The 143,243-nt window shown below is 39.2% G+C and overlaps 9 protein-coding genes across 11 annotated transcripts in view; 2 read left to right on the top strand and 7 right to left on the bottom strand.

The window, feature by feature from the left end:
- miox (myo-inositol oxygenase) overlaps positions 1-2,526 on the bottom strand; it is a 4,898-nt gene extending 2,372 nt beyond the window's left edge. The window contains exons 1-5 of the mRNA XM_042495977.1: positions 2,351-2,526; positions 2,115-2,195; positions 1,019-1,099; positions 330-492; positions 177-244 (exon numbers count right to left, since the gene is read on the bottom strand). Coding sequence (XP_042351911.1) covers positions 177-244; positions 330-492; positions 1,019-1,099; positions 2,115-2,195; positions 2,351-2,368 — 411 coding nt within the window. The 5' untranslated portion in view covers positions 2,369-2,526. The remainder of the gene's footprint in view (positions 1-176; positions 245-329; positions 493-1,018; positions 1,100-2,114; positions 2,196-2,350) is intronic.
- Positions 2,527-33,900: 31,374 nt separating this feature from the next.
- On the bottom strand, positions 33,901-39,022 carry LOC121950346 (MOB kinase activator 2). Its single transcript, XM_042496308.1, has 5 exons — positions 38,662-39,022; positions 36,875-37,014; positions 36,635-36,731; positions 35,066-35,190; positions 33,901-34,983 (listed from the first exon to the last, which is right to left on the bottom strand). Exons 1-5 carry the CDS (start codon positions 38,742-38,744, stop codon positions 34,739-34,741), a joined length of 690 nt encoding a protein of 229 aa, XP_042352242.1. The 5' UTR covers positions 38,745-39,022; the 3' UTR covers positions 33,901-34,738.
- Positions 39,023-42,860: 3,838 nt separating this feature from the next.
- Positions 42,861-64,491, bottom strand: ppp6r2b (protein phosphatase 6, regulatory subunit 2b). Of its 2 annotated transcripts, none has more exons than XM_042495522.1 (25): positions 64,151-64,491; positions 61,233-61,405; positions 60,958-61,113; positions 60,751-60,849; positions 59,750-59,936; positions 57,846-57,983; positions 57,692-57,757; positions 57,436-57,548; positions 57,209-57,322; positions 56,902-57,022; positions 55,430-55,591; positions 55,121-55,351; positions 54,956-55,020; positions 54,169-54,284; positions 53,964-54,049; positions 53,791-53,868; positions 53,602-53,699; positions 53,462-53,519; positions 52,707-52,828; positions 52,398-52,564; positions 52,134-52,290; positions 51,312-51,391; positions 50,670-50,880; positions 48,767-48,913; positions 42,861-45,557 (listed from the first exon to the last, which is right to left on the bottom strand). In XM_042495522.1, exons 3-25 carry the CDS (start codon positions 61,083-61,085, stop codon positions 45,524-45,526), a joined length of 2,778 nt encoding a protein of 925 aa, XP_042351456.1. In that variant the 5' UTR covers positions 61,086-61,113; positions 61,233-61,405; positions 64,151-64,491; the 3' UTR covers positions 42,861-45,523. The 2 variants fall into 2 exon arrangements, with proteins under 2 accessions (XP_042351456.1, XP_042351457.1); XM_042495523.1 differs by lacking the exon at positions 64,151-64,491 and adding an exon at positions 63,891-63,906.
- A 4,921-nt stretch (positions 64,492-69,412) lies between these two features.
- On the top strand, positions 69,413-75,860 carry dnaja2b (DnaJ heat shock protein family (Hsp40) member A2b). The gene is made up of 9 exons (XM_042496494.1): positions 69,413-69,583; positions 70,866-70,925; positions 71,295-71,521; positions 71,617-71,697; positions 71,827-71,960; positions 72,070-72,266; positions 72,404-72,548; positions 73,129-73,256; positions 74,169-75,860. The coding sequence occupies exons 1-9, from the start codon at positions 69,506-69,508 to the stop codon at positions 74,355-74,357; spliced, it is 1,239 nt and encodes a 412-aa protein (XP_042352428.1). The 5' UTR covers positions 69,413-69,505; the 3' UTR covers positions 74,358-75,860.
- A 918-nt stretch (positions 75,861-76,778) lies between these two features.
- Positions 76,779-86,609, bottom strand: LOC121950182. The gene is made up of 15 exons (XM_042496105.1): positions 86,601-86,609; positions 86,378-86,515; positions 84,935-85,064; positions 84,657-84,795; positions 83,698-83,817; positions 83,469-83,571; positions 82,821-82,944; positions 82,474-82,721; positions 82,099-82,387; positions 81,670-82,025; positions 80,098-80,364; positions 77,656-77,778; positions 77,439-77,543; positions 77,266-77,357; positions 76,779-77,181 (listed from the first exon to the last, which is right to left on the bottom strand). The coding sequence occupies exons 1-15, from the start codon at positions 86,607-86,609 to the stop codon at positions 77,106-77,108; spliced, it is 2,319 nt and encodes a 772-aa protein (XP_042352039.1). The 3' UTR covers positions 76,779-77,105.
- Positions 86,610-87,770: 1,161 nt separating this feature from the next.
- Positions 87,771-120,197, bottom strand: LOC121950780 (kielin cysteine rich BMP regulator). The gene is made up of 46 exons (XM_042496889.1): positions 119,651-120,197; positions 118,118-118,650; positions 117,071-117,143; positions 115,137-115,441; positions 114,878-115,046; positions 106,761-106,831; positions 106,564-106,657; positions 105,793-105,875; positions 105,614-105,707; positions 105,426-105,502; positions 104,878-104,963; positions 104,655-104,742; positions 103,449-103,548; positions 103,241-103,326; positions 102,120-102,213; positions 101,892-102,041; positions 101,400-101,506; positions 101,212-101,305; positions 100,926-101,099; positions 100,763-100,845; positions 100,566-100,659; positions 99,510-99,692; positions 99,216-99,386; positions 98,914-99,087; positions 98,391-98,473; positions 98,215-98,305; positions 98,062-98,144; positions 97,801-97,974; positions 97,252-97,431; positions 96,734-96,998; positions 96,164-96,246; positions 95,989-96,082; positions 94,658-94,831; positions 94,468-94,550; positions 93,682-93,802; positions 93,512-93,594; positions 93,064-93,163; positions 92,863-92,951; positions 92,472-92,574; positions 92,225-92,367; positions 91,795-91,967; positions 90,881-90,992; positions 90,695-90,796; positions 90,428-90,592; positions 90,035-90,335; positions 87,771-88,853 (listed from the first exon to the last, which is right to left on the bottom strand). Exons 1-46 carry the CDS (start codon positions 119,751-119,753, stop codon positions 88,633-88,635), a joined length of 6,309 nt encoding a protein of 2,102 aa, XP_042352823.1. The 5' UTR covers positions 119,754-120,197; the 3' UTR covers positions 87,771-88,632.
- A 5,854-nt stretch (positions 120,198-126,051) lies between these two features.
- LOC121949771 (cadherin-related family member 5) lies at positions 126,052-133,577 on the top strand. The gene is made up of 15 exons (XM_042495533.1): positions 126,052-126,142; positions 126,594-126,808; positions 127,726-127,782; positions 127,871-127,963; positions 128,066-128,152; positions 129,117-129,227; positions 129,451-129,621; positions 129,837-129,927; positions 130,008-130,114; positions 130,225-130,425; positions 130,539-130,670; positions 131,065-131,143; positions 131,239-131,429; positions 131,531-131,551; positions 132,567-133,577. The coding sequence occupies exons 1-15, from the start codon at positions 126,052-126,054 to the stop codon at positions 133,575-133,577; spliced, it is 2,658 nt and encodes an 885-aa protein (XP_042351467.1).
- Positions 133,578-135,073: 1,496 nt separating this feature from the next.
- Positions 135,074-141,685, bottom strand: calub (calumenin b). The gene is made up of 7 exons (XM_042496613.1): positions 141,614-141,685; positions 139,418-139,656; positions 139,057-139,250; positions 138,782-138,948; positions 138,629-138,689; positions 138,174-138,373; positions 135,074-136,455 (listed from the first exon to the last, which is right to left on the bottom strand). Exons 2-7 carry the CDS (start codon positions 139,636-139,638, stop codon positions 136,351-136,353), a joined length of 948 nt encoding a protein of 315 aa, XP_042352547.1. The 5' UTR covers positions 139,639-139,656; positions 141,614-141,685; the 3' UTR covers positions 135,074-136,350.
- A 293-nt stretch (positions 141,686-141,978) lies between these two features.
- Positions 141,979-143,243, bottom strand: part of gtf3c6 (general transcription factor IIIC, polypeptide 6, alpha) — a 5,325-nt gene continuing 4,060 nt past the window's right edge. Inside the window, exon 6 of one of the 2 annotated variants that reach the window (XM_042496440.1) lies at positions 141,979-143,197. In XM_042496440.1, coding sequence (XP_042352374.1) covers positions 143,070-143,197 — 128 coding nt within the window. In that variant the 3' untranslated portion in view covers positions 141,979-143,069. The remainder of the gene's footprint in view (positions 143,198-143,243) is intronic. The other variant, XM_042496441.1, reaches the window with a different exon arrangement.

Below are 143,243 nucleotides of genomic sequence, written 5' to 3'. Positions count from 1 at the left end.
TCTAAATTCTACTTTTGTGCAATACCCCCCTTCAATAACCCAATCTTCATTCCTGTGCCTTGTGAAAATCATGTTTTTATAAATGATTTTACCTTATTATTGTGTGTAATAATGTATAAAAACATGGTTTTCATAACTGATTAAAGTTCAGGCGTTGTGATGGCCATGTGTCCTACCTGGGGTTCATCCCAAAGAGCCATCATTTTTCCAACATCATGGATCAGACCCACCAACTGGAACCAGTCTGAGGAGGTTTTGTGAATACATAGATGTGTTTACATATGTACTTGTACACAGTGTGAGTTTCTGTTTCTCTCCCTGTATGGTACCATTGTCCGGGTGAGCTTGGCGGATGCCCTCAGCCGTCTGGAAGGCGTGGAAGGAGTTGGGAAAGTCCACATCAGGATCCGACTCATCCACCAGCTTGTCCAGAGACATAATGGCGTCCATCATTGTCATCTGAGTGTGGTTACAGACGCTCCATGCAGAGTGCTGCAGCAAGGTAAGAGTCACATAATTACAGTGGAAGTTTTCTGTGGGGAAAAACTGGACCAAAAAAAAAATTAAATATTGTTTTCTGTTGAATTTTCAGGGATAGGGGGATCAGGTTTGTCTGCAAATAATTTGAAAATCTTTCATGGGAAGCTTCTGTAGCTGGGTCACATAAATCAAACATGGAAGTGCTCCTTTGTAACCTCTGGTAGAAACGAAAATGAGGTTAATTAAATAACACTGATAGAACATTTCCTGGCTCTTTGCCATTGGCTTTCACTGCAGAAGACTCAGTGACGTGTGTTTGCTCAGTCAGTCATCCAGAGCAAAACAGAGTTCACAAAGTTTTGTGCAACAAAAAAAAACTACATAAAATAGTATTAAAGTTTTTTTTTAAACAGATGGGAGGAAAAAATATAAGCCACTATGAAATTTAATGTAACATTTGATGTGTTTTTTACCCTCATATCTCACTAAAGAGCCTTTTGGTGGCAATGTCTGTGCACTTTGCTTTTGGTTTACTCACCTTTTGTTTCACAAAGTCCAGCGTTTGATGGGTGTGCATCAGCTTGTATGTGCTGAACACACGGTCAATTAGACTTCCACTCTGAAACACACACATATGCAACAAAAGCATCGATTTTTACAGCGTCTCAAGTTTAAAATTTTTTTATTAAGTAATGAATTTTTTCATGTCAGTTGAAAGTATAAGATTAATTATATATTTAAATACACCCGCATCTCCCATTCTTTGTAACCACACACAAAACTTTCAGCTAACAAATTTAGATTTTTCATTCTGGTAGCATTTCCACTGACCTGCCAATAATTTAGCCCACCTTTGCAATGTTTTATTTGTTTTTTAACAACAATATATCCCCCAAAACTGCACATTATAAGGAAAGTAGATGTAGCAACCTACCACTACAGGAACTTTACATGATTAAAGAAAAAAAACAGTGCTTAAAATGTGTGAATACAAACTGAAATGTAATATATTTTTCATATAAACTTTTATAAGAATGAAGGAAAATTAGAAGAAAAAAAATATGATCATGTGTTTAACACAGTTTAAATGCTGTTTAACACAAGATCAGTAAAAATGTCAGATTACAGATTAAATCCTGTGCCAGCCAAAAATAGTGTATCTACATCTTCTGCATTAATTATTAATAGAGAAACTCAGCAATATTTTCAGAACAACATGAGATTTTTATGCACACCGTCTTCAAATTTTTAAGTAAATCACCGCTCTATGGGGGAAATAAAGGATAATGCTCTGCAACCCTTCCCTGGCCCTCAATATAACTGAGTGCACGGGCAGTAATAATCATAGATCACCTCCTGAGATGCACTGTCTTTCAGAAAACGTACTGCATTTAATTTAAGTCAGAGTTCTGCCTTCCTCACCTCCTCAGCAGAAGAGATCAGCCACATTTTACAAACATTCTCATCAAGTTAACTGTATCATTTTAAAAATAAATTTTAGGCTCTTTTTATTTTTGCATAATTATAACACTCCCATAACTGCAATAAAAGTTTCTTTAATTTCACTCTGCAGGCTGTAAATCAATGCAGCATTAAATAATTGTCATCAGCTAACTGACGGCTTGAATTCTTACCTCAAAGTTTCTGTATTCTTCCTTCTCTTTGGTTGCATTCTCCTCCAGATTTGGCCGATACACCAGAGATGGGTCTGGACCCTGCATGTGAAATTACAGACAGTGCAGACAACATTTTCAAGTTTTTCCAAGATTAATAGCGTATGTGCTGTTAAAAGAAAATCAAGCAGTAAAAGTGTTTAAAATAGCTTTTAAAAAGTAAAAATAGTCCCAGTATGTATTGAAGCAACACGTACGATGTTGACGACACTCATGGTGGGCAGATGAAGTTTGTGTTGTGCTGTTCCTCCTGGCTGTGTATATCCTGCCGGTTTAAACAATAATGGACTTTAAGTTCACTTAAATGCACACTAACGTCCAGTCACACTTTAACTAAACTTCACTAAATGGGGTACCCTGAGTTGAACTTTGACCTTGTGTGTGTGTGTTTGTGTGTGTGTGTGTGTGTGTTTGTGTGTCGATCCTAGGAGGAGTTTTTCTGTAGTCAGCAGGCTGCCTGTTTGGACTGATGTAGGATGAGTCAGTAATTCTTTGTTCCACAGTCAAGTTGCTTATTTTACCTCCGTCAAGGATGTAATGATTTTGGTTTCTTTCTTTGTTTTCGGTCACACAGTGGAAAAACTACAGGCTTGATTTTCATGAAACTTGGATGAAAGGTGCAGAAATGCAAAGGAAGAAATAATTTAATTGTGGAGTGGATCCAAATCAGACACAGGAATTATTTTTCACTGTTGTTAACATTGCGAGATGGGGTATTTTGGATGCTCTGCAAGTGCCCTTCTAGTTAACCATATAATGGATTTGTTACTGAAAAATGCACATTTTCACAGATTTACAGATCTATTTATTTGTTAAAAACTTGCATATGTCTTCTATACTGTTTATACCAGTGGTTCCCAAATGGTTCAGCCATGGGATCCATCTTTGGCGATTAAAAAATGCTTAACTATAGAAATTCTGGATTAATTGCAAAAATTAATTTAAAAAAAATTAATTGTTTGACAGCCCAGATATTAACCCTTTGAAATCTGGATTGCCATCACTTTCTTTCAAAAACTGAAGAAAAATTTAAATTTGAATTGAAAGTTATTTTATAGAATTATTATAATGTATGATAATAATTAATAATAATTTATATTTAAAGAAATACATTTAATAATATTTATATTTATAATAATAATAATAATATTTATTTATATTTATCATTTTAATTTTATCTAATTTAATTTTTTTCCTACAAGTTTATTGCATATTTCTGCATCATTTTATCCTAAGTTGGTCATTGCTGCCTTCCCATGTTTTTTAAAAAAAAAAATCAAGCCAATTTGTCCAGGTCTCAAACGATTAAGAAAAAAGTCAAAAATATTTATCAGTCTGAACATCAAATATCTTCTCACTGTAAGGACTTCCAAATGATTGCATTCTGTTTATGTTTATGGTTTACACAGCGTCCCAGTTTTTGGGGAATTCGGTATGTTGATAATACATACACCAGGATCTGACTGGTTTCTGATTTCTCAGTATCAAATGTTCTGGTTCACTGCATAAGTTGGATCATACATCAGTTCTTGTGACTGATTTCATGGAAATCAGATCTGTTTGTTGTACGAGGTGAAGTTGACCAGTGTCCAAACATTTGTTGACTCCTGCCAGTCACAGTCACCCGCCGCCCTGTTTGGCATCAGTCACAGCAGTCCCAGGTTCCTCGCTTACACTGTAAATAGTGTCATTGAATGTTGTTGCATAACATGTCAGAACATTTAAAATTAACTTGGTAACTATTCACCAAGTTAAACACTTCTGCTGTTGTTACTCACACACCTGGCAAAAGCTATCAGAAAAGGATCAGCCCATCTCTGAGATTTGATTGGCCACCCTACAAGCTGGCCCCAAATTTTGAAAGTATTGGCTGAATTTGATAAAATTTAGATCCACACCAAGCCACCACATTTTTACTAAAAGGGGAACTAAATTTCCCTCATCAAAGTCTGTTTGAGGACTACTAAAAAATGTGTGAAGTCTTTTTCTCTCTATGTCAGATGTGGAAATCGGTTAGGTCGTGCGGAGAACTACACGGCTTAAAAACAATGTCTTCTGTAGCTCTTTAGGAAGCAGTCCAAAAATAACCCTGATGATGTCATGAGGCTTATCTCGGCTTCAGCTTGGAGGCTATAAATTTGTAACAGATATCTCGGTCTCTACACTTTGATTACCTTCTAAATCTGTCTTCTTTGTGATGCAATGAACCTGATTCTGATTATGTGAGTTCCTGATGAGTGCCACATGTTCATGAGGAGGTGTGTAGTATAAAGCCTCTTTAGTTCCCAGTAAAGTAGTGGGATAACCTTTCTGGCACTGCTGGTGATTTTCACTATATTCACACATGCACTACAATCAAGAACATCTTGCACCTTTGCTCACGTACCATGGCAATGCTGGGATAGATTGGAAAAGTGGCGGTCCAGTAGATGGCAGTACTGCAACATTCATGCCAACCTACATGAAACTGAACAAAAGAAGAAAAGGATTGGCTGGATGTACATGTAGTATTTTTCTTAGTATTTTTAGGAACATGGCTGGTGTGGAGCTAGTTTTGTCAAAAAAAGCAACTTGTATTGCATATTAGTTAGCAAATCACCTGTGAAAGCATCGGTGTAAATGCTAAACAATCTGTGGATTCAATACATCATCAACTGAGTCTTGTGATTGGTTCACTTAATGCATATGAGAGTCCCTTTCATGAGACAAACGTTACTTTGTTGGTGCTTGTCCCTACGATCTTGCAGCTTTCATTCACAAAACAGCCTAACCAGCATTTTCCCTGAAATGTTACTTGGTTGCCTTTCAAATTGCATATTTTTTCTATTTGCTTTGATAGATACTGCAGCTGCACTTACAAAGTACGTACTGTTTCATGCAGTATGCACACAATCAGGACGTGCCACTTCGTCATAACATTGCACCCTGAACTTTGACCCATATGCTCATATAGCCTTCTGTTACATCTGTTACTTTGATTAAACAAGATGTTATTTGTTGAGCTCGCCAGAGATCAACCTAGAGAGCTGTGCTGTTGTTACATTGAAATGTGCGTCATCTTAACTTTGAAGTTAGAGCTGGATAATCTTTTCTGGTGGTGTACTGGTGGAAGTGGCATGAAAAATGAAAACGTTTTAATCTGGGATGTATGAGTAGGGATGCATGATAACATCGGTACATTGTTGGTATCAGCAGATATGAATCATTGGCTTTAAAATTAATTATCAGAGTCAGCCAACATGCAGATTTCTGCCAGTATCACAAACTGATTTTGAAAAGTGAACAGCTACAAAATAAACAACTATACGTTGATGTACTTTTTGCATAATCAGTTTATATATTACATACTGAAAAGCATTGTATTTATTCTCTCTAAGTGCTGGTAGACCACCACTATAAGAATATGCGTGATATGATGTTAAATCCACTACAGAGGAGACTCGGTGATCACTAAGATTAGGGGGGGATAAGAAACGATATATATGTATTGATTATCAGCCAAATTAGTTATTTTTATCGGCATATCAGCAAAAAAATCCATTATCGTACATCCTTAGTTAAGAGACATTTTAAATGTAATAACATTACCCTAAACCCTGTTAGTAATGGGTTTTATTGTGTCATTATTCCCAAAACATAATAAATCACGCTATAACACTGATTAGGACACATTACTTTGTCATATCCTTGTACCCTGAACTTTGACCCTCTTGCTCATATAGGTTATCCGCTACCTAAAGGATCAAAGCACAAACAGCATTTGTTGTCGTTACTTTGCATCGTATGCAGTTTTAACTTTGAAGTTATAACTGCGTACATTGTAGATTCTAACGCCATCTGTGGCTCAGGAGGTAGAGCGGGTCTTTTACCCGCTAATTGAATTCTGGTGGTTTGATCTCTGGTTTCTCCAGATACTGAACCCCAGATTACCCCTGACGGCCGATGTGATGGTTTACTGAGCAGCACGAGGCTTCTTATATGTGTGTGAACGGGTGAATACGACAAGTAGGGCTTTGAGTGGTGCTATACGTGTCCATAACATATGAAATTCACCGCAGTAAAATTACAAAATCATTTTTTGTCATTGTTAGTGTTGTATTGTTGGTAATTCTGTTGTTAGTAATATTTATGATTATTTTGTTCTCTCAAACTATCAATATGATCATTTGACGGGTCATCAGTCACTGGGATGTGCCCTCATGTGTTGCTGTGGCCTCTGTCAGCTGATAATAAGCCGTCAAGCTGTTGTCTGTCTGGGGCTCATGTATCTTCTACTGTGCAGAGGATTGTGGGTCAGAATAGCCAGAAAAGCATGCTGGCTTGCGTGCTGCAAAATCCAACTGGATGTTGTAGAACATCCTGGTATTTTTGGCATACTATGAATTGGGACATACTAAATCTTTTCTTTTTTTTTTTTTAAATAGTATGATAATATTGGGTGTTGGAACGCACAGTGGGTCTTGATCTGAGGAAGTTGGCAGTGGTTTCTCTGATCTTAACACATGAGCCAGAACAGGAAATGTTCCCGCACATTTTAGGGATTAGACTGCATGCGGGAAAGAAGCTTAAGGCTGCTTGGTTCTGTTGCATTGGTTTGGACTTTTGATTCGCCTTATCATTTTCTTTCACAGGCCTTCTAATGTGCGTGTGTGTGTGTGTGTGTGTGTGTGTGTAGAGTGTAGCCCAGATAATTATTCGTTATCACCAGCATGAGACACATTTTCCAATCATAAACTATGTGAGCATTCACATTAAAAACGTCATCCTCACACCTCAGGCGGCCGTTAGAGAGATAAAAAACCACGTGAAGCTTTGACTGGAGTTTTATTACACAATGCTGCTACTGTAAAAACAAAGCATTAGATAAAAAGCGACACAGACGGTTTACAAAAGGACACTTGTGCCTTGAAGGGGCGCTCACACGAACATTAAGTTAGTAAAGTGGGGTATTTACAGCAAAATGCTTTCGTTAATTAAATAACACATTTTTAAAATTCAAGTCATACTGAATGTAAAGGAGAATAAAGTGCTTTCATGCAATTCCATTAACATTTAACTACTGACACTGTTATGCTGAAAAGACACAGAAAAGCAGAAAGCTTTAAATAACACTTTGATTTTCAACATTCACAGTGAGGCTTAATTTGGATAGCAGAAAGGCAAAACATTGCAAGGCCTTACAAACAATTAAAGCAATTAAGGCTCAAACAGACGTTACAGTGACAAAAAACAAAATGATGCGTCATAGATTTACGTTTTGCAGGAGAAAAAAAACCACTACAGTATCGTTGTCCTTCTTAAAAGACAAGCTATCTGTTAAGAAGTGTCCCGACAGATGGATTAGGGTTAGTGGTTATTTTGGCTAATTGTGTGCTCTGTGGGGTTTTGGGTTAAGGGTTAACAGGGCTTGATTGGAGGTTATTCTTGGTTTCTGTGCGCACTGAAGTAAAGCTACTTGTTTGCAGAGGGAGCTGAAGGTGCTTTTAACAGACAGGGTGGATTAACTCTGAGCTCAAGGAAGTTCAGATCAGCAGGATCACCAACGATGACGATAGTAGACATTAGTCAGGTAGGCCAGTTTAAAAGAGGTTTCTCTCATTCACAGTTTTCCACCGTTGGGTACATCGTGTCTAAATGGCTGTTACAAATCATAAAAATGCCAAAACACCTAGGACTCTGGTTTCACTGCAGTAAACTGGCCCACACATCCATGAAACTAGAGGCCGTCATGCTAAACAAGACAAAAATTCAGATTAATTCCAACAAATTTTTGTGTTGACCATCATATCTATCGGTAATGATAACATTGTAACAACCAGAATAATTGCTTAGATCTGGGAACATGGTAACATCACTACGTCGGGGTCTGATGGGGTAAGAAAAAAATTCGAATTGTGAAAATTCGATTGTGGTCGCTGATATGAGCTGCGTATTACTTGCAACCGCCGTCTGCCCCATCTCAAGGTCCCATTCACGGAAGATATTGCGCTAATGATATTGTAGCTCAAAGATGCCGTTTTAGTTTTGAAGCCTAGTGCAGCTGCCATTATTGGCCACTAATTGAAATTATCCATGTGGTATAAAGTATAAATGTTGCCTTTGTGACCAGAATATAGTAGAAAGAACAACAGAAGAGAGAAAAACAAAACAGAAATTTTTCATAAGGTGAGCTACAAGTCCTGACTAACAAGGTGCAGAGGCATTTTTTTAAATTTACAATCACTGCTGCCATGATCAAAACCAAGGATAACACCCCTTACAAATGAGCCTCCACCAACACTGTAATTTCCCTGTTACAGCTTGTAGCTATTAGCCCTCATCTTTGAGATTTGAACTGTTTTTGCAATAAGGCTCATTTACATAGAAAGGAGAAAATTTTGCCTTAAATGTTTGCATATTGACTAATTTAAATATGTGCACAGAAATACCAAGACTTAATATGCTTTGTAATGCAGTTAGGGGTATATCCTATCATTGTCATTAGCAGTCAGGTTTAGCAGCTGCGATAGCTGTGCAATTTTTTTGAATTTGCCCATAAATGTTTTGGATAAGGTCAAATGATACAGCAAGCCAAAGGTTTAGCGTGATTATCTAAACTACATTATTTGCAAGTAAACCCAAAAGTGAGCGCACCTGAAGTAAGTGTATAAACTGTTGGGACACTCTTGTGGCATCGATGCAGTTTGGGTAGTTCTCAGCAATTTATTTCATAGGTACAGTGTTATTACTGCCGCTTAAAATGATGGTCATACGTCATAATTGTTGGTTTTCTTCTAAGCAGCTGAGATCAGAAGATACATAAAGGACCAATCCTGTCTCCTTGAAATTACCTGTATATGTTACTAATTAGAAACAGAAAATAAGTTTTAGGAAAAAAGTATTGCTGCACATATTTCTCTATCAACATAATGAGAAAATGTTGTTGTAGTTTGTGTGAATAAAATGTTGATATTGAACATTTAAATAAAAAGTTCTCTGACAACATATGCCATTTGTTTTCTGCTAAAATCTTCAATCTTAAAAAATGTTGCTTCTGAACATAATCTAGACAGAGATTATATTTTTCATCCAAATGCAATTTGGAAAAATATTTAGTAATCTACGAGCGTAATGTCTCGGAGACAGGACTGACATCAGAGGCTTATTTTGAGCCCTAATTCTGTCACTGATGCAGCAGCGGAGCTGGCTAACTTGCCAGCGTTTATCAATAAAGGCGTTGGTAGACTCGAGGTGTGGTGTTAGCCGTAGCTGTGAGGACTGCGAGGGTTAATGGGGGAGGAGTCTTCCCTCCCACTCTGTCCAATCAGCTGGTAGAGACGGTGGCTGAGGTTCTGAACCTGACAGGTACCCAGAACACACCCCACCCTCATCAGATGGCCATGGCCCCTCCCGGCGGCAGTGTTGGCGTGACGACGACCCCGTGACCCACGCTGCCAGGCCGGCGCTTCCCATTGCACACTGTCTCTTTGGTCAAGCAATGAGTCAGACAGCCTCAGTGGGGGCTCTTTGTGCAGCAGGGTCCTCCAGATGATATGTCTGTCTCCCTCAGTGATGTGGTTGTCAACAGCAACAGGGAGGTCAGATGCAGTAGGCGTGATGGCGGTGTTAGAAGACCTTGGGTATTTAGAGGTTCTGGGTAAATTCAACCTGAGAAACAGAAAGAGAGAGATAATGTTTAGATGCAAAAGCAGTGAAACACAAAATCACACACACGCTTGCTTGAATTTCTGAGTGAAACTGAATCGCTGCGACAAGATGAAAAATGCCTCACAGGAAGTCAGGCTTGTAGTGTCAGGAATTTCCACTTTACTCAACCTGTGGTCTCTTTTTTATTTCAAGGAACGAAACAGAGAAAGAGTGGATTAAAAAAGAAAGTGAGAAGGAAAGATAGAAGAAGAGATAGACAGAGGGTGGTGAACAGGTGGAGGTCTGCTGCCACACTGTCTCTGCGTCTGATTTCACTGAGCGTCTGATTGTCTGTGTCAGGCACGGCGCCAGGAATTTTCCTCTACCGGCGCTAAGCGCTCGCTGGCATGCATTAGTTCTCGAATTTCCTCAAAACTGTTGCTAAACTATACAAAACAAGCAAAGTATGTGATAAAACTGACGATGCTCTCGTCTGACTCTGGGAACAGCAGCAAACAAGCAGATCTCCTAAAATGTCTGTGTTTCTTTAAAAACTTGAGACAACTAAATACTGCTTACTCACCTTCACCTGCAAATACAGTTAAAGAGTGACGAGCTGTTTCTTTTAATACACATACATTTCCAGTTAATCAACAACAGTATGAACTGAGCAAGAAATGGACGACAACAGAACACAGTGTAGACTGTGGTAAGAGGCTCCTATACCACCACTCATCCTGAGTGTGTTTGAAGTTCTTTATTTCTCACACTTTTTTCTCACGTCCTCGCAGTTCTTTCTAAAAATTCATCCCTCACACTTTCTCAGACGTTCAAGAGCTTAGCCGCCACAGAAAACCACTCTGTTTGGCCATGTGACCTGTTAAAAATTATGCAATACTTGGTATAGATCATGTAAAGTCGCAGGGGACAAAGAACACTTAATGCTCTATAGCTTTGAGGAAGCGGAGGATTGTTTAACAAGCTCAGAACAATATCGCAGTAATCTGTTTACTCATGCCCCTTTTTACTGACAGAAATAAGCGGTTGTATCAAGTCATCGGAGGACATATGTAACCAACTCTTTTGTAAACAACAACTAACTAACCATAATTGTATTAAGGATGTAGTTGCAAATGTAGCGCAATCCCACATCAAGCCACAAGCTATTTTCTACCCTGACGCACAGCGAGGCCCGTTTATAGTTAGACGAAGTATCTGCAGGTCATGGAAAGTCTTAAAAGTCACTTTTGGGACTTTTAAAAGAGTTTCTTCTTAAAAAAAAAGCAGCTTATCCAGGTTGCATTCATTTAAATATTTATATCCTATCATTAGAAAATGTTTTTTAAAAATAATAAAAATATTAAACTGCATTCGACGTGGAATTTAAAAGTCCTATGAAGTGCTACAGTTAATTAACTCTGCAAATACCCAGTTAGATTAAGGCAGGGGATGTACTGAACATTTTGTTTTTGGTAATATTAAAGGGTTTATTTGAGATTTAAAGGAACAGTATGGCACATTCAGAGCACATCTATGATTCCCAGTTTGGGGTTTCAGTTCTCAACATAGAGTTGGCTGAGCTGGTGGCTAGCGGCTAATGGTGCCATCTCAATAAACAGTGCTAACAAGGGCAACAGTGCTGACAGAGCTAACAGTGTTAATAGGAGGGCAGGCACTACACTTCCTCAACAATGCATCTCAATATCAGCAGTGACACCTGTATGATGCTGTGTTTGCACTACGCAAAACAGCAGCAGGCTACAAGTCACTTTGAGTGGAAGTCAGTGACACGATGCTACAAACTGACGCCCAACACGTCATTGTGGATGGGTGTGACGCACAAATAGAAGTTGAGCTTAGCTAAACCTTATTCAGTGTTCCAGTAATGCAGTGAAGGGTCAACCAAACAGATTTTTTGGGATATTTTGCTTAGTTAGCTGATGCCATGGTAGCTTTATTGGCATTATGGTGGGACCGTCAAATGTGATGTTAAGATGGAGCTCAGGTATTGATCAAAAACATAGTTGTTATTTTTTTTAATTTTTCCTACCATACGCAAACTTTAGATGGCATTTTGTGGAGTTTCTTTGTGGCAACACACACAAACCTGTTACTACTTAACGACAAGCGTTTGAGCAGCACTACAGAGGCGACTCTGTGATAATGTAGCTAGTCACGCTGTTGCTGTGTCGCTCATAGTGTGAACACAGCATGTCAACAAACTAGAAGACAAACCCACACAAAAACACACATAGCAGCTTTCACAATATACAATAAGGCAAGTGCACCAGGAGCCAAGCAATCATGACAGGAAAACAGTGTATAGGTGTATAGCACTCACAGGGAATTTAGAAGTCTGACCGCTGAAGGGATAAAAGATTTTGAATGGCGGTTTGTTTTGCAAGCAGGTAATGCATAACAATGACCTGATGGCAACAGGGGAGATTCAACTACAAGGACATGCCTCGGGGAGAGGCTAGGAAACTTTGTGCCTTCAGTAAGGTTTGCTGATTGCAGTAGGTAGTAAGGTCCCTCTGTTTCACGCCACTGATTTTAGAGGCGATTTTTGCAATACTATACTTTGCAAATAGTTGGGAATACTTGTTTGCAGCTATATTAATGCTCTATTAATGTTGAGCTCTGTGAAATGGCATTTGGATGGAAAAATATCTTCGGAATATTTATGTGTCCAAACACAGACTTTTCCATTCATAAGTGCGTTGGCTATTTATTAAGTGAGAAACAAAAAATAAAAAGGGACGGATTAGACAAAGCGAAATAATGTTTGTTTGTTTGGTGTGAAAAGTGGGCCAGAATAACATAATCTTTGGCCTGTTGATAATCCTGACTGGTATTCTGATCACTCTCCTGGCCGGACACCTTGCACTCTCACTGCCAACACACACACACACACACACACACACACATTCACACTCACGCACACACACACACACACACACACACACACACACACACACATTCATTCATCCACTCACTCACACACTCCCTGACCAACTCTTTGTTGTGTTACACCATTGACTGGAAGCATGTGAGATTGTTCAGCTCTATTAGCTTTGAATATTTTTAATGAATACTGAACTCTGGCAGTTCTGGACAAAAGTCACGTGCGCACACACACACACACACACACACACACACACACAGTCATAATGTTGGCTGCTGGGGCATTAGTGGGCACACACGTGCAAGTGAAATGTGACTGCTTGGCAACCAAGATTTATTAATATAAAAACATGGTCTCAAATATGCAAACCTACAATGCTCTGCATGTGAATCTTCATGTGCACTTATCCACTGTCGTTATCTCGCTCCTAAACACAAAAACACACATTCATGGTTTAAAGGCCACAGTTGTCTCTGGAGGGAAAGGCACTTGGCGACAATGTGCCTCTCAGTACAAGGAAATATAGGCCACTGAACTGCTTACCAGTGTATAGCCTCATTCCCACTGCACAAAAATCACGCTAATACACGCTAACATCTGGCTTATTAATTCAATCGGAATGCGTTTGATCGTCATTCACACCCAGGTCAAATGACTCTGCAGTAGACATGGGTATTTATCACCTCCGGCTCCTATTGGCATTGATAGGAACACAACACCCAGATGAACGTGGTAATTTCAGCTCCTTATTGGTGAGCTGCAATGAGATGCCGACTCTAATTACCGTCCTTCTCCTCCTAAATAGCACTTTAACATCATTCCAAGTTAGTCTGCACCAAGTTTGAAAGAGAGACTGAATTAGTTAGAGATACATAAAGAGAAGAAATCACTGAAAAGTTTTTAAAGACCTCAATTTCTACTGCTATCTACCTGTTCTTTGGCCTGTTGGTGACATCACACGGACACACCAACAAAACAACACCACACACACACAAGCTGACAGACAGGCAGTCTCATCTGCTGCAGTGCTGTATTCACAGGCAATTGGAATGCAGTCTATCGCCTATATTTAGTGGTTTTACCAGTGTTTGAATAACCGGCATGTACACGCATGTTAGACTTTGGCGTTGCTTTTAGCTAAATGCTAATGCTAACATGCTCACAATGACAAGCACAAAGTGGACTACAACAGATGCGAATGTAGTTTAGTTTTGTAACTATTTGGTTCAGGGGATCCCCAAAGTTTCCTTTAGGTTGTTAGTTAGTTAGGTAGTGTAGCAGATATCAGAATAATTATGCAATAGTTGTGGCAATAATTCACTCTAATGACAATTACTTTAACAGCAATATATGAGAAATCAGGGGAACACCAAATTGGGATTAATGTCTTCAATTGTTTATCATTTAGAATCACAATCTGAAGAGTCAGGATAAGATTTATTAACAAGCAGGATTTCACTTACTAGGAATTTGCTTTTGTTTTTTTAGTAAAGAGATTAAACGTACATTAAACATATTAAGAGGAAATTAAAATAAGGCAAACTACTCCAAAACTGAAAAACATAAATATAGTTTGAAAAATTACATTGTTTTGTGCAGGGTGTTCAAATTATTGGTCAGGTGGTGTGCGAGAGTTCACAGCAGAACAAATATGTGCAATGTGCAGAGATAATAGTCCAAAACACAAGTTAATGCAAGACAAATAGTGTCTGTGGGGGGGAATAAGAGTCCAGCCCATCCATCGTTGTTTAGATATTCAGTCTAAACATAAATGCTAGACAAACCGACAGACCAAAGTTGCCATCAATAGTTACGCAGCTGCTGTAGCACGGCTAAAAAGTCTGCTTAAAGTTTGAGATTGAACATTTGTTACAGCAATGCATGATAACAGTATGTAACTGTATGAGTAAACGTGCGTGCATATTTCTTACTGTACTATTTTATCTTCACCTCAGAGTGGGACCTCTCACTCACTTTTGTTCTCTTTCTTTTGTGTGTGTGTGTGTGTGTGTGTGGTGGACCAGGTTGTGAGCGTGTGGAGAGTCTGAAGGCAAAAGCAGCTTCTTCAACATTCCTCCCAAGTTAGAGCGCAGCATGGGGTTCTTCACAGAGGCACTGAACACACACACACACACACACACACACACACACACACACACACACACACACAAACCTGTCGTAACTCCTCAAAAGTACTTTGCGCAAAGAAAACTTTTTGTCCCGGTCAGATCCCTACTGTTTCACTAACAGTTATTGTTACAGGGTGTGCTCATTATTCTCTCCTTTGCTTTTACTATCTGGCTTTTCTAAATTAAAACACTGTCCTTTCATTTTTCTTGCTCTGTCCTTTTTTTTTTTCTTTCAAGGCATTTAGTGAAGTGCCAGCAGCAGTATTATGTTACATCCATCAGTGTTGGATCACACTGAGATCCTGTCTCCTCTGTCTCTTTAGCCAGGTTTTTTTTTTTTATTTTATTTGGACAACTTCTGCACCTCAACCTACGAAAGCCATTACAAGCCTGTTTTTCATATGTAATAATTGCTAGAATTTAAAACTTAGCATCAGATATTCAATCTTGCAAAAAATACAAAAACCAAAACTTGTAATAATACTGCATAGCATGTAGGCAGACATAAATGCATGGTGTTACACAAAATAAAATCGTGCCCTGTCTGCAGCTTGTCCCCTCAGTATGGACATGTATCCTTATCCCACATCCCACGAAATCACCATCACAGCTTCTGCTGCTGAGAGGAATTTCCTCATTTGACTGATGGACCTTTTTCTCACATTAATGACTGCCAGAAGGCCAGACACAGACATTTAATGTTCCCCAACTGCAGCCCTTCACCACAGCTAATGATTATATTCATAGCTAAATAACTGGTTGATAATTTAGCCTAAAAAAAAAAGTGCCCATTGCAAGTTCCCATGGCCCAAGGCGTCTTTCTTTGTTCGACCTAACGCCCCAAACAATAACATAATATACAATAACATAAAACAGAGAAGCTGCAAAACGTCACATAAGAGAAGTTTTGTGTAATTACTTGATAAGTGACTTATCAAAGTTGTTGCATGGTTTGAGTCAACTGACTAATTGATAAATTAACAGTTGCAGCACTAGGTACTAGATCATCAGAAAAATATGTTGTGAAATTAAGTATTCATGATTTTTCTTTTAAGTTGTTAGTAGTATGTAGTTAAGATTGTAAAAGCAGACAACTGTGATTTGGGGATAAATGAAATATAAATGTAAATATAATTTCTATTAATTAAACTTCTAACAGTGCCCAACAGTTTGTTTGTTTGTTTATTTGTTTACAATTTCTTTTTGGAATATTAGGAGTCCCCTGATATTGGTTTTTCTGGGCTGATACCGATTAATAGTACTTCATGAGGCCGATAACCGATATTTGGAACTGATATGCAATTACAATAACAATGGACATTTTTGTTGAAATTTAGAATATTAAATATTACAAACTCCAACAAGAACTCTGTTTAAATGCCTTTAGCAAATGTTAAATCAAAGCTGAAACTTTCAACATCATAAATAGCAAGTTCACCACAACATTTTTTTATAAAGTTCAGTGAAAATTTGAGATTTTACAAAGTAAAAGTTCCTCCCATGCTGACACTTTCTGTGCATGTATTGCAGACTGCCTTCCCTGGTGTTGGTTGTGTGTAGTATGATTGTTGCATTAAAAGTGCAGCACAGTAGTAGGTCTATTAATATGATAAAGTTACTATATTACTCAATATCGGGTAATACTGATTTACCAGAGGTCCATGATGATTTAAAATGTCAATATCTTGATATTTAATTGGCAATAGTATTCCTTCCCATCATTTTGAAGATTCATTACATTGAATTAAGCGGATTAAAGATGAAACAGCTGTTTCACTGCAGAAATGACTCTCTAAATCACACATAAAAGTCTTCAATAATTATTTCTCGTTTTCTGCTCTCAACTAGATCAGCATTCAGGCTTTAGTGTGGCAGTGATACCTGTGTCTGTGAGTGAGGCTCTGCAGAGTCAAAGCTCGGGACTGGATCTCGAGAGGCAGGAGGCTGAGCAGCAGGCACAGCCACGCCGACAGCAGCGCGCACATAGCGGCGCGGTGGAGACGCACTGTCCGGGGGGAGGCGGAGCTCAGAGGACCGAAATATTAAAATATTTTTTAAAAGCAAAAAAAGTCCGGAGAGAACTCTCACGTAGTTTTCGGTATTTCTAGGAACTTAATTGTCTCGTATGAATGAGTGACCTTGACAAAATCATCAGTCTCCTGTGCAGCATCCTCTCTGCACGCTGACCTTTTAATAAAAGAGGAATCCGTTGCAGAAAAAAAAGACGTGAACGCACAGGAGCTCAGTGGGGCTCACATCGGGAGCAACTGCAGCCCTGAGCTCTCTCATTTATAAAGCCTGATTGAGGGAGGAGGAGGAGGAGGAGGAGGAGGAGGGAGGAGGAAAGCTTATTCTCTGTCCTTCTCAACAAGGACTCAACAACCTTATACCTCTAATGAACCAGGAGGACTCCAGTCTTCTCATATAATCTTGATTACAGAGGTGAAGTGCATTTATCCACAGGCCTATTTGAGGTCGTTTTGACCGCATAGACGCCCTTATAGATTTTATAGGTGGATCTAGTTTCTTTTTACACAGTAAACTTCTATTTGTAGCCTGATTGACCCACTTATAAATGAACTGCTGAACCCACCATTAAAACTCTGAGGTCATAAAAAGTGCTTTTATACATCAGGTAAGCATAACTTTATTTAAATATCAGGTGGAGACAAACTGAGAAACTGGCTTTATTGTGGCTGAAGTACCTGAGAGTCACACCTGAGGAAAAAAAGTTTAAAAAAAATGACTGTGGTAGAAATTAAAGTTACCAATTAGAGTATTACTTTAGTAAACGACCTAAATGTCTTTAAGTCCTTAGGACCTATAATGTGCACTGTACTTAAATAAGAAAAGTTATTTTATAATATTATATGTACTTCAGTACTGAAAGTAAAAGTACAAGTAAATTCTGTTGACAAAAAAAGGGGTAGTCAGAATTCAGAGAATTGTGAAGCTTATTTCTGTGTACAACTTAAAGGATTTAAGAAAGAAATCCATTTTTATCTTTCTTCCTTCAACCGTCCATTCGCCCCCTCTTCCCTTCCTTCCTTATTTTGTTAAACTAAAATGCTGAGGGGAAATACAGTGAAGAAAAAGTGAAAGTGTACAGAAATATAAAAACTTAAGTATAGATACTTCCATAAAATACTTAAAACACATTTGAAGAAAACAGCAGTAGATCATAAAACTTCCTTTTTCTAAAGAAATTTTGAATTATTATCTTCAGTGATTTACAAGTATATTTAGACTTCAGATGAAAAAGACACAAAACTAATGGAATAACCTTGTGTAACATGTGACATAGAAACAGAACAGATATTTACTTACTAATACTTTAATTTCTAACATTTCCCTGCAGTATTTATGTGTATAAATAGTAATGCAATTTTTCTTTTAAACTCAATAAACTGACAAAATAAGAAGTCAGACGTACCGTTGAGTTTGTGCTGTAAAAGATGCCATGTGTATTGGGTACAGTCTGCGGTAAGAACAGTTAAAAGGTCCAGAAAAACAGACAGAAAAGACAAAAAAAACCATCCAAACCTACAACAACAACAACAACAAACAAATCAATGCAGACTTTTAAATAACAAAGCCATTATAAGAGTAGTCAAAGTCAAAGTCAAAGTCAGCTTTATTGTCAATTCTGCAGTATGTACAAGACAAACAGAGGATTGAAATTACGTTACTCTCAACTCTCTGTGACAGAGAGTAGACATAAATATATATATATTTAAAAAGAGATAAATAAAAAACCAGAGTAGCTAGTGCTTTTGAGCTTTCAAACCTGCAGTTGTTACTTAGACCTTTAAGTGAAAGTGTGATTGCAGACAATTGATTGAAAAGTGATAAATACAACTATCCATCAATAATTAGCTCACATTAAAGCTTTGCTGATCAGAGATGACAGACGGGCCTTTCCTCTGGCATCAAAGACTCTTTCTCAGCAGAGAGATCACGTTATATCTGAGCCGTATATACACATAACAGCTTTGTAAATCTAGATTTATGCCCGCTTGCCCTTTTTAAAATGTGCCTCTTGTGCAGGATGTGTTCTTGTGATATTTGTTAAGTTAACTGCAAAACCTGACATTTGTCTTTACAACCCAATGCAAGATTCAATCTGTGTAAAAACAACATAAAAGGAATCATTTCCAGGGCTCTATATGAACTCATGTGGTCCAGTATTGCTTGATTTTGTTTTTAACACGAGAAAAAGGCAACAAGCCACTTGAGAGTGAATGACCCCAAAATGATCAAGAACTTGGTATAAAGTAAAAGAAAACTATCTGGAAATGTGCAGAAAAAGTTTTTTAAAAAATACACAAAAAAACATTGAACAAACAAACAAGAAACATTTTTTTTAAAAAGTGCTTAAAATTTGAAATTATTCTGACGCATAATTTTTCAAAATGTAATTATGATATATAAATATTGGATAGTTTTTCCACTGCTTTTTTCCTACACATGTTTCTCTATCTTTAAAACAAAAAAAAATAATATTCTAAAATCTAAATATTAAATATAATTTATTGCAATTTGTGGGACATTTCCTGTCAAGTTGGTCAATGCCTTTACTTCCAAATTGCACCAATTTGCACATGGTTCAAAGATTTAAAAATGTGTAAAAGGCGCCAGAAGGCAGCACAAGAAAAGTGATGTGATCCAGGATTAATCCATCTCTGTAGGTAAAAATAAGTCTTTGCTTAAAGTGCTCACAACTCACAGAAATATTTGACCGAAGGTGGTCAGGTTTAAAGCTTAAACCTGACCACTGGATCCTGTGACATACTTTCCGATATGGTGACAGATCTTATATCAGACACTGAAGTGTGCATTTGCAGAGAAATCGATCTAGTTGTGTAACAAGGTTCAGGTCATTTAGCCCGGCTACTGTTGTCATGGTGTCTGTTGATGTACAAACGGCCAAAGAAGCAAAGGAAATGATACAGAGAGGTAATCTGGCTCCACTTTGGTCGCAGTGATCTGTGTTCTTATTTGAAGGAGGACACAGATGAGAAGCTCAGAGTCTGAACCTGATTAAAAGAATGCTCTGTATGTGGAGGTGGCTTCAGGCCTTAATTAAAGGGCTCTGTGTGTGTGTGTGTGTGAGTGTGAGTGTGTGTGTGTGTGTGTGTGTGTGTGTGTGTGTGTGTGTGTGTGTGTGAGTGACTCAGCAGTTTGCAGTAATACCTTGAAAGCTCAGTTTCCAACACCGTGAGCCTCAACTCAATCCAACATGTGCATTAACACATCTACCTATCTTATCAAAGAACAAACCTGTGTGTGTGTGTGTGTGTGTGTGTGTGTGTGTGTGTGTGTGTGTGTGTGTGTGTGTGTGAGTGTGAGAGAGAGAGAGTGTGTGAGAGTGTGAGTGTGTGTGTGTGTGTGTCTGTCAACTCTATCCAGACTCATCCCCTCTGCGTCTGATGTGGCTCTCAATGAAAAGGCTGAGTTTCAGTCTTCACTTTGACCAGCCTGCCGGTCACCTTGTACCGAAATCAGAGAGGAAATCAGACGTCTGGCTGCAAACATAATCTGTGAATATAATCTGAGCAACTTCCAGGTTTTATTTGTTGACACACATTCTTCACCTTTCCATGTGGGACTGATTTTGAACTGATTTAGCACTTAGGAATTTATCCTTTGAATGAAAACAAAGTCTTAAGTCCAGTTGTGTAACTGATGTTGTGCATGTAAAAGGGTCAGGAGATCTCTTCACTGTCAGGTATAGCGAAAAGTTAAGGTTGAAGAAATGCAAAAAAAAAAAAAATGCTTAATTTGAGCATACTTTTCAGGGCATTTGAATGACAATAATAATAATAATTTTAATAAAAAACGTATTTGCCGCACGCAATTTTAACATCAGAAAAGCAGTTCGACTTTCTGTAAAGACTGTCAGCTCCTAAAAGTTGCTTTAAAACTTGCTGAAATTGTTATTAACACATTATATCAGAATATGTGTTGGAGGCAATGTCACTGCACTACGTAAGGCAGTTTTGTATTATTCTCCCACTTTACTCCACATTTATGTATGTGTTTATCCCCATTACATTTTCAAATTAAATTGCTATTTTAATTGAATTATTCATACCAATATAGGCTGGATGAGTTCTAATTATGCAATACTGGTCAGTGCTGACACAGAAAAAAAAAGCCTCATTTTGTCATAACTGCGTTGTGGTACTTTGATGCCTCTTTGTGGTGAAATATGGAACTGCATGCTGAAAATGAAAGAAAAGCCACAACAAAATACTGTGACCTTTAATATTTGATAAGATGTTACTATAATTCTGCACTATTAGATTATCATATTCATTATAGTGGGTGAGGAGCCTTAATCATGTCCTGGAATATTTTATTATTGGAACAAAACATTTCATTCAAGATGTGATTTGCTTTTGTTGCTGCTTTAAATTCTCATTTGAACATAATGCATTTGTTGTCTGCCAACAAAAAGGGAAACTAATATCTATTCTGTTGACTGTACATGGATTTTTAATGTATGTACACTGTGGCACAGGATGCTAATGTACTGTATGGCTTTGATGTTTTTATGAAATTTTCATGTCGTGTTACACTATGATGTCTGGAATGAAATTAGCACGTCACTATGACATATTTAAAATTTATCAAATTTTTACGACATACATTACTGTGACAATGACATTTGCTGTGACATTTTCTGGGATATTACAAACTTTTTTAATGAGGTACTTTATTGAGTTTTTTTTTTTTTTTGGTGTGTTTGTTTAATGTTTGAGAGGCTTACAATGTTTTTTGAGATGTGCTATGCAATTACATTTTTCATTGACCTTCTTATGGGATGTGTCATTATGATTCTTAACTTAATAACTTTTAATGCTATATTGTCACATTTAAAAAAAAAACTTCTTTTCAACCTTTCCTTTTCATAATGTGGTTATTTTCATCATGTTTTTACAGACATAGTATGATATCAGAATTTTATGATATTTTTGGAAGCACATCCTGTGATGTGATGGTTTAACAAATTTTAATGATGAAATACTATACAATGATGATGTTTTTAAAATTTGAAATCTTTATTAATTTTAAAATGTTATCTTTTTATGATTTTCTAAACTGCCTTTACATGCTGTACTATAAGTTTTGTAACATCTTGAGTCGTCACTTTTTTGACCATTTTTCCCTGAGCTATAGTCTTGCTTTTGTTTTTTCGCCAAAAAACTACTTTGACATATAAAACGCTAAAAATATTGACTTTTTGGACGTTTTTTTTCACCAGGCTATACTATAAACTGCATCAACATGCTGTACTATGAGTTTTGTAACGTTTGGCGACGTCACTTTTTTGACCATTTTCCCTGAGCTATAGCCTTGCTTTTTTTTCGCTCAAAAACTATTTTGTCTTAAAAAGCTCAAAATATTGACTTTTTGGACGTTTTTTTCACCAGACTATACTATAAATGGATTCAGCATACTGTACTACTATGAGTTTTGTAACATTTGGAGTTGTCACTTTTTAACCATTTTTCCCTGAGCTATAGTCTTGCTTTTTTTTCTCGCCAAAAACTACTTTGGCTTAAAACGCTCAAAACAGTGACCTTTTGGACCATTTTTTCACAAGGTTATACTATAAATGGACTCAACATGCTGTATTATTAGTTTTGTAGCGTTTAGAAACGTCACTTTTTTTTTTGACCATTTTTCCTGAGCTATAGTCTTGTTCTTTTTTTTACGATAAAATGTACTTTTTCTTAAAACGCTCAAAATATTGACTTTTTGGACATTTTTTCACCAGGCTACACTATAAATGGACTCAACATACTGTATTATGAGTTTTGTAACATTTGAAGACGTCACTTTTTTGACCATTTTTGCCTAAGCTATAGCCTTGCTTTTTTTTTTTCGCCAAAAACTAATTTTGTCTTAAAAACCTCAAAATATTGACTTTTTGGACGTTTTTTTTCACCAGCTATACTATAAACTGCATCAACATGCTGTACTATGAGTTTTGTAACATTTGGAGATGTCACTTTTTTGACCATTTTTCCTGAGCTATAGCCTTGCTTTTTTTTTTTCGCCAAAAACTATTTTGTCTTAAAAAGCTCAAAATATTGACTTTTTGGACGTTTTTTTTTCACCAGGCTATATATATAAATGGACTCAACATGCTGTACTATGAGTTTTGTAACATTTGAAGATGTCACTTTTTTGACCATTTTTCCCTGAGCTATAGCCTTGCTTTTTTTTTTTCGCCCAAAACTAATTTTGTCTTAAACGCTCAAAATATTGACCTTTTTGGACAATTTTTTCACCAGGCTATACTATAAACTGCGTCAACATACTGTATTATGAGTTTTGTAACATTTGGAGACATCACTTTTTTGACCATTTTTCCCTGAGCTATAGTCTTGCTTTTTTTTTTTTACGCTAAACTGTACTTTGTCTTAAAAACTCTCAAAATATTGACTTTTTGGACTGTTTTTTCACCAGGCTATACTATAAACTGGCATCAACATGCTGTACTATGAGTTTTGTAAAGTTTGAAGACGTCACTTTTTTGACCATTTTTCCCTGAGCTATAGCCTTGCTTTTTTTTTTTTTCGCCCAAAACTATTTTGTCTTAAAAAGCTCAAAATATTGACTTTTTGGACATTTTTTTTTACCAGACTATGTTATAAACTGCCTGAACATGCTGTATATGAGTTTTGTAACATTTGGAGACGTCACTTTTTTTTTTGACCATTTTTCCCTGAGCTATAGTCTTGCTTTTTTTTTTTCGCTCAAAAACTATTTGTCTTACAACGCTAAAAATATTGACTTTTTGGACCATTTCTTCACCAGGCTATACTATAAACTGCATCAACATGCTATACTATGAGTTTTGTAACGTTTGGCGACGTCACTTTTTTGACCATTTTTCCCTGAGCTATAGCCTTGCTTTTTTTAACGCAAAAACTGTACTTTGTCTAAAACGCTCAAAATATTGACTTTTTGGACTGTTTTTTCACCAGGCTATACTATAAATGGACTCAACATGCTGTACTATGAGTTTTGTAACATTTGGCGACGTCACTTTTTTGACCATTTTTCCCTGAGCTATAGTCTTGCTTTTTTTTTTACGCAAAAAAAACTGTACTTTGTCTTAAAACGCTTAAAATATTGACTTTTTGAACCGTTTTTTTCATCAGGCTATACTATAAATGGACTCAACATGCTGTACTATGAGTTTTGTAACATTTGGGAGACGTCACTTTTTTGACCATTTTTTTCCTGAGCTATAGCCTTGCTTTTTTTTTTTTTTTCGCCCAAAAACTATTTTGTCTTAAAAAGCTCAAAATATTGACTTTTTGGACATTTTTTTTTACCAGACTATGTTATAAACTGGAGTCCTGAACATGCTGTATTGTGAGTTTTGTCACATTTGGAGACGTCACTTTTTTGACCATTTTTCCCTGAGCTATAGCCTTGCTTTTTTTTTTTCGCTCAAAAACTATTTTGTCTTACAACGCTAAAAATATTGACTTTTTGGACCATTTTTTCACCAGGCTACACTATAAAACTGCATCAACATGCTATACTATGAGTTTGTAACGTTTGGCGACATCACTTTTTTAACCATTTTTCCCTGAGCTATAGCCTTGCTTTTTTTTTCGCCAAAAACTATTTTGTCTTAAAACGCTTAACATATTGACTTTTTGAACGTTTTTTTCATCAGGCTATACTATAAATGGACTCAACATACTGTATTATGAGTTTTGTAACATTTGGAGAAGTGACTTTTCGACCATTTTTCCTGAGCTATAGCCTTGCTTTCTTTTTCGCCCAAAAACTATTTTGTCTTAAAAAGCTCAAAATATTGACTTTTTGGACGTTTTTTTTTTTACCAGGCTATGTTATAAACTGCCTCAACATGCTGTATTGTGAGTTTTGTAACATTTGGAGACGTCACTTTTTTTGACCATTTTCCCTGAGCTATAGCCTTGCTTTTTTTTTTTCACCAAAAACTACTTTGTCTTAAAACGCTTAACATATTGACTTTTTTAACCGTTTTTTTTTTCATCAGGCTATACTATAAATGGACTCAACATGCTGTACTATGAGTTTTGTAACATTTGGAGACGTCACTTTTTTGACCATTTTTCCCTGAGCTATAGCCTTGCTTTTTTTTTTCGCCCAAAAACTATTTTGTCTTAAAAACCACAAAATATTGACTTTTTGGACTGTTTTTTTCACCAAGCTATACTATAAACTGCATCAACATGCTGTACTATGAGTTTTGGTAACATTTAGAGACGTTCACTTTTTTTTTTGACCATTTTTCCCTGAGCTATAGCCTTGCTTTTTTTTTTTTTTCGCCCAAAACTAATTTTGTCTTAAAAACCTCAAAATATTGACTTTTTGGACCATTTTTTCACCAGGCTATATTATAAACTGCATCAACATGCTATACTATGAGTTTTGTAACATTTGGAGACGTCACTTTTTTGACCATTTTTGCCTGAGCTATAGCCTTGCTTTTTTTTTTCGCCCAAAACTATTTTGTCTTAAAAAGCTCAAAATATTGACTTTTTGGACGTTTTTTTTTTTTACCAGACTATATTATAAACTGCTGAACATGCTGTACTTGTGAGTTTTGTAACATTTGGCGACGTCACTTTTTTGACCATTTTTCCTGAGCTATAGCCTTGCTTTTTTTTTTTCGCCCAAAACTATTTTGTCTTAAAAGCTCAAAATATTGACTTTTTGGACAATTTTTTCACCAGACTTTACTATAAATGGACTCAACATACTGTACTATGAGTTTTGTAACATTTGGAAAGTTACTTTTTTTATTGCCATTTTTTGAGCTATAGTCTTGCTTTTTTTTTCCAAAAACTAATTTGCTTAAAACGCTCAAAATGTGACTTTTTGGACGTTTTTTTACAGACTATATTATATTAACATGCTGTACTATATGTATAAGTTTTGTCAACATGCTACACTATGAGTTTTGTAACATTTTTTTGGCTACATCTTTTTTTTGACCATTTTTCCCTGAGCTATATGTTTTTTGCTTTTTTTTCGCTATATTAAAACTACTTTGTCTTAAAAGTTTTGCTTAACATATTTGACTTTTTTGACGTTTTTTCATCAGGCTTTTTTTTATAAATGGACTCAACATGCTATGAGTTTTGTAACATTTTTTTGACGTCACTTTTTTTTTATTTTTTTTTTTTTGCCTGAACTATAGTCAGTTTTACAGAGTTTTGAGTCCATTTTTTTGAGCACTTTTTTGAAAAAAATTTTTCCCTGAGCTATTTTGAGCTTTTTTTTCGCCAAAAATAGTTTTGGCTTAAAACGCTCAAAATATTGACTTTTTGGAATTTTGGTCACCAGCTATGACGTTATAAATGGAGTCAACATGCTGTACTTATGAGTTTTGTAACATTTGGAGACGTCACTTTTTTGAAATTTTTCCCTGAGCTATAGCCTTGCTTTTTTTTCGCCAAAAACTAATTTCAATATTTTTTTTCAGACAAATGCTATAAAACTGCCTCAAATGCTGTCCTATGAAACATTTGGAAGTCACTTTTTTGAGCATTTTTTCAGACAAAGTACAGCTTTAGCGTAAAAAAAAAAAGCAAGGCTATAGCTCAGGGAAAAATGTCAAAAAAGTGACGTCTTCAAATGTTACAAAACTTTAGTACAGCATTCTGAGTCCATTATAAAGATAGCTGTGAAAAAATGAGTTCAAAAAGTAATACATTTTTAAGCGTTTTCAGACAAAGTACATTTTTGGCGAAAAAAAAAAGCAAGCTATAGCTCAGGGAAAAATGGTCAAAAAAAGTGACGTCTTAAAACGCTACAAAATCATAGTACAGCATTTTTGACCATTTTTAGTATAGCCTGGTGAACAAACATGCTGTATACTAAAAGTCAATAATTTGGCGAGCGTTTTAAGACAAAATTTTTCCCTGAGCGCCTTGCTTTTTTTTTTCGCAAGGCAAATAGCTCAGGGAAAAATGGTCAAAAAAGTGACTTTTTGGACGTTTTTGTTACAAAACTCATTAAACAGCAACTTGAGTACAGTTGATTTTGTACATTGGTGTTTAAACAGTCCTTTTTTGACCATTTTTCCCTGAGCTATTTGCTTTTTTTTCGCCCAAAAAATTTTGTCTTAAAAAGCTCAAAAAAATTGACTCTTTTGGACGTTTTTTTCACCAGGAAAAAAGTGATAAAAACTGTACTATAGCTCAGGGAAAAATGGTCAAAAACGTGACGTTTTTTTGCCATTTTACAAAACTCATAGTACTTGCTTTTTTTTTCGCCAAAAACTAATAGTGGCTGGTGAAAAAAACAGCTCAAAAAAATATTTTGAGCTTTTTAAGGACGTTTTTTTACAGTTTTGGGCTATATTAAAGCAAGGCTATACATGCAGGAAAAAAAATGGTCAAAAAAGTGAGTTCCAAATGTACAAAACTCATGTACAGCATGTTGACTTTTATAGTATACCATTTTTGAAAAAATGGTCCAGCTATAGCCTTATTTTGAGCTTTTTAAGACAAAATAACTTTTTGTCTTAAAAAAAAAAGCAAGGCTATTTTCAGGGAAAAATGGTCAAAAAGTGACGTCGTCCAAATGTACTATGAGTTTTGTCATTGGCGACACTTTTTTGATTTTACCCTGAGCTATAGCCTTTAGTCCAAAAAGCTCAAAATATTTTGACTTTTTGGCTTTGGCTTAAAACGCTCAAAATAGTGTCATCCTTTTACTATTTTGAGGACAAAATAGTTTTGCGGCGAAAAAAAAAAGCAAGGCTATATGCTATAAATGGTCAAAAAAGTGACGTTTTGTAAATTTACAAAACATAGTTTTTTTTTTGACCATTTTTCCCTGAGTATAGCCTTGCTTTTTTTTGGTCCAAAAAGTCAATATTTTGAGCTTTTTAACGACAAAATTACCTTTTGGGCGAAATTTTTTTCAGCCAGGCTATAGCTCAGGGAAAAATGGTCAAAACATGCTGTATTATGTTACAAAACTTAGTACATTTGTTGAGACGTCACTTTTAGTTAACCTGGTTTCCCTCCAGCTATAGTCCTTTTTTGAGGTTTTTAAGACAAACTAATTTGTTTAAAACGCGAAAAAAAAAAAATTGAGCTTTTTGGACCTTTTTTTCAGGGAATGCTATGGTCAAAAAAGTGATGGAGTCCAAATGTGTACAAAATGAGTTTTGTAACATTTGTTGACGTCCATTTTTTTATTTTCCCTAGTATAGCCTGGTGAAAAAAAAAATGGTCCAGTGTTTAAAAGCTCAAAATATTTTTTGGACCAAAGTTTTTTCACCAGGAAAAAATGGAAAACTTTTGGCTTAAAACGCTCAAAATAAAAAAGCAAGGCTATAGCTCTATAAAAATGGTCAAAAAAGTGACTGTCTCCATGAATGTTGTAAAACTCATAGTACAGTCACTTTGAGTGAACCATTTTTTATAGCTATAGCCTTGGTTTTTTTTCGCCAAAAAGTCAATATTTTAGTTTTAAAAGACAAAATAGTTTTGGGCGAAAAAAAAAAAAAGCCAGGCTATAGCTCAGGGAAAAATGGTCAAAAAAGTGACGTCTTCAAATGTTACACAAACTCATAGTACAGCATGTTGAGTCACTTTTATAGTATAGCCTGGTGAAAAAATGGTCCAAAAAGTCAATATTTTTGAGCTTTTTTTAAGACAAAATACTTTTGGGGCGAAAAAAAAAAGCAAGGCTATAGCTCAGGGAAAAAATGGTCAAAAAAGTGACGTCTCAAATACAAAAACTTACAAAACTATTAGTAAAAATGTTCCAGTCCATTTTTAGTATAGCCTGGTGAAAAAAAAGAGTCCAAAAAGTCAATAATTTTGAGGTTTTTAAGACAAAAATAGTTTTATACAAAAAAAAAGCAGCAAGGCTATAGCTCAGGGAAAAAATGGTCAAAAAAGTGACGTCTCCAAATGTTACAAAACTCATAGTACAGTATGTTGAGTCCATTTATAGTATAGCCTGGTGAAAAAATGGTCCAAAAAGTCATATATTTTGTGTTTTTAAGACAAAATAGTTTTTGGGCGAAAAAAAAAAAGCAAGGCTATAGCTCAGGGAAAATGGTCAAAAAAGTGACGTCTCCAAATGTTACAAAACTCATAGTACAGTATTTGAGTCCATTTATAGTATAGCCTGGTGAAAAAACAGTCCAAAAAGTCAATAATTTTGAGCTGTTTTAAGACAAAAGTTAGTTTTGGGCGAAAAAAAAAAAGCAAGGCTATAGCTCAGGGAAAAATGGTCAAAAAAGTGACGTCTCCAAATGTTACAAAACTCATAGTACAGTATGTTGAGTCCATTTATAGTATAGCCTGGTGAAAAAATGGTCCAAAAAGTCAATATTTTGAGCTTTTTAAGACAAAATAGTTTTGGGCGAAAAAAAAAAAGCAAGGCTATAGCTCAGGGAAAAATGGTCAAAAAATGTTACAAAACTCATAGTACAAGCATGTTAAGCGTAAAAAAAAAAAGAAAAATGGACAATAATGGTCAAAAAAGTGACGTCTCCAAATGTTACAAAACTCATAGTACAGTATGTTGATGCAGTTTATAGTATAGCCTGGTGAAAAAATGGTCCAAAAAGTCAATATTTTGAGCTTTTTAAGACAAAATAGTTTTGGGAAAAAAAAAAAAAGCAAGGCTATAGCTCAGGGAAAAATGGTCAAAAAAGTGACGTCTCCAAATGTTACAAAACTCATAATACAGTATGTTGACGCAGTTTATAGTATAGCCTGGTGAAAAAATGGTCCAAAAAGTCAATATTTTGAGCGTTTAAGACAAAATAGTTTTGGGCGAAAAAAAAAAAGCAAGGCTATAGCTCAGGCAGGAAAAATGGTCAAAAAAGTGACGTCTCCAAATGTTACAAAACTCATATACAGTATGTTGCAGTCCATTTATAGTAACCTGGTGAAAAAAACGTCCAAAAAGTCAATATTTTGTGTTTTTAAGACAAAATTTTAAGAAAAATGGTCAAAAATAGTCTTTTACAAAACTCATAAGTACAGTAAATGTTGAGTGTCCATTTTAGTATAGCCTGGTGAAAAAATGGTCCAAAAAGTCCAAATTTTATAGTTCAGGGCGAAAAAAAAAAAGCAATGCTATAGCTCAGGGAAAAATGGTCAAAAAAGTGACGTCTCCAAATGTTACAAAACTCATAGTACAGCATGTTGAGTCCATTTATAGTATAGCCTGGTGAAAAAACAGTCCAAAAAGTCAATATTTTGAGTGTTGTAAGACAAAATAGTTTTTGGGCGAAAAAAAAAAAGCAAGGCTATAGCTCAGGGAAAAATGGTCAAAAAAGTGACGTCTCCAAATGTTACAAAACTCATAGTACAGTATGTTGAGTCCATTTATAGTATAGCCTGGTGAAAAAATGGTCCAAAAAGTCAATATTTTAGCGTTTTAAGACAAAATAGTTTTGGGCGAAAAAAAAAAAAAGCAAGGCTATAGCTCAGGGAAAAATGGTCAAAAAAGTGACGTCTCCAAATGTTACAAAACATAGTATATAGTGTTGAGCATTTTAGTATAGCCTGGTGAAAAAATGGTCCAAAAAGTCAATATTTTGAGTTTTTAAGACAAATACGTTTTGGGCGAAAAAAAAAAAAGAAGGCCTGGTGAAAAAATGGTCGGTCAAAAAGTCAATAATTTTAGTGTTTTAAGACAAAATAGTTTTGGGCGAAAAAAAAAAAGCAAGGCTATAGCTCAGGGAAAAATGGTCAAAAAAGTGACGTCTCCAAATGTTACAAAACTCATAGTACAGCATGTTGATGCAGTTTTATAGTATAGCCTGGTGAAAAAATGGTCCAAAAAGTCAATATTTGAGCGTTTTAAGACAAAATAGTTTTGGGCGAAAAAAAAAAAAGCAAGGCTATAGCTCAGGAAAAATGGTCAAAAAAGTGACGTCTCCAAATGTTACAAAACTCATAGTACAGCATGTTGAGTGCAGTTTATAGTATAGCCTGGTGAAAAAAAATGGTCCAAAAAGTCAATATTTTTGTTGTTTTAAGACAAAATAGTTTTGGGCGAAAAAAAAAAAAGCAAGGCTATAGCTCAGGGAAAAATGGTCAAAAAAGTGACGTCTCCAAATGTTACAAAACTCATAGTAGCATTTGATTTTGTTGAAAAAAAATCAGTATAGCCTGGAAAACTGGTCAAAAAATGGTCCAAAAAGTCAATATTTTGAGCTTTTAGTAAGACAAAATAGTTTTGGGCGAAAAAAAAAAAGAGCAAGGCTATAGCTCAGGGAAAAATGGTCAAAAAAGTGACGTCTCCAAATGTTACAAAACTCATAATACAGTATGTTGACGCATTTATAGTATAGTCTGGTGAAAAAATGGTCCAAAAAGTCAATATTTTGAGCTTTTTAAGACAAAATAGTTTTGGGCGAAAAAAAAAGCAAGGCTATAGCTCAGGCAAAAATGGTCAAAAAAGTGACGTCTTCAAATGTTACAAAACTCATAATACAGTATGTTTAGTCCATTTATAGTATAGCCTGGTGAAAAAAATGTCCAAAAAGTCAATATTTTGAGCTTTTTAAGACAAAATAGTTTTGGGCGAAAAAAAAAAAAAGCAAGGCTATAGCTCAGGGAAAATGGTCAAAAAAGTGACATCTCCAAATGTTACAAAACTCACAATACAGCATGTTAAGGCAGTTTATAACATAGTCTGGTGAAAAAAACGTCCAAAAAGTCAATATTTTGAGCTTTGTAAGACAAAATAGTTTTGGGCGAAAAAAAAAAGCAAGGCTATAGCTCAGGGAAAAATGGTCAAAAAAGTGACGTCTCCAAATGTTACAAAACTCATAATACAGTATATTGACGCAGTTTATAGTATAGCTTGGTGAAAAAACAGTCCAAAAAGTCAATATTTTGAGCTTTTTAAGACAAAGTAGTTTTTGGCGAAAAAAAAGCAAGGCTATAGCTCAGGGAAAAATGGTCAAAAAAGTGACGTCTCCAAACGTTACAAAACTCATAGTACAGTATGTTGATGCAGTTTATAGTATAGCCTGGTGAAAAAGCTGTCCAAAAAGTCAATATTTTGAGTGATTTAAGACAAAATAGTTTTGGGCGAAAAAAAAGAGCAAGACTATAGCTCAGGGAAAAATGGTCAAAAAAGTGACGTCTTCAAATGTTACAAAACTCATAGTAAAGCATGTTGAGTCCATTTATAGTATAGCCTGGTATAAAAAAGGTGAAAAAAGTCAGTATTTTGAGTGTTTTATGTCAAAGTAGTTTTTTGCGAAAAAACAAGAGCAAGGCTATAGCTGAGGGAAAAATGGTCAAAAAAGTGATGTCTCCAAATGTTACAAAACTCATAATACAGTATGTTGAGTCCATTTATAGTATAACCTGGTGAAAAAATGTTCCAAAAAGTCAATATTTTGAGCGATTTAAGCCAAAGTACAGTTTAGCTTAAAAAAAAAAAGCAAGACTATAGCTCAGGGAAAAATGGTCAAAAAGTGACATTTCCAAATGTTACAAAACTCATAGTACAGCATGTTGATTACATTTATAGTATAGCCTGTTGACAAAATGGTCCAAAAAGTAAACGTTTTCAGCGTTTTAAGCCAAAGCACCAAACTATACTATGGCATTTTTGGCCATTTTTTTTGACATGTTGTATTACGACTTTTTTGGCATATTTTTGAACATTGTTTACTATGACATGTCTCTACACACTGAATGAAGTTTTATCCAGTCAGTTTTTTGACATGACAAATTTTCCGTTTTTCGTCATCCTATACTGTGGAATTTTCAGCCATTTTCTTACTTGCTGAATTAAGATGTATGGGGCCTTTTATTCGACATTGTATGCTATGACGTTTGTCTACAAGCTATAATAAATTGTTTTCAGCCATTTCTCTTGCATGTCAAAATTTGACATTTTTGACACACAACACTTTGGTGTTTCTGGAATTTTTTTTTGGCATGCTATCTTATAGCAGTTTTCGACATTGCATTCTATGACGTGTCTTTACAAGTTATAAAATATATATAAATATTTTTTTCCAACAATATACTATGTTATGACATTGTTTTTATTTTCAGGTGACATACTATACTATGACGGTTTCTATGAATTTTCACACAAAACAAAATTTTCAGACTTCATATTATACCATGCTGCTCAAACATTTACATAGTATATAACTTAAAACTACATAGAAATGCCATAATTTAGATCATACACATGTCATAGCATAGTACGTTGCTCAAAAATTACAAATATAATAAAAATATGGTAAGGTATTACTATCTCATAGCATATTACCTTCATTCATAAATCTGTTCACTGGTCTTCTGGCATCTATATGTCACACTAGGTATTTATTAGAAGTGAGCTACTCCATTACTTTTGCCCTGAAGCTTACCAAAGTCTCACAGATTACTTTTTAAAAAGCTCAGAGTTAACTGGCTAATAGTGCTATGCAAGTACATATAGTGAAATTCTTAACCAACAATTCTTTTAAATGTACCACAACATAAATATAAATCACAATAACAAAAACTATGTGTGTGTGTGTGTACATAAAATAGAGAACAACACTGTGTTACTAGCTGCACTATGTATCACTGCTTCTTACAAGCAGTGTCTAATAAATGTAAGTTAAAATGTGTCGCTGTTATTGGTTAGAATTTAAAGTGGTAATGAGATCTTAAAATGTATAGTGAGGTTCATAAAACAGCAGTATTTCCTTTTCTTTTCTTTTGACCTCACTCCAAGATCTGAAATAAAAAAATGACAAAGGGATACAGCAAGTGCTGACTTTCCAGCTTTAAGGGCCCTGGAGGGTGTTCATGTCTGCAAAAGTGTAGGACTCGTAACCTTTTGATACATAATCCTGTCATTTTTAAATACAGTTACGACACCGTTTAACCCAATGTGGATGTGTACCCCCTCATGTGAAAGCTGAAACTCAGCATTTTTACTTTCACTGTCATTGTTTTATATCAAAGCCAATATGCACCAGCCACAAAAAAAAAACATTAAAAATTTACAGGCTGCAGTGTACTGAAGCTGACAGTAAAGGTGAAAACATTTTTACATGCTGCTGGGGTCCTGTGCTGGCAGCGGGTGGTACTGCTCCCAAACCAAAACATAGAAACATGCTGGCATAACAGCACCAGCAGTTACTACAGTATCAAAATAAAAACGAGATTGCTGCAGGATAGTGAACCAATGTGGACAAGTGTGACTAAATCAACTGACAAATTTTGCATCTTGATGGTTGAGAAAGCACGATATCTCACTTTTTTTTTTGACCAAATATAGAAAAAAGTCTGTCATAAATGTTTATTACAGAGTATAGAATCATACATAATGCAGATGTGGAGATATTCTGTGTGTTTCCATATGGATGATGTCACAACAATATAATTACCTTTACATCATCACATCAGCCATTTTTTATTTTTGCAAATGTTTCAAATGTAATGAGGACACTTTTTTTATATTGACTTAAAAGTGAACAAGTCAATGTTTTTCTTATAGCTGTGTGCTTGTGAGGAGGACGTGAATGACCTTGTAGATCTTGACCTTAACAAAAAATAAAAATGCACCATATCGTTAAAATAGACTAACATGCAATACTACAGTTTCACACATTTTCACAATTAATAAAGACAACTATTTACAACAGGAGCAAGACACCCCTTTTCTGGTCTGATCCACTTTTAAAGCAAAACAGACTCATTCATTTTCCCAAATACTGTTCATTAACAGTATTTATTTTCTATCTTACAACCTCCGGGCCTTTAGAGAGAAAGTCCAAGCTGTGAAGGAGGTTTAAGTTTGGCCCAAAGATTGGCGAGAGACATTATATACTGTGGTTACATATATAACAAGTAAATGAGTGTGTGATGAAAATGTGAGTGCTGAATATGTGTGTTTGCTCTCTAGGTAAAGCGATGCTGTCCCAGAGCGGTGATGAGGTCCTGCAATGGCTCAGTGTCCTCCGGATCCAACAGGCCGTGCTGTCTGCAGAAGAGTGTGAGGTGTGTGAAGAGCGTGTTGAGGTGTGGGTGCAGGCCTAGTGCCAGTGTCTCTCTGTAGTGAGACCAGTATATGTGAGCCAAAGTCCTAAAAAACAGCAAATACACCTTCTGGACCAGAAACACGAAGCCTGTCGGAAACACTGAACCTGGAAATGAGGGAAGACATGATAGTTGTGGAAACGTGGAGTGTGACGAGGGACAGTGTAAAGGGAATGAAATGCCTTTTACCTGCTTTGGTGGGGAACACATCTTCATCAGTCAGTAGCTCCTGAATGTATGACATGGCATAGTCAAAGTAAAGGGGGGCAGAGCACTTCAGCTTCCTGCCGTGGTCATCGGTCCAAACGTAAACCCTGACAACAACAAACACAGTTATTAACACACAACATGCTGTATGTTCCATGTGTCCGTGGTCAAAAACTCTTTTGAGCGCGTAAGATCTCAGAGAAATACTGACATTCTCTCTTACCAAAACTTACCAAAACTTTAGACATTTATGCCATAAATCTATGCAAAAAAGGCACACATTGGTGCATAAAAAATCTCCAGAATGCAGAAAATTAAGTGTTTGATACTCCAAATTTTTGACGTAGGACGAGGTTGTTTAGCAGAGAGGAAAGGCTCTGTGAATATAATATGTGTTTAGGTCTTCATCGTGCCATGCCCTTATCCTTTGAGAATTTTTTAAAAGTTTATATCTTGAATGATAGTCTTAAAAATAACAATTTGATTTCATTCAATTCATTTCATGAAATAAAGGCCTTGTGTATTTTTTATTTCTTAGAGGGGGTCAGGACCCTCCGGTTGGGAACAAGTGCTCTACAGGATGATTTTTTTCCCTTGGTAACTGTCATGTTTATCCAAAATGGTGTACAGATTTTTAGGCATTCTGCTATCTCAAATGGCTTAAAAAATAGTGCATATAGCTGATGTGAAAGGAAAAAAATTTCCCCGGGAGCATGGCCCCGGGCCCCCCTCGGTTTGGGCTGATCCCCAAATGTTTACAACAGCTGGCTCCGCCTCTGCTTCACTCAGCTTTTCTCACGTGTGCAGAGTGAAAAAAGGTGAAAAAGACCTAACCAGCTTTGATATTTCAAATTATGGGATAAGTCCCCTTTTAACAATGTCGGTGAATTCTGTAAAAATGTAATAGTGCTCTGCAAAGTGTTAAAAGCTAAATTTAGCAGCTGTTTGTCTTTCCAGAGACAAGCTCTCAGTTTTTCAGGATAATCCACCAACTGCACTGTTAAAAGTTTTTGTGGTTTTCGGACGATTGCTGTGTAGTTCATATGAAAAATAGTTCCCTTCACTCTTCCCATCCTAAATTATATTGATTCTTCCCTGCCTGGTTGTATTGACTGAGCCTCCTTGTTTGTTCGTCTATTTGTTTTTTTGCTAGTCTCTTTTTTGTGATTTTTTTGTTTGATTGTTTTTCCATTTTGTCCCATTTGTTTACTTCTTTTTATTTTGTCATTTTCATTCAAATTTTTATTTATTATTTGTGTGTATGTGTGTAAGGTATTGGTAATTTTGGCGTTATTGCAACCTGTACATTTTGTTGCCTGTATTTCTGTTACGGGGGGTGGGAGGCTAAGGGGAGGAAATGTGGGGGAAAAAATGGATGAATGTTTGGGTACTCTGTGATTTATACGCCTTGCATTGTTCTTCCAATAAAAAAATATTTTTAAAAAAAGTTCACTGTGGATATCTCAGAACCTCCGCAAATAATACTTTTGAAGGACAAGGAAGGACAACATGATAAAATATGAACAGTGAAAGGCTCAGCCAATAACTTACGTGTTTCCTGGTCCGCAGGCCGTTGGGCAGGTACTGGGAGTGCAGAACTCAGACAGTGCACTAGAGAACAGGTTTATGTGCTTGAAAAACGCCACCGCTGAAAGAAATCAAACAGAGGAAAGTGTCACATTGCACACACTCCTGTGTCTGTTTTTTGCAGAGTGGAGTGGAGGATGAGGAGTAGGAGAAAAGGGGTACAAACAGTGTGAAATCTGCTGAGTTGAATGGGTGTCTACTCACTGTTGCTGGCGAGCCACTCTGCCCTGTCGACGCCAGGCGGCAGCGCTGTGAGTGCAAACATGTCTGCGTGTGTGATCTGCTGGCACACATACTGCTGCTGCAGATATGGACGCTCCTCCAGATTATTGTTATTAATTCCCCTTGGGAGGAGAGACGGTGCAGAGTTAATGAAGCAGAGACAGAAAGAGAAAGACCAAGAGACAGAAAATATCGCTGTGTAAAACAATCGATAGGTCAGTGGATTAATTACTCCTGCTGCAGTCGGGAGATAACACATTTTTACTCTCTGATGCTCTCTCATCTGTCTTGCCCTCTGTGGCTGGCACATGCAAACACATACAAACACTGCTCTAAACTGCAGAGCTGAAAGTCCAATAAACCAGCAGTTAATTTAATGAAGGCAGTCAATTCAGAGCCAGAGTAATTACTGTTAATGAAGCTCTCTGCTGCAGTGGTCAGTGCTACAGAGCAAATAACTGAGAGGACCAACATTGTGCATGATAATGCACGCAGCTGAGAGCTGAGGCCTGCTGCCTTTCCTACATCAGTTCATATACATACTGATAAGCTATAATCAGTCACACAGGAACAACAGCTTGGGAACTTGTGATAACTACAGAGTGCGAGTGCGGAAAATGAAGGATTGTTGTTTGCGAATGCCAGCGTGCTGTGGAAAGTCAAACTTGGCAGCGTGATTTGACTTTATGCAAACAGGGAGGTGACACCGGCAGTGTGCTGTGATGATGAGTTCCTCTCTCTGTCTTTTCTGTCGCTTGAGAATGCTTTTTTAAATATGGACTAAAGTGAAAGTTTCAAAGTGTAGTGGAATCAGGCAGCTGCCACACTCAGTTTTTAGACGTCTGCACAAACAGCAGCAGCTGAGCGTTTCCTCAGTGTGACCTTGTCTACTGTGATAAGGGAAACACAGCGCTCTCTATGGGGTTTCACTCCCCCCGTGGTGTAAATGTGTGTGCGTGTGGGCAGAGGGAACTTTGTTTAATGATCCAAACAGCAGGTCTTTGTCCAAACTAAAGGTCAGGAGAGGTAGAGAGGGAGTAGTAGTGACAGAGAGGAATGTAAACATTAGCTGTACAAAAGTACAGTAGCTCAGATCCGAACTTCTCTGACGTCCACAGGAACTTCTTTTGTTAACATCCTGTTCTGTTCCAGCTTCATGGTATTAACTCAGTTACCGCCTCTAGGCTACCAGTTGTCAGCGGCACACAAACACAGTGAACCCGGAGCCACTTGTAATGTTGTGTTTGTATGTAAACACACTTCTGTGTGACCTTGCTCTCCCGCTCTTGGCCATCTGTTTACCTTTACCTCAGCCGTGAGGGTGAAATAAACAGTCTTCTTCAGTACAGCCAGCTGGCTCTAAAAGACTCATCCTCGGGCAAATATTTGCAGAGAAACTGTGCTAAAGAAACACATGCAGTCTCGGTTTGAACTACTTCACAACATGTGTTCCCGCTGCTGGAGGAATTCACCTTCTCTGATGCCATCAGACAAATATGTAACTCACACACACACACACACACACACACACACACACACACACACACACATTTATCTGGTGAACATTCCTGGGTAAACCATGTGTGGCCAGCTTTCTAGTAATGTTTCCTCTGCAATATCCATGACTGTAAAAACATGCTCCCTTTCTGAACTTTAACTATGTTCTTTCAGATTAATTAAAGGCGACGATAGGAAAATGCAGCAAATGCAAAACTTGTGTCCGGATAGGAAGCTGAAACATGAGCACAAGAGAAGAGAATACAACTTACAGTTTGTCACTGCTGATGTCAGAAGGCTGAAGACTCTTGCTGTCTACCTTCGTAGCCGAGGGGTAGCTATGGCAACCCCCCATGGCGTAAAGCTAAGAGCAGAGCTGTTGGTCGTGCCAGCCCCACTTTTCCATCCCAAACATACTAACCCACACACTTCTGCTACACACTACACACAGGCAGCGTATGGCAACAGCTGCTCCTGCACAAACACCTCTCAGCTCACAAAGGAAACCACACAGCTGACAAAACACATAACAAGTTTTTCAAAACACACACACACATGCACAAAAGTAATCCAGGAGTTGAGGATTGAAGCTCTGCTGCTCCAGTGATCCAGTGTCAGTGAGTATATGTCTCCTTTGTCTGGAGTCCCACACCCCACAGGCTCCTCCTCTCCCAGCTCCGAGCGGACAGGCAGGTTTCTCCACAACCCATTTAAGTACAAAACACAACTCCGCCTTCTTCCTCTTTTTCCACCCACTGCATACACACTCTCTTCTCCACACGCATCCTCAGACAGAGCAGACAGGTGCTGATGACAAACTAAAGGTGTTTTTTTTTCCAATGTGGAAGTCAAAAGAGATGGAAAAGAAGACAGGGAGAGGAAGAGAAAGAGGAGCTGGAGCAGCAGCAGGTGTGTTCAGGATCTGCGCTCCACTTGTAAACTACAGAGGAATGCAATGACACACACGATGTATGCAAGCCAAGGAAAGAAAACACACACCCTCAGTGAGAGGGCAATGATGTATAGACAGGACTCCTCCAGGCTGAAAGGTGAATATGAGAAGTATATGAGGACAAAAGAAAAGTCTTGAGCTCCTCCCCAACTGTTATATGACCTCAGTTCAGATCACAGTTATAACAGTTTTCAGTTTCCATTAGTTTTTATTTTTACTTTGTTTTGATTTTTGTTCTGCAGTTTAGTTTTAGTTATATTTTTTAGAGTGGTCTTGCTTTTTTCAGTTCAGTTTTTTGTTTAAAAATGTTTAATTCTAATTTAGTTATCACTTTAACTGTTAATCTTTTTTTTATTTTTTTAATATGGGGGGAATTTGTCAAGGGCAAGATTTAGGAAGTATAAAATTGTTATTACACATGGGTGAGAAGCACCAGAGGCCATATGAAACAATACTTTAGTCCCAATATTATTGTATATCACACACACACAAACACACGGGCATATTTCAACTGTAAATTTTGTCCTTTATGGAAAACTTAATTGTCTATAGAGAAAATGTGTTTGTCTGTGCACTCTGAACACATAAACACACGGTATATAAAGTAAGAAGAACATCACAGTGAAACAGTTTCAGTGTCTGTGGGCTATTTTAAACAATAATGGCTGTGTGGGCACAAAACTCCTCCCAAAGCGGGATTTCATGCAGAGTGGCTGTCTGATTCTGTGGCCAGAGGGGAGGAGGGTGAAGCCTGGGTTGAAGTGTAGCGGAAAAAAATCCCAAACCACCACCATCCCTAAAAATATTTGAGGAGACACGTTTTTTTTTTCAGCCTTTTGGAGGATTTAAAAAATATTGATAAATGGAGTCAGGATTGACTTTAAATGAATAGAAGTGATGATGTTCATTATTATGATTATTCTTTAAATTTCTCACTTTTTTTACGGCAGCAAAACATATCTAGTTTTTTTTTTTCTAAAAAATGTTGTAAATTTATGTAATTTTAAAAACAAATCTACTTGGCATCTGTGTATTGATATAATATTTCCACACAAAATATCACAACACTGTGCTGTATTGATTTTCTTTGTATTTTATATTAGTTAGTTTGTAAGTATACTTCAATGTACCATTTAGTTTTTGCTTTATCTAAAGTAATTTTTTTAAAAATGTATTTCATTTACCAAAAATGTTTTTTCTTCACAACTAGTTTTGTTTTTTTAATTTAGTTTGAGTGTAAAGGTTTAGGCTAACTAGTTACATGTAATTAAAATAAAAAATAAATTTCAATGTATTACAGATAGATACTGCAAAAAAATTAAATCACAGTTTCAGCATGAAATGTTAGTGTTTCCAAAGGGGCTACATCCGAATACTTTCTTTAATGTAAAAATTTAATGAAGACTGTAACACTGATTTTGTTGCTTTACATTTTTTTACCGTACAGGAATGATGTAGCTCATGTCCAGTCGTTTTTTTTTTTAAAAGGTTATTAAAACAGATACATTACTTATTACATTTCTAAAAGTGTAATAGTGATCTTTAACCTATGACATTTTAAAAGAAACCTTCCTAACACTAAAGCTAAGTGTAAGTACCACAGCTCACAGCACAGTGAGATCTATGTGGCAGCTTTCTGTTTGCATTGTGGGGGAGACGGTGTATCATTAATTGTCTGTGTGGCTCACATGGGAAGGAGACGTACGGTAAGAAGCGGGAGGCAACATAATCCTTTAGCTCACCTGCCCCTAAGGTAAACATATTTGTGCTCCCATAGACCGACTCCTGCTCCCTCGCTCTCTATTTGTACTGTGTGTGTGTGTGTGTGTGTGTGTGTGTTACAGCAAGCTGTAAATGTGAGAGAAACACAGGCTCATGCTTCTTCTTGGTCTGACATATTTATTAGGTTCATATCTGAATGTACAAGCTAAATTGACAACAGGAAACAGACACATTACTCCCTAAATGAAAATAAAGAAGAAAAAAAAAATCAAAACACCAGCATCAGTCCACTTTACAAAAAAGGCATTTTACAACACGGCTGTCTTTCGCACCACCCCCCCCAAACACACACACACACACACACACACACACACACACACACACACAAATGTGATCAGCTATAACGCGAGAAAGATCTTAATGTTGAAATGGCCTCAACTGACAATGGGCTGAAGTTTAACACCCATTGTCTCTCAATTAAAGTTCAGGGCACACACTGAACAATACAGCACATACCCGACGAGGTGAATGAGGCTAATGTGCAAATGTAATGGCACTTAAAGATGACTGTATCGTACCAAATGCCATTATGCATAACATCACACCATACCCGTAGCTACACTGCACACACAACACACTTTCAAGGTGAAGACGACACACACACACACACACACACACACACACACACCAAAACACAAAGGGTCAGACGCAGTGCTTAGGTTTGGCGAAAGACGAGAAGATGAAGTATTCTGACCCTGTGCACACCCTGACAAAAAAACAGCCCTGTTTTTCTCCTCTAACCCTGACTTAAACCAACGCTTACACTCTGTGCAGCTCCACTTCAAACAGCTCTGCGCTGAACAGATAAAAGCAAAAATATCTGTGATCTAAGACGAATCTTCAAAGTCTTTCTTTGACATGTGGCATCTTCTCCTACTGCTGATAACTCTATCACATAACTAAAAAAAAAACATGAGAGAGGGATCAAACAAAGACTGCTTTAGATAAATCTAGACCAGTGACACCATTGCGAGAAAGGAGGCTACTTCACAGATATGAAACCCAGTTGTAACACTGGCGGGAAGACACACTTTGGCAGAAAGCATCGAAGAAAAAGTATTCTAAAGTATCTACATAATTCACTCGTTCAAGTCAAACATTCCCACCTCTCTGAGTGGGGAGTAACGTGGCGGCGCTTGGCACCGCCAAATACAAACCAAAAGTGCTTCTCGAAAAAGTGCTTTTAAAATAAATACAACAATCTATGTTAATCGTTCCGTAGGCATTTATATGCAATTAAAGTCAACTCCTGCCCTGAGAAAGAGAGAGACGAGGAGAGAGAGAAAGTAAAGCATGACTGCCGGGCACACGCAAACTTCAAGGATAATTCTGGTTTACTACAGCTGGGGTCTTGTTTTTGTAGTTTCGCTATGAAATCTGTTTTCAGATCAACAAGTTAAATGTTGATAACATGAGGAAATAAGATCAGTCTTTTTAACACGCCAACACTTCTGTTAAATTATCTAAACAACGTTACTTTGGATGAGCACACATTCACGTTTTCCTCATAGTGTTGATAGTATGGCTGTCACGCACGATTATTGTTCTTTTTGATTAATTTGACCAGTATTTTAATGATCAAACCCATTCATTATTTGATCTATAAAAGGGATACTTAAGAGCCACTTTTGGGAAATGACAGGAAACCAGGAGCCATTTACAGCAGTCCCACACACGCAGGGGCATTTCTTGGATTTTTGGATATTCGGTGAATCAATTTATTATTATTGTGAATTAGAAAATGGTCCACACTGGTAAATTGAGTATCACTGGTCCATAAACTGACAGTAAACAAGTGATGCCAAATAGAAGGTTTGGTCCGACCAACAGTGCAAAATCCCCCAAAATACTTAGTTACTTATAGATAAAGGGCTGAACAACTCCAAACTATGTCAGCTGATGAGGATTTGGCTGGGTTTTTTTTTATAAATGCATTCATTTTTCATATGTTTATATGTGTGTGTTTGTGTGTCTGCATGCATGTAATTGCCTACACAGGAGACATAGAGGGGAAAGATAGAGAGACAATATATGCCAAAGAGGGAAAGATGGAGAGAAAAAGGAAACAAAAATAAAAAAGGAGAGAAAATAAATCAATAGATAAAAATAAAATATATATCTATATATTTTAAAAAATAAAATAAAAGATAAATAGATTAAAAAAATGGTCTGTTCAATACGAAAATTCGACTATTTGCTCTTTTTTTTCTGCATAACCTTTGAACAGGGATTGGTGTGACATTCAGTGTTACCGCGACAATCAAGTAACATCATGAAAACTACGCTAACAACAGGTCGGATACGTGCAGCAACAATGACACTAGATTTCAAACAAAAGCCAGACTGTATTGCATTAACATGCTGAGAGCAGAGGGCAAAAGATGACGTTAGGATATCTCAGAGCCTGACTGAGTTGGCAAAGCTTCTCCGTCTTTGGGCAGCTGCCCCCCTGTTTACACCAAAGAGCAGTGTGAGGAGCACTCACTCTGCAGCTAAATCTGGAGACCCCAGAGGTACACTGCACACTGACTGACAAAAAAATAAATAAATAAATAAACAACTGCTCAATTTGAAGAAATCTCAGTTGATTGAGGGGTCTTCGACTGATGATTCGGATCTCCTACTTTGAGGGGGAAGCCCTTGTTATATATTAGACAAAGAAAAGCTGCAAATAAGGAAACTGTCAGGAGGTAATGTTAGACACGTCAACTAGCTGACTATCAGAACCGGATATTTTCAATCCATCAGCTGGATTATCAACAAATTTGTTCAGCTCCTGCTGATAATAGTCCCTCATTTCATGGGAAAAGTTTGTCCTTGCAAGTTTGATGACAAAAGTTAAAAGTTGAAGCAGCAGTTTTTTTTTAATGTATAACTTTGTTTTCTCTTCTAAATACGATGGTGTAAACTGGTATTTTGTTTAAAACCGACAACAGAAAAACAAGACCCAAGTTCTAATAAACCATAATCCTTTCATCACAAACACGGAGGATGCATCGCAGACAACCGACTCACATTCACGCACATGCACACTCCCAAACCTCCACGTAGGAAGCATGTAGCAGAGGAACAGGAACTGATGCTGGAGTGTTAACCAAAACAGACATCATTATTGCCTCATTTCAACAGTACAACACACACATACAATACACACGTTGCAACCTGCGAAACAACCGCCTTTCCGTACATTGGATTTATTCCAAAAATAGATATAATGTTTATATATACTGTTTACATTTATATTACGTTTACATATTACCAAGAGTAGCCACAACCTAATACAGGTTCAAATTTCACAATATTACATTTAAACAGCTCTGAGGGTGATATGAATCGGTATGTGCACATCACTGTGTTTTTTTGCACGTGTGTATAGTTTTGGTTGTGTATTCATGTGTGTATGACACTGTGTGCGTGTGTGTGTGTGTGTGTGTGTGTGTTACACAGGTGTGCTTTCTTTGTATCTGCATACCTCTCCTTTGACCTGAGAATGCACTCTGTACCTCAGACAGAGCTCAAACACACATACACACACACACATCTACACACATGGATACAACAGCACACACACCTCTACACTACATGAATCTCTCAGAGGTTTGAGGAGGAAGTGACGCATGATGCTCCCAAATCTGAAGCTCTAAATCAACAAATAGGGAGTGTTTGTGTTCCGCATGATCGAAGCAAAGAAATCTTACTCGGGTTGAGAAATTATTTCAGCAGCATGTATGAAAAAAGCCAAATCATTATCACTCACACATTTGCACTAATAAAATGTTTGCCTGTCATGTACAGTGAGATGCTGAGGAGACAATGGCGGCTAGCTTTACAAGCATCTTGGCTTTTGTAATCTTGGCTGATTATTTGAGTATTTTTATTTTTTTTTTTACTAAAGTGTAAACAGTCAAATGCTCTAATAGAAAAACTCTCTGGGTTGTGATTTAATGCCCAGAGATCAGACATGCATTCTGAAATTCAATGCTGAATTTAATAAAGGTCTAATTTTAAACTGTGTTTGTTTAGCTGGCACTCAAACGCTCATCACATCAAGAGTGTTGTCACTCTCTCAAGTTCAAAGGGAAAATCACATTTTAAAATAGTTCATATGTAAAAGAATTTGGCTTTGGGGATCTGGTACAATGAAATGTTCTTTAAAACTCACATTCCTCTTTGAATTGTAATTATGTTATGAAGGTGCAGGAGAGTCAGTGTACCTTTGTGAAGATATGGGTTATCCAGCATTCATACCGTTAAGGGCTGTTTGACCTCAACACTGAGCGTCTGCCGTTCTTCGGACACAAAAAGGGTGTTGGAGGGCTGCTAACAGGAAGCGAAGGTGGCACTGCTGTGTTGAATGGACAGGTATGAAGCATGGGTGAGTGTTTGTGTGTGCTGCATCGTTAGGCCGGTCCATTGGTAGAAGGCTGCGTCTCTCTGTAAGAAATAAAAAAAAATTAGGAACATTATCTGCCATTGAGACTTCTGGCAATGAACTATAGAAAAAGAGAGACATAGTCTCTCCAGCATGTCCTGGGTCTTCCCCAGGGTCTCCTACCGGTGGGACATGCCCTGAACACCTCACCATGGAGGCATCCGGGAGGCATCCTAATTAGATGCCCGAGCCACCTCATCTGGCTCTTCTCAACGCGGAGGAGCAGCGGCTCTACTCCGAGCACTTCCCGGATGACGGAGCTTCTCACCCTATCTCTAAGGGAGAGCCCAGCCACCCTACGGAGGAAGCTCATTTCGGCCGCTTGTACCCACAGTCTTGTTCTTTCGGTCACTACCCAAAGCTTGTGACCATAGGTGAGGGTAGGAATGAAGATCGACCAGTAAATCAAGAGCTTTGCCTTTCGGCTCAGCTCTCTCTTCACCACGACAGATCGGTGCATAGTCCGCACCGATCAGCCTGTCGATCTCCCGCTCCATCCTTCCCTCACTCGTGAACAAGACCACGAGGTACTTAAACTCCTCCACTTGGGGCAGAATCTCCTCCTCGATTTGGAGAGGGAACTTCACCCTTTTCCGGCTGAGAACCATGGCCTCAGATTTGGAGGTGCTGATTCTCATCCCGGCCGCTACACACTCGGCTGCGAACTGATCCAGTGAGAGCTGGAGGTCACGGCCTGATGAAGCCAACAGGACCACATCATCTGCAAAAAGCAGCGACCCAATCCTGAGGTCACCAAACCGGACCCCCTGAACACGTTGGCTGCGCCTAGAAATTCTGTCCATAAAAGTTATGAACAGAATGGGTGACAAAGGGCAGCCCTGGCTGAGTCCAACCCTCTCCGGAAACGAGTCCCACTTACTACCGGCAATGCAGACCAAGCTCTGGCACCGGTCGTACAGCCCGTGTCAGGGGTCCCATACTCCCGGAGAACCCCCTGCAGGACTCCCCAAGGGACACGGTTGAATGCCTTCTCCAGTCCACAAAGCACATGTGGACTGGTTGGGCAAACTCCCATGCACCCTCAAGGATCCTGCCAAGGGTCCAGAGCTGGTCCACAGTTTCACGACCAGGACGAAAACTGCATTGCTCCTCCCGAATCCGAGGTTCGACTATCCGGCAGACCCTCCTTTCCAGTACCCCTGAATAGACCCTACCAGGGAGGCTGAGGAGTGTGATCCCCATACAGTTGGAACACACCCTCCAGTCCACCTTCTTAAAAAGAGGGACCACCACCCCAGTCTGCTAGTCCAGAGGCACTCCCCCAATGTCCACGCAATGCTGCTGAGACGTGTCAACCATGACAGCACCACAACAACCCGGTGCCTTTAGGAACTCTGGGCGGATCTCATCCATCCCTGGGGCCCTGCCACCGAGGAGCTTTTTGACCACCTCTGCAACCTCAGCCCCAGAGATGGGAGAGCCCACTTCCGAGTTCCCAGGCCCTGTGTCCTCACCGGAAGGTGGGATTGAGGAGGTCTTTGAAGTATTCCTTCCACTGATCCACAATGTCCCAAGTCCCCACCATATGGGTCTGCTAGGTCTGGCCGGCGTCCTCCCCCACCATCGGAGCCAACTCACCACCAGGTGGTGATCGGTTGACAGCTCTGCCCCTCTCTTCACCGGAGCGTCCAAGACATGCGGCCACAAGAACGACGACACGACTACAAAGTCGGCCATCGAACTGCGGCCAAGGGTGTCTTGATGCCAAGTACACAATTGGACACCCTTATGCTTGAACATGGTGTTTGTTGTGGACAATCTGTGGCGAGCACAGAAGTCCAATAACAAAAGACCACTCGGGTTCAGATCGGGGGGGCCATTCCTCCCGATCACGCCCCTCCAGGTATCACTGTCGCTGCCAACGTGAGCGTTGAAGTCCACAAGCAGAACGAAGGCGGAGGGAGGCTACCCTCTCGTCTACTGGGATAAACTCCAACATACAGACACTGATCCCGGGGGCAATATGTATTGCCACCCCTGCCCGGCGCCTCTCACCAGTGACAACTCCAGAGTGGAAGAGAGTTTTAATTTGTCATACGCGTCTACATGACGCAGGTAGTTCGAACCCACTGAATGGTAAGTGCGACGGATAAACCTGCGACGTGCCCGCAAAAGTGTCCCGCATGGATTCAGCTGCCGGAGCATTTCATGATGGTCTCCCTTTTGACACGCAGACCATGTTTCTGCTTAAAAGTTATCCACATTGTTCGGTATCCAAATAGTTGTCCAGGTCCCAGCATCTCTGATGATGTTGCCCTCCTAACAACATTTAATGAAGAATATCCGCCCCCTTCTCTGTAGTGCGAGGTCTTTTAAGCGTGATTTAAGGGTTACAATTGATATGTGTATTTCATGATGCGAGGAGAGTATTTCAAGAATCACACTTATATGTATGTCCCTTGTTGAAGTATTGCACTATCAACTCAAGCTCCTCTCCCATCCTGGTAAACACCTGAAATTTTGCGCTCGCTCTGCTATTGCGGTATCCAGTGTAAACAGGAAATGATTAATGACTGATGCCTGACAGACTTGGAATTAGCAAGTACCCTTTCCGGTTTCATGAAATGTATTTTGTGATCTGTGAAATGTATTTGTGTTCTGTGAAATATATTTTGTGCTTTTTAAATATTTATTACTATTGTCCTCAGGGCCACCGTATGGTGGACTGATTAGGCAGACTATATAAAGACACAACGACATCTAGTGGATTTTTTTAGCATAATATATCTAAACCGAATGATAGAGATGGCTCAATCAGGTTGAGTTAAATTCGACACATTCTTCATTGTGATATAGAGACTCAAAATGTGCTCTGCCAAACAGCTGAGCAGGATGTTAATGAGAAGAAAATGATCAGTTGTAACCCACAAACCACTTTTTTTTAGCTTTTTTTTTTAGGTCAGATATGTGAGGATTCTCATAATAGGGCTCATTCTTGGGAGGTGTTTTACTGAGGATTTGTTTTGTGTGGTTATCGCACCCGTTTTATTCAGATGTATACAAACACTGAGATTACCACACCTTTTTTTGGACAAAACTTCAAAACCTTTCCATGACTTTTTAAGGACCCATAACATTTTTTTCAAGTACCTTGTAAGAACCATGCATGACTTTTTGAGGTTTTCTTTGACTTTGGGAACACTGGGAAAAAAAGCGCACACACGCAATGTATACAGGAACACACACTTACTGTGTGACAACTGCCGACTGGTTAGTTGGACTGGCGGTTGTTGGGTTGGAAGAGTCTCCATGTTTCTTTCCCTTTTCGCTGTCTTTCTCATTGCCTTTCGCCTTGTCTTTGATGGAGAGTCCCTCCACTGGCACCTTATCTGCCTCACTGTGAAAAAAAACAAATACAACTGTGACTAACAAAAGGGATAACCAGGGATCATCACCTGAACTCACAACATAAAGAACAAACTGCAGATGCAACTGTCTGCTTTGGCTACATTTCCCCACAGCTGTCTGCTTTCGGTTGTCAACACTGGCCTTTACCATGTCCAGTGTGTGAATCCCACTGTTACTGCCAACATGTAGCTGGTGAGTTGGGAACACAGTTTCTAAGGTTTGTGCTGAGGTAGTTATTCTAAAATTTAAAGTTGTACCTATTTAACTGTAGCATGCTTACAGATGCACTGTTTGTTAGTAACTTGCTAATGAATATGTTGATTTGTTAGAATGTTGATATACCTGATTGGTAGTAACTTCTGTTCAAAGCATGCTAGCTGACATACTGTTAGTAGTGTCGGTGCTCTGAGAGAAAATAAATCATATCAACTTGGTTCTTATTAATGTTACGACTGTGACAATTATTAATTGTATCATAACAACAGTGATACTGCTCTCTTTTGGTGTAATTTCACAAACACAAGCCACCATTTGATTTCTAAAATGCTGATTAGAGGTTGTTCTAGACTTAAAGTGTTGAGAACATGAAATAGGCCTTGCATAAGGAAAGAGGTCCTTTAGGTTCTCTGGAAGCCACCAGTTGTGGGTTAGTATATTTTTGTGATGAATTAGGCTCATCCTGAATTATGGCAAGGCATTGTTAAATCACATCCTGTTAAATGCAATGAGCAAACAAAAACATATGGCACCATTTGTACTCATGGTGGCCTTTCAAAGCCTTCATACAACTTCAGGAACACATTCGGCACTCCAGAGCAAAGACCTCAAGCACAACATACCGTCTGACCGCTGGTCTGAATACTCTGGAGTCAAGCGGAGATGAGAAAGGAGGGAACAGACAGTAAGGAGGGCAATATCAGAAGAAGAACAGAGAAGGTGGAGGTAACATTGCGAGGGAAAAAGAATGGGAGTAAAGGAAAAGAAGGGGTCCATAAAGTCGCTTTTACACAGAGATTGCGCTATAGGGCCGCAACAAAGTCCCCCCTTTACGCCGCTCCTGCATTTTTACACAGAACCAAACGATGGCGGTGTCATTGCTTTTCAGTGTGTGATTACATACTGCATCGCGGCATCCCGCAATCTAAAGAGGTATGACAGACATGACATTTAACACGCGAGCGTCCGACTTTAGCGTGATATTTAATATATGCCTCAGCAGGGATTTCGAAGCAAGAACAAAGGCTTAACACGTCAATCACAATCATTAACGGACTCCGTTATATCACAACTGATTTTATCCTCTGCTTGGAGGGTGAGGAGCTCACGAATCTCATCTTTCTTACAGTTTGTGGATATTTACTGCCGCTGTCACTCTTCTTTGAATTGGTTGCTGCTTGCTACAGCTGCTTTTTAAATCTCCCGCGGTGGGTCGCACACATTAACACATCAAATCTTCACACCCATGCTGCCCATGGTCACATCTTTCCGGCTTTACATTTCTTTTATACAGACCTTGTTACGGCCCTGTCACTACCTCAGAGGCAAGACCACTCTGTCCCATCTTCTATTTTCCTGACATTATATACAGAACCGCGAGGCGGCGTTAAGGTGTGATATTCCCGCCTTGAGCATACAGCGTAAATGCGACTTAGAAGTGCAACAGAAGAAGGGGGACACACTGCACCAGTCAACACAGTCATAGTAACATACTCAGTAACATATAGTTTCTGCGTGAGTGTGTCTACCTGCTGAAGACTGCCCTTTCATTTTTGGCGTCCACGGTGAGTCGAATCGTCTCCTTTCCAGCTCCCGTGGTGATGGTCTCTGTGGTGACTGTCTCACTGGCTGCCGACTCTGTCTTGCCTTCTTCCTCATCGCTGTCTGAGCTGCTGGAGGAGGAGCTGTCTGATGCCACCAGCGGAGCTTTTCTTGCCACACACACACTCCACACACACGCTGCAGAGCATGGGGGGGGGGGGGGGAGAAATCACCTCGTTTGAACACGGATGTGTACAGATATAACAGAAGAGGTCAAATTACCACAGAAGTAAGAGACTGAGATGCAGCAGTAATGAGCTGACAAAGGCATTTAAGTTTGGGTTTCTATGACTCTATGAACCTTACTGTCACATCACTTATCTCAGTCGATTTTGCCGACGAAAAGATTACAGGTTCAAATCCAGTAGATGAAAATGTATTCCAAAATTGTTTTTTACAAGTACAAATTTTTTACAAATAATGTGCTTTTAAATGAAAGAGTAACCTTACTTTTAAAACCAGTTCTAACTGTTTCAGTGTTTATCTTTTTAACAATATAAGTTAAAAATATAATATAAACATGCATCCAATGATTATGTAGTTGAATGTGCCATGCTGCAGCAACTCACGGTTCTGATTTGGTTTGGTGTTGCCTGATCCGCTGAGCTCCGAGTCCACAGGAGAGCTGCATCTGGGGCCTGTTTCAGAGCTGGGGACATAAAATCACAAAGATAAGAAGACCTGCAGAAAAAAACAACACAGGCAATAAATGACAGACACAGCCATTGAAATTTAAGGGTGAAATTGTGCCGTTATAGTGTGTCTCTATGGTTGACTCTTCCATTTTTTTAAAAATTCTTCAACAAACAAACAAACAACGGAGATACGTTTGGAGACAACAGGTACAATCAAGGCTTAAAGGTAGTTGTTTAACTTCAAGCTGTAAAAACATTTCAGAAATAGACGCTAACTGACATTATGCCTATGTCCCCACATTAAATATTATACTTGATTACATTAAAAAATATATTTTTCTATTCTTTACTCTTTGTTTTAAGTGTTCGTTTTTCACTTAACATTTGTGACTGACATTGCAATTTGCCAAAGCTTTCTCAGAAAATTTGTCACTGCAAAGGGAGCGAAACACTGTTCACATACAATTGCATTCCTCAGCTTAGTCTAGGAGCAGTGTGACATTACAGGCTTAATATGATATTCTTAAGAATTTCAGAGGTTTAATGTATTAGTCTTTCTCTTCCAGTTCAAATTAATGAGGATTTTATTGTTGCACAACTGTTATTCTGGGGGATGCTTTGAGTTTTGCAATGACTGAAATGGTAACTCAAAAATATTATCAGTATATATGTTATTACAATTTTGTCAAAACACACACACACAGACACACACACAGACACAGACAGACACAAACAGACACACACACACACACTCACCAACAGAAAGGCTGGAAGTCGGTGAACTTGGCCCATCCTTTTTCCTCTGCTTCTGTGGCAGCTGGTTGGGAGTCTGGAGTGTCCCAGGCGGAAAAGCCCACTCCTGCTGCAGGAGCCTTTGAGTTCACTTCCCCAAAGTCTGCTATCCAGCCAGAGCCTGAATGTAAAAAGCATCACACACTCTGCAGTAGTCACACGCTCAAACCTGCTTTAGCCATAGCATATAGGGAAAAATGCATTACTATAGAACATAAAATGTCTCACTTTTTGTTGCCTCAGTCTGGCTAAGGCTCAAGAAAGGATCCAGGTCATCTTTAGCATCCTCTCCTTCTGAGTCGGAGTCTGCTGCTCTGTCCTCTGCCTCCGAAGCTGTTGTCCTATCACAATCTTTACTAACCGCTGGGCTCTGGGATGATCGTGACCCACCAAACCTTCAATCAAGCAGGACCTTTTACTTCGTTTGATTGATGACAGTTATTTCACATACATTGATAACAACTTGAAGCACAATGCTGAAATAAAATCCAGAACACTGATTGCATCTGTATTTACTGCTGTGTATTGTGTATTTACCTGTTACGGGACTTGGTTTGTGTTGCAAAGTTGATCTCTTTCTCCTCCCAAATGTCCTCTTCATCATCATCAAAGGGCTGAATCTTCTCTTTGGAACAGGCCTCAAACACAGCTGTATTTGCCTGCAAAGGACAGGCAGATGTATCAAATGTGTTAGATTTATTTGATGTACATCAATATTCATAATTCTGCATAACAAATGCTAAAGCTAAAGTCTCAAATGTGTGGCTGTTTGTTTTTGATTTTTTGGCCCCTAACAGAGTTCTCCAGGGATGACATTTTTCTAGAGGCCAACCTGGAAGCTAACATCACCCTGGTTCCCTCATCAAAAAGCCTGTGGAAGTTTTGCGGTACACAAACATTTTTGATACTTAGGAGTTTTGTTCAGCAAGATAATCTTCACAAAAAAACATTGCTACCAGGATTTTTGAAGCCTAAATGCAGTCGCCAGAGAAAAAAAGCTATTGCTGGGCTAAAACAAACTTGACTATGGTCACGTCGCTACCACTACGAGGCTGTAAAGCCATGTTCAGCACGTTTTGAGGAGATTACGTTCTGCAGTCTCATTTAGCCACTTGTTAGCAACCGTCTTTTTTATGTTGCAAAACAAAATGTGAAAGTCTCTTCCGGGTTTCGGGGTTTAATGCATATTTGAGAGTTAACAATGACATTTACAGCTCCAAAATATTACAGAAACACAACTTCATAGAATAAATATGTGAATACATTTGTGTAAACAATCCAAATAAACTCACAGTGTCCTGGCCTGCATCGATGTTGATATTGATCTCTGCAATTCGGTCAAACGTTGCTCTGCCACAAAAATAGAAACCATTCAGTTGACACATAATAACAACAGTTTACTGTCATTGAGGAATGTACCACTGTCATTTACCCAATGCTGTCATCGTGATCAGTAAACTCCTCGTCATTGAAGCCAAACTGATCCACAAAGTTAGCTGTCATCTGCTGGATCTGGTAGTCTGAAAAGGCCTAATTCACATCACACATCATAATTTGAATTAGATTGCTATCTCTGCTAACACAAACAATATTTTGCATATGTGTGGCTACGTATTTGTACCTGCTGCAGTGTCAGTTCTTTAGGAAAGGGGCTCTCCATATCGTCCTCTGAGGATGGGCGCGGGTTTCCAGTGCCAATCTGGAGATGGACGAAACACCACACACAAGAAGTTTGAGTGTGTGTCATTACAAACAGCTATTATGCACTGTGGATGAGCATATGTGTGTGTTTACCAGGTCTATAGTGTTCTTTCTATTAGTCTCCGACAGGGTCTGGTCCACAAAGGTTTCCCAGCGCCCTCTGTAGTCCTCTGGCAGCTCTACATCCAAAAACACAACATCAGCATTAAAAAAGCAATATTCCAGTAAAGAGGGAATTATGTAAATCCCTTCTTTCTTTAACACAGGAATGTGAGTACATTTGTCCACACAGACAAACCTGTGATGAGGCTACTAATCTGTGTGTGAACCGGGCCCTTCTCCAGGTTGTGGACGACTGTGTTGGCAATCCTAGTCAAATGTCCCATGTAACCTCTCCTCATACCACCTTCTGACCTAAACACAGAAGTAATAAAAATTATCATAAACTTAATTTATAGAACACTTTTCACACAAGGAATGCAGCTCAAAGTGCTTCACAATAAAAAAATGCAACGCAAAAAAACCCCAAAACAAACAAACCAACAAAAAAAAAAAAACAGAGAACATTTACAAGAATTTCATTAACTAAAAGCCAGGCTTAATAAATAGGATTTCAGTTGTTGTTTAAAAATGTTCACAGAGCCTGCGTCTCTTACAGCTTTTGGAATGGTATTCCATAATTTCGGAGCATAGTTCACATAACCTATTTTCTTGTACATATAACTATTTGTTTTTTAAAAAACAGCAGCAGATGATCTGAGAGCTTGTAAAGGGTTATAGAATGAATGACAGAGAGTCTGCAATGTAGGCCAGTGCTAAACCATTAAGAGCTTTAAAAACCACCAAAAGAAACTTGTAATATGTTCTAAAAGATACCGGGAGCCAGTGGAGTGTAGCTAAAACCGAGGTAATATGCACCCTCTTCCTTGGTTTGGTGAAAAATCTGGCTGCACGATTCTGAATAATTGCTCAAGTCTCTTAATTGACTGTTTCAGAAGGCCAGTAAAAAGAGCATTGCAATCATCTAATCAATTTAAAAAAAAAGGCCACTGCCTGTTTGCAAATGTCATCATGCCATTCCTTACTGTATCTTATCGTTTTCTTCCCAAGCCTCCAGAATCCTCTGGACAAGGTGGCAGTGCTGAAACAACTTGTGAGAGACAAAGACAGGAGTCAATCAATTGTTTTCATTCAGAAATAACCACCCCAGTGGCTCGTTTCAGGAGATGAAGACAAGCAAAGACACCTACATGAGTCACCATTAAATTGTGTGCAGAGTTTTCACTGGTGGCTGAAGGTTCAGAAGGGGCGTCAGTCAATCCTTGCTCTTGTGAAGCATCCTGTTGAGGCATGAACTTTTCCTGGGATCCCAAGCCAGGCTGAAGTCTCATTTCATGGGCACACGGCCGGAGAATGGCAGCAACACAAAGCTCCACTTGGAGGTGCAGGAAGTTGTTCCATGTGTACTTGAAGAACAAGTCCTGAAAAAAGGGCATATTTAACATTTGGTGCTCTCTCAATATTGTTCTCTGGAAATGCAGTATGTCTGCTAATCTCACCAGAAGCAGGTCCATTGTATTGAGTCGGCAGAGTTCCTGTGCTACGACCGCGTGGCTTGCTGAGCTCGTATACAGCAGAGAGGCCACCAATCTGGCTACGTGCAGACGTGTGTTCCCTAATGGCTCCTCCAGCACACCCAGAGTAGTCAGCATGGGATTTCTCTAAAAGTGCACAGATGGAGGAATTAAGAAAACAAAAGCCTAAAGGTTAAGCAGAGTTTTATTATACATGTGCTACTACTGTACAGCAAATGTTAAACGGCTGAGAACCAAACATAACTGTTGAAGAAAAGGGTTGTCACAGCAAAAATAAGAGCATGCTTGATATTTATATCATGTTCCACACTCTGCAAGTGAAAAAGTTTTCCTCTGTGAGTTTTGGTGCTGGATAAGCCCTTGATGTATTATTGATGTTTTCCATAATGCCTGTGACTAGCACCTGGATGACTTAAGCCATGTTCAGGCCAAAGATTTAAGACAAGATGAAACCATTTCAGGTCATTGCAGGAGGAAAGATGTAACAGTGTGAAGTGTCCGGTCCCAGCTCGACTTAGGCCGACTGATGGTGTTACCTTTAACTCAGCTTGTCAAGTCCTCAGCAGCTGGTTTTAGAATGTAACAACAGAAGTACAGAGATTATACACAGTCTCATCTAGTCCTATTAGTGTAAACTTGCAGTCTTGCAGAACGTCTGAGACTGGCACTTTACAAGTAGTTGTGTTTAAACTCGTTTTATTGCAAATCTTTGGTGTGACCTGAATGTCGATTAAACACAATTTGAGATGACTGTGTTTCCACTTAGTGACGTTATGCAACTGCGTTATGTGCGATAACATTCCAAGAAGCATGGCGATGGATGCTCAAAACATTAGCAGGTTTATTTCTATTGCAGCCACCGCACTAGCTGTTATTATTTCCAATCGAATGCGACATAGGCGTGTTATGCGAGCGATAATGGAAAGGCAAGCCTCCTATACGTGGGAGCGGCCACATATGAGGGATTTCTGGGAGGTGATTGTACATGATTTCACAGAGGAATTGTGGATTCAAAACTTCCGGATGATCCGCTCAACTTCTGACAAATTATGTGATGCAATAACACCTCTTGTAGCGGCTGCTGCATCATGCCCGAAGGAACCAGTTCCTACTGACAAGCACATAGCCATAGCATCATGTGACCTACAAAAGCAGAAGTTTTGCAAAATATAGCTTTTTTGAATCACCAAAAATAGAACCTCGAAAAAACGTTTTCACAACAAATGTGACTTTTTTCAAAATTGATATGTTTCCATTAGGTGTATTTTATATTTGCAGTTTCAATTTATACAATTTGAAGTTTAATAGAAACCTGCCTACTGCTGTGATCTCTCATTGATTGATAGCTATCATTATATATGTTTATTGTGTGTGGCATGTTATGTTATACTACCACAGCCAATATAAAGGACAGATAGATGATCATATCTTTGTACCTTAGGTGGCTGCAGAAGCAGCTGGTGGAAGTGTATCAGGTGTGGCTGGATGGCCAACAAAATGCTGCTGTTAACAGTGTAACTTCTCTCAAATCCCTGAGCATCCATTACACCATCAACCCTGTCATAAAAACAGACCAAACACACGACACACGCACATCAAAAAAATGGTCACACAAAGAACATGTGACTAAACTTCACCAGGCCATGTGGTCAAATGAATAATGACATTAGCAATCTGTACTAAGTAGATCTAAATAGTATTCTTTATACACAGTTCAGATTTGCTCTAAAGTCTCACACTCACACAGGCCTCCTGATTTCCAATAATGTGAGAAGAACTTGAATTCCATTGACGATGCAGCTCTCAGTACACTCTGCTGAGAACATATTCTGCAGCAACTGCTCCACACACTCCTGCCTGTGGAAACACAATGCAGCATGTCATCGCCTCCACATCTTGTCAAGAGAGTGCAAATGTGTGTGTGTGTGTGTGTGTGATTGTGTGTGTCTGCATATGTCTGTCTGACTTACGACTCCAGCACAGTCAGCAAAGGGTCAGGCTGTGAAATCTCTTGGAGCTGATTGGCCTGGTCTCTGCTCAGCCGAATGATGTCGCACAAAGTCTGAGATGCATTCGACTGCCTCTGTGAGAAAAATAACACAAATACAAACAGAAACACTCAGTCCTGTAAACTGTGTATTTAAGAGTCTGTGGTTGATAGTGATAGTATGTTTTATCACAGAAGAGAGTTACTTGTTAATATAAAAATATTGAATGTCCCTCTACCTCTTCATCTCTCTCAGGGTGAATAAGCTCTATGAGTCTCTGGGCCAGCTTCTCTTCATTAAGCCACTATTGAGAAAAATATCACATTAGAACTGCAAACAACATCAATGTGAAAAGGGTAAAAAGTATGAATGTGGGTCTGTTTGTCTCATACAATAAGTGTCTCGAGTCGGAGAGGGGGCGGCTCCACACAGCTGATAAGTCTTAGGAGCACGTCCATCATGGCTGATGTATCAATATGCTTCAGGACCAAGGAAAGGAAGCCCTCCTTCCGTCGCAGGAAACTGATCACCTGAACACAACAGAGGGCAGAGGAAACACCATACACTGAAAAAAGGTGGCGCGGTGAGGCTCTGAGTGGTTGGAAGACTAGAAAACGCTATACAAGTGCAGTTCATTTACCATTACCTCACTGTCAACCGGGATTATTTCTTAGATAGAAAAGAGATTATCGCGAGAAGGTGGGATATTGTTTCTGCAAAGACATGTTTGTTTTTTAACGCAATTTGTAGTGATTTGAAAAGCAAAAAGCACATTCCATTCACCTCAAAAAAATTGGCACTGTAGATGTGTATTTCAAAAAAAATCTGCAAATGTTCTTTTAAGTCTGCTCTGTCAGTTTCAACATTTAGCACAGAAGTTTAAACTATACCATCTTCATTGTGCAATACTCAACTAGCTTCAGGGATGAGCCTTTTGCAAACATTATCACAAACTATAGATAGTCTCTATACAACTGAAATACAAGCCTACAGATTTACACACAAATAAATGTTGCAGTGTGGACAATTCCAAACATTTCCATCTAAAACCTTTGCAAATATATGAAAATATCATTAATAGTAGTGATATTTTTGTGAACTGAGAACAAGTGGCACCAATAGCCACAGCTACTTTTAATACATCCAGGTTACAAAAGTCACCAGAATCATTTCAAATCATTTCTCTGGAAAACAAATATCCACTCAAAATGTCACAGTTTTCAAGATATCTGTTTCCGAACTAACCAGCTGGTCAGACGGATGCGCCAACTGACCTTGACATCCTCAGGCTCTACCACAAAGAGGGTAAAACCTGAACTATAGTCGCTTTTCCATAGAACCAGAGTTCCTAGTCCCTTGATCAGTTTCGTGTTTCCTCCACAGACAGTACTCTCACATGTGGGCGGAGTTGTTGTCACTTACTGCTCCATTCAGCAGCACGTGCTGTATTTCCGTGATCACCGGTGATACAGTGTTAAGTCTGCACCCTGTTTGTTGTCCACAGAATGGGGCTGCACAAAAAGAGCAGGCAGCAGTGAGAGTCTCTTGATAGGATATTTATAAATTGGGGGTTTCGGCATTGACTCCTTGTCAGGCAAGAGTGGGGGTTTATTCTTCCTGAGCACATCAAACGAAGCTCCGACAGTACCATACGTTCTTTTCTCAGAGTGAGGATTAGGAAACCTTATGTCTCCGGCAGTCGGCCTTGTGAATGAAATTTTTAATCTTCCCCTCAGTCAACGGCTGCTGCTCGAGGCGGTAAACATGCTTTCATTTTAAAGTTATGGTTTACTAATGTATGGAAAACTTATCATGGTATAAATGTTGGTTAAACCAGCCATAGCTTTCCCTTGAGCACAGTGTTGATTCTCTTCTGACCGATGAACAGACTGCAGCATTTGTAGCTCCACCTTAGTACCTGATCTGTGTGCTAGGAAAGCAGAAGGGTGACCGAAAATGTGAACGGTTCTAAAAGCACTAATGTTTTCACAGTGGAAACGAAAAAAAACGCGTACCAAACTGAGCTGAACAGGGCTGACTTGCTGGTGGAAACTCCCCATATGTGCACTGCTTTATGTGTTCAAAAATCTGCCTCTTGGCATTTAAAGAGAAATAAAACTTTACAGCTATCTTGTTTGAGAGTAATTCCCAGTGTGAGCAGTTTCTATTATCTTGCTGTAAGCATCCTTCAGACATTGTGAATTAATGCACCACAACACAAAACCACAGCTGTCATCTTCTCTGAGTGTGCCCTTTGATTTAGCTGTGTGTGCGCGAGTGTGTGTACTTGTATTACCTGCTCAGTCTTCCGTGTGATGAGGTTCCCAATTGTCTTGCTAAAGAAAGATGCCAGGAGGGGGTTAAGTGGGGACGGCTGCTCCAGGAAGGCATACAGAGTTTCGAGCAGAGGCTCCTCATTACCCAGCTTATCATTGATCACTCCCACATCACATGTCAGCAGCTCACATGCTATATTTGAATACCTGTCATGAAGAGAACACACCTGTGAGGTGCAGCCATATACTGGCTTTAATGTTTACTGTGATATAAAAGCTGACAATTATCATACCGTGAACATCTGGATATCTACAATATTTTAAAAAAACACGCAACTGGACAGAGAATCTCACCTTTAGGTAGGTTCAAGGTATAAGGTAGATTTATTGGTCATTTTTTAAACTACGTTAAATGAATGAAATTGACACATATTTCCATCAAAAAAATGTTTTTAATGCTTAATTAGATTAATAAACATTTTTTAAACCAAAACTAACTGGTTTTTCAATTTTTAAAGGCCATACTGACTGATAATAATAATTATAATAAAAATAAAAATAATAACAATAATAATAATGCTGTAATACTGTGATACTGTGAACCTTTGATATTTTCTGAGGTGGTTATCGTACCAAGAAAATCTCAAAAAGTGCAGGTTTCTAGGGTTACTGTTGCAACGATACACACCTGGCAGTAAAACCAAGCAGAAACAAAACCAATTCTAATTTTCTACCTTAATAGTGTTAAAATAACTGAAAAATAAACAGGAACAGGACTGTCCTAATTTTAAAAGTTGGTTGTCAAACATGCAATTAAGTAGTTTTATATTAAAAAGCATTGCCAATGGCTTGGTTGAATATGTGGATAAAGAGCAATTTGTTTTCACAAATCCAAGCCTGCTTAAGCTCTCAGCTTTACTACAAAATGGCAAGTAAGAGACATGATGCAGTGCAGCACCAGCAAAAACATCTTTTCCTGGATACAGCACACTACATCAGCACATTCTACACAACCACCTACTTGAAGCGCTTTGTCTCCTCTACACCAGCAGGGGGATCTGTAGTGATCATACGGACCAGGTCCTGCATGCACTGGTCCTGGCACAGGAACAGGAGAAGTCTACAAATCCATTATGATAAGAAAAGAAGAACCAGTTAGTACCAACAGGAATTACTAATAATGTAATAAATTTCATAATGTGCGACTCATCTGCTAAAGCAAACAGACCTCCTGTTCTGGGCCTTGCACTCCTGCAACACATCTTCCTCGTCCATGAGCTCCATGAGCGTGACATCCTCCTTGTCCAGCAAAGCCTCCAGGTGAGAAGATGTGTGTAAGTCAAACTTCCAAAACATGGCTGACGTCACCGGCACATACACTTAGCTGTTGACCAGAAGAGGATGTGACGTGGTGGTTTAGTATCATGACCATGCAATATAAATATTCATGTAAATGACATAACTGTGTGCTGAATAATTCATTTATATTATGTATGCTCTTACATTTGGACAAGGAGCAGTATCCTTAGATCTTGCTAAACAGCCATTCGCCTTATTGACACTGCATGGTCTTGGCATCAATCAGCAGCAGCAAATTCACACAATGAAGACACAAACACACCCACTTCGTTCATAATAACACCAGACACACAATCCCAGGAGAGAATGGCTTCATCCTGGTAATGAGAAATGAGAGACAACAAATGTTATAGCATCAATTCCAGGAAGACTTGCTCTGCCTTCCTTAGAGCCAGAGGAAGAGTTAAAAGTCAGCATAAGTGCAGAGACTAAACTAGCACTCCTCCCTGGAGAGAGCAGGATGCAATGCATCTGTAATTGAGTTAGTGCTGCACATCTGTGTATTGACATCAACCGGCTTGCTTTGAGAATATCCTCACATATACAGTTAAATCACAGGGTTCCTGCAGCTTGATTAAAGGTAGATTTAAGACTTTTTAAAGAACCAATTTTCTGATAACCAAAATTGAAGGACAATTTTATTTTACCCAAATGTTTATTGCAACATAAAGCATGACTGTCAGGTGAAATAGTTAATTATCTACATCAAAAGTTGATTAAAAAAAAAAACAACCCTTTTTAGAGTGGAGCACATGAAAGACAATCAACATATCATATGATCAGTAGGTAACTATTTGGGTTACCAACAGAATTGGGAAATATCTGGCATTTCTGGCCTGTTTTCTGGGTGGTTATGTGTTTCTCAATCTGCATGTGAGATTTCACCAAATCTGTTAAATTATTTAACAAATAAACTAGATGTTACGAATTATTTTGAGATTTTACAATGCATTGTTAAAAAAACAACTTCCTACTTCCCATGTCTGAGCATTTTTAAGACTTTTTTAAAAAATTACTTAAGAGAATTTAATACCAATTAAGACCTTATTTTAAGTTTAATTAATTCAATACCTTTTAAGATTTTTTAAGGATCCGTACTAGGAACATAAGCAACAACAACTGGAGTAAGAATAATACCCTGCAGGCGGATACCTAACTTTAGTGTGTGATATGAAATGTGCAAGCGAGTGACTTCCGTGAGACCACTGACACAGTACAAAATCCATCTTAGGGGTTGGTCGTTATTTATCAGAGGGGAGGGGGTGATGTAAAACCAGATTCAGATCTTTTTTTAAGCAGTGAGGAGGGAGTAATGTTTTTCATTTGGCTTAAGGGAGGGGCATTCAACTTTAAATTGTTGTATTTTGTATTTATTTTATATACCCCAAGAACCCCCAAACCTGCAAGTGGGTTTTAAAGGCAGGTTTTCTTTAAAAATCTCCAAAAGCACACCATTTATCACTGTGAAATATGGTTATTTATAACAGTGGGAGGTTCACACATTTTGCTGCAGTCAGGGAGGCTCATCGACAAAATTTGTAGCTCCAAGGAAGGTCATCCAAGCCACCCCCCTACTCTGATAAATAAAGTACAGTATCTTAATAAAACTGGTGTATGATTCAGGCCACCATCCATTGAAATAAAGAGCTGATTACCATGATTAACATGCTGTTTATTCAGCATGTTTGTCTAAACTATGGGAAAGGCCCCTCGTGAAAATGTATTTGATCTCAGAAAGGAGTCAGCATTCACTACATACACAAGAAGGTGTGTAACATATTATTATAAAAATTGGATGTTAAACATAATTTGCTCATTTCCAAGCATCATTAAAACGGATTGTATAACAATAACAATCTCATAGCATGCTGCCCTTCTGTATCCATCCCTTTAATAAACACATTGAGGGTAAACAAACAGCTCAGACTATGAACTTAAAACACATTCAACTGTAAATGCTTATATTTTGTATTTATTTTAAATACCCCCAGAACCACCAAACCACAAGTTGGTTTTAAAGCATGTTTTCTTTGAAAATCTCCAACATTTATCATAGCTAGAAACAGTGAGATATGGGTGTTTATAGTTGAGGGATGTTCATGCATTTTGCTGCAGTCAGGGAGGCTCGAGGAAAAAAAACATTAGTAGCTCCAAGGAGGGTCATGACATGAAAAAGTCAAACCCAAGCCACCCCCCTGCTCTGATGAATAACGTACAGTCTTTAAAAAAACAAAACAAAAAAACTAGCCAATGATCCAGGCCACCATCCATTGAAATAAACAGCTGATTACCATGATAAACATGCTGTTTATTCAGCATGTTTGTCTTAATTATGAGAAAATGTATATGATCTCAGAACAGTCTGCATTCACTGCATACACTAGAAGACGTGTAATATATTTTCAATGAAAAATGGGGGTTAAACATAATTTGCTCATTTCCAGGCACCATTAAAATTAATTGCATAACAATAACAATCTCAAAGCATGCTGCCTTACTGTATCCATCCCTTTAGTAAACACGTTGAGGCTAAACAAACAGGTGTTTTTTTTAACTATGAACTTAAAAAAAATCATCCTTATTAGCTGGATGTAAATGCCATTTATCAGCACAACCACGGACAGCTTTAAGACAGGCCTTTCTGTCGTCCTAAGATCAGCTGGTGACGGTTAGCTATCACGGAGTAACCGCAATAAATCCGTTAATTGTCTTATAGGGGCAGTTATGGAAACTTCACATGCTAAGTTAGCTTATCTGCTGTTACCAATCTCTATTTACGGTGTTTTAACGGCTTTCCCTTACCTTACATGCAGGTCCCAAACCAGCCCGCTAGCGAACCATGTTGCTAACGTTGTCAAAGTATTTCAATGTGATGGCAAACGATGTTTATGTTGGATAAAAAGCTAACATCGGTCGGTCGTGTATCACGGCTGCGTAGCTAACGTTAGACGGGATGATGTCCTCCTGATTCAGCCTGTTAGCGTTACCGTTTGACCGTTTGACAGCGAGGCACATCGTTAGCTTGCGTTATGTTTCTCTCCCAAAACACAAGCGACTGTTACCTTTCATCCATCATTTTCATCGGTCCTCATCTGCGAGCTGAACGGCGACTTTGGCTGTCAGGTCACCCGGAGGCCCATAGCTGGCTGCTCATGTCTGCGTCGTTAGCTTGAAGGCAGTACCCTTCCCCGGCTGCAATGTCATTTACTGAGCCGCTGCACGGTGCTTGGCCTGTGTTGACACTGTCCGAAATACACTTCAGCAGGCAGGCAACAAGAAATCTGTCAGATTTGGAAATCAAAATGGCGGATACCTAAAACGTAATCAAAAGTTAAGCTGTCCATCAACTGTGTGATCACAACACCAACTCCGTTATTTATCTGCGGTCACCCTGAAAATGTGCTGTCAGTATGAAACTGGTGGCACAGCATCAACCACTGCAGTAAAATATCCAGATTTATAACTCTCAAACAAAACACTATATTTTAATTTGAGTTGTTGTAAAGAAGATGCATTTCTATGTATTAAAATCAAACATTTTATCACAAGAAATTGTTTGCTTCTCTGTTAGTGGATATCTGATGACTTAGGGACTATCCCTCACTGTCTTTTTCTTTTATTTTGCAAAGATTTGTTTTTTATTAACAGATGCTTACACTGTAGTGCAATTGTAGTTCCAAAATATATAATTTTTCCATTTGTGCATTTGAAAATGTTATTTAAATAGGAAAAGGAAAAGTGCAAAGATACCAATCAAAAACAAAAGAAAATAAGCAAAACAAACAAACAAACAAAAACACTGATTATAGGGATACTAATACTTAATCAAAGGTACATTTGGAGGTACTAACATATGTGCATAAACTCCTGAATGGATCAGTAACGATCAGAGTCAGGAAAGGAAAACCAAGTTGTACAGCATCAATCATTATTTCTTTTATTTCCTGGTATTTTTTATTTATTTTTGCTTTGTTTTTGGTCTGTTTGTTTGTATTATTTTATATTGGCATTTTGGATTTGCATCTTGCATTATTTGTCCTCTTTTTAAATTTTATCCTAACTCTACTATAGTTTTGTCTTGCTTGTGTTTAGTAGGACTGTTTAGCTTTCTGTTGTTGTGTTGTTTTTGCTTTTTTATATTAATTAATTAATTATATTAAAACAATAGACATAAGATTCACCATATTACCGACACATCGCAAACCATCAACATGCCACAAACAAATGCAACATAACAAGTTTAAAAAAAGAACACAACAATTCAGTAGTTGCTGTTCATATTAATATTTTACATATAAAATGTATAATTAGTTTTAGCAATATCGTGCATTGTCAGATTAAACTACCACAAAGTATATAAAGCAATTTAAACTACACACACTTCAACCAACAGAAATATCAAAGTACTGCATACATATTAATGCATCAATAGGCCTAATGATGATCCACTATCATATAATAATATAAATTTATCGTGGAGGTTCTGCATGATAAAAACTCTTACTTTTGATACTTACAGTGCATTTTGTTGCCAACACTTTTGTACTTTTATGTGATTTAGAGTATTTTTAAACTGTGGGATTGATTTTTTTTTTTTTACTCAGGTGATATGAATACTTACCATACCATCAATTAATCCAGAGTACCTGGATATCAAAAATATTGTATGCCTACAAGTTCATGGACTGTCAGCTATCCATGAACAGAGAAGCAAACATTTTAAGTGTTTAGGGACTGTCCCACATTTTCCGACTTCAGATTTTTGCCAAAGAGCCCAAGGGAGCGATTTCAATGTTGACAAGCCTAAAAACAAATTTATTTGCAACATGAGCACAAGCAGGCAGATGATACAAATTTGCAACCAGTGGTGGAAAGTAACTGAGTATGTTTACTGAAATGGGCTACTGTAGCCTACCTTAGTACAATTTTGAGGTACTTTTACCTTACTCAAGTATTCCCATTTCATGCTATGCTACTTAATACATTTTGGGCCAAATATTTAACTTTACTCCACTACATTTACTTGATGATTTTAGTTTGCAGATTTGTATTATAAATGCAAACTATAAATCAACTTAAAATTATGATTAATTATTATAGATTAAACTACCCAACATAAAGTTATTAAAATGAGCTCCACCTTTACCAGCTGCAGAGTTAAGTGATGAACACATTAATGCCTCAATTTAATAATACTACTAAAATATAAGATTCTGAAATTGGCCCATTTTGCACAAGGAGTACTTTTGGGACTTTAAGTGTACTTTAATTCTAATAGGCCTTCTTTTGTAATTTTACTTAAGTAAAAATGTCACTGCAGGACCTCTACTTGTAATATTAATATTTATATTACAATATATATACACAACATATATATTCATAATATTTACACACTGTAACATTTAACTTTTACTTGAGTAAAAGCTCAAAGTACTTCTTTAATCACTGTTTGCAACTCAAACAAGCTTTAATTAAGCTCCAGAAAAAGGACAACAACGGAAAAAAATCTATCTTGTTCCTCACCTGGTGTACCAAGGACCCCCTGTGCAGTGACTGCAGTCCCCCATGCTGACTTGCTGCCCCTGAACAAGACTTTGCCACTGAGTCAGGTTACAGGTCTGCACATTCATTATTTTACCATATGTGCATCTGCGGCTGGACTGTGGAGCTGCAACACCTGCAAACACAGTTATTCAAAAATACAGCATATATTAGCTGTGGTGATAATAATCCCTGCCAGGCAAAAACCAAAGCAGAGTCCAGGAACTCTGTCTTCATATAAGTGGTAGAATCAGTATTCAGATCATTTATGTATGTAAAAGAAGCAATCACACAATGTAGAAATATTTCACTGCAAGTGCAAAAGTATGAGCTAAAAATGCACTTTAAGTATCAAAAGTTAAAGTTCTCATCATGCGAAACACCCCCTGTGAGTGGTATTTTATTTTAAGATTGGATCATTATTAGGTAAACTGATGCATTACCAGTATTTAAACATTGTTATTGATTAAAATCTATTTAATTTTAAGTGCTTTGTTTACTTTGAAGTTAGATCTAAAATATTGCATAAGGTTTTATAAGTTATATTTTTTGTATATGAAAAGAAACCACTGATTATAGTTGTGAAATACTCTGTGGATTGAAGCGCAATATGTACCTTTGAAACATAGCAGAGTAGAAGTGCTAAGTTGCATAAAATCAAAGTACTTCGGTAAAGTACAAGTAATACAAAAATTGTACTTATGAAAAGTGCTTAAGTGAAGGTACTTTGTTGCTTTCTACCACTGCTGTAGGATTATGTATTTCCCTGCCTGTAAAAAAAAATCTGTAGAAAATTGTTAATCCTTAATCAAAGGTGCTATCTGAAAAACCACTGCAGCGCAACCAACAGGTGACACTGGCTCTGACAGCTGTAAGCTGTGCTGAAGGTATACGCAGGCAAACAGTGTAAACCCACCTCTTTTTTCAGGCCATTTACAGTGTACCCAACTATCAGCCAAAAAAAAACAAAAAAAAAACACTGGAATATAGGTTTACCCACTTCCTCCTCTGTTACTTACCAATATACCTAGTGGTAAACGAACTGCTACCATTACACCACAGCTGTAAGTTTTAAATACGAGGCAGTGACTCCTGCCTCTGGATTAGGTTACTACATTGCAATATCAACTGGTAAACAGAAATTACAGAGATGAAGATGTTGATTTGAAATCAGAAAACTGGGGCTTTATGGCTGCGATTCACCAGAAGACTCTGACTGACTCCAGAAATAACTAAAATGAGGCCACAATTTTTAAAAATAAAATTTCTAGTGATGCTAAAAATGCTCCAACATACCGTTCAGACCTGATTTCAGTGCCGCCCTATGAAGAGGGCTTGATAAATGCTGCTCTGTTCCTTATAGAAACTCCAAGATATGGAGATACACAGTGGTGTGTGAGGTAGTTATTCTTTATTTGAGTATTTTCTTTACATGCAACTTCGTACTTTTACTTCACTACATTTCAGAGGGCAATATTGTACTTTTTCCTTCAGTGCATTTATCTAACAACAAAAGAGTTTATAAAATGTGATGTTTTATTATGAATCAAATTCCCAAAGTTTATACAAGCACAACTGCAATGACGAGTTGATTGATCAGTCACTTGACAGAAAAGTAACTTGCCAACTACTTTGAGAAACATTAAGTTATTTTCTTTCATATATATATATATATATATATATATATATATATATATATATATATTATATATATATATAAATTTGGAGATTTTAAGTTTTTGTTTTGTTTGTTATTGTTTGTTTAGGTGGGTGTTTTTTTTTGTTGTTGTTTTTTTAATGATTTGAAGTTTATTATATACTTTTACTCAACCACATTTCAGAGGAAAATATTGTACTTTTTCCTTCACTGCATTTATCTGACAGCTTTAGCAACCCTACAAAAAAGGAAAAGTTTATAAAATATGTTTTGTTATAAATTAAATTACCAAGCTGTTTAGAAAGGCACAACTGCAATGATGATTTAATGAAGTCAGAGATATTTGTTTTTAATTATTGTAAGTCTTATAATTGTTTTTTGTTAGGGTGATGGTGTTTTTTTCCTTTTTGAAATAACTTTAAGTTTTGGTGGTGTTTTTTATCATTATTATTCGTAGTAGTAGTAGATCTAGTAGTAGTAGTAATGTACCTCTAATAATTTTAAGTTTTGGTGGTGTTTTTATTATTATATTTATTATTATTATTAGTAGTAGTAGTAGTAGTAGTAGTAGCAGTATTACTTTTTAGATAATTTTCAGTTTTGTGAGTGTTGCTCTATTGTTTTAAATAGATTTTTTTCTTTATCTTGGTACTTTTACTTTTCACAATTGAAGTACTTTCTCCTGAATATACTTACCTACTTTTACTTAAGTAAAGGACCTGAATACTTCATCCACTGTGGACACATTTCAAATGCCAAATTCAGTCTTTACAGACGGTCCCTAACTCCCTCTCACACGTTATGTTGATATAAATATATACTACATTGAAAAGAAAAACAATATAACAAAGTAACAGGTGTTTTCTATCTAAAGTCTAAAAGTCAGTTTACTGCTATTTCAATTACGTGTAAGTAGGCTTCCGGGCATTTTATCATGCAGCGTAAAATATCAGTAATAAAACGTGCCGAGTCGTAAACATACAATTTATTCAATGCCTTAAGTAAAAAACATAATGGCGCGTTCAGTGTAAATGCAAACGCATTGTACCTGTTTTCTGGAATAATACTGTCGCTGTTTGGTTGCATCTGTTTCCGAGTGGGTGTTTGTGTCTGTCGTAGTATCTGGCAGCCGTGGACAGTCCCAGCCGGTGATTCTTGCGTCGGTTTCTCGCTCAGCTGAACCTCCGCAGAAGGTCTTTCTGTGTAGCCGGTTAGCATCATGGCGAACGTGGTGGATACTAAGCTATACGACATCCTCGGAGTTTCACCGTCTGCCTCTGAAAATGAACTGAAAAAGGTACACGATTTAATGTTTCGTTGGTAAATTGAATGTGTTTAGCAAGAACGGGATAAAAAGAAGAGAGGTCACCTGTGAAATTTGGCCTAGAAAGAAGCTATCAACGTGAGCTAGGTTACTGAAAGCTAACGCTAGCTAACGATTCTAAGCGGCAGATTGCTAGCCTCGCCAGCAAGCTAAGCTAGCTAGATAACTACTCAGTACTTAATGGCACGGCGTTTTTAAACACTTAAAATTAACACTATTCATTGGCGTTTGTGAAATATCGACAACGATTGTGATTTTCCTTGTTTCATCAGTTACATAGTTTACACGGATGGGGTTAGCCTGCCGGAAAACCAAGCAATACACTGATGACCACGAGTGCGATAGCTTGCCGGCTATTGACATTAAATGATGCATTCCAGGAAATAGTCTCCACCAAGCCGTTGAGAAACGAAGCAAGTGCCGGCTAAATAGCTCACGTAGAAGCAACAAATCAAGAAAATAAACCGTCATGAGAGTTTGTAGCGTTGGTGTAACATCTGGTAACGCCAAAATATATCTCAAGCTAACGTTTGTAGATAAACTTGTGTGTTTCTTACAAGATAACGTTGTCATCCGTCGTGTGGCTAACACCACCGTACACTTAGCGTGACGTTAGTTAGCCGATCTCCGTGTACCACAAACTCCATTCAAACATCAGGCAGGTAGGCATTGTTTGTTATCAGCAAAACTATATCCCGTAATAAACACGATTTTAGATCATTTGAAATATGTTTTCGACCGCTTCTGCAGTCATTATATATTCTGTGACTCAAATCAACCAAACAAACTAACGTAAATGTAACGTGAAGACAGTCAACCCAGCTTAAAACAAAATCAACATACTGGGTGGTGGCGACAAGCGACACAGTAAATTACTTTCAAACCGTCTTTTTGTCAAATTGATGTAGTTTTAATTTCATGTTATCGGATTATGGATTTGCCAGAAGATCTCGATGTGATTTAACGTCTGGTACAGCAGGTAAACTCAAAATGTATTTGCAGATTCTCAGGTGTAGTTTTATTGATGTCCTCTTCACGCTCGAGGAGGCTATTTAGAGTATGAGAGATGTCAAAGGCAGCGATGCTCTTGCCAATGTCCTCATGGTTTTGACAGCAGGCCTAGAAGCCAAGCCCTCGGCTTGTAAAGACAGATAATACACTTAGTGACTTGCTAGCGGAGCTATTTGACACAGTTGGCACCTGAGCTCAAGATGCAAACACAGCGTTGTTCACTTTGATTTTTGGTTTATTACAGGCCTACCGCAAATTGGCCAAAGAGTACCACCCTGACAAGAACCCCGATGCTGGAGACAAGGTATGATGCACCAAAGCATGTCATGGTAACAGCACCATACTTAGCAGCGGCAGCTCAGTTGCTCAACAATTGGGACCAATAAATAATGTCAACTTAGTTTATCTCGATGACACAGCCCAACTCTTTGAGGATTTAGACAAGGTACAGATCAGAGCATGAAATATGAAACAGCATTTCCCTAGTGAAATGCACACCAGTGTTGATTTGTACTGCTCTATGACTTATTCCTTAGATTCAGCATGAATGTGACACAAGAGACTAGACTTAGGAGCTCATCAAAACAAAACTAGTTGACCCTTTTTGTTGTGATGTACTGATATGTTTGTCTCCCACAATGTGTCAAACTGTGTGATTGTGCCTTTTTTCCAGTTTAAAGAAATCAGTTTTGCCTATGAGGTGCTGACAAACCCAGAAAAGAAGGAGCTTTACGATCGCTATGGAGAACAGGGGCTACGGGAGGGAGGTGGTGGAGGGCCTGGCATGGATGATATCTTCTCTCACATCTTTGGCGGAGGACTGTTTGGGTTCATGGGGGGACAGGGCAGAGGACGCAATGGAGGCAGGAGGAGAGGAGATGATATGGTACACCCCCTGAAGTAAGTGTGTAACATGAATACAGTTTGGCATCTTCGATTGGCGGTTCAAATTTAATGTGTCGTCCCAAACATCTCATGACTCATTTGTCTTGCAGAGTTTCTCTTGAAGACCTCTACAATGGCAAAACCACCAAACTGCAGCTCAGTAAGAATGTGCTGTGTGGTGCCTGTAATGGGTGAGTTTGCTTTCATTTTAATCATCAAAAAAATCTATAGTTTCAAAGTGCTTACGTAAGACACTATGTAATTGCAGTAATTTTTTGGATAGAAATTTCTGTTTACAATGCTGATGTTTTGCCTTTTAGTCAGGGGGGTAAGGCAGGAGCTGTGCAGAAATGTGTGGCATGCAGAGGACGAGGTATGAGAATTATGATTAGACAGCTGGCCCCTGGGATGGTCCAACAGATGCAATCAGTTTGCACAGACTGCAATGGAGAGGGTAATATGTCCATTAACACCCACACATTGACTACACTTTTAAAAGACTCGGATAATGTACAATTACGAGCACAACGGTGCTGAATCTCTGTATATGTGTGCTCGTGTAGGTGAGGTGATAAACGAGAAGGACCGCTGCAGAAAGTGTGAGGGTCATAAGGTGTGTAAGGAGACTAAGCTTCTGGAGGTGCATGTGGACAAAGGCATGAGACATGGACAGAAGATCACATTCTCTGGGGAAGCTGACCAAGCACCAGGTGTCGAGCCAGGAGATATAGTCCTCGTGCTGCAAGAGAAAGAACATGAGGTAAAAACACAATGGCCCTCTGATACTGTATTTATCTTATTATCATGGCTAAGAACATTGTTCTTATTGAGAGGATTTTTCTACATTTATTTAAAATGAAACTTACGCAACAAATTTTGGATTTCAATCGCTATTAGGAATTCCGCCGTGAGGGCAGCGACCTTCACATGGTGCAACGCATTGGCCTTGTCGAGGCTCTGTGTGGCTTCCAGATGACAGTCACACATCTTGATGGACGTCAGTTGCTTGTCAAATATCCACCTGGCAAGGTCATCGAGCCAGGTAAACATTTCCTCGTACCTTATTCATTATCTTGTATCACTTTTTGTTCTGATGGACATACTAATATTCAAAAGATGATTGCTTTTACATTTACAGTTTGCTGTTTATTTACTGCATCCATTTAGATTTTTTTTTTTTTGCAGCTAGTTTTACTTTCTCTGCCTAACATTTCGCAGCTAACAAGCCATCTTGTGATTTATTAAGGTTTATAATTTCCTGTTAAATACCAAAGGCATCTGTAACACACAGTTAACGGTAGTTTGTGCACAAAAATGTAATTGTTCTCCCCCCAGATCTTAAATATACAAATACATTTTTGTGAATATGGATTGAAATACTTGTTTTCTTATCAAGTTTGCAAATATAAAACACATTACAAATGACAGGTTGTTAAATTGTTTTTGTAGCACATTATAATATTGGAACAGCAAAGTGCACATATTTAAAGTCGATTTTAACTGCCTGATAATAATGTTATATGACAACATACAATACACAGGTTGTAAATTGCAGGGTCAAATGTTCTTTTTTGCACCTGCATACCTTAACACCCTTTTGTTGGTGTGTGTTTGTTTGGCAGGCTGTATTCGAATGGTGAAGGGAGAGGGAATGCCTCAGTACAAAAACCCATTTGAGAAAGGAGACCTTTACGTCAAGTTTGACGTCCAGTTCCCTGAAAACAACTGGATTAGCCCTGAAAAACTGAATGTGAGTAGCAATTGTTAAACATACTGATTTGCACAATTTTAGCCCACTTAAAGGGATAGTTTGGCTCTTTTTAAGTGGGGTTTTATGAGGTGCTTATCCATAGTCAGTGTATTACATACAATAGGTGTCAGTCGCCACGCTGCCAGTTTGGAGAAGCAGGCTGCAGTGCCAGCACGGAAGCTATGCAATTAATTGTTAAGAGGTCAGCAACAAATCCTATTTTAGTCACCAGAAAGAAAGTCTCAGCTACAAACTGTTTGCTATATTGAGAATATTTTCACTGCTTTACCTTACCACCAGACAGCAATTTCCAACGGGGAACTGAAGCTGTTATTTCACGCTTTTCAAAACCAGACTCCTTCAAGAAAAACAGTCGTTGGTATACTGCTGCCTCAGTTTGTTTGTTGAGTTGTTCGACATTGGTGTTTTAAAGGGTTGGTTTGGATTCACCAAAGTTACACAATAACACAAACACACCAACTGACTGAGGCAGCAGTAGACCAGCAGCTGACGTGTTCATCAAGCTAAAATTGCAATTTTTGTCTGGAGTCTGGTGGCTTTGATAAGAGCATAGATGGGGGACTAAAGCCATGAACAGGTTTCCCCTCAGAAAGGAGTATCTGCGTTAAGGTAAATATAATGCACTAACGCTGACAGCCCTAATTTAAACTGTTATATATTTATTGAGATGGGACTTTTTTAGGTGGTTAAAACGCATTTTGCTGCTGCTGTCCCCGTAGATTTCTTAACTTCTGTTTCGGTACTCCAGCCTGTTTCTCCAGACTGGGGGCGTGGATGACTTAAGATAAGCACCTCATACACTCAGACTTCAAAAGATTCAAATTATCCCTTTTAGCTTGACTGCTTGTGATTTCATGATGTATTCATTCAATTTCTAATATAATCTTTCAGGAACTCGAGTGCTTGTTGCCTGCTCGCGCTGAGAATCCAGTTATTTCAGCAGATGCAGAGGAAGTTGACCTGACAGAATTTGACAAGAGTCAAGGGTCAGGAGGAGGAGCCAGAAAAGAGGCCTACAATGATAGCTCTGATGAGGAGGGGGGCCACCATGGCCCAGGGGTACAATGCGCACACCAATAGAAAGACTCATACATAAACATGCACACACATAAATACATAAACATCCCTTGACTCCCATTGCTAACACCATTCAAGACTTGACGCACATACATGCAGATTAATCTCCTTTCATGATTACTATGAAAGAGATACACACATATATCCACCCTCCTCAGTTCCATGGTGCCCATAAGTCAGAGATATGCTGGACGTGTGATGACCATTTTGTGTTTATGGACAGTAGTGCTCATCAAAGCCTCCAGCAAGAAGGTTAACTGACTGAACTTGACTTGGACCGCCCTGTTTTCATCCTAGGCTTTTACCTTTCACTGTGGGAAACACCAGTCTAGTGTAAAAAATGCAAATATTGTTGACTATCTTGTATAAGGTGTAGTTTAGTCTTTCACACACAAGCGCATGCTGCTTTCTTGCCGAAGATCTTGCACATGTAGATCCAGGGTCTGGACAGGACACTACGGAGAAATCTGACACCACACCTGTTTAAATTTCAGCGTGTCACTCTTATCAAAAGTGCCCTGCTATCATATGAGCTGGCCTGATAACAAACCCTAAAAGTGTGTCCTCCGCACAGCCTGCTGAGAGCGTTTAATCCACCTCATCCTCTAAGAAGAACTGTCATATTTCGAAAATGTGGTTTTTAGTTCCCAGCTGTCACATTGCAAAAATATTAAAGCCCTGAGTAAAGAACCTGTCAGCCAGGCACCATGTTTTTGTTTTTCTTTTAGTTTGGATTTCTAACTTGTTGGTTTGAATGTTAGTGTGTTCGAGACCACAGAACTTGAACCTAAGTTGCATACTCTTCATCTGATTTGAGGACACACTTGTGTACTTCGTATGTCTGTCTGTGTAATGCAGTGGCTCGGTGTGTGTGAGCTGCTGTGGAATGTTCTGGCTTATTAGAGTGATAGGTATTCCTGCTTTGTGTTGGACTGCAGTGCGAGTGGACATTATATAGGGTCAATTTAAGAGGAAAAAAAACAGAATGTTTATTTGCTGAGAATCTCTCCCATGTAGACATTTTCCCTCTATTCACCAGGAACAAGAGAGGAGGATTTCCTCTCTTGCAGGAAAACCACTGGGCCCGCACCAAACCTCTGTATTATACATATCTGCCCATCATAGAGTTGTTAGCCAAACCTACATCCTTTTCTGTCTTACAATAGTCCCATCCCCATAAACCTGTAAATAAGTACTGCCCCAGTCCATAGGTGCATTCAAAGTCTACAGCAGTGTCCTTTGTCTAGTCACATTATTTCTTACACAAGTGAGTAATGGCCAGCAGTGCCAATATAAATGTTATGTTCACATGAAGGAGAAGTTGATGGATCTCTGTAGACTGCTATCATGCACCTCTGTGACTCATCGTGTATGAAATTTAGGCCACAGGGGGGGGGTCATGTGTACACAACTAAAGGGGGTCATTGATAAATGACATTACTGTTGATGCTTATGTTTGTCAAGATGATAATTAAACTGTATAATAAACAGTCACTTCAAATTTGAGATTGTCTTATTTTATATTCATAACCTCCGTTCTCAACATTTTTTATACTGAGTGCTTTCAATACATGACCATAAAACAGGAGGCCGCTGCAGCATTACACTTAAACACATCTACATCTACTAGTACTATCTTGTAAACAATGTGGCATAATAGATTCTCAATCATTGGAAAACCATACATTTTTTGGACAGCGTTTACAATTATGAACGGAAGACTTCACACACAAAATGAACATTTGCATATCAGTGACTCACCGTGTGTTGACTATATCAGATACATGTTTACAAACTCACACAACTCATGCAGTATAAACCAGTTCTCACTTATCCATATGCTCAGAGCTCTCCAAAGACATGCATTTTTTCGCTGAAACCACTTAAAAGTAGCGCAGCAGTGAAGGTGTGTGTTCTATTGAGCTTACCCAGCTGTGCTCCTCCTCAATGCACAAGGGACTCCATGCACAAGTGTTTTAGAAAGTAGTTTAATAATAGTAGTAGATTTTCAGCAAAAAATGCATGCAATGTTTGGGAGGTATTGAGCATGCAACTGGATGGCTGACACTTGGATTATATAGCATGAGTTTGTAAATTGGTGTTTTTATATAGTTTGCTGTTGTTAAATGCCAACATATTTCACTTCCAACTTGCAAATACAGATGCATCTAAAGTGGCACGAAAAGTCAAATCATGACGCTCTAGGTACCCCTCCTGTGCTGGTTTTAAACATTAAGGGACAGCCAGTCAATTTACGCACATTATATGCATACTGTCTTTTCAAAATAAACTTCTGTTTTCAAAGTAATTGTAGTTTCTGCTTGATGAATGACAGCAGGCTCTTTCAAAATAAACTTGGAGCATAGATAAATCAATTTAGTTTTAATATTTACTTCCTTTGATTTATCTCTGAGCCGGGGGAAGCATCAGAGCAGCAAAAAATACTGCAGCCTGGTGGGTCTCCTGCCGTGACTAAAAAGGTGTCTCTGTGCGTCAGTATCTGACGCTGGGGGCCACTGACCAAACACTGGTATTAGAGAGTTTAGAGTAGTGAGTAAGACAGGGTTTTAAATGTGGTTCCCCTTTTACTTTAGTCTTTTCTCCCTTTTTGGATCCTGTATTCACTGTGAAGGCATGCAAATTAAATGCAGCACAAGGGGACTGATTGATATGCAGATGATCATACTGTGGGTAAGGTATTTCTTTAAAATTCCATTTTAATTAGAAAGTAATTTAAGCAGCTGCAGTTTGTCAGTCTGCTTCATTATCTGTCTCTCTGCTGTGAAGAGCTACTGGACCCAAGAGTTCCTTAAATCCTGCAGTATTCCTGGAGGATAAAAAAGTAAATATAGGTGGTGTTGGTGAACCTTATTTTGGGGTTTCCTGTTTAACTTAAAGGGGTGTCTCTTACCGATCTCGCTTAGACTGCATGACATAAGAGCGCTCTCTTCTCAGCTGCTCCAGTCGCTCTCTAACAACTGTCTTCTGCTGGTTCTTATCCTCCTAAAGCACAACAATAATGGTGACAATACAAAACTTAGATAAAATCTTGCAGATTGAATCCACCAATAAAGTGTGTTTTACCTGTGGTAGATCTTGTGTGAGGTGCCGTAGCCTGTCTGTGTGTTTCAGGCCCAGCAAGTCCTCCTCTGCCTTTCTGCTCTGGATGATCGACAGACGCTCCTGAACCTGAAAGACAAACAGTGTCAGAGTGACATGTCACCTACCTCTGCCTCTCACAAACATTGATCTGAAAACTCTGTCAGCGCTCCTATCCACCTCTTCCACACCATTCTCTCACCCTCAGCAGCTGTCTCTCTCGATCTCTCTGCTGCCTCTGTTCCACCTTTCTTTGCATGTCCACCAGGTTGCGCATTGTCCTTTCTCTCTCCATGGCCTCCCTCTCTTCAGGGTCACGGTCAACCTTTACAACAAGAAACAGCAAATGGGTGGCGCTTTAAATCTCAATAATGTGGAAATGTTTTGCACAAATCATGAGCACTGGTTGCACAAAGATATTAATATTAATATATAACAATAATAATAATAATAATAAACTTAATGTATGGGGGGGGGTCTCCAGTCACTGCTCGACATACACGGCGGGGCAGCGGTTTCAACGCTTATAGGCAACATTGAGAGCGAGTGCGGAGAATGGGTCACGAGCGCTTTAAATCTGGCATCTACGATGAGTGAAGCTGCTGGTTTATGTGAGGACAAATGCCGAGACAGCAACGTGTTGCGGAACAATAGAGCGTGAGTTAAATAATCGTAAAATGATAACACAAATAAGTAAATAATAAGTTAATAAAACTTACTATCTTGGAGATAGTAGTAGAGCGACATAGATGTGACACTAAGTGAGGGTGTAGCTCGCGAGTTCTTTTCATCTCTGGAAAAGAGAGGCAGTGAGCGGAAGACTGAGGGCACAGGATAAAAAGAGGCAGAAGAGGTGAAAGATTGCACAACCAACAGAGAGGGTGGGCTGCATAAGATATTAGTATTTTATATACAGTATACGTAACACACTGTGGGGGTAGGTGGGATAGAAGTGGATATGTGAGGGTGTATGAATCAACATAGTAGTGAGATAAAAGAGGCATGTGAGTGGATGAACAAAAGACCGGCTCCTGGAAGGACTGGGTCCTAGGTGTCATAGAATTATTGCAGTTGCAGTATGCATAAAGAGGCATGTCGCCTGTAAAGAAAAGGCGACGGTTTTGAAGAGAGTGGAGATTTATAAGAGTGAGGAGGGCCAGTGAAATGTGGGGAGTGTGCTGCAAAAGGGCATGGGACATAGGGGATTCTACTTGCACTCTACTCTATGTTGGGATGTAAAGTTTAGGGGGACGAGAGAGCCTATGTAGAGTGTCTTTATCTTATGCAGAGATTTGGCTCTTCAAGGATGATTGTGTAAAATAGTGTGATTGGTCGGTATACTATGGTACCTGGGGGGTGGAAGTGGGCGTCAGTACGGCGCGAGGCATTAGTATTATTGGTGATGAGCTATAGCACACGTGAGGGGTAATTATGATTTTTGGGATGAGGAGTATGTGATTATATTTGTGCGGGCTGTTGTAGGTTGAAGATGTATTGACACATGGCGAGGCATGATGCTGGGGTCGGGGGACCAGAATCGCGTGGAGTGTGTAGAGTGGATGTGTTTGGAGCGATCTTGTTGGAGTAAACCGTAGGCGTGAAATGTCAATTATACTTTATCCCCCAGTGTGTATATACTGTATATAAATATATATATGATCACTATGTTGTTTGCATTTTATTTTGTTTTTTTATTGCTGCCTAGTCTTTATCTGCTACTTTTCTGAAAAGCACTTTGTAACCTTGTCAAAAAGTGCTTTTCAGAAAAGTAGCAGATAAAGACTAGGCAGCAATAAAAAAACAAAATAAAATGCAAACAACATAGTGATCATATATATATTTATATACAGTATATACACACTGGGGGATAAAGTATAGTTAAAAAAGTAGTTTAAAATGGCCATGGAGGGATGACAAAACCTAGGAATATATTTAGTATTCATAAATGCATCCCTAAAAAAGAAAGTTTTAAGAAGGGATTTAAAGATGCCAATAATGTAGTGTCTCAATAGGCAGAGTGCTCCACAACTGTGATGTATTTTGGAGAAAAGCCATGTAATGCTTTCAAATTGATCATTCAAATTTTAAAATTGATGCGGTAAGTACCAGGCAGCCAGTGTAAATTTGCTAGCACAAGAGGATTATGTTTAGGTTTTTTTGTGCCTGTTGAAATTTGAACAGCAGCATTCTGCACCAACCGGAGTTGAAGGGAGCTCTGTTTGAAACCAGCGTGAAATGCATTAGAGTAATCAAGGCCAGAGAAAATAAAAGCATGTATAACCTTGTGTAAGTCTGAAGAAAGATTGGATTTGGATTTCTAAGCTGAAAGAACTGAACAACATTTTTTACTTGTGCATCCAAACAAAGATCTAAATCAAATACTATGCCAAGATTTTAGCAGTCTGCTTCAAATTTATTATAAAGGGGAACCAAGCTTGCTGTGGACCAAGCTGGTGGAGTCTTTTGACTCTGTGGCTTAAATCTCTGTTTTGTTATTGTTAAGTTAAAAAAAGTGACTTCCAGTACTTCATATTGTTGGTGCAGACGACAAAGTTATCTAGGGAGTTAGGAGACTGGAGGGGAACATTTGCGGTAACTGCGTGTCATCTCAATGGGAGACACCGTGATGTGACGCTGGACTCACTGTGGCTTGTGAGTTATATGTCTGGTCCTCAGCATGAGCAGGATCAGGCCCTCTGAGCTCCCACAGCTCGGACTCTGTTGCAGTGAGACACATTTCCACCTCAAGCTCTTCTCTCTCCACATTAACTGTCTCACTGGGCATTTCGGAGCAGAGGTCACCAGCACGCTGCTGAATCTCAGGTGAGTCAACTGACAGATGTGGTTGCAGGTCGCATTCGGAATCTCCTGTCTGTGGTTGATCAGCTGTTGCTCTCTCCTCCGAGGTCAACTAATGAGAATATTAAAAATCAGATGCATGACATTATAATACATTTTTTTTTTGTTGTTTTTTTGGGGCTTTATTGCCTTTAATTGACAGGACAGTGTAAGTGTGAAAGGGGGAGAGAGAGAGGGAGACATGCAGCAAAAGGCAGAGGCCGGACTCAAACCCACAGCCACTGCAGAGAGGACACAGCCTCTGCACATGGGCCACTGAGCCACCAGACGCCCCTCATTTTGTTTCATTTTGTTTTGAATCTTCAGGAGCAGCCTGAGCAATCTTTTTTTTTTAATTGTGAAATTGTCAAGAGAGACATACAGTGAACTAAGACTGCGAAACAAAACAAAACAGAGAATACAGCACAGGCTTTAACTGAAGTGTATACAGGCAATGTGGTCAAAAACCAGAAAATATAGCAAAAACTTGATGCAGATGCACAAGTGTGTGTGTGTGTGTGTGTGTGTGTGTGTGTGTGTGTGTGTGTGTGTGTGTGTGTGTGTGTGTGTGTGAGAGAGAGTGTGAGAGAGAGAGATTGGGGTGAGTGTTTGTAGGGGGGAATGAGGTTAGAAAAATGCATTTTATCTACCCACAACTGCATATATACCACATTAACATGGTTTTATACATATATCAATGTGTCATCATTTAGAAAAGAAAAATGGAAAAAAGACTAAATAAATGAATAAATAAGGTAAATTGAATTTAAAAAATCATTAATAAATAACTACATACGTTTTATTTTTACCACTATCATCATAAGTAATTGGGTCATAAATCAGTGTGTGTGTGTGTTAGAGAGAGGGGTTCAAAGAGAGAATAGGGGATTGTGTGAGCGTGTGTGAGATATGACGTTTTATGGTCTGCTCTGTGCTCACAGAGTACCTGTCCTAGTGTTGTAGTACCTGAGATCGGTCTTGGTCTGGAGATCGGAGGGTCTCTGTATCAAGAGCAGTTTGACTTGGTCTTGTCTCGGTCTCAAACACAGCAGACTCCGGATTTTTTATTAAGACCAGTCGAGACCACAACGGATTTATTTTCTCAATTACTGTGATTGGATGTTAAACTTCCTTCTTAAAATTCTGCCAATCACATTAAGTCATTTGTAGTCTACTTTTTTGTCACCAATAATGGCTGCCACCCTTCATAGAAATCAGAGGAAAATTGTTTATAAATATATCTGAGCTTGACTAGCTCTCACCCCACTTTCATCTTGGTCTTGGCCCCTTTAAGTCGTGGTTTTGTCTCGGTCTCGGCAAACCCTGGTCTCGGTCAAGTCTTTGTCTTAGTTAGTATGGTCTTGACTAAAACACTAACCTGTCCTGTGTGGCAGTGCTGATGTGCAGACTGTGTGTCAGGATGACCTGCAGATTTCTCATCTCTGTCCGTCTCTCCAGAAGTCTCCTCAATCTGTGTGTGTCCAGCTGTGCAGCTTGTGTCACTTGGCTGCTCGTCCTGGCTCTGATCCGTGCCTCTAACTGCAGCCTCTACCTCAAACTCAGTGTCATCCTCTGGTGGTTTGCTCCAAGCCAGGGCGATCAGCGAGCCCTGTTTCTCATAACTGCCCACGTCTTCTTCTTCCTGTGCTCCGTCTGCGGCGGGACTCTGATGAGCTGCATCTGATACACACAAGATCTCCAAGTAGGGCAGGTCCTCCATGACCGCTCCACAGCCTGGGGAAGAGCAACATATTGTAATTGCAGCTGTGACTGTGTAGTGATCTGTGCTGGCCTGTGTTTGCAGTACCTGTGCAGACATCCTGTTTGTCAGTCCATTCTGCAGCGTGCGCCTCTTTTTGTTCTCTGCTGATTGTTGAGGGTTCAGCTGGCCCACCACGGCTGTTTTGAACATAGAGCATACCGCTGCGGCAAGACTGAGCTGTGAGTTGCTCTTTGCTGCTATTTTCAGTTAAGTTCGGATAAGGAGTGCCTGAAGTAAGCGGGCCATCCGAGATCAGGTGGAGTAGGTTGGTGTAGCGCCGTGCTTGAAGTTGAGATTCATACTCAGCTCGCAGAGCTTGGAGTCGATGCGCGCTCTAAAAAATAACAAGCTGTGCTTTATTAAAAGAGCCTGTGTTATTGTGGACTCTTTGGACTGGATGCTGTGTTTGTCTTGACTCACCGTGTCCATCAATGCTGGCAGTAAAGCAGAAGCTTGGACCTCCTGAAGCTCCACCAGATGGGTCAAGAGGAGCAGGGAACACTCCTCCAGCTCGTGTTGGTACCACATCGCCGGTTTACTGCTTATGTGGGCCTGCATTTTGGGCTGATGGTTTACTTGCTTTAAGGGACTCTGAATCTGCAGGCCGGTATGGATTTGTCTCAGCCTTTTTATAAAGCCACTTCTTAAAGCAGCTTGCTGATGACTATCTGCATAGGAAACAGGAAACAAGAAAGATTGCATACAAAAACACATACAATTCTGACAAGCATGCATCAAAAAAAAAACCCCAGAAAATATTGATTTACCCTCTTTATGAGGCATTGTGCAACCTGGCTCTTGTAAATCCTCTATGGAGACCCCATTTGCCAACTTGACCAGGTGCTTCCTCTCCTGCTCCTGAGTCAGCACCAGCAACTGCAGCACTGCCTGCTGTAACAGGGCCAGTGTTTTTGTTCTGATGCTGATAAAACTACTGACAAGAAACATCTTACTCACGAATTCAAATTATTTTAGAGGTCCAGTGTATAGGATTTAGAGGGATATGTTGGCAGAAATGGAACATGGTATAATAAGTAGATTTGCTTTAGTGTAGAATCTGTAAATAGTCATTGCATTTTTGTTACCTTAGGATGAGCCGTTAATATCCACATAGGGAGCAGGTACTCGTTTATGTTGAAAGTGTGCAACAGCAGACTGACAGGCAAAACCCTCCAAAACAGACAGCTTGACTTGAAGCTATCTCAGTCGACTGAATCTCCAACTTTCAGGGTGTAGACTCAGTGAAAACCTCCTGAAAAATGAACACTGAAGGAATTCTAACCGGGAGAAGTTTCAGCTGGTTTCAATCTGCAATCCTCACTGCTAGAAGCCACTAAATCCCCCTAAATCTTTCCCACTGAACCTCCAAGAGTAATGTCATGACCTGATGTGCTGCCTATGCAGATTTACATTACCTGCTGTGGTGATAATGAGACATCGTCTCTCTTTTGCTCTTCCTCGTCACCATGTAGCCACAGAGCAGCCTGCTCTGCTCTGCAGGGGCTCCTAACATGCTGCCTGAACACAAACACAAGAGACACACGGCATGTAGCTGAATCAGAGTGTGCATGTTATAAAGCAAAACCTGCTGATAGTGAGCACATTTTCGTTTTCATTGTTCATTGTTAGTGTTTGTCGGCTCACCATGTCTCCCAGGACTGCCGAGCTGCCAGAAGAGCGCCGTAAGACTTTTTTTCTCTCTGAGCTCTCAGAGTTGCTAAACTGATGTACAGACACAACAGTTTCAGGTTCTCCCTGTCCAGCCTAGAAGAGAAAAAAATAAGGTGTGAACTCATTCTTGAGCTGGTTAGAGCTACACCTATGCACACATCTATGTATGTCAAATATGGAATAAAAATGTGTTTGCAAACAATTCATTGTGTCTTACAGTAAGAAAATAAGATTATTATAAGGGTATCTGAAGGCAAGCATGTGGATTATGTGGGATTACAGTCCTTCCAGTATTTCAGAGGCTGTTTTTGGGATTGTCACAGTCTGAAATGTCTGATTTCGTGGCAGCTTTTCAAAAAAGTTAAGATGCAAGTCGCTATATTTTAAATTGATGTATTTGTCTCAGCCAATACAGGCTTAAAATAAAACAAATATTTTAAAAAATCCTAGCTGGTCCAATGTTTTCTTTTGTCTGCAAAAAAGTGTTTACCTCTTGCCCAGGACTGTCAGTGTGTCCCTTTCATGTTGACGAAATGCGTGTAAATCACAAAGGAGCGAAACCGCAGACCAAGACTGCTCCCTGGACTCTGATTGGCCTCTCAGGCAGGTCCTGCAGGAGAATCATATCTATTATGGTACTTTTTTTTTTTTACGCCTATGAAGGAAATATGGCAGGTGGTTTGTAATGTTTACTTGAATTCGATAAAGTACACTATGTGTGTTTTTTTTTTATATACATAACTGAAGGTGTGTTTCCACAAACTATTGCTCTCTCTATAGTTCACTCTGTATCTTTATTTTTGTTTTTGTGTGATCTGGAACCAAGAAACATTGTTGTGTTGTGTTGTTTGGTAGCTCAGTTTAAGACATCTTAGTATTTAGTTTTCATTTCATCTCAGATTTCTTATAATAACCTTGTTATTGTGTGTTACCTGTATATCCTGAATGCTCCTGGCAGCTCAGCCAATCGTAGCATGTCACCTGACTCCAAAGCTTCTTCTGCAAGGTCCTCCAGCCCCTCCTCTTCCTTACATTGTTGCCATGGCAGCAGGGTCTCCCAGATACTCAGAGCTGTGGTATCACCGAAAAAAGAAGAGGAAGAATAAAAAAAAAAAAAAACAGGAATGTGAAGCACCTGGACCAGGCTCTGTGATGCTGAGTAAGCTATAATTATGGTTAGGAGGTTGTTTTCTGTGAAATTCCTCCTTACTGTAGTGTTCCTGGAGCATTTCTGTAAACAGCAAGTGGGTCACCACATCGTACTTCACTTCCACCAAGAGGAGGACGTCTGACAGGGAGACGCAGCCCCAGGCCTGACCTCTAACTGTCAGGCTTTGGCCCTGCAGGGGAGACGGCAGTATAGTCTGCACACCCTCTGATGCCAGTCTGAGAAGATAAACACATATCAATATTATAATTACAATATACAAGCATTTCAATGTAAAATGGCTGGCTTGTAACTTTAAATAAAGGTGTTGTTGGTTTCTGGTGTTTATCTTCCTCTTTTATCTGTAAATAATAATGAAAAATTATAGATATTTGATTTGGGGTATGTGGGTGTGTGAAAATATATATATATATATATATACTTTATCATAAATGAGTAAACAAAAGTAAAGTACCATATTTGACTTTTAAACTTCTTAAAGTTGAGCTGCTCACCTGGCCCAGCACTTCCTGGCTGCCGTTTTGAGCCTCTTTTCTCCTCTCACACTCCCACACAGCTCTTTTTTCCCCAGCTCTCTTTTAAAAGTATTTGGGTCTGTGTTTTGGTGGAAGCAATTCAGCACATGAGGATCGATGATAACTGTTTCGTCCATCTCAGAAAAATGGTTCAAATTTCCAGCATTTAGCAGCTGGAGATCCCAGTAGAGCTGCAGATAACAACAGTGACTTTTAGTAGTGACAAAACAATATTTTGGTCACCTGGTTTCTCACACACTGTTAAATTCAGAAAAAATAAAATTAATTAACTACCTTTTCCTTCTTTTCTCTCTCTCTTTCCATTTCTAGAAGAACATCAAACACGTTTTCACCAGCACAGGACCAACTACTGTCACCTCCAGCAATCTGAAACAGATGGAGGTACAGAGAAGTATCCTATAAAATGACAGAGGATTTGATCAAATCGCTGTTTTGTTGTTAAAAAAAATGTTTCTAGCGCTGCTTCCAGAGGCATATTACAAGTATTTAAACCTCTGGACTCGGAGCCAATTAGTGTGATTTCTTTCCAAAATATGCGAAAAGGCAATGTGCAACTTGGTAAGACATTAGTAGATTTAGAAATGTATTTTTTTTAAAAAGCTAGGGAAAAAATCTAAGCTAGGGGGAAACTATATTTATAAAAATAATCATAGTTACATAATTGAAATTAGGATACATAATTATCATATTTTTTAAGTCCTTCCCCAGGTCGTTTCCTTATTTTTCTTTTTTAATTAATTATTTATCTTATTCACTTTTCATTATTTTACATTAAATTTTTTTGGACAAATTTTGTGATTTTCTTGTACTTTTTTACTAATTTCATGCACATTTTTGGGTCATTTCTTCTTTCCTTGCACATTGCCCTATTTCCATGTTTTTAAAAGAATGAAGCCAGTTAGGTCAAGTTTTAAATAGTTAAAGGGTTAAGATATACCAGAGTTTTTACCTTCCTCATGGCCACGTGTGCTTCATCTGTGTTGGAAGGGACATGAAACACTTTGCCGTAGAGGAGACTCACATCCTCAGAGGAAAACTGGGCTCCGGCGCACATACCCAGTGATCGGTACAAACCGGCGACACAATCCTGAAGGAGGAAACCCAAAGATCAACTGTAGTTTACAAATACACATGTGAAACAAATCCAGTTCTCAAGCATCAAAACATGTTACCTGCTCCATGTTTTCACCACAGTGTGCTGATCAATTATACAGACTGTTACTATAGTTACAGCAGTCCTCTGGACAACAGCTGGATCAGGTTACCAAGCAACAAAAGTGACAGTGTATCTGTCAGAGGGGGAAACGTGATACATTACCATGTGACTCATTTCGCTTGTGTGAAAGGTGCTCTGTGACATCCAACTACTAGAGAAAGTGAGTGGATCCAAGTGAGTCTGTCTCATGTCTTATCTAATATTAGAGATCATCCACTGGTAATATCACAGTAACACTCCATATCACCGTTAACCTCCTGTTGGTTTCCTAATCATTTCCAAGAAAGCTTCCTGTGAAGAATCATAATTGGTTAATTCACATTTGTGCACATTCAACTAACCTGCTGTGCATTCACATAACCCTTTGAAACACGAGCAAATTGGTTTAATTTCTCTGAACATGGGGAGAAGGTGATGAGCAGCTTAACCCTTTAATACCTGGATTGATATCAGTTTGGTTGTGCTGCATTTAGATGCCTTTTGCTAGCATTTAAACCTCTGAAACACCAGAAAATTGGTTTGATATCTTTAAAAGATTTGGGGAAAACATATTGTGCAACTTGACAAGAACTGTCCCACAAATGCAAAAAAATAAAAATGAGTAAAGGGTGACAAGGACATGATCTGAAAGTTAGCTGATGGATTATTAGATATGATCACAAAATGCGGGAAAAAATAACCAGAAAATTCTTTTGATTTTTTTGTGACAGAGCAAAGAATTAAAAAAAAAAAAAAATTGCACTCTCTTTGGGTTTTTTTCTTGTGTTTTTGTTTCTTTGTTTTTTACTTTTCTTTTTTTACTTGGTGATTTTAATTTTTTTTTTTAAAAAGGTACATTTTTGGCCATTTGTTATTAAGTTGGTCTTTCCTTCCCATGTTTTTGAGAAAAAAAAAAAGCCAAGTAAGAAAAGTCAATAACAAACAACAAAATGACCCCCCCCCCCCAAAAAAACCCCCAAACAAACGATAAAAAAAATGTTATGTTTATTTCTGAAACATAAATTTAAAGACATAGTTATAATTATAATAATCATAAATATAATTTTCTGGATATTTTTCCCTTTTTGTGATAATCTTATAATAATACCCCATTTAAAAAAATACTAATGATTTTCAGGTCATTGTTGTCACTTTTTTCCACTTTTTTGACTTCTTGCAATTTGAGGGAGATTTCTTATATGGATAATTACAAAGACAGGCTGTTTTATCTAGAGCAGTTTACAGAGGGCCGAGCTAAAGATTTGGTGATTAACTGTCAATACATGGATTCCAAAAAAGGCTTTTTAGAGACAAAGGGATAGAGAGACCTCACACCAATTTGCTCAGGTTTCAAAGGGTTAAACGCTCTCTTTCTTAAACAATAAGAACAAATTAATTAAAAATGTACCGCATGAACACTTTTGTCTAAATTATTAAACATATAATTAAGACCATATTACACATTTCTCTCCAAACATCAGAGGAAATAATACAGGAATTACAAACCTGTAAACAAAGTTGTCATACTGATGACAGAAGTTGAATATCACAAATATTAGTGAGGCCTTTGTTTATTCGTACGGTGGCAACCTGAGATTATGTGGCTTATAGTCAGACATTGCACAGTACTGAAATAAACCTGCACAGTAAACAAATGGTCTTTCAAAAGTAAATAATACTGTTAAAATAATCTTAAGGCTTTTATCTCATAAATGTGTCAAGCCAAACAGGTAGGGACAACACCAATGAACTTGTGAAATCAAAACGACAAACCCCTTGTGTAGTATAAATATTCAGTGCTACATATAACAATGCTTAGAAACAGAAAAAATGCAGTATTTCACTTCAATCAGTATCTTAAATCCACAAGTCCTCTGCTGTTGCATTTTCAGTATACAGTAATAGACAGTTAATGCCGTCCTCGAGTGTATCGACCATTATCAGAGGTGGCAGTGCATGTGTGTGTGCATACAGGTAAGCGTCCACGTGTAAGTGAGCAGTCCAGAGAATTATGGGGAGTTTTCGTGAATGATCTTAGGGCACTTTTCGGGCTGTATGCAGTAGTTGTTGTGTAGAACCAGACCAGCAGGACACTGGCAGCCTGGGACACAAGGCTTAAAGCAGTGGCTCTCTATAACCCCCAGTGGTACATCAATGTTAAAGCAGGTTACGGGACAGGGGGGTCCGCACTCGTCAAACACAAAGCCCCTCTCCACTGGACAGCCCACAGCTGTGGAAGACAGCGACAGAGGGAAAACAATGAGAGACTGAGAACACTACAGCTTCAAGGGGGACTAGTGGAAATTAGCAGGAGTCTGACAGCAGCAAGATCCTCTTTGCGTTTTCATTTGTGGCTACATTGTTATGTCCAAAGCGTCACTGACCAATTTACAAAAGGAGGAGGTGGCCTTTTGTGTGTTTGAGCCATAAAGTGTGTTTTCAAATCTAGAAATGAAAAAAAAATATAGTTGTTTGACTCTGTGATTATTATTTTACAGTCGTGTTCGAAAGGATAACATCTTATATTTTCATTGCATCTTATGTTTCTATTCGCTTCATAATCAGAGAGTAAAAATTTAAAGCTCCTGAAAACGTGGTTTCAAATCTGTGATAAATGAGATAAACAGAGGATTTTCTGGCTGTTCTGACTGACTTTCAATGTAATGTAATGTGACAAACATTTTTTCACATATCCAGTTTATTCTGATTGACTTTAAATTAATTCAGATGCCATTTAATGTAATAAATGAATGTTTATTCACATGATATTTAGGTTGTTCTGATGGACTATAGGCACATTGGGTTTTTATCTGGTTCTGGTTGTATTCTCATATTTTTCTCGTCATTTTCTAGAACTGTATACTGGGGCTCTGTGTGTATGTGTCTATATTTAGATATTTATATTTATCTGTACATGTGTATATATACACATTTTTGCTATTTATTTAATTATGAAAAAAAAAAAAAATAAAAACAATCAAACAAAAAAGAAAAACACCAACAATATTCACAATTGTAAAAAAACAGGAAAAAAAAACCACAACAAAACTCAAAAAAAAAAAAAAAAAAAAAAAAAAAAATAAATATATATATATATATATATATATATAATATAAAAAACACCCACAAAACTCAAAAGTATTAAAATAAGGGAAAAACAAAACAAACTCAGAATTATTTAAAAACAACAACAACAAAAAGAAAAAGACTTAACGGTTTGTCAAAATAGCTGGCAATGAATTTTATATCAACTGACTGATTGATTCAGTCAGATTTTTTCCTGCAGTGTTGGATTACAGCAGGTGTCGCTTGAAAATGATCCGCCCCAAATGTTGAATAGATAATTACGGCCTCGCTTTGGCTGATTAAGAAAACGTGTTTTTAGGGCCTTTAAGTGTGTGATTTACTCACCACACAGAGATGGGCTTCTCCATTGCAGGACGACTCCGGCCTCTCTGCACTGACTGGCGTAGGCCTCCAGTGTGTCACACAGACACTCATCAGTGTTGGCCCCGCAGGCACACTGGTCGTACACACAGGCTCCGTACCACGGTTCAGGAGACACCACGCGATGGCAGGGCTTAAAGACAGTGGACTTAAGGACTTTACAGCGAGCGTTAGCCCCCTTCTTGGCCTGGTAGCCTGCGTCTTTACAGGGGTCGACATCCTCACCGGGGCGACAGGATGAAAGGGAATGGCTACCGTTTGTGACCTAGAATGACAAACAGATGTTAAGGCTTGTTTTTGTAGAACAATTTATTTTATCCTACCTCTCTGTGTTTATTTTTATATGATTTATTTTACCCTCCAGCTGTTGCCAAAGTCAGACTCTGATAGGCTGAGTCGTCCACTGGGCGTTCGAAGGTCATCCTGGTAGTAGTTGTTGAAGTTCCCACAGAGGCCACATGTATGGCCCTTATAGGAGCCCGGCACACTCACTTCTAGATGTGAACGGCCGCTCCACAGCACCTAAAGGTGGACCAGTGAGTGTATAAGTATGTGACAGATTTGAGAGTGTCCAAACTGTTTCCAATCAGATGTTATCATACGATTAAAAAGAAAAGACTGTACCTTCAGCCCGATGTTAGTGTTGAGTAAGATGGTGTTGGTTTGTCGTTCTACATATATGTACGGTTCTCTGAGGAACGGCAAAGTCACTTCCTCATCATTGACCTGAGGAGCGTAAAAATGGCCGAGTCGATGCAGAATGCAAACATGACTGTACAAAAATCATTTGCAGTATTTGTACACACACACCTTCACAACCCAGTCCTGGAGTAGCTGCACTGTGATGTCTCCTATAAACACGGTCACCTCTTTAGTCCAGGACACTCCTTTACGCCCACGATCATCATTAGTGGCATGAATGCTGTACAAACAAACAGGAGTCATTAGGCGGGTTATATAAAATATACGTAACGTACATTTCGGAAAAAAAACCCCAATTAATTGCAAAAAAAAAAAGTTTTCCCACATGAGGTGGTATTTCAGGTTATTCGAAAAAGCCATATTTCGCAAAACTGCAATGAAGTTTTAAATCCACAATTCCTCTGAAATCGTGGACTATCACCTCTCAGAAATCCCTCATACGTCGCCTTTGATTGGAAATATGGTGGCTAATGTGGTGGCTGCAACAGAAATACACCTGCTAATGTTTTGAACATCTATCGTCATGCTTCTTGAAGAAGTTACATAACATCACTCAGTGAAAAGTTTTGCCCAAATCTTTACCGGCAAAGGGATTATATAATGGCATGTAAATGGGTGAGTTATAAATAAATTAACCCCAGTTGTCATGAATCTTGAAATAAGCTATGAAGACCATAACAGTTTTTTTTGTATCAGGCTGTAAACATGTTTATTTTTGGTGAAAAGTTGGGCATTTTAACACTGGTGTCGAGGAGGATTGACTGGAGCCCGCCTCAAGTGGCCCTTCAAGGACCTGCAGTTTTTAGCATTTCTGTGTTGGCTTCATCTTTCAGCCCGGGATGTTGCCATTTGTTTGTGACTTGTAACTTCTAAGATTGTTTCACTTGAATGATATTTAGAGGGCAGGAAGAGATTCAATATTTCAAAAGAACAAACGCATCAATTAGAAAAGTAGTCGTAGAAAAAAAAGACAAAACAAGCCTACCATAGCACTTGCTTGGGTAACCATGGTAACCACTCACCTGAAGTCTCCACCGTCACAGTCCTGTGCCAGGACATACGTGCACGCTCCCTGGAAGTGCAGCATGCGGCCATCGAAGGTGCGGTAATGAGGGTCGCCGAAGGCAATGCAGGTAGCTGGACGAGGCAGACAGTGAGGACAACACAAACCTGGGATGATGGCTGGCATCTCATCCTAAAAGAGAGCAGAGACAGAGACACACACACACACACACACACACACACACACACACACACACACACACACACACACAGGAGACTAAAGTGTCAAAATGAGCTCTGAGGAGTCTAAACACTGATGAAAAATGTTGGATATTTAGTGTGTCCCTACAGACTGAATACTCACAACAGTAAGGCATGATGGAAACATTTCAGACTATGATGAAACACTGAGAAAGAGTGTGTGTGTGTGTGTTTGTGTGTTATACTGACTGTTGCACAGGTGAGGGGAGGGCAACGTTCACTGTGACAGTGTACGTCTCCATACACACATGTACAGCTGGTGCACTCGTCCAGCTCCCACTGTTCGTTAGAGTGATAGACGGTCCCCTGGTGCAAACACGACGCCCCTGAGTCTACAACACAGACACAGACACACACAGGCACAAACACACATATTTAACTTGTTATGCAGAACACTGAAGTTGTGGACGCTCGCTGCGTTGGCTGGTTGTGATACCTTGGCATTCATAGCAGCATTTCCCAGGAATCTTCACGGGTTTCTGACCATCCAGGCAAACTGCAGGTAAACACTCTTCAATGCTGCATTCAATATAGCCCAACTTATGAGGAAACACAGACAGAACAGATTACTTTAGATGCACAAAGTAATTAAGAACATTTACTCAAGAACAAGTGCAATTTTTCGGTAATTTCCATTTTATGCTGTTTTATATTTCTATGTGATAATTTTTCTAAATTTCTACTTTTAATTTTGACACTTTAAGTACAGTAGTTTTCTTGCTTTTACTTCTTCACTTTTGGCATCAATTAGTAAGGTTGCAAAACTGAAACTCCTTATATCAATAGAAGCATTGCATGAGCAGTGGGAGTATTTCTCTTTGACTCACATTACAGGTACATGTGACACAGTCGTCATCGCTGTCTGTCCAGCTGCTCCCGTTGGCCACACGTCTGTTCTGGCCCTCAATCACACAATCTGTATGAAACACAGCAAAACCATCACAGTTATGGATGTTACAATGCCTGTATTCAAAATTTAAAAAGGCACAGCGAACAGAGAAACGACAAAAAATATGGTGTTATCCCACCTTTACACACAGGGCAGCACGAGTCTGGAGAATTGAACTGTTCATGGAGAGGGCAGGTGAGTGGTGGGCAGTTTTGGTGCAGGCAGGTCCATGTCAGGTCCTAAATCACAGACACAGTATCACTGCACTGTACAGAATCACATGGCATACTGAGGGTAAATTAATTGGTGCATTTAGATCTTAAGGTGCCAAGATGTAAGACTAAAACTCTCTTCCCTCTGACACTTTATATAATTTTAAGCAATTGTAAAAATCTGACATTCGTATGATTTATGATATATGGTACTCTAATGAGATTACTTATTTGTTCTACGGTAAAAAAGTGACTTATAAATTTTTCGATTTCAGGTTAAATCAACTGTATCAGTGTCATTTTCAGTCACCTAATGCCCCTTGTTTCATACCACAATCATAACAGAGCATAAGAAGAGTGTCGTCGCTGCAGTACCTTGCACTGGCAGGTAAAACAAGGGTCATCTGTTGCCAAGACCTCGTTGCCAATCAGTGCAGAGGTGCAGTTACTGAGAGGCTCTAAACGCACACACACAAATGGTACAGAGCTCAGTCACAGTGCAAAGTTAAAACACAGTGTCTCACAAAAGACGGTTTAGTACTGACGTGCACAGACAGGACAGCAGGAGTCTGGTCCAGAGAACAAGATGTTGCTCTTAGGACAGTCCACGAGACTGGGACACTGCTTTCGGTAACATCTTAGGTGTTGCTCTCCATCTGGCATTACCTGAGAAACAAACAGCTTTGACTTCAACCACTACTATAACCAACACAACTTATATTTCAGCTAATACTACCACTGTAGCCCCTGAATCTTCGATATATATCTTTACTACCACTGCCTTTTACTCTGCAAGCAGTGAAGCAATTAATTGATTCATCCATAAATGTACTGACAGAATAGAAATTACAATGTTGTTGATTATTCAATCATTTAAGTTATCTTTTTAACAAAAATGGCTAATGCCACTTTTAATGCACTTCACTCTCTATATAAATGTTATGTTGTACATTTGTATTTCAGATAGATAGATAGATGGCTGATCCAGCTTCTTAAATATGAATATTTACTGCTTTTGTGTTATATATAACTGGACATATAACATCTTTGGGTTTTGAAAGGTTGGCCCCTGAGAACTTGTGCAAGTATTTTTAGATATTTTCTGATGTTTTATCTACTATAGAAAAAACCTTTAAATTATGAGCCTCTGTAACGTGTCACAGTTTCTACAGGATAAGTAAAGTATTTCCTATCATATGATACTTATTATAGCTAATTTAAAAGATCACTCAGTTTGTATAAAATATAATATAAATAATCACTTAGTTAACAAGTTACACATAAAAATATCACAATCAGGTTTCCAGTTGTCAGTTGTGTTTGTATCGTACCTCACAGGTGCAGATCTGACAGGGGTCATCAGCTGGATGGAAACTGTCACCTGGACCATAAACTCTGCCCTCAAATACACAGTCTACTCAAAAAAACAAAAAAAAAAACCAATCACGTAGGATTGTCAAGCACCGAAAAAATATAATATGAAGCATAAATCTAATGAGCCTCAGATCCTTTTTTCCTTACCAGCACACACAGGGCAGCACTCCCCAGGCACGCTGATGAAGTTGATGCAGGGAGACAGACAGCGAACCTCAGAGCAGGTGGTCACCCCGTCCACACACATGCACGTCATACAGGGAGTGGAGTCTGCAAACCAGCTGCTGCCCTCAGGATGCTCCTCTCCTCCATACACACAACCTCAGGAGGAAAATTAAATCAGTGGTAAAAACTGTCTCCATCTGCCATTTTTCTTTTCTTTTTTAATTTTTTTCTTTTCAATTAAAAATAAAATAGTAAAAAGTTACAAAGCCGATTACACAGTACAGTCACTTAGCACTGACAAAGTAAAACCACGCAGACAAATAAATAAACAAACAAAATGTAAAACATGCAGCCAAATACATACACAAATGAACCAGATCATGCAAGCAAAGTGAAAAAAACAACATAAAAAATACAATAAAATAAAAAAACATTACTACTACCAACAATGATAATTATAATAATAATAACAAATAATTTACCAGTATCACAGTACAACACGGCACCTCTTTAAATGACTGGTGTGAGCGTTTTACAAAAGTCTATAGCAGCCCATTGCAAGCATCACCGCCAGGAGCACAAATATTATTAAAAATTCCAAAGTTATCTTGTATATAATAACGGCCTTAAATATTGTATGGCCTGCTCGGGGCCACAAGACAGCCACAGAGTGCACTGCAAACAACATTTGCTATACAAACTGCCCTGTAGGCCTGCGAGTTATAGGCCCACTGAAGAACCGCAGCAATATCCTCAGTTATGCACAGCATGGCAGTACACAGAAAACCTAAAATCTGTCCTATATGATTTAATGAATTCATTCCATCTTTCCCAACGTTTTTCAATTAAGACTATCTTAAGTCTCAATTCGAAGGTTAAAAAATTTCATGAATCACATTAAACCAATCAAGTGGATAGTTCTTGATTCAAACATTTTTTCATTTCACTTTTTTGCTGGGGACAAAAATATTGGGGACATATTGTGTAGGTCATAATACCTGGTTGTGTTATGACAACTAAGTCATATCAATTTTCTGTGCAATACTATATGTGTAAAAATTTTACTTTAATGCTCCAAAGCAAGTGCTTACAAGCAGTGATGTTTTCATAGCTGCTGTGAATGCATGTTTAAACTGGTGTGCATGTGTATGCATGTGAGATATAACTTAGCTATTCTATTTCCTTTCCTTCGATTCAGTAGTGCAAGCGAATTTCGTTGTATTCACCTGTACAATGACTATAAAGATATTCTTTTCTATTCTATGAACATGGTGCCTCAGCCATGCAATTATTATTTTCAGTGATCTACTTACCTCTGCAGCGAGGACAGCAGGCTCCTGGATCAGTCACCTGATGCATACAAGGCAGTTTGGGACACTCAGGAGCCGCACAGTGCACCTCCCCTGCCTGCAAGACTCAGACAGATTAGCACTTAAACACAAGGAAAGAACAATATGGAGAGAACAGACAGAGATGGAGAAGTCAGACCTGGCAAGTGCAGGTGGAGCAGTGGTTTGAACTCAGGGTCCATGTTTGCCCGTCACTGAACTCCCGTCCATCAAGCGTACACACTGAGAACAAAGACAGACAAGAGACAAAGACAGAGATAAGGAAAAAATAGATTACTCAGTTACTTTTGTTGGAGAGATGTTGTTTGTTTTCATATTTTAATGTGTGCATAAGTTTTGTTGTACTTTTCTTAGTTAATTGCAGGAATTGGTCAAATTAAAATAAATAAATAAATAAATAAATTTCTGAGTGAGCTAATTCTCTGGAGATCAACATAATAAGCACACATAAATTCAGCCAAAAAACATACATGGATGATAATTTAAACTTGCTGTAAAACAAAGAGTTAAGAATGACCCTAAAAATGTGTCCATCTCTTCTGAAAAACTGAGTTTCAACTATAAAATCTTGTGTGATTGCAGAGAATGGGTTGATATGGAGTAAATACAGTGGTTGAAATATTGATTTGCTTCAGTTTAACACATTACAAGACTCGGCAGAAACATATAGCCCTTCACAAACCATTTACAAAAAGGGTTCAGGAAGTACCTGTGCACTCAGGACAGCACTGTCCTGGCTTGGTTACTGGTCGGAGACAGGGTGTTGGTGGGCAGACAAGAGGAACACAGGTGACGGTGCCTCTGACACAAGTGCAGCGCTGGCAGGGGGTGGAGGAGGGTGTGAAGGTGTGACTGTGAGGGTGGACGACACCCTCATACAGACAGGAGTCACAGACGGGGCAGCAGGTATCTGAGGGAACCGGGTGGGAGCACCGGACCGGACATGGTCTCCTGTGACAGTTCACCACTTCATTCTGTAGGAATGACAGAAAAAAGCAGACCATTTGAAAATGGATCACATGCACCGTCAGTCAGTATTTAATGTCGCTGTTGAGTCATGCATTTATGTTTAAAGGCCCATTTAAAGACAGGCATTGCAAATTAGCTTAGGCTGAAATGCTGTACTATGTGGTAACAGCTTTATGCTCTATACTTGTCCCTATACAAGTAAACATGGAATGAAATAAAATAATGTCTTTTTCAGTCTGTATGTATTGTCAGACTGACCAGACAGGAGCATGACGAGCAGGGATCAGCTGGCGAAGTGAAGGAGGAGCCGGACTGATACTCTTTCCCCTGATGGAGACAAATCCCTGTGCAGACAGGACAGCACTCGCCTGGAGGTGTTACTGGACGCAAACAGGAAACACTTGGACAAGACACATGTGCACACACCACAGCACCGTTCTAGAAACAGAAACACAAACACCGATATTATAATATTTCTTTTACATAGTCGGTTACAGTCCTAACATAGAACTGAAGATAGGTAGATGAGATAGATGATAGAAGATAGAAGATATACATGATGAAGCAGCAGCCAGGTTTATTTATACTCCATGCAGAAAAAAAAAACTCTTCACAGGGTCAGAATGATGGGATTCAAAGAATGCTTTTATCAAACACTAAGTGTTTCCACAAAAACACTTTTAATGCTACATCCTTGTTGCTTTAAGGTCCCACCAGAAGTTGGCCTTGTCCAGACCTTTGAATTCTCCCAGTCTATGGTATTTGAATCTACAGTGGATGGAAGTTAAAATGCATGTGTGGTAGTACCAGACAGGAGCAGAGCTGACAGTGGTCTGCAGGGTGTGGGAACCGTTCTCCGTTGAAACAGCCTCGTCCATTAAAGTTGCAGCCATCACACACTCCACACGCACAGCCGTCCAGAGCTGGGTGTGGGCATGACACTGCGGGGCATCTTCTCGGTGCACACACCACTTCACCTCTCTATGGAGAAAAAAAAAGGAAAAAAGGTATAGTGGTTGTGAGGATGCAGTGAATCCCTAAACCAAATGCATCAATTCTCTCTCTCACTGAGCATGTGCAGTCCTGGCACCCGCCCTCTCCTCCTGGATGGATCTGTCCGTCGACATAAGTAACACCCTGGAATTGACAACCTACACAGAAGAGTGAAACATCAGTGATTTACCGTGATTTATGAACTGTGATATGTTGTAAGCTGATTACCGTCACAGACAGGGCAGCCACATGGATTGGTTACAGGGTGAGGACAGCGAGCTGCCGGACACGACTTCTTTATACATCGCACTGAACCGCTCTGTAACAGAAAGAGGATGACACGTTGGCTCAAGAGACTGAACAGAAGGACAGTGTACATCAATGTGTGTGTGTGTTGGTGCTACCTGGCAGGTGCATTCAGCGCAGAGGTTTCCTGGGTCAGGGATCGACTGGCCATTTGCGAGGATGGCGCCATTATAGAAACAACCTGTCCAATAAAGACAGGTTTGTTTTGACATTTTGTAATCATGGGAATCATGAACCAAAAAAGAATGAAAAAGAAAGTTCAAAATGAGTTAGAAATATTGCTATGTGGTTGTGTGCCTCCGCACACCAGTCGGGATGCACTTAAAAATTCCTCAAGGTGTTCTTGAGATATTGTGTTAACAAGAATGAGAACAGACAATTTCGTAGGGACCTTCAGCTTTGACCTATGACCACCAAAATCTAAACAGTGCAACCTTAAGTCCAAGTGGATATTTGTGTGAAAATTAAAGAAATTCCCTCAAGGCGATCTTGGGATATCGTGTTTACAAGAATGGCTGGATGGTTAATTATTTTGCCTCCAGGCCTCAGCTATCGCCAGCTTGGAGGCATAATAACTCTTAACTAGGAGCGTAGGCAGAGTTTGATTTTGTCTTTACATACGTTCACATTCTCCACAGCATTGTCCCGGTGGTTTGTACGGGTGGCTGCACTCTCCATAACAGGGTGTCTTGGTACAGATGACCTCGCCTCCGTAACAGTAACATACGCCGCAGGGGTCTTTGTCGTCAGCAAACTCTGTGCCATCAGGGTATTCTTTACCATGAAACATGCAGCCTGCAAGTAGAAAACTCAAGATTAGGACATTTTTTAGATAATCTTGGGGAAATGATTCCAACTTTAAACTGCTGACAGAAAGGTCTGTTTTTATCTTCAGGAACTGGGACATTTGTTTGTTTACTTACCATCACAGGACATGCAGCATTGTCTCTGGACTGGGTGGTTACAGTTGGTCGGTGGACAACGCTTCTTCTCACAGCGGACAGAGCCCTCACGGCAAACACACGCTGCACATGGGTCTGACGCCTCATCCCACGTCTCGCCATTAGCTCGCTCTTGGCCCTCGTACAGGCAGCCTGCAGGAGAGATAAGACATGTATGAAAACAACTGCATCAAACTGCAACAGATGATTGAATGTGCTGGATCAAAATTTAAAAACTGCTTTGCCTTACAATATCTTGACAGGACTTAATTGTACCTTCGCAGGTCCGGCAGCACTGCTGTGTGATGGGGTGAGAACATGGAACGAAGGGGCAAGACTTGCGCTGACAATGAACTGTCCCATTGGTGCAGGTGCATGATCGACAGTTGTCAGTAGGGTGGTAGAAACGCTCATTGTGTCTGTAGGGTCGCTGTTCATACACACAGTCCAATGGGGGAGCTGAGGGAATATCAGCGATATAAATTCATTATATATTATCACCAACTTTATTACCATCGTGAGCCCAGAAACGAGCTCAACAGCAGATGAGCTCACAAATTAGCATCACCTCAATCAAAAAACATACATACCTATTAAGGTAGTAATTTGTATTTATTTTCAATAAAAAATTCACAACCCAGCCACCCCCTCCTCTGATAAATAAAGTACAGTCCCACAACACCGGCACAGAAGCTAAGCAATTTACTGCTGCAGAAAAACATATTTTAGCCACCGTAAAAAATCATTATCAGTTTAAGTGTACACTGTATTTGTGTATTTGCTCCTCTTTACCTCTTTACTTTTCACACAACAGCTGATCGAGTCAGTGGTAGACCAGTGACTCCGGCATTTAGTGGAGTAAAATGTCTTTTCTGTGGACCCTGGTGTTTTTGATATAATGGCTTATAATCCCAGTCAGTAAGGGCTAGCTTATGACAAGGTTGGGAATTAAAATATCCTAAATATAGCACTGACTTAGACTGATATTGATTTTTTTAGGTGGCCTAAAACTAATCAATGAAGGCAGAGTTTGCTCAGCATTGTTTGATTTTATGTACATGAAGCAGATGTTTTCAACCCTGAAGTTATCGTAAATACACAATTGTGATTTGGTCCAACAGCGACTAGCTGAATGGGGGTATATAAGCACCATCCTGGTGGAGTTGGACATACTTTCATCAATAAATCAATTCTCCCCTGGTGCTTGTATACTGGGACAAGGACAGCAGTCCTATTAAACGACCTAATCAAGCTGTAACTGCAGCTCGACTTACCTGTGCATGTAATCGTTCTGATTGTCATTGCTTTTTTTCCCTTGGTGCAAATCCTTACCAGGACACTGGGGGCAGCATTCTCCAAGCAGCACATTTGGGTTGGAGCATGGCAGCGGTGGACATCTCCTCATCAGACACTGGACATTCCCATTCTACAACAAAACAACAGATTTAGATGAAAACCTGCTTAAAAAAGGCTAAACGGCTAAAAACACAGCAGGATTAGTGTCATGCTGTGATGCTCCTTATTCTCACTATGCAGCTGCAGGTCCTGCATGTGTCAGTAGGATGGGGGAACTCCTCTCCATTGGGATACTCCTTCCCAGCGTAGCTGCAGCCTGATGTAGAGGAATATTGTTTAATTGTGAGATCTGTTTCATTTATTTGTATTCCTTTTAAAAAATTCAGCTTTCCTGACCGTTGCAGTTGTTCTGACAGCATGTTCCAGGTAGAGGTGCGTTACAGTGAGGATGAGGGCATTGAGGTTGGTGGCAGTCAATCTGCCCGCTCACGCACCTACACTCCTCACACACACTCACTGGGTTAGGAAAAGCCTCTCCATCCACGAAAATGCGGTTTTCAAAGGAACAGTCTGGGAAAGATGCAAACACAAGAGATGTTACAGTGATCTGACTGATTATAAACTAAAATAAATAAATAAAAAAAAAACTTGCTATTTGATTCGTGTCTGTGAGTTTAAATACCTGGACATTTAGGGCAGCAGTCTCCAGGTGGTGTGTATGAGTTGGAACAATTGAGTGGAGGACAAGGTCTTCTCTTACATTCTACGCTGCCATGCTAAGGAGAAAGGAAGGCTGTATCAGCAGGTTTTAAGGTCAACAGTAAAGTGTCATACGTGTGTGTGTGTGTGTGTGTGTGGAGATGTGCTGACCTGACAGGTGCAGATGTGGCATGGGTGGTCAGGGGTCGTAAACCTCTGGCCGTTGCTGTAGATACGATGAGTATAGGTGCAGCTTTCACACACTGGACAACAGGAGCCTTGGAAAAGCAAAATGACAGTGAAGTTACACAGTCATCAGCATATAAATAAAGCTCAGATCCACAATAATATTTTTTATTTTAAAATGGCGTTTTGATCTCTGTACATGTGACCGTTTTAGCACCCTTTCAGAAATAATAATTTTAATAATTTTAGCTTGGACCGACGATAAGGTGGAACTACTGATGACAATCAAGACTAAAATGCAACCTCACAGTTTTTAAACTAAAATGGGGTCAGCAGCATTTCTTTCTTTCATCTTTGTTTGTCAAAGATGGAAACAGAAAAAAAAAGTGTGGACGGCAGGCATAACCCTAGCAAAGGTTATGCATTTTAAAGTGAAAACGTATCATTGTGGATGCAGCTTTAGACACACAGTCTTACCAGGGATCTTGGTGGGATGCAGGCACTCTGTGGGGGGACACTGTGTGTGTGTACACACCGTCTCTCCGTTCACACAGGTGCAGCTGGAGCAGGGACCCTCAGGGTGCCATTTGGAGCCTTCCTCATATTCCACCCCCTCCAACACACATGCTTAGATGAGAAAAGAGGGACAGTTAGATACTGCATATTCACGGATGTGTGTGCATGTGTGTGTGAGTGCAATATTACCTTTGCAGATTGGACAGCAGAGATGTGGGTCTATAATGGGGTTGGAGCACTGGACAGGGGGGCACTTCTCTTCACGGCAAATTACATTTCCACCCTACAGCAGACACACAATACGACAACATAATGACTACAGTGTCTTTTAGAACAGCACTTCCTTGATCATCTTCCTGGTGAATTTGTTGGCCTACTACAGACAGGCTGCCGTGCTGAGTTTTCAAAAATATCCTAGTCACAGATTTTCCCTTATAGTGGCATGTTGCAGATATATACAAAATGCATATATTGCAGTTTATATGCGCGTTGTCTAATTTATTATTCTTCTGTAATTTGGCAATAGCTTTGCAGTCTGATTCTTTGTTTGTGTCAAAAAAGAATAAAATATTATTTAATAGCTATTATGAGCCTATGAGGTGCTGTGAAAAATATTGAATCATATGGTGATGTAGTAGCATCCAAAAAAGAGAAGGATTTGACATTTTGGAAAATGACATTTTTTAAAACATGAGACAACATAAACATGTTTTTGTGAATGAAGATAATGCACACTTGGTCATTAATCTGAACACATCTTGGACAAAAAAATCTCAAAGTTTCACCACCTCCTTCTAGAGCTGCAAAGATTAATCAACTAGCAGTAGAATATTAAACTAATCACCAACTTTTTTGTGAGGCAGATCTTTAGTATATTTATTGTCACATTAACTGACAAAATACAAGATATGATAGATTGTAACAAATGTGACAGATTAAGGGTTGACTATGAGTGCATTTTTTTAACCTATTTTTATTGAATAAACAGCTCAAAATTGACATGCATGTATTCCATAATCGCCAACTAATTGATAGTCAGTGGATCAGTTTGAGTAATTTTTTTTTGGGCGGGGGCAAAATTCTCATCTTTCGGTTTCTTAAATATAAAGATTTTCTGGTTTCTTCGGGTCTTGGATAAACAAGACATTTGAGGAAGGTATGTTTTTAGAAATTAACATTTTTCACCATTTTTTGACATTTTATAGACCAAATAAGTCAATGATTAATAACAAAAATCAGCTTAATACAAAGTGGAAAATAATCATTAGCTCCTGGCTTACTTTCTCTCTGAATATATCACACAGACTTGCCTTACACCTGCACTGCAGGCAGGGTCCACTTCCAGCAGGTGTGAACACTTTTCCATCAGCATACACCCTCCTGTCAAACTCACATTCTGTGGGAACAAATACGAACTCTAAGTCAAATTTGGAAGACGGCATGAAATAGGCAACACAAATTTGACAAAGACATGAGAAAAAAATGCTTTTTTTGTTGTAAATTTATAGATATGCTGACCGTTGCATGTGTAGCAACACTCTCCTTTGCGCTGAGCTGGATGACTGCAGTGTGGTGTGGGACACGATGAATCCATGCGCTCACATGACACCTCACCTGCCTAACAGGTAGACACAAAACAGGATAAAAAAAATAGAGCATTTTAACAGAGTGGCTGTCAGATACAAAGCTCAAACATACAAACTGGACTAGTAAATCTCCCCGGTCAATATATCGGCTAATATTAACTTGTTGCAGATATGTCAAATTCATCTCAAGATTTGACAAATAGCTTTAACCCATTTTAAAGTGTAATCACAATCATTTCTGAAAGTGCAGTCGGCTTTAACTTGTTTTTGAACCCCTGAGTCAAGGACAGAGGTGAACAAAGTACACAACTCTATTACTAACTCAAAGTATAGATACCTCTGATCAAATACTACTCGGATACAAGTGAATGTTGCTGAATTAAATTACTACTTGAGTTTAGGTTCTGGAATACTTGCTTTTAAAAATACTAAAGTATTTAAAGCACTTTTTAAAAATCACATTGTTTTGTATATTATCACCATACATTTACAGATCCGAATGGCTCAAACAAACCAGTGAATGCACTGACATGAGGAACCTGTACAATGAAAAGCCCACAGAAATACAAATTAACAAATGGACCACCCTCTGTCAATTTAATTATTTTTTTTCTGGGAACACAGATAATCTGTGTTATACTTCCTATGAAAAAACTATGAATCATATTTCCACCTGTATTTTGGATATATTAAATTATTACGTATTACTTATCATTAAGTATGATAAAATGAAATTATGAATCAAATGCATTTATTCTTAATAATCCCATCACCATAAATAACTATATTTCATAGTTTCTGGTGATGATAAATGATGTGATTTTGGAATTTTGTTAAAGAAAACACGCCGTTAAAACCCATTTGCGGGGTTTTGAATGCAAAAATAAGCGCTCAAAGTGTTCAAAGCAAATGTAACCAGCAACAAGAACCTTCATAGAAATGTAGAGTCAAAAGTACAATATTTGTCTTTCAAATGCAATGGAGTCAAAGTAATAAGTTTCCAAGCAATCACAGTCACGTAAAGTACAGATACACAAAAACTGCACTTCAGTACTTTACTTCAGTAAATATACTTTTTTACTGGTCATGAAACTTTGCCAGTCACATAAACATCCAAAAGTTGTCAGACTGAACTCACAGAGCAGCGGCAGTGGAGGCAGGGGTCTCGGGAGGGGAGCTTCTGTCCGTCAACATACACCTCGGACTCATATTCACACTGCTCACACCTGCAGGTCACATACACACAGCATAAACATTGAAATCTTTTGTCAATGTTTCAGTCGTCTTGAAAGCAGGAGATGAATAAGGTGGACTGATGCAGCCTTGAAAGTGATATGGATGAGGTGAGGCAGGTTAGTTACCGTGGGCAACAGTCTCCAGCACGATGCACAGGGTTACGACAAGACAAGGCAGGACAGGGAATAGGTGAACAAACCACATTTCCATTCTGGAGCAGAGAGATATAATAAAGATAGACTTGATTTATACAAGAGGTTGACAGATTATCAGGGCCAATATTTGGCATTTTGCAGATTATCTGTATCTGCGTTTTATTTTAATGATCACCGTTAAAATTAATTAGTTAAATAGTGCAAAGAACGTGTCAGCCAGGGAGGAACTTTTATTTTGTAAAACCTCAAGGAGCTGTTTTTATTTATTCTTTTTTTCTTTTCTTTTTAAAATTTTCACTTGACTTTATAAAAAATGTTTTAGTGTTGGAGTTTGTTATATTCCAAATTGTAAATATTAACATAAAGACTTTACTTTTTATTGTAAATGCATATGGGTTCCAAATATCATGACTCGTTAACCACTAATGATCGGTATCGGCCTTAAAAAACCAATATCGGTCGACCCCTAATTTATTCACAAAAAACATTTAATGAATCAATTAATATAAATTACATACCACACATGTGCAGTCTTGACAGCGGTCCCCAGGTATCACAGCTCCGTTAGGGAAGTCATAACCATTCACACCACAACCTGCAAGACAAAACGCAAACAAAAACAGTGTATCTGTGGCTAACTGAATTCACTCACTAACACACACACACACACACACACACACACACACACAAATGCAAAGAAACCCACCGTCACAAACAGGACAGCAGGTAGCGGCTGGAGGAGCAGCTGGGTTTTTACACCGGGTGTTACACCGCTCCCTCTCACAGCGAACATGACCCTCCTGGTGAGAGGAGAGAAAGATGTCAAAGCAGATGAAGGTGACAGAGATGATAGAGGGTTAAACTGTCAGTCGGTATCAGACCCACCAAACAGTAGCAGACATCACAGGGATTCTCTATGGGCCTCCACTTTGCTCCATGATCATACTGGACACCAGAGTGGATGCAGCCTGCAAAACACACATCAGATTGCTTTACGGCATCACTGGTAGTGAAGTTGCTCAATCTTAATGTTGCACCAGGACAAAATAGGGAAGAAAACTGTTGACAATTTTCATGCAGAACAGTTTTATCTGTCAGCTTGGACCCATGGACTAATGCCACTCCTCAGCTCTGGAGGCACATTTTCACCCCCTGCTGTTTGTGACTTTTCTGAACTGTCAGGACATAATCCTCCACAGACAAAAATTACCATTTGTTTATTAATTGGTCATGACGTGTAACCTTGAATTTACAGTGAAGATGTATTTTTTCTTGCATGCCTCTATAGAAAATGGTGAAGATGGAGATTAATTGATTGATTGGGCTACATGTTTAAAAACATCAAAATTATGTCAAAACATCCATTTACAAACTCACACACAACTGATACAGTATGATCCAGGTCTCGTTGATCCTGATGATCTGAGGCTCACAGAATCAGTAACATCTTTAACTCACTTCTTAAAATGAGTAAAACAAGTCTGAGAAGACCTGTATGGATCCTTTGCAATGGTAACATTGGTAATATTGACGACTTTAATAATGTGTTCCATGCAGTTTACTAAGGCACATTAAATTTAGATTTCAGATTTATTTTTTAGAGTAGAGTATTTTTTAAAGTTTGTTGCATACAGATTTATTTTGCAGTGTCCTTACCTCTGCATCGCTGGCAGCAGTCTCCAGGCACAGTCTCTGTGTGTGTGCAGTCCAGTGAGGGGCAGGACTGGGGATGGCATTCCCTGTTACCCTCCTGTTAGCAACGAAGAGATGCAGAGGTGACAGAAAATGATGTGAACAGCAAAAGGCCACAGCAATATATCAGGCTCAATAAATGTCAAACTGAAGATACGCACCTTACATATACATGTCTGACAGCCATCTATACTGTAGGACACATTATGAACCGTGCCATCCGGCTCACACTCTGAAGATGAGACAGAAGTTTATACACATTTTTTGAGCTTGAGTGTCTGCATATCCAAGTGATAAAGATAAGATACTGATAGAAGTATGAAAAGAGGAATGTGGAAATAAGTTTGAGCATTACAGCTGGTCCCTCTTTGTACATCATCGCAGATTTTCTTCACCTTTTCACTACTCTAGGTCACTGGGGAACATTTGGCTCTGCTCTCTGCGGTGATGACCAAACAGTGTGGTTTTGATGTAATCTACACGTGCTCGCTCTCTCTCTCACACACAAAGTTTTATGGGCTGTAACTGTAACCACAAGTGCCTGCAGCCTTCCAGCTGTTAAAGACTACCACCGGCAAGTCTATTAACACTCGAAAAGATTTACTCTAGGAGAAACAGATCCGATCATGGCACAAACAACTTCCCCACATTCTGTGGCTGTTATTTTGAAGGCTGTTTACAGTAACATACCAAACACTGAAGAGCAGCGTTGCTTTGTTTCATCAAAGGCTCTCTGGGAGCTCGTCAAATATTATTTTCGCTTAGCTCGGACATTTCGGCAGATAATTATTTTAATGACAACTCTCAAAAGGACAGAGACAATGTGTTTGTGTGTGAGAGAGAGCAATAATCACAGAGTGTGAGAGAGGCTTGTGAGGCTGCCTACTGTGCCAGCAGCCAACAGGCATTTCCTCTAGCAAGCCAAGCATGCATGAGATCAAAGTGTGTATGGGAGTGTGAGTCTCCGAGTGTGTATCAACTGGGTGCCATTGGAGTCTTCTGGCCTACATGCAGAAACAATTAAGGGGAAGATGAATGAAAAGACAGAGAGAGTAGTCAAAGGGGGTGAGAAAGGGGACAGAGGGCTGTTTGGGCACATGTGTGTCCCATTGATGGTGAAAATGTGCACAATAAGTACAGAACAAAGTTTACATAACTCTGTGGGAGTGGGGATTGAACCAAGGGAGAGGGAGACAAAGAGAGACAGATCCTTAATGAGGCCGGTCCAACATCAACTAAGGTCCCACATGTTTGTGTCCCTCCATTATGACAGGTGGTTGTACATTGTTTCCTCAAATGCACTGGAAAGTTGATCACATCTGTATTACCATACAACAGACAAGGTACTGTAAAACTTACAGCTTTGGTAATGGTAATGTATATTTTTTAAAAGAGAAGAAACGTGGCAAAAACTACCAGGATACTGCTGCATTACCAGAATTTTTGGACACTTCATACAACCCTTCATATGGCATCTTACGAAAAGTTCAAGCTCATAATTATGTGGTTATTTATGAATTAGTTTTTGCAGGTATAAGTACGAATAGTGAATGATCTGCCTATTGGGGGCAGCACAACAAGCTGTAAAACAGTGACAAATTATCCCCCTAAAGTTAATATGGTTACTGCCGCCTACTCACACATCCAGCTGTAACAAGTCATGTTTCTTGCCACTCAAGATTGAGCCCAATATTCACTCTCTTTTTGCTCTGTTTTTGGTCTCCACCAACTACTGAGAGAAATATCTGACTCTTTTGCAGCCAATTGCTGCCTATGCTGCATGCTGCCCATGCTGCAAGGTTAATGACAGTGGTGAAAGCAGGAAAACAGGAAAGTTGTGGACCATAAAACCAAAACAATGAACTAAGAGATGCCAAAATGCTCCACAGATAATCCTCTGTGGGTTAATCACTACTGGTGCTACTGTTCACAGTTTAAGTACCTGATCCATTGTTGATATATAAATAGTATCGAGCAGCTTGAAGTGTTTTTTTTTGTTTGTTTGTTTTTTTACAGACCTCTGGTGGTATCTAGCGTGGAAAAAAAGTTTTAGTTTTCATATTTAGAATTTGAGATGTCCATTTCTGTATTTCTCCTCTCCTTTCTAATACATTGAGGGTAAACTGAATTTTTTTTGTGCTGCCCACAGTGTGAAAAAATTCCCTGAAAAAATTAACAATACCACTTCTCAGGAATAATTACTCCAATACTCATTTATCTACAGACCTAGCTGTCAGCAATTTTCAGTGTCTTCAAACCAATTAAAAAAAAAAGATGGACAACGACAATCAAATTCTTTTCAAATTAATTGTAGGCAGAAACTTCAGAAATCTTTTGCAAATCTGTGGAAAAAAAGGGGGGAAAAGCAAAACTACATCCATGGCTAGATACCACATATATATAGAGGGGATAAGGTATACAATGCTAAGTTAATGTCAGAATGTAAATGTGGTGGCACGGATAAATAATCTTGGTATGAGGTGAAAACATTTTGAATCATATTTTGCTTTTTTAACACTGGTATTAAGTCTTTCTTCTATTTAATTCCATTATCAGTCGACTCAACAGTCATCCTTATCGTGAAGTGCTTTCTGTTTCTCTGAGATCACAGAGACGATGGCGCGGCTGATGATCCAGTCTCTTCTCACTGCTCTGAAAAGTACTTTATTCCTCAGTTTTTCTGGGAAACAATCCAGTGTTCACCAGCCATGACATATTACATGGTTTCCAGTTGCTGGATCCCGCCACTCTGTGAAACAGGAACCACAATTGCGCACATGGCAGATCGCCGCGGGGTACGCATGGCAACGGGCCTGATGGCAGAGGTCAGGGCAGCTGATAGGCGCAGAGCCAAGAGGACAGCCGCTGAACCAGTGGAGCTTGAAACAAAACCTACAGTGTTTTAAGAAAAACGGATGATAACATTGGTTGGAATGCTAAAAATAATTTTAGAAAAGATTTAACTCACTATTCATGATACAACTACTGTCTCTCAAAGCCAGCCGCTATATCTCAAGTTCTGTTGACACCAAAAGATTTTAGAACCTCCTCTGAGATTTGCTTTAGCTTGGCATTTTGATGCTAAAGCTTTTGGGCAAGGTAAAGACTTTGGAAGCTTTGCAACTCATGAACTGTTAACTCACTGTAAAATAAAGCATTGATCTACAACTGCATGTCCTTGTTTTCACCTTAAAGTTATTGAGGAACTGATAATTAGGGATAAAAATTGAAAATTTACCAATGATTAGGGCTGGGAGTCATTTAAAAAATAATGATACCAGTAACCATACCAGAACCTTTTAAGTGATACATGTGCCAAAAGAATACTTCATTCGATACCCATAATGGGAATGAAGTGATTTGTATATTGTAAAACTTAAATTAACAGCTTAAAGAGATAGCATTGCAACACATGTTTACGGCATCCTAGGATGACGCCACCCAGTATACCAACATTATAAGAAATTGGTATTTTGTTGAATTTAGGTTGTGACATCTGGTGACCAGAGAAATTGAAGCTGCTACTGAGTGTGAGCTTTGCACTGGGGAAATTTCTGAGGGACCCTTTCACAGCATGTTGCTGGATGTTCCCTGCTGCTGCAGCTGTGTAGCTTGTGCTTAGCGGTGAGACGTTGAACCGATACCTAAAAGGTATCATGCACTGACACCCAGCCTTACCAATGATAGTCTAAAAATATGTGTTTATCCAATCAAGAGGGGTATATATAGGGGACAAGGTAAGGAAGGCACTACAACTGCGTGACCGACTTCAAATGACGCCTCTGCCAAGCAAATACCAAATGAGCCATGCCATACCACAATGAGGATTCAACAGTACATATTGGGCTGAATTTGTGAGGCAGTTAATCGCTTTCTATTTGTAATGCTGATACCTGTGATCTGGTGTGACTGGAAGCCATATGCTGCTCTTATTTTGAGTAGCTGCTGTAACAGTGTCATGACTTTCTGGCTTAATTTGTCTCATCCATTTCTGCTCCAGTTTACTCAGAGCACTACATTTGTCAGGATCAGAGGTCATCCAGTCCTGCCTAGCCCAGTACCTGGGCAGGGGGGTGATCGCAGGGCAGGTACGGGTGATTCGGTCTAAAGCTTGGTCACTGGATGACATCAACTGTTGCTGTGTGTGGAAGTAGAAGCGCAGGTAGTGCGGCCCGTTGAAGAACCAGTTGCAGCTGTCCTTGTCGTAACCATCCATTCGAAAGCCGAATGCATCAAACCCGCTGCGATCCAAACCAAATGGATCAAACCCATAGATACTGTAGCCTTTGTCGCTGAAGAGCTCAGACATTATCTTTTCTTGGAGCGACTTATTATCCTTCTCTTTTTCATTTGTCTCTTCATGCTCTTTGCTCTTCTCATTCTCAAACACCCCATCCTTACACATGCCAAACCAGGTGACATTAGAACGGTTGAATCCGTAGCGATTGAAGCCAGATACATCATATCCATCCATATCAATGAAGTCCCTGTTAAAGCCATCTTTGCCGTAGCCCCACCTATCCCAACCACTCCGGTCATAGCCATTACGATCATATCCATGTTGGTCAAAAGCACTGCTGTTAAAGCCCCCGGTGACAGAACTATTGTAGGGTGAGTCGTGTTTGTCAAAGCCACGCTTCGGATATTTCGGATGTCCTCTTGGGTTTGCTTGTAATGATGTCATATTACAAGGTGCACCAATAGTTATGGGCACATATACAACACACATCTGTTGCTGGGAAGAAATCACATCATCAGGTGTCACATCAAAAGGCCTCATCTTCACATGCCTCTGTCTAGCAGGGTAAAAGATATTGCTCTGAGCATTATCATCTTCAGAAGTTTGTCTTTTTGATCCATGCTGATGTTTATCTTGCCACTGCGCCCACAGCTTGTCGATGAATGCCATGTGTGATAGGTATAAAGGGTCATAGGAAGCCAGAGGTGAAGCCATGTGACCCCCGACCCAAAGCCTAAAAAGGCCAGAAAAGGTCTGCAGAGACTGGGAGAACACTTGGAAGTCCGCCTGGTTTACAGTCTTCTGCATAGTCACTGCATCTGGCAGCCACACCTAAAGGGATCAGAGAAATCAGTTACACAAATGTAGTACTCCTAATCTGGTCTTTAAGTCGTGACATAACCCCTTTCAAAATACTATTTCCAGGTCACAACCTCCTATTGTTTACAATGCCACAGTGCTGTGTTTGAACAGCTCTGAGTCCTAAACAAACTACTGAATTGTCAGTTTTACCACTTTCCTGCCAATGAGAAAGAGAGGAGGAAATGGCTGCAGCTGATAAGGTAAGTTACATTTCTTAAACTCACAGAGAGATGTCCATGCTCATAGGGTTAGTAATTTAAAGGGGTGTTAGCACTAGCACTAAAACTTTGGTTTTCTTCATTTGTTTGCAGCCATTTCCTCCTCCTTTTGTCATCATAAAATTACTATTCCATCATTTTTTGTACTTAGATCTGCTCAAACACAGCACTGTGGCATTGTAAACAAAAGGAGGTTTTGACCCAGAAATAGTATTTTGAATGGGCATTACATCAGACTTAAAGCCCAGATACAGCACAACACACTTCAATGTTTAGAAAGAACAATGAGGTGGACTATCAAATGAATAAAAGTGGTTTGACAAACCGAGGAGTTGAAACTCCGTCTGAGACAAGGGGACCAGTGGAAACGGGAAGCCAAGCCCTGGAAAGGGTGATGTGGGACACAGCCAGAGCTGGGCTCACCATCTCCTCCAAACAATCCAGCCTGCCACGCAGCTGAGAGCTTCATCGACCCAGAGTCCACAGTCCACTCAAAGTATGGAAGTGCTAGTTTGCATGATGACACTGACTGCAGCTCTCGCTCTACTAACCGCAGGAAGTAGCGGTGCCAGGGGAGGAAGAAGGCGTGATAACCAGCCAGAGGGGAGAACTCAGCTCTCAGTAGTGCAAAGCCCTTCCACACAGCTAAATTCACATGCAAACACACAAACACAGACATTAATAAACCCATAATAATGATACACAGGTATACATTGAATTTTAAAAAGGTACAAAAAAATGTACATTCTTACCTGGCCTTGCATAGACTTTCCTGATAGCCCGTTGGTACAGCTTCCTCTCTCTCAGTGTGAGGTCTCTGATCTCTTTACGCTGGGTCAGATGTTGGCACACACAGTCAACGCTGCCACTACGTGTGCATGTGCACTCTTCACAGCCTTGCCTGAACCATTCTCCATATCTCCACAGTTTTTGTTGGGAGAGGCAACCACAACTTCCACCACAACTCACGTCAGAACACTTCACTCCGGGAGAGAAGCTAATTATTTGTGCCTCTCCCGCATGGTCCTTCACCAAAGCTTGGCACTGTGTCAGAGTGAGGTAATCACAGGTATGATTGAAATCTGGGTCCATACGACAGCCTACATTTTTAAGGTTTCCTTCAAAATCCATCAGCTCGGTCTGGTTGAAGTCTATATTGTACCATGTTTCATCCTCCAAATTATCCTGGTCATATCCTGAGAGAGTCCTGTTCACAGATGAGATGTTGTATCCATGCTGAGTGTAATTTTGGTGGCCCGTGAGAAGACCCTGCCTTGGTTTGCGGAGGCAGCATGCGCCCAACATGCAATGGTCCCTACAGGCATTAAAGGAAGGGAAGTTGTTGCTGCTGTTTCCGGTGCAGTAGAGGAAGTCCTCACAGAGGCCAGAGGTAGGATTAAAGGCCCAGCGGCGTTGAAATGGCCGCATCCTTTCACAGTTGTTCTCTGGTTTGGGTACCCAACATGCCTAGAAGTGCGGAGGGGGGACACAGGGCCTCTTACCCAGCCTTAAACCCCACTGCAATGCCCATAGCCAGAAAGGACAAACTAATGCAAAGCACTGCTATTGGGTTCACCCAATGCAGCAGGCAAAGCAATATTCTACAGCTAACTTGACATTTTGAGAAACACAGTCAATCGCTTATGTGCTGCGAGTTGGATCAGAGGGTTGATACCACTCTCACTATGAGGTCACGGGCAGCAGAAATGCAGCTGCAGCTTAGAAGTAAAATGGGAAGACGGCTAGGTTCACTTAATCCAAGAGTTTGAAAAATCTGCCTAGAAGATCTTGTGTGATTGAACTCGTCAAAAAAGTGTATTTCCCAAAATGTCTACCTCACTACTGTGGTGTACAAAGTAGTAAACTACATAGGCAATTGCTAATACAATTGCTAAAAAGAAAATGCTAAAACTATAAGAAAACTACAGTAACACAACTGTTAACAGAAGAGGGATTCAAACCTTCATTTTCATTTGTGATTGTGACCCACCTCAAGCATTTCAAAAGTTCTGGAGACCTGCCGGGTGACCAAAGATACAATAAGCAAATCTTCAAAACTAAAACATCGAAACACCTACAGCAGACGAAACTAGAAAAAAGCACACAAGAACACATGCTCAACAGTACAAGAAGCTGCCGTGCTAGCAACTCTGACACCATGGCTTTGAGATAAATGCAGAACACAATAAAAAAGCTAACGTGCCGAGGTATAAGTGTTTAAAATGTCCTCCGTCTCATTTTAACAATTCTTGGTTAGCACCAAACAAAATGTAAAGCTGAGGCTGAGTATAGTGTGCTGCAGGAATGAGTCCTAAAACCAGGAAATAAGTTTGTAAGCATTTTAGCTCCTCCAGTTTTGACAAGGGAACCAGAGCATTGCTAACTTCCATAATGGCCTCCAGGAAAAAGTCAAAGTATAAGGCAAATTGAAGTTTTGAAATGATTGAAAGATTTGGGGATTATTACAATCCATCATTTTGGCACCAAAAATGTCTGTACAAACTTTGATTCCAGTTCATTTGAAAGCTGTAGAGATATTTGGACTGGAGCGGTGGACTCACTCGCACTTTCACAACATGGACAGAAAAGTTCACCACCAACATGAACATTTTGTCGTTTTGTTAACACTTTATGAATCTTCACTACGCCACTAATCCTGGCACAAAAATACCTGTCTCAGCAGTCTCTGACACACCGGTCCCTTGGTGTTTGGAGGACAGGAGCAGTGAAACCCAGTGGGATCAGAGGTCAAGACGAAACATACGCCTCCATTTTGACAGGGGTTAGACAGACAAGGGTCTGGGAGAGGGATGGCCATCTGCAAACTACCTACTTAACACCATTTGAATATGTGTTAGTGTTACTTTGTTGAAAGTCTGGATTTTGTTTGTGAAAAAGATAAACAGAGAGAGCAAAAGACAGAGAGAAAGAAGTTCGGCAGAAGCTAAACCATCATTACCTTTGATGTTAGCTTGACATGTGACCTTTCCAGATGTGCACGTGCACACTGTGTTGAGGTCAATCTGCCAGTGCTGGCCGTCCTCCACTTCACGCCCCTCCCACACACATCGCTGCCTCACACACTCACATCCCTCCAGGTACTGTACGCGTGACTGTAGGTCCGCATTCTGTTGAAAAACAAAAACGCCATGTCATGTCACATATAACTTGACATTCTTTGTTTTATCATGTAAAGTCATATACTCTAATTGCGACACCTGAGTTTTGACCATGTCCAGCATGCGAGCCAGCTCCTCCACCCTCTTCTCCAGCTTCTTCAGCCTGTCATCTTTCTGTGCCTGAGAAACAGACTTCACCCCTTGAGGAGATCCCGGAGGCCCCAGCACCACACCTCTCTGCAGCTGGTCACTCTGGACGTCCTGGAGATAATGGCTGGTTTGGTCCTTTGGCCTCCGGCTTGTTTGAGGTTTACTGGGGGATGCATCCTTCTGAAACATTCGACTGCTGTCAGCCCGAAAATCTGAGCTATGAGCGTCTGCGTACTGAGACTGAGGCAGAGAATCTGGAAGGAGAAAGCAGCAGTTGGAAGAAGAGATTCTTGAATAATTTGTGAATGAAGTCAAGTCGATTTTATTTATAAACCCCATTATCACAAATCACAATTTGCCTCAGAGGGCTTACAGCACACAACATTCCTCTGTCCTTGGACTCTCACAGCGACTAAAGCTGGGCATAAACTGTACGATTTTAGAAATGTTGTTGTTAATTCCAACTCATACTGTACGAGTAAACTGTCTGGGATGTAAAGCCAAAGCTCATGATAAATGTGCTCACACTGTATGGCCCAATTGTCACACTACGACCTTAGAGCTCACACTGTAAGTGTAAAAAACGGCCCGTCAGCCCCTGCAGACTGTCTTGGCTATTGACGATTGTCAAAAAAGATTAGTTTGAAAGCTCTGAGGCAAGTATTAGCAACAATGCTAATAAGACAGAGGTGTGCTGCCTTGATAATCTGTGCAATCCTGTGTGCTGAGACGTCCAAGAAAAAGAAGCGCTGGGGCATATGGACTCGCACATGGCTTTGAAGACAGTGTGGCTTGTTCATTTTGCAGAGAGAACTGGAAGGAAGCTAGCTACTTTTACTGTTGTTAACTTAATAGCTAATGTGAGCTATGCACAACATTCCTTGTTGTGCAGTCGCTACCGGCGATAAACTGCACTTCCTATGTCCAGCATCGTGTTGCCATGGCGTCTTCAGACGCTCTGTTAGACATTTTGCACAGGCACAGTGAGAAAAAAGGCACTGACATTGGGGAATCGACTGTTCGGGGGCAGATGATCGGTCCTCCCTCCCCCCTGCAACACTGCACAGCAAACCACACCCGACACAGCTGAAATTAAGCCTGACTTTAAAATGAGTCTTCAGCTAAAAATTTAGCAAAAATAGGCTAAAATCAGACAGTGTTTACTCAGGAAGAGCAACTGTGGAGGGATCCCTCTTTCAGGATGGACAGACATGCAACAAATGACGTAAAGAACAACAAAATAGTGAATGAATGAATAAAAGAATACATTTGGAATCTAAACAAACATCCTGCAAAAATGCTGTAGAAATTAAGACGCACACTGAGGAATAATAAACAAACTGGGGCACTTCCTGCCTGAGGGCCGAAAGATATGATCTAATGCACATAAACCACTGAGGTTCCCTTCCTGAGTTTCAGGAGTATCTCAGTGTTTGGGATTCTAGACAGGGTTGCAAAATAAAGTTTTATCAGTTATTAAATAGTTTATATAATAGCAAGAGTGCTCAAAAATATAGTAAAATATCAGGGTCAGTAATAAAGTAAAGGAATGGAGCAAAAGGAAATGAGAAGGAAATGAACCTGCAGCCTTTGACATACTGTAAATTCTGCAGTGTTTGCTTTGCAGCATGCTGTTCTATTCATATGGATTTATGGCTGCACATGTACAGACAGACAGTGTTTGCACATATACAGTGTCTAGAAAAAAGAAATCAATCACAGCTCTCCAGTGAGCTGTGATGTTTACTATGAAAGGCCTCTCTCTTGGGGATTTTTTGGCAATCTCCATACATATATCCTTACTTTTAACTCAAACGGACTCAGATACTCTAAACAAAGACAATGATTTACACTCTTTTATGATGTAGTTAATCTTCCTTTACCTGTAACATTGTCACAGAGCCACGGCCGCCTTAGATATGCTCTCATTGAAATCTCAGCCGTCTTCAAATATCCCTGCATTCATAAAGAAACACAGAAACACTCAAACACTAACTTTTACTGTATATACAGAGACAAAATTGAAGGGAGAACATAAGAAATGTAACTGTAGTTTATATAGAATAATTGCATACATTTGGTATATAGCAAAAGTGGGATGAGTCGTGTTGCAAGTCAAAAGAGAGTCTCAAATTTTGCACTCAAATCCCAAGTCAACTTTGAGTTTGAAGTCCTAAACAAGTCATAATGCGCTGTTCACCAAATGAAATGCCATTTTAACGACAGAGTAATAATGTATTAAGATTACAGAAAGAATCGTGACTTTTTTTAAAAATTTGTATTCATTTGTTAAAACAGGTCAATTGGAAGTTGTTATGTCTGTAACTTTCCACCTACACATATGGCGTACTGCAATTTTTTGTTGACCACCATTTTTTTTTGCAATGTCCTTCTATATGTACATATATCACTACTGCTTTCAGGGCTTTTACGAACTGTATATCCTTTTCTAGTCTTTAAATTGCATGTTTTGTTCTTTTTTCCCCAGCCCTTATTTTCCTTTTCTTGCGGATGTGTTTAAAGAACTCTTTTAAACTGTATACCCCCACTTTTTAAAAAACATAATTTTTATTCTTTGGGGGAGGGGTACCAGGTGTTTTCAAGTCAAAAGGCTCCAAGTGAAGTCATGGGTGAGTGGTTTTTAAGTCCAAAACCAGGTTGCAAGACTTTTTTTCTTTTTATGTGACAAGTTGAGTCTAAAGTCATCAAATGTCACTCCAGTCCACACCTCAGTTATATACAGTACTGTAGTTCCAAATTTCACTATTATGTTGCTGCGTTTTTAATATCTCCCCATTGTGCTAATGTAGAACTGCAAGCAGCCTGAATTATATAAGACTACTGTGAACAGTAAGTAAATCAGTAAAGGTGATGTTTCAGTTGTCAGTACATGGGTAGTTACAGCCATGCAGTGTGTGCAAGAAACTCACACTAAATTTGCTGTCTTTCTTCCCCGATGTGCTGGCAAGAGTGACAACAGTATCTCGAGGAAGCTCCAGGTTGAATCTCTCTTCACTTTTTATCGGTAGAACCACGGCTTCTTGACAGTCTACAAAAAATACCAGCCTGTCAGGTTCCAGGCTCACAGCCAACTGCACCCACTCCTCCCCGGAGAAGGGGTTTCTCCTGGGGAAGTGAAAGCTGGCAAGGCCCTGAGCTCCTCCTCCGGCCTGGTAGTCCAAACGCAGAGTGTTATTTAGGGTGGAGGAGATGATTTGGAGAAAGGGTGAGGACGCAGAGGAGAGAGAAAAAAGAGTAGCACTTGAGCTGGACGTCTGATGCCCCACCAAATGCACCCCCATGCCTCCCTGAAGGTTGGAGTACAAGAAGTGGGAATATTCACGAGGAAGAGTCAGGTACGGTGCTCTGGGACGTATTTTATAAATCAAACTGCCGGGACTCTGCAGTCTGGCCACGCCACTTGTGTGATGGGACATGTTTAGAGCTGCCAGAAGGTCGATCACTTGGAAAGAGAAAAAAAAGACTTGTATGACACACATCATATTACATGAGGTCCTGCTCTGTCTAATGGGGGATGACACTGTGGTTTGTGGGTTGTGATGATTGTTGGACTGAATCAGATAATCAGAATGAAGCTATTCATCAGGGGTCACACATGGCAGCCCAACTGACCTCGAACAACTGACCTCCACAGCAGAACAGCAGAGTGCAGTCAGTGTCATCTGACGACTCTCAATTAAAGGTACAATAACGCTTATACAAAAACTTTGTCTTATGTGATGAAACTTACTATATCGTGACAGTGGTGCATGCATACAAAAATTAGCTATCAGAATTGTAAATCAATCAAATTATTATGAACCAACCGATGCTCTATTTATTAACTTATATGATTTAAAATTTTGTGATATAGTTAATTTCAAAGCTGCACAAATAATTACCAAAAAAAATCCTCTTTCCTGTATCTGAATCTTGATATTGTTTGTTTTTGTATTTCTTATGATTTATACTGTTTTAAAAAAAAACAATTTAGGATTAAATGAGTTACTCAAGAAAATATTCTAAGTAAAAATGGTAGGTATAATAAGCTTCAGTTTTAACCTACACTTTTTCTGTACATATTTATAGATTATAAGACTTTTTTTTTAATTAGGGGAAATAAACCCTCCATATAAAAAACTATTTTTTAAACAACAAATTATCAAAAAACATATATCATAAATATTGATAAATGTGGTGAAGTAAAAAGTACAATATTTCCCTCTGAAGTGTAGTGGAGTAAAAGTATAAAGTGACATGAAAAGAAAATACTAAAATAAAGTACAAGTACTTAAAATGTTGTACTTCCACCACTGTACTGACAATTCAGAATAGTGTTGCTACTTTTACCAAAGTAAAAGAGATATGAAAATAAAAGATATGAAAATAAACAAAACTGAAATTAAATGAAACTGAAAATATAAAGTAAATAATCAATTACCAGTTGCACACTGTAAACTCACCATTCTCCTGATTGGGACTGGAGTGTCCCTGCACAGACAGCGCAAAGACCCACAGCAAATGTATCTCCAGCAGCATGAGCGTTCTCAGTTTGCTGCTCTCCATTCTCCAGAGGGGAAAAAAAGTTAAACCTGGATTAAAATCCGAACACACTATGCAAAAAGCATGGTTTTCATCGATTTCTCAACCTCAGTCTGTGACATGGACCTTGGACAATACGTTCAGGATCCCCCTATTCCCTCTGCGAGCAGACCTTTTCCAAAGAGCGCGCAGGCGAAACATGAAACATCTGGATGCAGGCAGGGCGTCACTTCTCTGCAGTCACACACTTAGCTTCCCCCCCGGGGCCGTGTCTACAACACTTTCACTCCATGATCACAAAGAGTTTGATGATATCCTTGCGCAAGATGCTTGTTATTTCTAATGAGAGAGAGAAAAAGACAAGCATGCAGGAAAAAGTTCAGGTGTGCAGTGCGCGTGAGGTCACCGGCTCTTGTCTCGCCTTCCTCCTCTTCCAGCCCCATGCGGGTATTTGTGGATGAAGTCTTTTCTTCCCCTGTTTTCCCTCATTTTGTCAGGAAAAAAAAAAAAAAAAAAAAAAAAAAAAAAAAAAAAAAAAACATCTCCCCACCCATCTCTGCTCAGTGGTGTTGATTCCCAAAGACCCCCAGTTTGGTAATCAGCTAAAACCTGGTCTGGAGACTGGAGGGGAGCCGTGCTGAAGCATCCAAATGTGTGTGTGTGTGTGTACAGAGAGAGAGAGAGAGACAGAGAGGGCGGGGGTAAACACAAGTAGTCATGTTTCACTGCTTTGGAAACGGTCCCAGTGTGCATCCCACTGTGCTCCCCCCACAACCACCTCTGTCTCCACAACTCTTGGCTTTCCTCTCACGTTGTTGTCCTTCTTTTCTCTGCTGTGTTTATTATTTCAGAGCCTTTCTTGGAGTGCACTCTTGTAAGCAATGGCTCTGATACTACACTGACACTGCTGCACATAGAGACACACGCACTGTCTGCCGCTCTGTCTTGTTCAAGTGTTTTTGGTGTGATGATAGGACACCCAGGTGTTCCTAATGGATGCAGCAGACTGGAGAGTCCCTCATCACTCCAGACTGTTTTCTGCACAGATTGAGATTATATCTGTTGAAAGAGATCAAGGCTGAAAGGAGACATACTCAAATGCACAATTCAAGGTCTTCCCACCCTCTGTCCACATACCAAATTAAACCTCATCCGTGACTCATGCCAGTTAGTCTGTAATAATCACAATTAAAAAGTTTTCCCACAGGACTTGCCTTCTTTGCTTCGGTGGAGTTTCAACATACACTCAATCCCTCAGGATGGCATGGCACTTCCAAGCCAAGAGGGCTGATAGATGACAGTGATAAAGCAGTAGAGAGCGGAAAAATGCAGCAGATTTTTGTTAAGGGATTTAGTCTTTGATGTAGAACTGAGTTTTTATGAATTTTTCACAATTGAGAAATGTGTCTCAGAGGAACACTGACATGAACAAAATGTTGCTCTCACACCCACTTTGCACCCAGTGGAAATGCTACACCCAAACTATGTTGGGTCGATGTGCAGGACGAATTCAGCAACTTAGAACAAGAAAAAGAAGTCTACAGCCACGCAAGCAGCTGATTGAGGCAGAAAGATAATTTGAGCTGAATGCTACGCATGCTAACATGCTCATAATGACATGTATTATTATTGATATTATTTCTATCTGTCCATCTATCTATCTGTCCATCTATCTATCTATCTATCTATCAATCTATCTATCTATCTATCTATGTAGCTGAAAGCCGATGACGTTGTTAGTTTTGCAGGTATTTAGTCATAAACCAAGGTATTAAAACATTTAAAAATTTTGACCCATTGGTGACTTTAGATGAAAGATCAGTGAGCCACCAAAGTTGTCAAGACATTTCACTCAAAACCACAAATGTAAACCTCAAGGTGGCACGAAAGAAAAACTGAGGGGATCCCAAAAGTTGTTACGGGATTCAGCCTCTTGGAGCCACAAATGTCCTTTCATTATAGAGACAGACAGCTGAGTGTGGTGACGGAGACGACTGAACGGAGGTCAGAGTTAATGTGGATTTAATCCACCAAACACTTCAGTAGTACTTAAACACAGTGTTTGGCAAGTTACTTCCAAAATGTAATCCGTTATATATGACTAGTTACTGTCATTTGAAAGTAATTAGTTATATTACAATATTACTGTCTCTGAACTGTAATGAGTTACACTACTTTTGTGTTACTTTCACCAAAATAACCACAGAAGTATGATAGGCACTCTAACATGATAAAATGTAGTGTATTGCAGCTCATTACACATCCAGTGTAGGCCCCTAAGGCTACTAACAACTTGATATAATAGGCGCAGTGTAGGCTCACAGCGCAATACAATAAGTAACATTTACCGTAAGAATCAAAAAGCAGATAAAGGATCAAAGTCTGGTAAGTTATGATAGAGATACTCAAAATATTTAAAATCTAAGCCTATTCATATCATATAACACACAATAGAGCTATAGCCTACTATAATGTAACCTATAGCCTAATGACATTTCTAGACGCACAATCTCGTTTTCTTTTTGTTTCTATTATTTTATTTATTAATTTATCGCATTGAATGCTAATATTACGTGGATATTAAATAGAGAGATGCTGAGAGATGTTGAATCAGCAGTTGCCAACAGAAATTCTGCTCAGTTTTTAATGATTGCCATAGAGGTTAACGTTACAAAAAAAGCAAAACACACATTCTGTAAAACAATGATGTAGTTGACAAAGCCAAACATTATCCATCAACCAGCCTCCATCATCGTTTTAACCACATCTCTGCTGACATCCAGTGGTTATGTCCAATCACAGCAGTACATGCACAGCCTCAACAAGTCTGGTTGCCTGTTTTAAACTATTTTTCAGAATATTATGTCACCACAGTAAAATGGAAAAACTACAGTGATTTGGTCTTTATTTTCAACTTAGGAATGCTTGTCCTCAGCACTTTGTGTCAGTGACACTGCACAGTGTTTTGACTTTTCCCTGAGGCAAACTTACACTCCTGCTCCCCCTGCTTTTCTCTAACAATGGAAACCACTCACCAGCCTGCACTAACCAAAACATTTCTTGATGAGCCAGACCATGGCTTTCATCACCGGAGCCCGAGAGATACATGCAGATACAATCTTTTACTTGTGTGTGTCTGTCTGTCTAGGCATGCTGGGACAAGTGTGGAAAAAGGATGTGGGTTAATCTTCAGAAGGTGAACAGCCGATGTTTGATAGCTAATCTCTTGTCAAGCCCCATTAGTTGTCACATGTCACTAATTGAGCAAATCCAACAGCCGCAAGCTGCGTAGCCAAAGTATGTTCTTATACTCTTTAGACAAGTTCTAACCTGAACACTACACTGACATATGTACGTGTAAAGTATAATAAAAGATGCCAAAATCTAATGTAATCAAGATTATGACATTTTCTGTTATTCTTTGAAATACAGCAGCTACAGCTTGAACTACATTACTTTCACTCTTTCTTCTCTAGAAAAAAGCCATTGGGATTACTCACAATGTCAGATATTTGGATCACAAAAAGTCGTTACTCTTAAAGTCAAAATTATCAAACTTTACCGATCTTGTGGAATTTCAAATGGCACAAATGATGTTTAAGGCTTAAAATAACCTACTACAAGAAAATATTCAAAAATTGTTTAGTGATCGAGAGGGGGGTTACAATTTAAAGGGGAAAATGTAACTTGTAACTTGTAAATTTACAGTGTTAGTACTGTTGGAAAAAAAAGAAAAAAATAGGGAAAACCTTATTTACAGTGATAAAATTTACATTTTTAAATTTATGTTACGGAATTATTGTACATTTTAAGCACTTTTTTCCAGACAGTTTCCTTGTTGTTTTTTTGGGGGTTTTTTTTGTCTTTTTTATATTATTTAATCTTTATTTTTTAATTACTAATGTTCAGGTAATACTACTTTCTTGCTAATTTTGGGGCCATTTCTTCTTTCACTGCTTATTGTCTTTTTCCTATATTTTTGAAACAAATCAGGGTTAATATATATTCTTTTTATCTTCCTCTTTTTTTCTGTAAATAATAATTCAGATTTGTAGATATTTGATTTTGGGTATTTGGGTACATGCATATGTTTAATTGATTAGAGCAAGAATAATTCAATGATTTGTGGAGAAGGGGTGGGATTTAATAAGTTTGTACTTGTTCACACTCCTTTTCAAATATACAAACCAAGTCATCAAGTGTTTGACAAGATCTTTTGCATTATGTTTTTCATTGTCTGTATATATTACCTTTTCTTTTCTGCTTGTTTGTATGATCATTTCTCTATTTTATTTTTTACATGTTTGAAATAAATTTTCCAAATCAAATTAAACAAGAGCTGATTGGACGATCCGACCATGCAACTTTGATTGCATGACAAACTGTTGATGTTGGGGGTCAAGTGTCTTTGCACCAGACAAATCTCTTAAATTCACTTGTGACCGTGGTGTCTGACCTTACCGTCAGGCTCTTGTCATCTCTAATCTAATTGGCTCAGCCTTTGTCCCTGACCAGGTAAGCCCCACCCTCTGGCTTTAGCCTCTGAGCTGACGTTGATCCCAGGACACACACCATAAGGCGCTGTCTGCTTTTTAATGTTTTTTGGGGGGGGTCAGTGTGTGTGTGTTGGTGTGTGAGTGTGTGGATAGTGTTGTATTGTGATATCGATTGTTTATTGCTGAAAGCCTCAGTATGCCTTTTTGAGTGGTGTTTAGTGGCTTTTCAGGGCTTTTAGGAATCAGAGATGCTGCTTTCATCACAAGTCAGGGGGATATGGAGACTGACAGACAAGCTGCAGAGGATTTGACAACAGCAGGTCAGTCAGCCGAACAACAGTATAGGCGGTCTGTGTTTATATTCATGATAAATCAGTTGTGTGTTTATTTACCTTGCATTTGCAGCAGAGTTGTCGTTTCAGTAGGAGTTGAGTAACCCCGACTCCTGCTAAACCCCCTCATCACCTTCAAACACTTGCACAGATAAACATGGCAGTGCAACCAGAGCCACAAGAGCATGATAAACATTTGGTCACACAACCCTTAAATGGTTTCTGTGTCCTGGGGGATACAGTTATTTGACGGGCTGTGGAGGGAGGGGCATTAAGTGGGTTAACTTAATCATAATGTAAGACACTGAAGGGGGAGGTGGGTCAACTACTTAGGTCATGTGACTTCATACCAACTTTCAAAAATATACTCATCATTGGTAATCAAAAATTAGAAATGTGTTTTTTAAGAATGATTTTATATGTTTGTTTTTTTTTTTAATAATTATTTGCTTTATCACAGCTTTGATAATGAGGTTTATAATGTCTGTATCATGGAGGATACATTGCCCAGATAAGGGTATAAAATCAGCAGTAATCACACACAGATGTACTTCTGTTTTTAGGCCTATTCTCTATAGATAATCAATGATATAAAGGTGTGAAACATTGATTTATTATTGTTTTTCAGATTTAAAAGCTGCTGTACCATTGTCATTGTTTATTCAAGGAATAGATTTGTGTCAACAGCTCAGATCATACTGTATGTAAATAGCATTTGTTCAGCGTTATTTTCCACTTTTTAAAAAACTGATAATGCAAAACATAAAAGAAAGTAGCAAATTAATTGTTAATAAATAATATATAATAATAATATATTAATTAATAATTATATAATTATTATTATTAATTATTTGGGGAGATACAGTTAGTAATTTGGAAACTTAAGGTCACATTTTTGGGGTGGGGGGGTGTCCTGTTATTGTGGATACATTAGAAAATAACATTAACGAATCTTCCAAAATATTTTTATGTGCCTGTCCATTTAAGGGTTAATTTACATAAAATGTAACTAAAAGGTCAAGAAATATGGCTAAATTCCCAAGCAGACTTGTGCACGGCAAGTACACAGCTAGAAGGATTAACTGTTACTCCACAGCTCTTCTCTGTGCTTGTAGAAAATGCATCCTTTAGAAAGCCACAAATGCAGAAATAATGTATCTCAGAAGCTCAAGACTATTTATTGTTATGGTTAGAAAAGCAGGTCTACGCTCTCAGACTGTTGTAACCCAGAAACAAACCCACTTTAAAGGGATTTGAGGGACTTACAGGACAGAGCAGAGTGTGTGTGTGCGCTTGTGTTTCTACATTATGAGAGGGTCTTAACCTAATGATGCTTCTTAAGTCGTGTTGCCATTAAGGCACAGAGTAAAGCTCAGTCTAGCCCACTCATTCATACTGCAGAGGGGAAAAGGATGGCCGTGTTTAGTTAATTATGTTCATTTCTCTCTCTTTTCTCAGAAAGAACAGGCCCCTAAGGCCTGCCTGAGCACAGGGATGGCCCTCTTTGAACTGAAATGGAGTTTGTTTCAGGTCAAGGCACTAGTCTGCTCCCTGCTGGTCCTCCTGTGTATCCACACAGCCACAGGTACAGCCACGTCAAATGTGTTCTTATCAGAGTTCGTTCTTAGCAGGATCTTTGAAACCTGAGCAAATTGGCTTGATTTCTTTCAAAAATACAAGCAACTTAAAAAGAAACAGCCAAAAATGAATAAAAGAAAATAAATATATTTTTTCCTTTTTTTCTTTAACATAATGTTAAACATATAATTAAGAGAATAAGTAATCTGATGTTCTGAACATTTTTCCCTTGTTTCTAGATAATATTTAATAACCTATGTTTGTTTGGGTTTTTTGTTTGTGGGACATTTCTTCCCAAGTTACTGATTGTGTTTAATCACGTTTAAAAAAAATCAAACCAGTTTTCTAGAGTTTAAGAGGTTTGAATTCTAATAAAAAGTGTCTGAATGCAGCACAAGAAAGCTGATGATGATCCAGATGTTAAAGGAATTTGTGGATTTCTTGCTCTGTTTATGCAGGGATGTCAGGGTGGGGTGGATGTTTGGATGGTGAGGATGTATTTACAACAGTCAGAGAAAACAGCCAACCAGGAGTGGTCATTGCTGAACTCATGGCTGAAACCACAATGGAGGGGGTTTACTGGAGCCTGAATGGAAAGGATGCTGATTGGTTCTTCTTGGATGAAAGAAGCATCCGGCTGAACACATCAGCTGACAAGGTCCTTGACCGAGAGGTAACTGAGTCAAGATGTGCCCTCTTAAAGTCTGACCTGAGTGCTGGAGCTTTCTTATGATGAATATGATGCAAAAACTACAAGTTTCATGTGTGCAGTTCCATTTTTCTGAGTTCTAATGCTTCTTATAGTGTGGGCCGCAATGAGGAAGTTGTATCTAAGTTTAGAGCAAACTATCGGAGATTGAACCTTGCAGCCTTGTCCTTGGACCGAATACAATCTCTATTGCCGTCATCCTCTTCGCAGCCAGCTGACTTAACTCATGGCAGCTGTTAAAGGGTCAACCAGATTAGCAGTCTCTCTCTCTCTCTTTGCATCTCAGTCTATCTACTTCAGTCTCTCTGTCCTCAAAAACAAATTATTTCTAGTCTTAAAGCTACAAAGTTTTAACATACAGCTTAATCAACTATACTTAGCATGTAGTCAATATGGGTCGCGAGCTCCCTCTAGAATTGTGACTGTCTTTCCAACGCACTTTATTAAAATCAAACTGTTAATTTCTTAGGCTGTAATCATAAAAGGAAAATATGACAGTAAAAGAAAAAGGGAAATGTGCTGTGGAAGTGTGCTATTTGTTGTATTATTTCTAAACTTTTTGGTGTACATGCATGATTATTTGATGATTAACATCAAGGAAGAGAAACTGCATGCTACAATATTATATTTTTCTATATTTAAATGACATTAAGTTGAGAAAATGTAGGTAAAAATATAGGACCTTCTAGAGTAGGCAAACATGAGAGTGCACAACAAATACAAAAGACTATGAAGCCTTGTATTAAATGTAAGAGAAATATTGTGACATGCATTCGAAATTTTTGGGAATGCCCTATGATCTTAGCAATATTGCACAGGAACAATAATAATATAATAAAAATAGTCTTCTTTGTCTCTTCATATCTGTTGTTGTCCCTCAGGCTGAGGGCCCTGTCCTAATGGCTGAGTTGTCATGTTATGAAGATGACACACTGCAGGTATGTCTTGTCCTTTTCATCTTATTAATAACTCCTCAGCGAGTCATGCCATATTCAAATATGAAAGTCTTTTTTAATGTTGTTGTAGGGTGTGCACAGGCTCATGGTGGAGATCCTCAATGAGAATGATAATTTCCCAATATTTGCAGAGGACACTGTCCAGTCTCTTATTATCAGTGAGGTATGGCACATTCACAAACACATGCACACAAATCTGTGTATGCATACCCAAAACATACAGGACTAAAGTGCTAAAGTGTCTCTCTGCCTGTGTGCTTTCCAGCTGACTCCAGTCAATACTGTGGTGTTTACTGTCCAGGCCACTGATGCAGATAATGACAAGATCATTTACTCCATTGACCAGGCATCAGTGAGTTACTCTCCTTTAAAAATCTTGAATACCACCATCTAGTCTAGATGATGTTAAAAAAGGTTGAATTCTTGTGTTATTTGGACTAAAACTGGACTTTTAAAACACAGGTAAACGTGTAGGACAGACTGAAATTGCACAAAATTGAATATCTTAAAGTTGGACTAACACACTGAGATAATGAAGTCGATTTACTCCATCATGTGTACACCTCAGTTTGGCTTTAACTGGACTAGGCGTTCTGCGCATGCTATTAGCAGCCATGCTGGCCTCCCTCTGTGGTTAGGGATCAAGACTGTTCGTTATTTATGATCAATCAGCAATTCTGTTGTTCTGCGGAGTAAAATGACTGTTTTCTCAACGAAGTCTGCTGTTTTTTATATAGTGGCTTCAAATCTCTGTCTGTAAGGGCTGTCTTACAGCAAAGTAAAGCAGTGAAAATATTCTAAATATAGCGTATACTTAAGCAACTATTGACTTTTTTATGTAGCTTAAAAGTAATCAATGAAGGCAGAGTTTGCTCGGAGCTGTTTATATGTGGCCTATGTGACGCAGCAGTTTTCTACCCCAAAGTTTTTGTAAATAAACTGTTGTGATCGTGATTCGGTCTGTAGCAACTAGCTGAAAGGGGGATTCGGACATACTTCCATTATAGGTCGATTCTCCCCTGGCACTTTTACAAATTAAACGGGCTAACTGAGCTATAGCCATAGCTCGACTTATCTGTGCATGTAAACGTATTGACTGATGGCCAAGGCCACCTGCTATTCAGTTTAAACATTCACACACAGTATCACGCTCAAGCACACTCTGACATGCAGACTGAAGATCTGCGTGTCTGCCGATCTTTGTATTGGTAGACAACCCGCTCTACCTCCTGAGCCACAGCTAACCCTCTTCACACTTTTACAAAAACACCACAACAAAAAACACCATTGCTAAAGTGTTTGTGTGTGTTGTGCAGCCTGATGCAGAATACTTCAAGGTTGATCTCCCCAACAGCGGAGAGGTGATCCTGTCCAAGCCTCTTGACTATGAAACCAAAACCCTGCTTACTGTCACCATCCATGCCTCGGTAAGCTATGTACATTCGGAGTAAATGTATCCGCACATTCATCTAAATTAAATCAATTTCTAAGTTTCTATCATCCTTCACAAGAAAATAAAGATGATTCCTTATTGTTACTGTTAGAGAGGGTGAACCATATTTCAGTTCATGCATCCATTATTTTCTCCATCAAACGTGCTTGACCAGAGTAATCTCCTCCAAAGCAAACCTTGACTTGTTGTTACCTCAGGAAATGAATACAGCTGAGCACTTCAATACCAGCACCACCATCAACATCACCGTCCTGGATGGAGATGACCAGTACCCACAGTTCCTGCCCTGCATGCTGCTTTTCCAGGATGAGACCAGTCGCATCTGCACCAGCCCTGTGTACACAGTCAACATCACAGAGGGGGAAGCGGTCAGCTGCTAAACCCACACATCACACATCCCACATCCCACACATGTTTCTGGTGTTATACAAGATTGTCCATTAATGACATTAACTTGATCTTGACAAACTTTACATGGGAGCTTCCACACAATCAGTTGTTTAGGCAATTTGGTTGTGTCTTCCATATTCCATGGATTCAAACACCAATGATTTGAAACCAACAAATCTGTGTCATTTTGCAGGACATTGTGTTGGACTTCTCTCCTGGTCCCATTCATGCAGTGGATGGAGACAGAGGAATCAGCTCTCCACTAAGCTATGCCATTCTCTCAGGTACCATACACACCAAATTAATATTTAAAATGCACAGGCTTACATGTGCATACCTGTAACTGTGTTTGTGTTCATGCCAGGGGACGATGATGGGCATTTCCTGATGGACAAAGAAACAGGGGAAATAAAACTGATTCGGGGGGTTGGAGACAAACTCACAACTCCAGAGCTGCATCTACAGGTCATGGTAAGACTACCAAACTTAGCAGTAAGACTGAAAGACATCTGCACTACATGCTTTTAACCCAAAAACCCAATCTCATTCATTTTTTCTATCTTTCTGTGTCTTAAACCCAGGCATATCAAGAAAATGACCCAAGGAAGTATTCTGTTGCGACAGTGTTGGTCCGAGTTCTGGCAGTGAACCAGTTTTACCCAGCATTTGACATGGCTGAATATCAAGGCTTTTTAACTGCCGGAAAGAGCCCTGCCTCGCTGGTCAATACCTATGGCAGCAAAGCGCTGATGTTACATGTGCAGGATCAAGACTTCAACCATGTATGCACTTCACTACTACTCCACACTCATGACACCCACAGTGCAAAAGTGCTCACAGCAGTTCTGTATTTATATTGTGACCCATCGCCATCTTTTTCTCCACAAATTCACAGGGTTTCAATCCCATGATCCACTTCACCTTCAGTCCTACATCCAATCACACAGATATCTACCAGATCACACAGGAGGGGCTTCTGATCGCAAGGACCAATCAACTCAAACCAAAACAGAAACACATTCTTAAGGTAAGCCTCAGTAAAAACCCAGTGTTAACATTTTTATGCTTTCACTCCGGCGATAGCTGAGGCCGGAGGCAACATGTTTTTGAGTTGTCCATCCATGTCAGTCCAGGTCAAGGTCTCTGTGACCTCCTCTGTCTCATTCTTGTGAAAGCGATATCTTAAGAACAACTTGAGGGGGTTTCCCTATATGCACCAAAGACAAATCTAAACTGATCTTCAATGAACCTGTTTCAACAATTATAATCTCACTGAATTCTACATTACATGTATTGCTAAATCTTCCAATGATGCCACTTCACCGTGTTGCACTTCTCTGTCTTTCATCAGAGTCTTATAACTGTAACTATACTGTAAATAAGATGGTGAAGATGTGGTAAAAAGTCAAAATACTTCACAGGTCACAGCTATAGACCAAGAGTCGGGTGATGCCACCTTTGCTACTGTAGTGGTGGAGGTGTTACCTGAAGGACAATCAAGTAAGGACACAGTCTTCACTTGCATTCACTGCACATTGCTGATGAGCGTGTAGACTGAAACAATGTCCCTGTATGTACTGTTGTGTACATTGCAGTCCCTAACAGTCCACTGGGAGAAGAACGCCCAATAAGCTGCACTTTGGGCAAAGCCATGTTTCTAAGCATGATGTTCATGACTGTACTTGGATGCATCCTGTCTGTGGTAATGTGGCTGAAGAGGAAACACAGAGGAAAGAGGGACCCACTGCAGAGAGGCTGTGTTGCCCAAGGCAAACACCCCAATGTGGTGAGATCCTAATCTCTATAATACAGATTTATATTTACCAAGATTTGTTGATCAGTAAAGTTGAGCTTCTTAAATATTCTCTAACGCATGCACTCCCACAGAGCTTACGTTGGTTCCAACTGGTGAGTAATTTATTTACTATCTTTGTCATGTATTCTTCCCTTCTCCTTAAAGACCCCCCTAGCGTCAATTAAGTTTTTATCCTTGTTAAAATGTCAGTGCAGTGTTTTTTTATGTGCAATAAGACATATCATGAGAGAGACAAGCAGCCAGTGCCATGGGTAAGCAATTCTGCCTTGGACCAATGACTGTCAAAAACACAAATTCTGACTTCCAGTGTTTGTTACATCACAAAACTAAGGAACAAATCCCATCAACTTGCAGGGTGGGGCTTTATCATTAGCATCACATTATAGCAAAATGAGGGGTATCAGATGAGAAGCCAGGCATTGTATCAGTGTTTTGCAAGAGAAATGTCACTTTCACTTCCACCTGTCAGTAGCGGTGATTGAAAACAAGGTTTATCTAATATTAGCAACACATTAATAGCTATTTGATAGCATAGTCAAGCCAAAGACTCATGTTAGTTATTAACATTTACAGGCAGAGTGTTTGATTAGCAGAGTCGGAGGTGAGCAGGTATGCTTGAGCTGCAGGCCAGCGGCTGAGGGACAGGGCTGATGAGCATATTGGAAAGGCAAGCCCCTAATACCAAGGAGCGGCCACGTATGAGGGATTTCTCGGAGGTGATAGTCCACGATTTCACAGAGGAATTGTGGACTCAAAAGTTCAAGATGATCTGCTCAACTTTTGAAGAGTTTTGCAATGCATTAACACTTCTTGTAGCGCCTGCTGCATCATGCCCGAGGGAGCCAGTTCCTACCGACAAGCGCATAGCCACAGCATCATGTGACCTATAAAAGTAAAAAAGGTGTCTGCTTCAGTGAAATATGGCTTTTTCATATCGCCTGAAATACCACCTCACGCAAGCATAAAACCATTTTTGTGATAAATATAAAGTTTTTTCCTATCTTAATTCCATTAGGTGTTTTTCATATTCGCAAATTCAATTTGCGCAATTTGAGGGTTAATTGAAACTCACTGATTGATACTTATTCTCTTGTGGTTGCTCCCCAGGCGAGTCACCCCAGCGGCATGCTGCACAATGAGGAACAAGCATATAACAGTGAAGAATGTGGAACCTGCAATCCTTCCTTCAGCCTCCCAGACAATCCTGGCGTCTATACCAACCAAGACCTCGCCTCCTCTGGAGGACCCGTTCCACCCAGAACGACTGCTGCACCTGACACCAGCTTAATCGCCAATGAAACTGTGAACAGCCCTGTCATCTTCAAAAACGATGTTTCTACACCGATCAAAAGCTCCTCCTGTTCACCAGCCTTTGACCCAGCCGCTGTGGATGTGAGCCCCACACATATGGCTCAAGATGCTGCTCCGCTTGAAGAAAACCCTGGCACACCAACTGATACAACCCTTGACCCTACCGAGGTACCACCTAACACCAGTCCTAGCCCTGCAACCCCTGATGCCATTGAAACTCCACCCCTCACCTGTCCTGATTCACAAACAACCACCAACGATGACCCTGCCGACCCTGTCACCAGCCCCTCCTCTCAATCCAGTGTTCCATGGAGTCATACCCGAATCGCTTCGGCAGAAATAGACAAACCCTTCTGCAAACCTCGTGTGAAGACACCCCCATATTCACCTTTGTCGTCCTCACCCCTCTCCAAGCAGACGGGCACACCCCCGCCCACCCCAGAGCAAGCGCCTTTAAAGGCCAAGCTTGTACATGTAGATACATCACCCCTTAACACACCTCCAGTATCACCAGAGCGAACGTCTGTGACCCTGAGCACAGAGGCAGACGGACCCTCCACATCACTGGACCTACCAGAGCCATCAGGCGAGGCTGCAGACGCCGACAGTCCATCTCAGGACAGGAGGCCCTCCACAAACTCAGGAAACACGCAGGGCAGCCGCGGGGATGTGGATGAAGACGGTTTTCTGGGAGATGAAGATGCAGACAAGAACAGTGTGGATGACGATGAGTTAGAGCCAGACGAAGAGGAGCTGCTGAGAGTGATGGCTCGTTGTAATCCCATTTTTATCACATTCAGTAAGTGATGTCACTATAATAAGAATTTCAGAACTGAGAGGGATGGGGCGGACGACAGAGAATAAAGGAGTGGACACGTCACCGAGCAAGAAAAGAAACAAAGTGTGGTCCTGCTGTGTTGTAGGTACTTTCCAAGACAAGGAAGAGGACTGAATACATACACAAGATGTGCAGCACATGGGCCACATGAATACTCTATGCTCACACACTGTATACTCAAACAAACATTTAACAACACACAATTACAACACGTAATTTCCAGTTAAATATAAGTAGCCTAGATGACCGGAATGAATGACCTTGAATGCAAAATGCAGGTTTAAAAAACTTCTCTCAAATCAAACTTATCAATATAAATTATGAGTAGCTTTATAAAGAATACAACATATTCATTCACTGCAAAGTCACCAAAAGTAGGACAGCCTGAATTAATCAATAATTAATCAAATATATTGTCTGTAAATGTTTACAAACTGTAACTGAGATTGTGTGTGTGTGTGTGTCTTTTTTAAGGTAAATCCACATGAAATGAAAATTGCTGCACTTCTTTCTATGGAAATTAAAGTTCCATGCAGACACGATTTAAGGCCACTGTCTTCACATTTATCATTTAAGTAGGTTCAGATTTTTACTGTATGTTCAAAGCTCTTACATAGGCCAAGTGTAACTCTCTTACTCGTTTTGTTATGCCCACTCTACAAGCTGCCTCAGTTTTTCTTCCCTGGCAGGGTAGAGGTAGGAAGGCATGTGCATGACCAAAAATTTGCTGGTCAATTTTTGGTGATTAGTAAGGTGTAAAACTTCTTTGTCGAAGCTTCTAAATGTTCAATTAAGAAAGGAACAACTGCTGAATTAAAAAACTATTCATCAAACCTTATTTGGGTGAATTCATTTTTTTTAGTATGTTTAAAAGTTACAAATAGGTTAAAAGAAATTCCCCTAAGCTTCACTTGCTTGATAATGTCTGCACAGGATAGAAGTGACATACCGCAAAAATAGACACGCATTAAATGTGTATCATGCTGTGATACTTTGAGTGTCTGCAGATTAAAATAGCCAATAGTTGATTAATAATGGGGCAGAATAGGAGGCAAATGATTCTCCTGAAACAGATGGAGAGAGGAAAAAGGTCTGAAACAACAATCCAGAGATCAGTGGGTCAACCACCCAAAGGAAAGCAGGAAAAAGAGCATTTCCTAAAAAGGAAGAAAGCTGCGAAAAACAGAGACTCTAATGCAACGCTGACCATTTTCAACTTAAACTGAATACTTCACACGATCATTTTAAACAGTTATTAGAAATATGGAGCCCTAAGTTTTTTAAAGTGGCAAGTGAAAGACCTATGTATTAGTATATTTGGCTTTCCACAGAAAAAAACTCTGAGAACAACAGCTTGGTTACAAAGTGAGCAATCCTCACTTGTAATAGCAAGTGAGGCAACTAGTGTGTGAAGTACTAATGACAACTAGTACTTCAGGTCCAAAGAATGCAGTGGACTAAAAGCTCCAATTTTGTTTGTTTTATTGAGACATTCTTCTCAAATCACAAAAACTGGACCTGATTGTTAGAGTGCTCTGCAGACCAACAACTTATTTACAGTAAAGTCACAAGTGGAAGGGTGGTCGCTGCAGTGAGCCTGTAAAAAAACATTATCATATACATTATAGTATACCATAAAAATTCTCAACAGTGGTTATAAATGGTGGTAGTGATAATACAAGCATAACAAACATATTTAGGAGGGTAAAGTGAGGGTGTTTGGGGGGGCATTTTTTTCATACTGCTAACAAAAACGGGACAAATTTTTTTTGCTTGGCACACAAAATAGTTAGTTCAGCTGAATCCAACAAAACATAACATCGAAAAGGGCAAATCAATCAAGAATGCAAGTTACATATGAACACACAGATACACACGCACGCACACACACACACAAACACACTATTGAGGTGATGAGAAAGAAGCAAGTAGGCAGCTTCGAGGACAAAGCATCCATCCATCCCTAAATCATTCACTACTGAATCCTTCAACTAACACACAGCTCGCCCTCATGTAGGACGTGTAGCTCGTGTTAACATGGATGCTTTGGGGACCAGTATAGCAAACACAGCGCAGTCCCACTGATGATACTGTATTGCACTAGTGCAAATAGTCTTCATCGTCACTGGAATTTAATATTTACTCTTTGTTCCCAACGTCCTCCACTCCAGCATTAGCAGATTATGATCAATGAAGACTTGAAAATAGAGTACAAGTGAATCAACAATTAGCGTTTTCAGTTTGGGTCCGATTATAACATGATTAGACAGAGGAGTAGAACAAGTTCTACTGGATAGAGATCAGCTTTACTCTTCACAGTCCAGTGCATTGCAGAAATAAACAGTACGACAAACTATACGGTATACTGCAAAACTAAACTTGTTCTTTTATGGTTTCATCGACAAAACATGGCTATTTCATGAAATCTTTCTTTCAAAGGAAAAAAAAAAAAGTCATCTAACACTGTTTGTTCTTCGCCTGACCTGGAATAAGGGAAGAGTAGTGTGTGAAAGCAGAGAGAGGGCTGGCGGTATATCCCAATCTGAAACACAACTGAGCACAAGGTCACACTGTTAGTGTGTAACGTTAGTGTGTGTACAATGGGACACATTCAAGAGATCAAATAAATTATTGTCCGTGGCGTTGGATTAGGCGAGCTTATCTTGTCTGAATTACTCCATCCACTGTCGGAGGAGTGAGGTGGTACACAAGATGAACAGAGTCTTTGGAGGCAGATGGATGCTAGAACTCGTCGTGTCGGGTCAGAGCCTCTCCAAAGTCAGTCGCCTGGCTGCCCACGAACAGGTCATACTTATCCACAATTTCAGCCTTGGTCAGACGGCCATCCTGATGGAGGAAGCGTAACACACACGATGAGCCTTGCATTTGTGTCAGTACACAAAGACTTTATAAAAAGAACTGTTACAAAGATATGGAAGGACTGTATGTTGCTATTGTGTGTTAGTGTAGGTACTTGGTATGTCTTGTATGATTTGCATTTGTGTCACTCTGTGCAGACAATAAACAAGACATCTTTTCTCATCTTAATTACACAATGAGCATATCTCAAAGGGCTATTCATACAAACAGGACTGAGATGAGATCAAACAAACAAAAAAAGCACAAAACCAGAGGGCTGTACCACAAAATCAGATGAGTGTGCTAGCGAGGCATGTTGAGTCTAAAGTAAGTTTTCCTTCCTATGAAGGAGGCTTTCTCTTGACATGACTAGACCGCCACAGTAACTTATGTTGTAGACCTAATCTGGCTGGGACCACTTTTTGTTTAAAATGTTGGCTTGAAATCAGCTAAAAAGCTCTTGTCACAGTAGGGATGTATGGTTATATTGGCACATCATCTGTATCTGAGGATACTGGCTTTAAAATGAAATGTTGGGATATGTCAACCTGCAGATTTCTGCCAATATCACAAACTGATATAAACATTTTTGTAATTGACAAAGTGATAATGTACAAAACATCAACACTAAATTGAAGCATTTTTCTTATTTTGCAAAATTAATAAATACTACGTACACTGAAAAGCATTTAATTTTATGTCTCCATCTGCTGGTGGGCCATCACTTTAAGAGTATGCATAATATGATGTTAATTACACGAGTGACAAGACTTGATGATCACTAAAAGCTAGGTGGGAAAAGGTGGATATATCAATATCAATATTGGCCAAATGAGTTGTTATATATCAGCATACTGGATAGCGGCAACAAAATAATGTAGTACAGACTCTTATCTGTGGGAATGAGTTATAAATTCACTTTATCAAATTTTATGTAACATCATATCACTTACTGCATCACATGCACGTTAACGAATGGTAAAATACATTTATTGTAAATTCACAAGAAATTTTCCACCAGCATTCCTCTCTTGCCTTAATCTGACCAACATTGTTGCTTTTTACTGTAACGCTTTCATTTTTCTTCAAAGGCAGAAGTTGGCGGCACGATATCGATTAATCTGAAGAGTCAACTGAAACGCTGAACACATCATTTGACTTATTTTATAGGAGTGCCAACAAGTCTGGGTTAACAGAGCAAGTTCAAAAACACCTCTGTAGTACATGTTACCTCTGTCTAAGGCTTTTGGGTTTGTCGAGTCAGCAAAGGCAAAGACAACGTGGCTCTGTCGAACTTTGTGGTACAGCCTTCAGAGTGATTAAAATCAGTCAACTAACAGTAGTTTGTTTACATTTCATGCCTGTGACAGAGGGACAAGCACCCTAACTGGATGGATAGATTTTCCTGCAGGCATGTAACAAACAGGCTTTTTAAGTATTTATTTCATAAACATGTGTCTGTGCTTCTTTGTGATTTGTGGTGGTTTTGTTTGCAATGACAATATAAAGCTAAATGAAACAATTTTTCACAGCAATTGCTGTCCCGCAGTGCAATCATTCAGACTCATTTGTGCGTGCTGTATCAGCTTTCACACACGCAGTTCCACTTCCCCCAGTATTCAGTGAATAAGATGGGAAGTTAAGTTCCTGTGAACAATGAATTTCTCATGAAATGTGAAATAGTTTACTAATTCTACAGTACGTACTTTGTCGGAATCTGACTCATAGACCAGATGCTTGGCCTCGGCCTCAGCATGATCGTAGTCACTTGGCAGGATCCAGTCTCGGGTCTCCTCCTTGTCCATCTTCCCGTCCTTGTTTTTGTCTCTGAATTCAGTAAACTGTTCCCTTTCTGTTTTCACCCACTCAGGTTCTGTGGCGTCTCCCTCCTGGTTGTACATGTCACCTAGAGCACAGAGAGTTGTTGTTGTAGTTGATGCTACAATGCTTCTTGTAACAAGTAAATGCAGTATTTGCTGTCAAAGTGCCAAACACGTCACCAAACAAGTTCATTCATGCAGCTTCCTCAAACCGGTTCTTCAAACATTTACCACTCACTGTTTCTTACACTTTTTACTTTGTATTTTTTATGCTTTGGTTTGCCACCGTCCTGTGGTGAAAACTGATGGTGCTTACATGGCAATGGACTGTAAGAACTCACCTATGTACTCATCTAAATCTATTAAACCATCTCCGTTCTTGTCAATGTCCTCCATAGTTTCCTATAGGACGAAAAGAGACCACAGGGCAGTGAGACAGGGTGTAAAACAGTGTTACTGTTATCATTTAACACCTGTGAACGTTCGTCACTCACCAGAACTACAATGTCTTTCATGTGGTCGTACTCCTCGGGGTGAAGGAAGGCTGTAAATTCCTCCTTGTTGGCTTTCATGTCATTGTCTTGATCAGCCATTTTGAATCTCCTCTCGTCGCGATCCATCATCTGCCTGTAGCTGAAGCCATCATCGGGGTCGGGATCATCTGCAAGTCAGATGTCGTAACTTTGTATAGTGTGTGCACGTGTGGCAAAGTTAATATGTGTTTGTGTGTGTGTGTGTGTGTGTAATAAAAAGAAGTCCGCTGCCATACCAAGAATGTAGCCATACGTGGCGTTCTTGTACTCCTCCCAGGATACAACTTCATCCCCATTGAGGTCATGACTTTTCCACTGACGATCCACGTCATCATAGATCCACCTCTTCTGTGCATGCTTGATCCACTTCTTCATTTCCTCCACTGTGACAAAGCCATCCTTATCCTCATCTATACGTTCAACCAACATGCTGTAGATATATGAAAGAAATTTGGCAAATAATCAACCTGTTTTCTCATATCATCTTGTGCTGTATCACCTCAGATGAACTTTGCTGCTCCTGAGGAGAAACTAGGCCATTACCTTAGTGACTCCACTGTTTCAAGAAAGGTTTTGCACCCTGACATGTATTCTCACCCGAGCCTCTCCTTGCTCTCCTCTGGTGTGAGCTGGTCAAAGGTCTTGGCCTCCTCTTGTCCCAGAAAGGCTTCATGGTCATAGTCAAAGTTTTCTGAATCATCGTGCTCTCGGTTGCTGAGGGGTTCATCGTGGTGAACACGGTCCTTTTTCTCAGTGGGTTTGCTGGTGGCGTAAACCACACAGAGAGCAAAGCACATGACAAGCGGTCGCAGCTCCATCCTGCGTATGTGCAAATGCTGTCAGAGCAAGGGGTAAAAAGATAATGTCAAAAAGCTGTTGTTATTGCTTCAACACTGTATTCTGTTGAACTTCAAATATTATGGCCTATCTTAAGTTTATCATGCACTTTTTGTACTGATTACAGCAACTTAAAGATCCAGTGTGAACGATGTAAGGAGACTTTATAGCATCTAGTAATGATGACTGTAGACTACAACCAGCTGAAACTCCTACCAATTAGGACTCCTTCAATGTTCTTTGTTCAGGAGGTTTTTGCCTGAAGCTGAATTATCTGCATTGGTCTCTTACTCTCCAAAACAAATGGACCATGTGATTAAAACAGGTAAAAACACAGTTTCACATGAAAACAAAAATTGTTTTTCTGACATTGCTCCGCATAAAGGGGCTGCAAACTATGGTGGCAGATGCAAAAATGCAAAACTTGAATGTCCCCATCTCAAGCCAGTTTTCCGTTTGTCTGTTCTGCGTTACTGTAGAAACATGTCGGAGCAACATGGCGATCTCTTTAGAGAGGACCGGCTTCCAAAGCAGATACGAAAGGCTCATTCTAGGGTAACAAAAACATACTGAATCTTATTTTCAGGTGATTATACACTATAGAAAACATACTGATTATTTTTATTTCCACCATTATATCCCCCTAAATCCTACACACAGGACCTTTAAAGAGACTGAGCTCTGTAGCAGTTCAGAAGTGCATGACTCAGAGCAAGCAAATAGTTCAGACTATGAGAGGTGGACTGCGTGGCTCATTTGTTCTAGCTGATGCAATCCCTTATTTAGTCCACCTCTGGTATGCTTGAAATCCCTTATATGTTAACACCAGCACTATAAATCTCAAGATATTAACATTTTCATCCATACAGACCAGCTTATAAACCAACACCCTGAAGATGTAATTAATCATTTAATACACCTGGCATAACTAAATCTATAGCAGTTTAGGCAAATGAATTTGAAATGAGTTATGTTATGGTTAGCATGTGTTAAAGATCTTTAACCCTTTGAATGCTGAACGAGAAAACTGATGTTGATCCAAGTTTCAGACACCTTTTACAAGCATTTAAGCCTCTGAATCGTGAGCAATAGGCTCGATTTCTTTCAAAAACATAGGGGATTAGGCAATGGGCAATTTGGCAAGGGATGTAAGGGGTGAAAAATTAGAAAGAGGGAGAGAGAACTATTAGACTAAAAATATATGTATATATAGTAGAAAATATAATTATCACAATTGTACAGTTAATGTTATGTTACAGAAAGAATACGTAAAAAGGATTTTTTTAAATTTTGATTGTTATTTTAGGTTTTCACACTTCTTTCCCCAGGTAATTTCCTTTAATTTTCTTTTTTAATGCTACTTTTACGTAATTTTCTTGTAACTTATTATTTGCTTGATCATTTTGGGGATTATTTCTTGTTAAGATGCTCATTAACAATTTTCTCAGGTTTCAAAGGGTTAAGAGAGACGATTATTGACTGCAATATGCTCAGAAATCAACTGCTAGCCCATCAAGTTGTATAACGACATTGTAACATCAGTGTATTTACTGCAGTACTGTGAGAAAAAATATTACTATTTCACCATCCTCTGACTGAACGACGTTCACGGTAAACTTGACTGCTTTCGTGTAACACTGCACAGTATCTACAGACCTGTGTCACTTTAAATCTCACCGTCGTCTTTGTTTAACGACTCGATAGCAATCGTTTGTGATAGTTATTCCTAGTTAGTCGCTGTTACCATCCAAAATCAAAGGTTAGGCACCTAAATTAGGCTGGCTAACCCAGCGTACCTTCAGTTTTACCTGCTAACCCGCAATTACACGCGTTCAAAACAGATAAATAAGCAAATACTTAATTGCCAGTATTTCGTCTTTCTTCACACTAGCTATACGAGACGCTCATTTCAGTTACTTTTAGTATTTTAAACCACATTTTATCAGAAGAACTCACCGGTGTCTTCAGGGAAGTTCGTCGATGCAGCGTAAGTCCCTCCCTTCAGCGGAAACACACCCATGCACTTCCTGTGCTAAAATGCCAGCCGACCAATCAGACGCCGAGTACGTGAGTGCCATGTCGCTTGCTCATTGGTCCACTTTGAGTGAGCACAGGTGATTGGATTGGCCGAGAACCGCCACGTCCTCAAAGTCAACAAAACTTGGTTCATTCATAAAACAGACTCCGGTGTGGCACAGGTAAATGGTACATTGGCAGTCACAAAACAGTGCATTTTCGAATATTATTTAATAAATTAAAAAAGGAAAATCGACAACCTACACACTCAAAACCCAAAACAATACAAAAAACCCAAAGATAAATAAATGAGTCACTCAAAAATTCAGGTTAAAGAGCATCAACAGTTATCAGACACTTAAACTCAGTCACTTCATGTAATGCTAACAATCTTTTCGAGGTGATTTTTTTTAGACAAATCCTTGTTTTTCTTTTTTTAAACATTTAATAAGAAAAAATATAATGATCTAAAGATAAGTATGTGTATATAATGTGTGGTGATGTGCAGAAGTAGGTAGGTTAAGCTATATTTTGCCCATAGGTATACGCAAGTATAAAAAGATATTAGGTTCAGTAGTAGGTTTAAAGATTTTTAACAGCAGAAAATTGGACTTTCATGCAGTAGAGCGTGACTAATTTTTGACAAAAAAAGGTCAAAATGAGTATTTTTTAAAAATATGTACAAATTAAAAAAGATAAAATTAGGACATGAAAATTTCAAATTTAAGGCTATTTAATTACTTTTAGGGCTTATTATTTATGAATCAAATTTAAGACAACTGAAGGGTCTTTGAGGACCTGCAAACACATAAATAATGCAAGTGTTCTGTTCGCCCAATTAATTTAATATACAAATGAAAAGTCTTTATCAAAATGTGAAAAATAATGACTTCATTTTTTTTTTCTAATTTTCTACCATAAACTGAGCCGAGCTGCACTCAGGCAGATTTCTCCCCCTCTGCTGGTTAAACATTCACTGTGATCATGAGAAACAAAAATTGCTGATATCAGAGCGGCACAATGACAGGACTTCCTGCTGCTAAGCCGAGGTCTCCAGCCACATTTCTATAACAGACCCCTCTTATGTGAAAGGAAAGGAGCGGATTTACATTATGATTTGTAAAAGCCTATTTTCCCTTTGGGTGTTATTTCACCTTTTTTATGTAGCGCATCAGATTTTAAATTAACTTATTTTTAAGCTCAGTTGAGACGAGGCTGGAATGTTTCTGCAAAAGGATTTTGACACAGAGTAATACTGAGTATTCTCATTATTGCTGAAATGTTTAAATCTAACTGTCTCTGAATTGTCTGTTTCAGATGTGAAGTTCGTCACAGCCTCACAACTGCTGGTGTCTCCAGACGAGGTCATTAGCCTCCAAAGCAAAGCCTCCATATCTCAGCCCACTGCTGAGTCTTCCAAATCTGTGTTGTCCAAATCGTCTTCTGTCTCTTCCTGTTGATTGTCTCGTTCTTGATTGGACTGACAGGTTGTGTCCATCTGTACACTGCTATCACCACTTCCTGCTGGGACAATGAAAAAAAAAGACATAATCAGGTTTTTGAACAATGT

This window comes from Plectropomus leopardus, chromosome 11 (assembly GCF_008729295.1).
Source record: "Plectropomus leopardus isolate mb chromosome 11, YSFRI_Pleo_2.0, whole genome shotgun sequence".
NCBI classification, from domain to species: Eukaryota; Metazoa; Chordata; class Actinopteri; order Perciformes; family Serranidae; genus Plectropomus; species Plectropomus leopardus.
Note: the sequence above shows the minus strand (reverse complement) of the source record. Positions and strands in the feature narration are given on the sequence as shown.

What these genes read in the sequence shown, in the direction of transcription:
- LOC121950346 (XM_042496308.1), bottom strand. Translation starts at nt 38,744, where the DNA reads ATGGGGGGTTGCCATAGCTACCCCTCGGCTACGAAGGTAGACAGCAAG. An exon ending in GACATCAGCAGTGACAAACT is followed by an intron (nt 37,015 to 38,661) that starts GTAAGTTGTATT and finishes TCTCCTCCCAAG; the next exon opens with GGGAATTAATAACAATAATC. An exon ending in AGAGTGGCTCGCCAGCAACA is followed by an intron (nt 36,732 to 36,874) that starts GTGAGTAGACAC and finishes GATTTCTTTCAG; the next exon opens with CGGTGGCGTTTTTCAAGCAC.
- ppp6r2b (XM_042495522.1), bottom strand. Translation starts at nt 61,085, where the DNA reads ATGTTTTGGAAGTTTGACTTACACACATCTTCTCACCTGGAGGCTTTG. An exon ending in GAGGAGACAAAGCGCTTCAA is followed by an intron (nt 59,937 to 60,750) that starts GTAGGTGGTTGT and finishes TCTTCATGACAG; the next exon opens with GTATTCAAATATAGCATGTG. An exon ending in TCCGACTCGAGACACTTATT is followed by an intron (nt 57,758 to 57,845) that starts GTATGAGACAAA and finishes TTTTCTCAATAG; the next exon opens with TGGCTTAATGAAGAGAAGCT.
- dnaja2b (XM_042496494.1), top strand. Translation starts at nt 69,506, where the DNA reads ATGGCGAACGTGGTGGATACTAAGCTATACGACATCCTCGGAGTTTCA. An exon ending in CTGTGTGGTGCCTGTAATGG is followed by an intron (nt 71,698 to 71,826) that starts GTGAGTTTGCTT and finishes TTTGCCTTTTAG; the next exon opens with TCAGGGGGGTAAGGCAGGAG. An exon ending in TGCAAGAGAAAGAACATGAG is followed by an intron (nt 72,267 to 72,403) that starts GTAAAAACACAA and finishes AATCGCTATTAG; the next exon opens with GAATTCCGCCGTGAGGGCAG.
- LOC121950182 (XM_042496105.1), bottom strand. An exon ending in GGAGCATTCAGGATATACAG is followed by an intron (nt 83,818 to 84,656) that starts GTAACACACAAT and finishes TTTCTCTTCTAG; the next exon opens with GCTGGACAGGGAGAACCTGA. An exon ending in TCTCATTATCACCACAGCAG is followed by an intron (nt 82,945 to 83,468) that starts GTAATGTAAATC and finishes GCCCTGTTACAG; the next exon opens with CAGGCAGTGCTGCAGTTGCT.
- LOC121950780 (XM_042496889.1), bottom strand. Translation starts at nt 119,753, where the DNA reads ATGGAGAGCAGCAAACTGAGAACGCTCATGCTGCTGGAGATACATTTG. An exon ending in GTCAGCTCTGCTCCTGTCTG is followed by an intron (nt 97,432 to 97,800) that starts GTACTACCACAC and finishes TTCTGTTTCTAG; the next exon opens with AACGGTGCTGTGGTGTGTGC. An exon ending in GTCAGATCTGCACCTGTGAG is followed by an intron (nt 93,803 to 94,467) that starts GTACGATACAAA and finishes TTTGTTTCTCAG; the next exon opens with GTAATGCCAGATGGAGAGCA.
- LOC121949771 (XM_042495533.1), top strand. Translation starts at nt 126,052, where the DNA reads ATGGCCCTCTTTGAACTGAAATGGAGTTTGTTTCAGGTCAAGGCACTA. An exon ending in AAGCTATGCCATTCTCTCAG is followed by an intron (nt 129,928 to 130,007) that starts GTACCATACACA and finishes TGTTCATGCCAG; the next exon opens with GGGACGATGATGGGCATTTC. An exon ending in GTTACCTGAAGGACAATCAA is followed by an intron (nt 131,144 to 131,238) that starts GTAAGGACACAG and finishes TGTACATTGCAG; the next exon opens with TCCCTAACAGTCCACTGGGA.
- calub (XM_042496613.1), bottom strand. Translation starts at nt 139,638, where the DNA reads ATGGAGCTGCGACCGCTTGTCATGTGCTTTGCTCTCTGTGTGGTTTAC. An exon ending in AGATTTAGATGAGTACATAG is followed by an intron (nt 138,374 to 138,628) that starts GTGAGTTCTTAC and finishes TCTGTGCTCTAG; the next exon opens with GTGACATGTACAACCAGGAG. An exon ending in ATGAGTCAGATTCCGACAAA is followed by an intron (nt 136,456 to 138,173) that starts GTACGTACTGTA and finishes TTCCTCCATCAG; the next exon opens with GATGGCCGTCTGACCAAGGC.